A 144,179-nucleotide genomic window follows, 5' to 3' on the forward strand; every position below is an offset into this window, starting at 1 on the left:
TGGCCCTATTGTATGAATGTGTGTGAGTTTTTTAACCCTGTGATGGGCTGGTACCCTGTCCAGTTTTGTTCCCACCTTTCTCCAAATGATTGCTGGGGTATGCACCAGCTGCACTGTGGCCCTGCCATGGGTAAGCTGGTTAGGAAAATGGATAGATGTTGACTAAAGAACGTTGTTAAATGCAGATAAAATGAAACCTCTAATATATGAGGTTGAATGTGCGTTTGTCTGGAATGGAAGGCTGGACTTAATTAAATATACGGTATTCAGAATATTATTAAAAAAAAACAAAACAATGGACAATAAAGTCAGTTAAAGTAGACATTAGCTAACTATATAAAGTACTCAAAATGTTTTAAGTGAAACATGGAGAACTACAGTAGTGGGTTCAGCACCATGGACAGAGCACAGTCATTCCTTCCTATTATTGAGCCTTGCCAAGTACGTTTAGGTAGCTAAACCTCCAGTTAAAGTATCTATCTATCTATCTATCTATCTATCTATCTATCTATCTATCTATCTATCTATCTATCTATCTATCTATCTATCTATCTATCAGAAAATTTTCTTGAAATTTGAAATATGTGTTGACAACATGATTAATTTCTAACATGATATCTTTTACATTATGATAAAAGAAGAAATCAGCCTGTGTTAATAATTTGTGAATTGTTCTCTTACACAGTTTCTGTAATATCAACATGTTAGAAGGAGAAATAAAAGGTCACATTTTATGGTAGACATTTTGGAATGTGTCAAAATATGTCTAGAATTGCTGGATTGTTTGATTTTAAATATTATATCATTTTTATAGTTTTCTTTGGCATTTGGCTGTGCAAACTTTTCAGTTCCATTTAGTTTTTTCTTTAATAGTATTCTGCACTGATTCATTGGTGATACTTAATATTTAGTAAAGGATCAGATTTTTCTTTTTATTACCTGGACTAATTCTGAAGATTAATTTGTCTTTTTAATCACGCATCACTATAGTGATTTCTTCAACTTTAGATCTTCTGATTTCTATTTACTGTATAAACCCTACCTAGCCAAAGGTCTGTGGACACCTGCTCATCACATCTATATGTATTTGTTGATTATTCCATTCCAAAACCATGGGCTTTAATATGGAGTTACCCCCCCACCTCCACTCCCTTTTGCAACTATCCACTTTTCCAATCTTGTGAAAGTTTTCCATATGATTTTGGAGTGTGTCTGTAGGAATTTTTGCCCATTCAGCGAAAAGAGCATTTGTGCGGATAGTTATTGATTTTTGGGCGAGAAGACCACACTCACAGTCGGCCCTACAATTTATCTTAAAGGTCTTCAATAGGATTGAGATTAGGGCTCTGTGCTGGGCATTCAGGTTCCTCCACACCAAACTTGTCAAACCATGTCTTTTGTGGACCTAGCTTTGAGAATAGAGGCACAGTCATGTTGGAACAGAAAAGGGCCTTACCCAAAATGTTGCCAAAGGGGCATGAGTGCACAATTGTCTAAAATGTCTTTATATTATGCTACATTAGCAGTACCTTTAGCTGGAACCAATGGTCCTAAACCAAACCCTGAAAAACCACCCCAGACCATTATCCCGCCTCCACGAAACTTTAAAGTAGGCACTAAGCAGTCTGGAAGGTGGCATTCATCTGGCATCTGTCAAACCCAGATCTCTCCATCAGACTGACAGATAGAGAAGTATGATTCATCACTAGAGATAATATGTTTCCACTACTCCAGAGTCCAATAATGGAATGCTTTACATTACTCACGCTGACAGCTGACATTGACCCTTTTCATCTTAGGCATGTGTGCAGCTGCTTGGCCATGGAAGCTCATTGAAACTCCTGACAAACAGTTCTTGTACTGACGTTGCTCCCAGAGGCAGTTTGGAACTCTATTGTAAGGTAGGCAATTTTTCACACACTATGTTCTTCAGCACTTGGTGGCCCCACTCTGTGAGTTTGTGTGGTCTGCCTCTTCATGGCTGAGTCATTGTTCCATTTGCCATAGTGAAAGGCCTGGCGCCTTCCTATATGTATTACCACATACTCCAATCACACCAGTCCTCACATACTTTGAATTAAGCTACTCTTCGCTTACTCTTTAATACATGAAACAGCAAAATGTACAAGAAACGTTTTTGTGGCTGAAGGACTGTAAAGTAAATCATTTGAAAAGAAACTAAAAATATTTAACCTAATCACAATTTGCCTACAACAATATTATTATGTGCAAAATCAGGACACCATTCAGGTTTTTTGCATTTCTAGAGCTCCAATGGAATACTAATAAAGAGAGCAGAGTGGAGACGTTTCAACAAAAAAAAAAGGATTTGGTCTCTTTTATTAACCCTAATGGCGATTAACATAATGTATAAATAGTATATTAGTGAATAGCCATACTAATATGATGGCATTTTCGCTGTACAGTATATTTAATTTATCAAAATTCAATTTAAGGAATAGGTCTTTTTCTACAAAAAAAAAAAAATTTATGTTTTTAAAATATTGTTTAATAACTTGTAGTTAATGTGTGTAACCACCAGGTGGTGCCAGCTTTCTTTTTAGCTTAAAATGGAAGAACGTACAACATGTCAACATTAGCTTGTGACACATTTTACGAGCCGCTATTACTAAAAATCATAAAACTGTGTTTACTAGGTTGAGAAAAAAATAAAGGAAAGAAGGAGGGTGATTTTAAATAAAACCAAGTTGCTCATAAGTACAATGTCAGATGTAGCTAGCTAACAAAATGCTAAAAAAAAAAATAGCTCTTGCTCTATACTTTTGTCAATAGTGTTTTCTATAGTTAGTTTACACTGATCTTATTATGTTTTCCCATTTTTCATTAGCTGATCTTTATTTGTTTTATATTGTAAAGAAAAGCACACCCATTTACAAAAAGGAGTATTATATTATACACAGTTAATTAATCAATTGCTGTTTTCTACACGGATGGCATGGTGGCTTAGTGGGTTTGCTTCCCGGGTCCTCTCTGTGTGGAGTTTGTATGTTCTCCCCGTGTCTGCGTGGGTTTCCTCTGGGTGCTCCAGTTTCCTCCCACAGACCAAAGACATGCAGGTTAGGTGCATTAGTGATTCTAAATTGTCCCTAGCGTGTGCTTGGTGTGTGTGTGTGTGTCCTGCGGTGGACTGGTTTGATTCCTGCCTTGCGCCCTGTGTTGGCTGGAATTGATTCCAGCAGACTCTCGTGACCCTTGGTTGGGTAATGGATGGATGGATGTTTTCTACACTTACAGCCTACACACCTTCACATAGCTGATGCCCCAGGATGTTTGTGCAGCACAGCTCTGTACTTGATGGTTAATACCCATCCTTAATTAAATATTAGAGAAGCAGCAGATGGGAATCATGAGCAGAGTCTGACATTGGAGTGTGGGTGTGAGAGCAGACAAATATAAAATAATTCCACTTTAATAGAGTCACAACCCTAATGATACATATTTATCTTATCCCACGTCACATATCATACAGTTTATTGTAATACAAAGTTATTATATAACCTAAATTTCACTGACAATAACACGTTTAAAACTTAAGTAAAAAAAAAGAATATCATTAATGATACTGAAATAACAGGAAATTTTATCTTTTTAGTTTGTTTGTCAGTTGTTATTTGTACTTGTGGTGAACTTAACATGTTCAAATTTTTAAACGAGTTAGAAATTGTATGCATAGCATAATATTCAGGTGTTCTTGGACTGGTTTATCTATTTTGAAAGACAAGCAGGTTAGGTGGGTTGGTGATGGTAAATTGGCCCCTGATGTGTGTATGTGTGTGTGTTCACCATAATGGGCTGGCGTCCTGTTTAGAGATTCTTCCTGTCCTGCGTCTGATGCTTGCTGGGTTAGGCTTCCCTGCAACCAGATAAGTGGGTTTATAAGTGGACCTGACAATGTCTGGATAAGTGGATTAAGAAGGGTAGAAGGGTAGCACAGGAAGACAGGAAAGGGAAAATTGTTATTTCTGTTTCAATTTCCTGATCTCTTGCAATAGTGCTACTTCTATTATAAGGTTTTATGCACTTTGGGTTGGTGCAGGTAATAAATAGTGAAGGCAATTAGCAGAGTAAAATACATGCAGGAGATTGGGTTACCACTAGAGCAATTGAGTGGAGTTGCGCTAGTGGCCAAGCTGTTCCAATGAATGCCTGGAAGCAAAGTTTGAGTGTTGGCACCAGGTCGCCAACTAAGAAGATGAGATGGACAGAAACTGCTTTGTCACCTTCCATTTTGCAGACCTGCCCACATAATGGAACGAATAAAGAAGATAGGAAAAGATGACAAGCAAAGACTAAAGACAAAGACATGAAGAAGAACTGAAGAGACAGGAAGAAAAAGACACTTACTGGGGTTTAAGTGAGTAAGAAGTCCACAAGTCACACAACAATAAGGCTAGTCACAATAGCTATAGTTTAAAAGGAAAGGTTTGTTCATTACTGCAGCAAATGTATATTCCAAGGAGTGGAAACTGAACAAACCAGTTAAGAATGCCAAAATAAGGGTATTAATTTTGTGTTCATAAAGTATAGATTCTGGGTATTAATTAATTAAGTGGAATAATTAATATAATTAATACTATTATTAAGGAAAAGGTATACTAAGAAAATTGGTGAACTTTTCAGAAAAGCAGGTGCAGCTGGTACATTTGCAAGTTATATGGGCTCTGATGTGTAGGTAAAGTTTTATTGGGAAAATATGGAACCCTGCTGAGATTGTCAGTTGTGGTACAGGCACTGGACCAGTGTGCCAATTCTGAACTGAGGTGTTTAACACAATGATTATGCATATGGTGAGCAAACAACTCTAGAGGGGGAATGATGAGAGTTGCATAGCTGTGATGTCTCATGGTGGTGATGCCAGCCTATACTGGTTAGGGCTGATGGCAGTCAAGGGTTATACCATAGGTAGAAAAGGACAAGAGGCAAGCAAGTCAACCCCAAATGCGTCAAGAGGGGCCACAAATGTTGGTTTGTGAGCAGTTTATTTCCAGAGGCACATGTGCACTCACTTGGGCAGAATTGGTTGTACTGGCACCTGTGGTATGTTACCTTTCAAATTTTGATATTAATTGTATAGCTGCATATGCTTAAACAGATAGTTTGGAACAGGGGTCTAATTAGCGGATGGACACAAAACCAATACAGCTTAAGAAAATAGATAGATAGATAGATAGATAGATAGATAGATAGATAGATAGATAGATAGATAGATAGATAGATAGATAGATAGATAGATAGATAGATAGATAGATAGATACTTTATTAATCCCAAGGGGAAATTCACATACTCCAGCAGCACCTTACTGATACAGAAAACAATATTAAATTAAAGATTGATAATAATGCAGGTAAAAACAGACAATAACTTTATATAATGTTAACGTTTACCCCCCCGGGTGGAATTGAAGAGTCGTATAGTTTGGGGGAGGAACGATCTTCTCTGTCTGTCAGTGGAGCAGGACAGTGACAGCAGTCTGTCGCTGAAGCTGCTCTTCATTCTAGAGATGACACTGTTTAGTGAATGCAGTGGATTTTTCATAATTGATAGGAGCCTGCTGAGCGCCCGTCGCTCTGCCACAGATGTCAAACTGTCTAGCTCCATGTCAACAATAGAGCCTACCTTCCTCACCAGTTTGTCCAGGCGTGAGGCGTCTTTCTTCTTAATACTGCCTCCCCAGCACACCACCGCGTAGAAGAGGGCGCTTGTCACAACCGTCTGATAGAACATCTGCAGCATCTTATTGCAGATGTTGAAGGACGCGAGCCTTCTAAGGAAGTATAACCGGCTCTGTCCTTTCTTGCACAGCGCATCAGTATTGGCAGTCCAGTCTAATTTATCATCCAGCTGCACTCCCAGGTATTTATAGGTCTGCACCATCTGCACACAGTCACCTCTGATGATCACGGAGTCCATGAGGGGTCTGGGCCTCCTAAAATCCACCACCAGCTCCTTGGTTTTGCTGGTGTTCAGGTGTAGGTGGTTTGAGTCGCACCATTTAACAAAGTCATCGATTAGGTCCCTATACTCCTCCTCCAGCCCACTCCTGATGCAGCCCATGATAGCAGTGTCATCAGCGAACTTTTGCATGTGGCAGGACTCCGAGTTGTATTGGAAGTCCAATGTATATAGGCTGAACAGGATCGGAGAAAGTACAGTCCCTTGTGGCGTTCCTGACCACAATGTCAGACGTGCAGTTCCCAAGACGCACATACTGAGGTCTGTCTTTAAGATAGTCCATGATCCATGCCACCACGTATGAATCTACTCCCATCTCTGTCATCTTGTCCCTAAGGAGCAGAGGTTGGATTGTGTTGTAGGCGCTAGAGAAGTCTAGAAACATAATTCTTACAGCACCACTGCCTCTGTCCAAGTGAGAGAGGGATCGATGTAGCATATAGATGATGGCATCCTCCGCTCCCACCTTCTCCTGATATGCAAACTGCAGAGGGTCAAGGGCGTGTTGAACCTGTGGCCTCAGGTGGTGAAGCAGCAGCCTCTCCATGGTCTTCATCACATGTGATGTCAGAGCAACAGGCCGGAAATCATTCAGCTCACTAGGACGTGATACCTTTGGGACTGGGGTGATGCAAGATGTTTTCCAAAGCCTCGGGACTCTCCCCTGTTCCAGGCTCAGGTTGAAGATGCGCTGTAGAGGACCCCCCAGCTCCGATGCACAGACCTTCAGCAGTCGTGGCGATACTCCATCTGGACCCGCTGCTTTGCTGGCACGAAGTCTCCTCAGCTCTCTGCTCACTTGCGCTGTTGTAATTATGGGTGGGGATGTCTCTCCTATGCTGGTATCAGCAGAAGGATGTGTGGAGGGTGCAGTACTCAGAGGTGAGAGTCAGAGTGGGTTAGGGTGGTCAAACCTGTTAAAGAAGTTGTTCATTTGGTTTGCTCTCTTCACGTCTCTCTCGATGGTGGTACCCTGCTTCGAGCTGCAGCCAGTGATGATCTTCATCCCATCCCACACTTCCTTCATGCTGTTATTCTGCAACTTCTGCTCCAGCTTTCTCCTGTACTGCTCCTTCGCCGCCCTGAGCTGGACTCGGAGTTCCTTCTGCACGCGCTTGAGCTCATGCTGATCACCGCCTTTAAAAGCCCTTTTCTTCTGGTTCAAAAGGCCCTTGATGTCACTTGTAATTCATGGCTTGTTGTTAGCATAGCAGCGTACAGTTCTTACTGGAACTACAATGTCCATACAGAAGTTGATGTAGTCAGTAGTGCAGTCAACAACTTCCTCAATGTTCTCACTATGTGATCCCTGCAGGATATCCCAGTCTGTAGTTCCAAAACATTCTCTCAGAGCATTCTCAGCCTCCAGGGTCCACTTCCTGAATGAGCGTGTAGTTGTAGGTAGGACCTTCATTCTTGGTTTGTAGTGAGGCTGAAGCAGAACCAGGTTATGATCTGCTTTCCCAAGCGCAGGCAGCGGGGTGGCGCTGTATGCGTCTTTAACGTTTGCATACAGTAAATCAATAGTCTTATTTCCCCGGGTATTACAATCCACATACTGGGAGAAGGCAGGTAATGTTTTGTCCAGCGTCACATGGTTAAAGTTTTCAGAGATTAGCACAAGCGCCTCAGGGTGCTGCGTTTGTAACTTAGCAACAGCAGAATGGATGATGTCACTCGCTGTCTCCACATCCGCCCGAGGAGTGATGTACACGATAACAACAATGACGTGTCCAAACTCCCTGGGCAAGTAATAGGGATGCAAACTTACGGCCAACAGTTCGATGTCCCTGCAGCAAGTGGAGACTTTGATGTTAACATGTCCAGAGTTACACCACCGTGTATTAACATAGAGAACGAGTCCTCCTCCTTTGTGCTTCCCAAAGGTACTTGCATCTCTGTTCGCTCTAACTGTGCTAAACCTGGGTAGCTCCACGTTAGCATCTGGGATGGTGGTAGTTAGCCACGTTTCGCAAAAACACAACAAACTGCATTCTCTGTAGGTTCTGACATTTTTCACACAATAGACTTAAATTGCAGTAGGTTAGGTTAGTGGAAGGTGTGGACTTGTCTCATTTAGAACCACCAGATCTGATGACATATGAAGACTGCAGAAAGCTAAAGACACAGTTGAAGCAAGTCAGAGCAGGTACAAGTCATCAGGAGCACATCCAAATTCTTCCAATTGTCTTTGAAATAAAGAAGATATGTAACGGACAAATGGTCACACACAACTTTTAACACTGGGAGAGCAATCACTGCAAATCAAAGTACAAGTTATTCAACAGACTCTTCAAAGAATTAAGACTCTTTAATTATAATATTAAGACATTGTACAAATGATTTATCGGGGTGGAGTGCTGTGATGTGAAATTTTGCATACAAGTTGATACATATTTTGTATGTTTTTATTTGTAACTTAGGCAAAGCAATGTAATATTAGTGTTACATTAGTGAGAAGCATTCTTGTTCTGAAGAAAGCTGACCACAAAATGATGCCTTAACTAGAGACATTTTAAGTAACTAACAAGTCTGTGTGCCACCTGAAACTACACATCACCATTTATCAGGTTGTATGGCTGCCAATTTTCAAATGTACCTTGCATATTGTTATTATTTATTAATATTATCAACAATACATTATTTAAATTGTAACTTAACTCCTACTTGTCTTTTACTACACCTAACTGCCTGGGGTTATAGATGTAGAAGGGAAGGTGGGGAGAAGTTATATGGTACAATACCTTATAAACAGTGGTATGTCTGGGAGATTTGAGGCATTCTGACAAAGGCTACATAATAATAATACAAAAGGGGAAAGTAGAGTAATATATTACTCTACCAAGACCAAACACATGGCTACGGTACGGCTCCCTCTCCAGATCTAGGCTCGGGTCCCCAAAGACCATGGCATTCACAATGGGGCTGACAGTCCAATCCTCTGACTCCCGCTGCCTTCCTGGGCTGGCCCTTTTGGGCACTGGTTTCGCCTTACCCAGAAGTGCAGCCAGATGTCGGCAATCAAACACCTGGAGTACTTCCGGGTACCCAATAAAAGGGACCACCACTCAGCAGCCAGAGTCAGGTGGGAGGAGGACAAAGCTTACTGAGGAGGAGTGGTGGTGCCAAGAGGAAGAAAGTGCTTGGTGTATTTGTATACTGTGCTTGGGACTGTGTTGTGGCTGGAAGGATTATAGGAAGACGTGCCCTCCAGATGAAGAAAAATAAACAGTTATTTTATTTTACCCGTGCCTCCCATGTGAGTCTGTGTTGGGTCGGTCCCTATATAGTGTCCTCTTACAGAGGAAATCACAAAATTAGGTTATTGCAATATAATGGTATGTGACTGGAAAATTTAAAGGTGAATTTTTTGATCAGCAGGCTAAAATCCACAAGATTTGCCGAAAAGTGTTCAGGAACCAAATTCTTCAATGTCTAGTATAATTGTTGTTTCTGAAGATTTGTTTTTCTGGAAGCAAGAGAAGCCAGTGGCACTCGTGCTGTCCAGTTTTAAACTGCAGGGTCCCATTTTGCTTAGGGCCCAATTGATACACTTTCCTGGCCTGATGCAGATTATTTGAATGATAGACGGCAGAGTAATGAGATAACTGATAACTTGATTGACTTGAATCAGCTGGATGTGGAAGTAGCTAATGGCCATTTTCATCTACAATCTTCAACCACTATGGATATACATTGAAAGAAGCACATTTGCACTGGGTCTTATAAAACCATTTAACTTTATTTTCAGCTTTAACAGAACTTTTAGTTCTTGTGAACATCAGAAACATATGAGGTCAAGTTCACCATTGTGCTGCATCTGGTTTGGCAGACAACAGTTTCAAGATCACCTCCTCACCTGACACTAAAAGAGGGTCTGGTGTTTGATCCTTAGGGCACATTTCAGTGTGCATCTTCTGCTTTTGTGAGTCATGCAAGTGCCCAATAGGCCTCATTTTTTTTTATGAAGCTACACAAAATAGCAGTAGTAGGTTTGAAAGGACCAAATCATTTTCATCTCCCTACTTGATTAGTTGGGTGTAAGATTACATGCATGGTCATAATTCCATACTGATTGTCCTGTCACTGTACAGGTTGTGCTTATATGTAGAAAAATTTGTCACATAACGTGTGTCCATTATTGTTCTGTTTTTAAAGTCTTTTTCTAGGTTGGATCCTTGATTTTGGGTTATGTTTTCCAAGGTGTCCCACTCAACTGAACTGAACCTTGCAATTGCATTATTGATCACCCTGTAGAGAAACTATAAAGAACTGTATGTATGAATGTTTTCCCAAAGGCTATGAGAGAGTGAGATGTTGTCTAGACAGATTTTCATTCCTTAGGCAGTGTTAACCTTTAAAAATGGCCAAACCTGTGACGAATATAGGTACGCTTTTGTGGCCTCACCAATTAGTTAAAGTCAACCAGTTGTCCCTCTGTGTCAATGATGTGCTAAGCTATGCACTTTGTCAAATAGCTGCACAGCAATGTTATCCCACTTTGTCCAACATTTAAAGTCCAGGTCAATGAATCAACCTGGCCTAATTAAAGCTTTTGCCTCCTTGTCTAATTCAAACAACTTGTCTAAAATTCTTTGTTAGTGTCCTCAAGCTTTTGTCCTCTATTTTCCTGCTCCTGCAAGCTGCTAGGCCTGAAATGCAGGAATTGATGTATATTAACAAATGAAAATGAAGGTGACCAGACAAAACATAAAATATGTTGGGTTCATACAATGAAATAAAAGTCAAAGTAAATTTAAGAATCACTGCTTTTTTTTTTTTTAAGTTTGCATCTTCCGTACCAGTCCAACTTTCCTGATTTGGGGTTGAAAGTTTAGGTACAGAGCTTTGTGACAAATTGTGACAAAAAAGATTATGCTAATTACTAAATACTGAATTAGCACAGATAAAGATACAGGATTGATAGAACACACAGAAAACAATGTAAAAAATGGAAACCAATAATATCTGTTCATTAGTAAATTGTCAGTAGACAACATAGGAAATGATAATTGTAATGGTAGGATGTCAAAGACAAAGTCACACACAGGCACAGTCCTGGAGACCTCTGCCAACTGGCCATCTATGTCCTCCTGGGCATTCTATGGAAGAGTCTGTGCTGGGTTGTGCAATCTGATGAGACAATATTTTCTTTTGATGATTCCAACACTTTTAGTATTTGAGATGATTTTTTTCATAGGCAGCAACACAGCTTGGCAGTAGAGCAGTGGCACAAAGTGCCACATCAAGATACCAAATAAATAAACAGAATAGAAAGCAGTTAGTAATCGCTTCTAAATACTGTATTATTTATTTGTTCTCTAAAAATTACTGAGCAGATGGAAATACATGTTGCCCAGCTAATCAGCAGCTCTAGTCAGGGTATACTAGACTAAAGTAATGAGTTTTCAGTCTGGATTTTAAAGCTGAGACTGAAGGGGCATCTCTTATATTAGGAGGCAGATCATTCCATAGTTTTGGGGCCCTGTAACTAATAGATCAAACTCCCATGTTATTTTTATTAATCCATGGAATTCTAAATAGGCTGGCATCTTGAGATCTTAATTTGCACTCTGGTTTATAGGTAATGATAAGTTCAGATAGGTAAAAAGGGCTTTGACCATTAAAGGCTTTATTTGTTAAAAGGTGGATTTGAAATCTGGCCTAAGTTTAACTAGGAGAACAGGCGTTATGTGTTTGTAGTTTCTGGTTCATATCACAATACTTGCAGTAGCATTTTGAATTAACTGAAATTTGCATAAAGATCAATTTAGACAGTCAATAAATAATCCATTGCATTAGTCAATCATACCAGAGGTAAATGCATGAATTAATTTCTCAGTATACTAGATATTTAGAAAATCTCTTCATTTTTCAACATTTATAAGATGGAAAAAAATATTTTGGATAGTTTTGTAAAGTGTGATTTTATGGATATGGTAATGCCATAGATAATGCCTAAATTACCAGCTGATTCAGTAAAACTAAAGATGAATCCAACTAAGTTAAAGAATGACACAATGTTGTTGTAGTCAGCATCATTCCCCCAAAAGGTAACATTTCTGTTATTTCTGTATTTGGATATAAGTGTGTAGTTCTCACCCATTCCACTCCTTTAAACTCACTGAAACAACAAGTTAAAGCTAGCATTGGAGAAACGTCATTAGGTCTAAAAGAAAAGTATAATAGGGAGTCACCAGTATATGAGTGAAAAATTAATGATATGTTTTCTAATAATAGATCCCAATTAAAGCATGCAAAGTGAAAACAGTAAAGGTCCCAGTACTGAGCCCTGCGAGGCGCTATATTTAGCACTTCTCTATGTAGTTGTATTTTTTAGATAAACAAGAACTAAATCAGGGAAGGACAGTGCCTGACTATGAAGCCAGATTGGAATTATAATGTGTATGCTGACACTAAAGCTGAATGGCAACTACTTCTTTATTTTTTATAGAGAAAGGGTAAATTTGAAATGGGTCTATAATTATTAGATGTATGTGGAGGTAGCTCTGACTTTTTAGGTAATGGGGCTTCAGTGTGCATGTTCTCACCTAGGATAAGGGGGTATTGGCAGTAGCAACTGTGCAGAGTTCTGATGTGGTGAAACCACAGTGATGTGCACAATGTTGTGTTTTAATCTGTCTTCATATGCAAAATATGCAGAATGTCACATTTTTAAAAAGTGTACTGCACTCCTCTGTGGCGACGCGAACGAAAGGCATGATTAACACTAGAATTACCAAAGCCAACGAAAAAACTTGTAAATCCGGCCCACCTTAAATCCCTTCGCACCTCTCCATCAGCGTCTATTGTCTTGAAAATGTACCGATCAAGACAAGCAGCCTACTTTTCCATTCCCCCTCTGCTGCAGAACGGGCACACAGTTCTCCCAGTTCCAGCCTTGATTATCTAGGATTTTATATGTAAGCATATTTAAATATATATCGCGGATTTTTTGCTGGTTCGTGGATTTCTGAGGACAATGGGTCTTTTAATTTCTGGTACATGCTTCCTCAGTTGGTTTGCCCAGTTGATTTCATAAAAGGGACGCTATTGGCAGATGGCTGAGAAGCTACCCGACTTACTTTTCTCTCTCTCTTGCGCTGACTTTCTCTGATCCTGACGTAGGGGATGTGAGCAGGGGGGCTGTTCGCACACCTAGACGATACGGACGCTCGTCTAAAAATGCTGAAAGATTATCTTCACGTTGCTACCTTCTGTGTGCAGCTGCTTCGTGAAGCGACATGCTGCACGGTGCTTCGCATACTTAAAAGCTCAAAGGGCACGTATTGATTTTTGACTTTGTTTTTCTCTCTCTCTCTCTCTCTCTCTCTGCTCCTGACGGAGGGGGTGTGAGCTGCCGCCTTCAACAGCTTTGTACCGGCGGTGCTTCGCATACTTAAAAGCCAAACAGCCCTATTGATTTGTTTGCTTTCCTGTGTTTTTCTGACAGACTCTGCTCCTGACGCGCACTCCTTTGAAGAGGAAGATATGTTTGCATTCTTGTAATTGTGAGACAGAACTGTCATCTCTGTCTTGTCATGGAGCACAGTTTAAACTTTTGAAAAAGAGACAAATGTTTGTTTGCAGTGTTTGAATAACGTTCCTGTCTCTCTACAACCTCCTGTGTTTCTGCGCAAATCTGTGACCCAAGCATGACAATATAAAAATAACCATATAAACATATGGTTTCTACTTCGCGGATTTTCTTATTTCGCGGGTGGCTCTGGAACGCAACCCCCGCGATGGAGGAGGGATTACTGTATTCCCAGTTTCAAATAAAAACTAACAGCATCAGATCCCTAGGGGGAGGCGGTAGTATGTATCATGATCATGACTGTGAAAAAAAGTGAAAAAAAACCCACTAACGTTTACAAGTACTATAAATTTACACCAGCTGTTACAGATGCAAATCAAATGTATGTGTTTATCATATAATATTGTTTTTTGTACCATCACTTTTAAAACAGTTTTAGGAACTGGCAAACTAAGGTAGAAGAATTGCTGTATGCTGTATCAAGATCAAATATTAAATTGTCAAGGGTAAACCATTTTCAAGCATTCACAACTTCATGCCTGACGTTTGATAAGTCGACTCAGGATACTAGTTACATTAGGACAGCCGAAGGGTAATGGCTAAATCTGTTACATATATTTGCACACAGCTTTTTCTGTTGATTTTAGTTAATTTTACCTACAGGCAGCTGACAACGAGAACAGAGGACTGTTTATAATTACACAACAAAATGCTCAGCAGTCAACACATTGGGCTCATTAACAATCTGAAAATGTCTGTCTCTTAAGCACCAAAGTGTGGAACATATTTGGGTCATTAGTTCTTTAAACTCGGCCTCATTTGTGTCCATTTTCTATTATTTTGATTTAACTGGCTAGAATTTACATCATGCTTCACTCAATATTCATGTTCTACCCCTCAAAATAAATTTCTCTTTCAGAATTTTTACACCCCTAGAATAACGTTATGATTTACACATATGTTGCAAAGGAATAATTTGTAGAATTCTTATTTCCATACATGGAATAAGCTTCCAAACACTACAAAAGTGTCAGTGAATGTGTCTAGAACACCCAGAAAAAAATGTTATGAAATGATATCCACAAGTAATATGTCTAGCTCCACTGTTTCGAAGAAGTACAAAAAACCAGATATTCTTTTCTTTGATTTTACTGTTTTCAAATAAGCGTCCAAAGCATACATATCCATAATGGCAGGTTATAATTTTGAATGGCAGATTTTACTGTCGGGCGGCACGGTGGCGCAGTGGGTAGCACTGCTGCCTCACAGTTAGAAGACTCAGGTTCAGTTCCCGGGTCCTCCCTGCGTGGAGTTTGCATGTTCTCACCGTGTCTGCGTGGGTTTCCTCTGGGTACTCCGATTTTCTCCCACAGTCCAAAGACATGCAGGTTAAGTACATTGGCGATTCTAAATTGTCCCTAGTGTATGCTTGGTGTGTGTGCGCACTACGGTGGGCTGGCGCCCTGCCCAGGGTTTGTTTCCTGCCTTGCACCCTGTGTTGGCTGGGTTTGGCTCCAGCAGACCCCTGTGACCCTGTAGTTAGGATAATGGCTGGTTGGATAATGGATGGATGGATTTTACTGTCAGGGTATATATAGTTGGTAAAGATATTATACTATGCATCAAGATTACTATAATAATAGTTGTAAGATTTAAAAACATCTTAACAAAAAAAAAATCTGAAATATAGGAAATGTATTGTGGTGTCATTTGAAAGTTGAAACATCCTTCTCATTTAGTAGATAACAGTCTGTCAATCAAATTGTACACATTTGAATCAGGACAATTAAGAAAACCATGGGGGGTAGGGGCCAGATGTTGCTGTGCTACAACAATTTCTTCATCTTTGAATGACAAAGGAAAAATATTGCAACGTATTATCAGTGTGCAATTTGGCAATTTAATAGCAAAACACTGTACTTAAATTATAGCAATGACAAAATGAAAGATTTAATGCAGTTTAACAAAAACAAAATAGCCCTCTTGAAAACAGCATCTCTAATTAGGTTACACTAGACTAAGTAAGTAAGTCTTTTGACTCATCTTAAATGCTGTTCCCATTTAGGAGTTCCTTGCACCAGCAGGCAAATATCATTAGCTTGACCAAGCTGTTATTCATGACAAAAAAAATAATATATCAGCTTGGGAACCATGCAGACAAATGTTTTGTTAGTACAAGGCTGAGCTGTTATAATAAGTTTGTTATAATATTAAGTTTAATGTCACTGTCTCTCTGCAGATATTTTAAATCTGTTTTTCTTTTCTTTGTACATGCATAGCTGAGCTAGATTTAGTACAATTTAGTACAAAGGGGCTCAGCATTTAGAATTGCTGGGCCAAGCATAGGACAAGATTGACAAAGACAGCTGGAGGAATGCATAGTCAGCCTAAAGACAGATATATAGTATTTGGTCCTCTGTTATCAGTCAGCACAAAATCTTCTGTCCTTGTTTGAAAATGGACTATTTGTCGACATGGGGTCCTGCACGTGGAGGAACCAGTATAAAAGATTTGGACATCAGTCAAATACTTTGAAGCCGATGGACGGATGGGTGATAAAGTCATCCGTCCTGAAAATCCTTTCAGCGCAGTGACGAAAATGACAAACTATACACAAAGTGTTGTCATGTCTTCCTCGTCTGTTATGCCGCGTAAATCATCATTAAAGAAAGCTAAGTTATTTTCTCTTATGTGATTTTTTACCGCCGTATCACTATGGAAGGGATATCGCCTTTTACATTATATCTATATGGTTTCAGGTTACTTAAAACGCAGCAATTAAAAAGAACTTATTCCAGCTAGGGAGCTACTGCCCCCTAAAAGGAAACATGAGCATCCCTAATCTGAAATGCCTGGAAACAGTACAGTAATCCCTCGCTACTTTGCGGTTCACTTTTTGCGGATTCACGACTTCGCGGGTTTTTAAATACAAGTGATTGCCTGCCTATCGCGGAAGTTATGTTCCAGACCCATCAGCAACAGGAGAAAATCCGCGATATAGAAAGACCATATAAATAAACATTTTTATAGTTTAAGCCTTAAAATACCCATCCCACATGCTTTAAACACATGTAAACTTATAAAACACATTTTGTTAACACATATGATATGTGGATGTCGGGCTAAGGATATGAGTAACATCTCACTATTATAAAACATTTTAACTTCACGCAAGACAAGACAGTGAGACAGGAAAATAGGTGATGTATACCTAAAAGCCTGATTGTACAGGCTTTTAAATTATTGACACGCAGAGCGACAAGCAGCACAAAGCCAGCACAAAGTCCACTTCTCCTTAGCGTTCATTCAGCTCCCCACCCCCTTGACAATGCAAACTGCGCCTCCGGGGAGGGGGGTTTGAGCGAACGTGCGTTCAGCCCTCACACACGCACACACACACTCCTCCTTCTTCCGAACGCGCAGAGCGACAAGCAGGCATTTTGGCAGAAGCAGCACAAAGTCCATTTCTGCTCAGCGTGAGTTCAGCTGCCCCCCTTCACAAAGCGAGTGCAGACACATTGACGTCTGATCGCTGCGTGCAGTGTGCAGTGTTGGTCTGCGGTGTTTAAGAATGTAGAAAGTGTTTAAGAGCATAGGAAGTGTTTATAAGAGTGTGGGAAAGGTTAACAAGAGAGTGAGAAAGGTGTACAAGAGTGTGGGAAGGGTTTATAAAGCCTTAAAATATGTATAAATAATAAAATAAATATAGGTCGCTACTTCGGGGATTTTCACCTATCGCGGGGGGCTCTGGAACGTAACCCCCACGATAGGTGAGGGATTACTGTATTTCAAATTTGGGATATTTTTATATTTTTAAATGTTTGCTTATATAGATAGATAGATAGATAGATAGATAGATAGATAGATAGATAGATAGATAGATAGATAGATAGATAGATAGATAGATAGATAGATAGATATGTAATCAGATATCTTGGGGATGGGGTCCAAGTCTAAATATAAAATGTATTTTTGCTTCATATACACATTATACACACAGACTGAAGGTAATTTTATATAATATTTTTAATAAACTGCATGAAACAATGTTTGCGTACAGTAGCATCAGCAGAATACCTGCATCAACAGTTAATGAACAGCAACAACAAACACTGGCAGGCTTTCCGTCTCCACCTATGATGCTGTGTTTTGATTAAAAGGTTACTTCACACAGAGAATAAGTTAAAAACATCATGAGTAATGCACATAGGTCTATGGTGACGATTGTTGATAACAAACTGGTGCCAAAAGAGAGTCCAAGTCAATGTTATCTATAAGCTACGTGGGTGCTGTGCAGCACTTTTGAACTGCTGCTATCTACTTCTATCAAGATGCAGTTTGGAAGTGCTGTGCAGCTGTTATTGCATCTTTCACCTTTTGGTAATTCACCTGCAACCCTCAACACCCCTCATCCCCCACTCATCATTGTGTTGTGTTTTGGTGCTTCACGGTGCTTGCTACATCATGGCGAACCTCCCCATCAAAATTCAAAGGGTGATTGAACAAATCGTTTGTTAACGGAATGTTCCCGCTCATTAGTAAAAAATAATTTTGGTCAGATGCCCACATGAGCAAGAGAGATGAGGTTTGGAATTTTCACTTGTGGCTACATGTCAATGCTCAAAATGTTTAGGATTTTGGTGCATTACAGATTATGGATACTCATACTGTATTATTTTTAATCCATTTCATTTAAGTTTATGGTACTCTCTATTATTTTTGATTTAAACAGTGTGATGGATGTCCGGGGATGATGCCCTACTGGGAGACCTGGAGGAGCAAGGGACCAGGAGAAGGGCAATTTATACCCTGGGACATGAGAGGGCAGCCCCCCTGGGTTGCATCGAGGCCACAGGCTTGGGGCTTAGAAGCTCAAACCTATAGGGGTCCGTGGCCACCGACAGGGGGCACCTGGACAACTCCTGAAACAAGTTCTGCAGCACTTCTGCCACACCCAGAAGTGCTGCCTGAAGAGGAACTGGATTCATAAGCAGCGTTTCTGCCACACCCAGAAGTGCTGCCGGAGGTTACTTGGGAAGAACCTGGAGCACTTCCAGGTACACTATAAAAGGGGCCACCTCACTCCATTCAAGGAGCCGGAGTTGGGTGGAAGAGGACGGAGCTTGTGAGGAGTGGAGTAAAGGCTGCCAATAGAAGAAGAAGACTTAAGAAAGGACTGTGAGCATTATTGGGGTTTGTGCACTGTGTGTGCTGTGCAGAAGGTGAAAATAATAAAATGTGTGTGTTTTGGACATCTGGCTGTCTCAGTGTCTGTCTGTGTCTAGGCTACTTTCACAAAAAATATGTGGTAGTAGTGGTGGTATGTCATGTTTACAGTGTACAGTAAACTTTTTATGTGCATCTCTAACAGACATGCTACATGTTGCTGCTTTCTGGTGTCTGGATAAATGAGAATGTATTAAAATATAATATATTCTCTATATATATTTATATATTGTAAGAGCCGACAGCTCAACCCAGCTGGGAAGCCGTGGATATGGAAAGATGGGGGAAGGCAGCTTTTTTAAGGGCACTGCCTCCCCCAAGATGCTAGAGGGCAGCTCCCCTGGTTTACAGCGGTGCCCCAGATTCCCACAGGGCACCATGGGACTTGGAGTTCTGTATCTCAGCCCTGTTGGGTGCCATGGGTGCCACCAGGGGGTGCTGTGAATAAACCATGGGACATAAGGTATCAACCTAGCAGGTCATGTGGGCGGAAAAACAGAAACACTTCTGGCTTGGGCAATATAAAAAGGACTGCCTTAAACCTAGTCAATGAGACAGAGTTGGGTGGAAGGTGGACAAAGCTTGCTGGGAGGTGTGGATGAGAAAAGGAAGAAAGAAAGAGAGAGAAAAAGAATAATTGTTGGCAGTGTTGCTTATTTACTTGCAGCTGTGGTGGTGGAGAGCACTGTGAAGAATTAATACAAAGAATGAAACGAGTCTTGGTGCTTTTAACTTGTGTCCTCAGTGTTTGTCTGCTGGGTTAGAGGAGCGACAGTGCCGTCTAGTGTTCACAATACATATATATATTTATATAGTAAATATAATGTCACACATGCACGTCAGAGGGTCACCATCTGCGTTCCTCCCAAGTATGTACTACCACTGTGGGCCAAGAGGAGGCTCTGAAACTAATTATGTCATTTTCCTTTGCCTCCACGGTGCAGAGTAACCACCCAGTGATGGCAACTGTCTCCCCCACATCTGGTCGTAGGACCTTAAAAGCCCAGCTGCCTGGAAGGAGGTGTCACTTATTGACTGGGGAGCAGAGGATACAGAGATCCTGCAATCAAAATGGAAGAATCCCAAAGAAGTCTTGAGAGGTAGTGTTTTTACCTGTTAGAATGCCAGAGGGCAATGTTTTTGTTTGTACTCTTGCCATCGAGCGCTGTTTAATTTTGTTTTTGCAAGTAAGTGGGGAAAGGCACCCCAAGCTTTATCTTGTCTTACGACCTGTCATTACCTTAGATGACCATAAAAAATGTAATTTCCTATAATAAATCTAATTATTTGAAAAAATACTTGACATTAGAACAAGGTTGCCATAAACCACATAATAAGCAGATAATTGTAACTGCATTTATCTTTCCAAATGATGATAGATTTCTTGGTTCCAACAGTGAAGTGTTCTGAAAACCCTGCATAAGTTTCGTCACTTTTAGTGTTTTTGGTTGTAATGGAAATACATCTGGAATTTGGGTGTGTTTATGTGGGTAAATATTGACACTTGGTGATTCATGTTTGCATATGTAAATCTTCAATCCTTCAATTTCATTGCTCCTTTGTAAAAGTGACAATGACAATAAAGATCTATCTATCTATCTATCTATCTATCTATCTATCTATCTATCTATCTATCTATCTATCTATCTATCTATCTGTCTGTCTGTCTGTCTGTCTGTCTGTCTGTCTGTCTGTCTGTCTGTCTGTCTGTCTGTCTGTCTATCTATCTATGAAAGACAATAAGCACTCTGAACTCTTGAATGTTTGAAGAATAAAATGAGAGTTGAGATGAATTTTATTAAGTAGAACAGTTAATAAAAATAAACTGTTCAAGTAGTTTGTTTACTGCACCAACTTATGATTCTGCCTGCTGCTTTGAGAATTAACAAACCAAACTGTGTAAATCCAGTGGCTAAATTTCTACATTGTTTTCCAAGTGATTATACAACTAATTTTAAAATATTTCTTTAAATATATAATGATTCAATTTGTGTAGTACAAAGGAGATGGACTTCAACACCTTAGCCCTTAATATAACTACCAGCCATGAAATCTTTGTAATAATGCATTTTTTATTGGGAGTTTGATAAGTGAGATATAATGGAATGTGAGGATTAAAAATTTAGGGCAGAAATGCACTATATTTAGTACTTTCTTCTGTCCCAGCCTTCTCTATGCTCTTCTTCCTCTAGCCATCTGTTTCCACCAACCTCTTCATGTAAGTGAGCTCTGCCACTACTAAACTCCTGACTCTGAACTCCTCTGTCTCAGGAAAGCTTGGCCTGGTGGTACGTCTGGCACATTACGAGTATACCCCTGAATCTTTCAGGTCATCCAGACACAGGGACAGTGACGCTACCTCCACAGAGTTCACCTGAGAAGGACTGAAATCATCTGACAAGGTCATCTCTCAAAATAACTACATTTGTCTTGCATTCCTATGGGAATCCAAATTGAAGCATCACCAGAGGTGCACAGAGATGTAGTAATCATGATGAAGCATTAAGTCCCATTTTGCAGTCCTTATCTTCCTTTCCAATACAGTATTTTGGCTTCCTGTACCAGTAAACGCCTTAGATGGGTTGCCAGTACTTCAAAATCTCCAATCACTTAAATTACAAAACTTAAAAATAACCAAACTCACGAATATGTACTTTGATCACACTGTGATGAATTTTCTACAGCCTTCACCCCAGTGGCCATCAAAGTAGAAAAGACCAAACTGTCAACATTGGTCTCTACATTTACATCATTGCTTTAGTATACTCTCAGTAGCACTATTGCTAAGGTGGTCCTATTAGTTTTTAATAGATGTATTGATCATTTTGACTGACTGTTACTTAGCTTTTTTACATTCAGCATGGAACACATGGTTCATCAGAATAAGCTTTTTAAAAAATGCAGCCATGCTAAAACTGGTAAATCCTGCTCCAATCTCCTCCTCGGTACATCTATACATATTAATAAAAGGCAAAGCCCTCACTGACTGACTGACTGACTGACTGATTGACTGACTGACTCATCACTAATTCTCGAACTTCCCGTGTAGGTGGAAGGCTGAAATTTGGCAGGCTCATTCCTTACAGCTTACTTACAAAAGTTTGGCAGGTTTCATTTCGAAATTCTACGTGTAATGGTCATAACTGGAACATATTTTTTGTCCATATACTCTAATGGAGGAGGCGGAGTCACGTATTGCGTCATCACGCCTCCTACGTAATCACGTGAACTAAAAACAAGGAAGAGATTTACAGCACGAGTCAAACGCGGGAACGAAGGTAAATGACGTTAATTTTTGACTGTCTTTTAATACTGTGTAAGCATACATATTAACACGTGCAATTAAACGTGTGCATTTACAGGGTGATTTCTCAGGCTTAAAAGCTCGCCTTTTACTAAAAAGGTAAATGCAAAACTATTTTCAATCATTCTATGATCTGCTTCTCACAACTGAAGGCACCGTGGCTGATGGTAAATGACGTTAATTTTTGAGTGTCTTTTAATACTGTGTAAGCATACATATTAACACATGCAATTAAACGTGTGCATTTACGGGGTGATTTCTCAGGCTTAAAAGCTCGCCTTTTATCAAATGCGGGAACAAAGGTAAATCACGTTCTTCACTGTCTTTTAATACTGTGTAACCATACATATTAACACATGTGCAATTAAACGTGTGCATTTACGGGGTGATTTCTCAGGCTTAAAAGCTCGCCTTTTACTAAAAAGGTAAATGCAAAACTATTTTCAATCATTCTATGATCTGCTTCTCACAACTGAAGGCACCGTGGCTGATGTTACGTCACTTGCTGTCCAACCATAAGCGTTACCTGGTAGGTAACCGGACACTCACTTCACTCCCTTTCGGGAATCGAAGCTCTGAGGTTTTCTTTTGTTCTTAATTAAAATTTAAAAGCAATACTTCACCGCTGCTAAGCCCCTCTAGCGCTGACGTCCGAGGTTCGATTACCGTAAGCAAGTGCAGTGAGTGTGTAATTACATTCACGGCATTCGTAGTCTGATTCACAATCTGATTGTATGGGTGGTTACCTACGAGGTATCGCTTATACTTGGCCACCAAGTCAGGTCAAAGTGATCACTCGAGTAAAGGCAGCTTCACAAAAAAACAGATCCTTAACAAACTGTTATTAGTATATTTTCCCTCAATTTAAAAACGTTTTATTTTCTTCTTAATAAAAATTTAAAAGCGGTACTTCGCCGGTGTGAAGCGCGTTGATTTGACCGACTGACACATACAGACATATTCATGAGTGCAGGTACTTCGGAAAGAAAGCACCGTGTAAACCTAAAGTTTAAATTAAGTTCATAGACCTACAAAAGGTTGCCATTCATTTGAGGCAAGATTGCTTTTCTTCTGTACAACTATACGTTGCATTCTCAAGAGTGTGCTTGCACGGCTTCAGATATATATGTATATATATATATGTATGTCTATATATAAATATGTAAGCTTATAAGTACTGCCTTACTTCTCTTTAAGAAAGGAAGATGTAATGATACTTGATTTAAACGATTCCATGTCTTCCTGGGTTTGCATAGCTTATTGTCAATATCTTTACACGTTTTTTTAAGACTTATTGACTGAAACGGGCTTTCACGAAAAAAGTTAGGGCTTTGCTACAGGATACACCCTCCACAAGTTAAGCAAGTAAAAATAAAATATATATTTCTGTTTTATTTAAACCTTTTAAGTTCGTATGCATAGCCCCATTTGGCTGTTTAATTTTTTTTTTTCTTTCTTCAGTAATATTTAATCTCCTTAAAGAAAAAGAACATATCCATTTTACTTTTTTTGTATCTCTTTAGTAATATTTTAGTGTAAAAGGATAACCAGTATTTAAACCTTTTATGTTACTTTATACATTTATTTTACACAATGTTGAAAAATTAATAAGAAAGCTACATATTTTGGCAGCTGCTGCTTTCATTTTCAATGAAATGAAAAAAGCTCTCCAAGAGAAAACGTCAATGAAGAACAAACAGTTTGCACTATCTAAAAATGAGAAACCCTCATGTATAAAAGTTTGCTGCAGATGACTTAGCTTATTGTCAATATCTTTACACATTTTTTCAAGACTTATTGACTGAAACGGGCTTTCACGAAAAAAGTTACGGCTTTGCTACAGGATACACCCTCCACAAGTTAAGCAAGTAAAAATAAAATATATATTTCTGTTTTATTTAAACTTTTTAAGTTCGTATGCATAGCCCCATTTGGCTGTTTAATTTTTTTTTTCTTTCTTCAGTAATATTTAATCTCCTTAAAGAAAAAGAACATATCCATTTTACTTTTTTTGTATCTCTTTAGTAATATTTTAGTGTAAAAGAATAACCAGTATTTAAACCTTTTATGTTACTTTATACATTTATTTTACACAATGTTGAAAAATTAATAAGAAAGCTACATATTTTGGCAGCTGCTGCTCTCATTTTCAATGAAATGAAAAAAGCTCTCCAAGAGAAAACGTCAATGAAGAAGAAACAGTTTGCACTATCTAAAAATCAGAAACCCTCATTTATAAAAGTTTGCTGCAGATGACTTAACTGAAAATAAATTAATAGTTCCTATGTGTATAATACATATTTATCTATTTTACTTATGCCTTTATTCCACCAACTTACACCATCTGAGGTACAATTTGTTACATTACTTTTGTTTTTTGCAGCACAGGCAGGTGAAGTGACTTCCTCAGGGTCACACAGTGGTGTCAGTACCAGGATTTGAACTGACAAGCTCCGGGTTTACTGAAATATTACTGAACAAAGAAAAAAAACGAAAACGGGCAAATAGGGCTATGCATACAGATGTCCATCCGTCCATTATTTTTAAAATGTTTCCTTTTTTTTTTTTCATAACCTCTTTAAACACTACTTCTCCGTTGCGAAGCGCGGGTATTTTGCTAGTGTAAAAATAAAATTCAAGTTTCTAGCAAAATACTAGGATCTCCTGTCTTCAGATCAGAGTTAATTTCAAGTAAGCCTCTGCCTCTTTGTTGTGTATTCTGATTTAAAAAGCCATGCTAGTGTGATGGGTGTCTAGGTCACACTTGTAGGTACTCTAACCTAAACACAGTTAAAATATCCGACTATGCTCCACAAATTTATTAAGGGTCTAGGAACTCTTGAAATTATTTTAAAAGGATAAAAAGTTTAGTAATAAAATTATTAAAGTAGATCTTAACATTAAGAACCTTTATAATTTAAAGATAATAGTACAAAGGTTTCTTTAAATTGGGCGGTGAGTGAACACACAATGAAGGACAATTTTAAGAAAAACAACTTGTATTACACCAGACAATATAAACGATCTAAAAATATCAGGATTGAAAACCTTTCAAAAAGAGAGCACACAGTCCACACTCTAATGTCCGTTAAAATACAACAGTAGAGGATGCAACCTTAGATGGTGCAAAGTCCAAGCTACACGCTGTGTTACCAAAACGATTAGTCTTTGCTATGTTTACCGAATGCTTGTTTCCCTACAGAAAGTCTTGCTAACTTGCCGAAACCCTGTTGGTGTCTCACCCTTGTGGAATGAGTGTTCTCTTTCACTTCTGGGTACCTTGTGTTGCTATGAAGACCTAGACATGCCTCGCCTCTCGTCCTCTGGCTTCATTCTGTCCTCTCATGAGTTTTCCTTCTGTCGCTGGACCCACAACCGGTGTCTCTCTGGTGGCACTTTGTGTGGAGGAAGTCTGCGCTTCCCACATCTTGTCAGCCACATACCCTGCCTGTGAGTCCTTGTGCTCTGTGTGAGTGATCTTGACAGCATTCTCGGTGGGCTGTCTCTCTACACTGTCTGCCCTCTCACACCATCCTCTGGCCTCCCTCTGTCCCTTCTGCTTGCACTCACTCTCTTTGCAACATTTTTAACACCACCCACTGCCCAGAAGTATAAAACTACTTCAGTCACTGCCTAGATCAGCACAAAGATTGATTAAACAATGGTACATACCAATTTCCTTTGCTTAACATTTGGTTAAACTATAAAATTTGCAGCTGCGCTTGTTCAAATTTACCATGGTTCCGCAGCTTTTCTTTTGCTTCATAGGACAGTTCTAGGAATAGTGTGATACGTGTTCAAATAATTCCACAGACCAAATATATTCGTTTTAAAAACTTTAGTAAATTCAAAGCAAAACAATTCACACAAAAATAGAGAAAGAATTGTTACTAAAGAAAAGAAAAGTTCTTGTTTGAGAAAAGTTCTGTTTAAGGTGTATTGATCTTGTTTCATTTCTCTCCAAGTTGTTTGATCTTCAACGTAGGTGACTCATTTGCAAGACAGTTAAATATATACTCCCTATAGATAGCCATCAACATTAACCTGTGACAGAATTATTCAGGAAATTTGCCTTTTCAGTTAAAGCATCATCCAAGTCTCAAACAGAGGGTGCCTATTGTCCCTTCATCTCTTGTTTATTACATTTCTTATTTACATGTTTTTTGTTTAAGAGAAAAAGAAAGCCACCCATTGTACAAAAATGTTCCCCTCTGACACCAGCAATACACTAGCAATTCTCATTTAAAGGTGAATATCCCCAACCACTGGCTTTGGTTAATATGCCATTATTTCTGCATAAAGCTGAGCTGCTTAAATGTCCTGCTTTATGCTGTATATACTATAATGATGGGATGAGAAAAAAGACTAGGCCAAACCTGCCTGGAAGAAGAAGAAAACACCAGTGACACCACAGATGAGAAAGCCAGTTTATGTAGAGTATCTAAATGAGTCAACAAATAATGTGGTCTGCATTTCCTGTAGATATGTGGAGTGCCGAACAGTGTTGCAGACAAGAGCATCAGCACAAAAGACAGAGATCTAAAGCCTGGGCACAAACATGTAGTACTAGGACAGTAGGTAGAACATAACCCAACAGAGTTGCCTGCTCCTCTGAACAGAAGGTGGTTATGTCAAATATACGGAAGGTTGGGAGTAACATGTGGACCAATGTAACAAATGCAGCCTATGATGGTCTGGGTTGGCTCCACATTTCCTGGTTGCTTCTAGGAGCCTCTTGAACCATTGATAGTCATAAACCGAGATGAGACTGGCAAATGAGGACAAACACACAATCATCAGGTCCTTAGTCTTTTCTCCCATTCTTTAACTGAGCCCATAGCAGCTTCCTTGAGGTTTCCTCAGGTCACCCAATGGCTTGCTTAGTCTGAGGAGACTCCAGCAGCTGCAGTTTTCCTTGCCGACCTGCTTTTTGGCTAACCCCATTTGCCAGACTGCTCGGAGTTGGCTGTCTTCCTGTCTTCGATTCCACTCACTTGGCATCCCTTGGCTCTCTAAGGAGGACTCCACCATCATTAAACCTACACTTATTTATTTATTGAATTTATTAAAAACATATAACATTTCAACATTCCATACAATCAAGTCAAACTTAACAAAAAAAAAAAATCAAATCATCCCCCACCCATGAGAAAGAGAGGAAGGCTAACAACCAGAGCAAAACTGTTTAGAGATAGTAAAGAGGGAAAGGAGTCTTTTCCCCAGTATAAATGCTTATTCGAACATGTTATTAATTAGGTCCTACCAGGTTTTAAAAAAGACTCTTTGTACAGATCCTCTAAGTGAGAATGTGATTTTTTTCCAATTTCAAATACTATATAACATCAGTTACCCACTGACTTAAAAGAGGTGAGTTAGGATTCTTCCAGTTGAGCAAGATAAGTGCCAATAGTGAAGTAAAGGCAATCACAGTTTGTTTGTCCTTCTCCACTTTAAGCTCACCTGGAAGTACACCAAACACAGCTGTTAATAGATTAGGAGGGCTTGTGATACCAAGGCTGTCCAACAGGCATTGAAAGATTTTTGTCCAGAATATGTTAATTTGGTGCAGGCCCAAAACATGTGGCCTAGTGAAGCTGGAGCTCAACTGCAACGTTCGCAGATTGGTTCAAACGAGACAGATGTGTTCGATAAAAGATTTTAAGCTGAATAATTCAATATTTTGCACATATGGCGCTAGAGTGAATTCTGTGTTTGGCTGCCTTCCACTCCATTTCGGAAATGTTGAGTAAGAGATCCTTTTCCCACTGTACTCTGGAAGGGACTTTAAAATGTTTTTATATATTATAGAAATTCTGTCTGAGTCCCCAAGACTGTTCAATAAATCTTCTGGAATAGAAATAGGTGGGAGGTGAAGAAATTTTGGCAGATTTCGTTTAGCAAAGTTTTTAATTTGGAGATAATGGAAAAATTATGTTGATGGGAGACTAAATTTGGAGTATAATTGTTCATAGGATGCAAAGACATTATTTATATACAAATCTCTAAATGATTTAGTCCCATACATTTTCCAAACATTAAAAACTGTGTAAGTTCAAGAGGGTGGAAAAAGGAGGTTATCATGAAGAGGAGCCACAGATAAAATATTCTCTATCTTAAAGTGCTTCCTACATTGGTTTCATATTCTGAGTGAATGAAGGACAAATGGGGTGTTAGTACATTGGCGATACACTATATTTGCTGGTGTACAAAGCAAGGAATATAAAGAGGAGCTGCAGAATTTCGTTTCTATTGCAGACCAAGCTAGTGTATGATTTTGTGTCAATGTCCAGGTTTTTATAGCTTGCATTTTTGCCGCCGAGTAATAAAATTGAAAATTAGGTATAGAGTCATGACGCTTTCTGATTTAGGTCGTTGTAGCGTCGCCTTTTGAATGCGTGGATTTTTTGAATTCCAAATAAATGAGGATTATGATTGAATCTAATTTCTTAAAAAAAGATTTGTTAATGTATATGGGAATGTTTTGAAATTGGAACAGAAGCTTAGGGAGGATATTCATCTTGACAGTGTTATTTCTCCCTGCTTAAGTAAGATGGAGGGTAGACCATCTATGCATGTCTTGTTTAATGTTATCTATGCAAACAGCAAAATTTTGTTGTAAAAGAGGTGTATATTTACTTGTGGCGTTGACCCCTAGTTATTTAAACGGATCTGCAATGATAAAAGGGAAGGTGTCCAATCTAATATTGTTTTGCAAGAGAATTCACTGGAAAGAGCTCTCTTTTGTTCAAATTAATTTTAAGTCCAGATATCTTTTGAAATTCTACTAGTGCTGTTAGGGCCATAGGCACAGAATTTTAAAACCTACTCTTCCAATAAATCAGCATTGATGATCTACCCCTAGAATGCCAATTTTTCTATCTTCTGTAGGGCTAATAACTGCTCTGCCCCCCTTTCTCTCTCTGGGTCTGCTCAGGTACCCAACTCTGTGCTCACTCATGGTCTTCTGTTGTTCTCACCTGATCTGTTTCTCCTCAGTCTCTGATTTGTTTTCATCTTGACCCCCTCCTTCTACCTTGTACTGCCTGGATGGGTGCAGGTGCTATCCTCCTGCCACTCCTAGGTGTAAATGAGGCACCTGACTGACCCTCTGGCATTAACACCATTCATTGATAACATATATACTTTGTTTTCCCAATCCTACACCAAGTATTACTGGTAAACATTTTAGTGGAAAAAAAATGGAAAGCTTAATGATAAATGTTCTAAATCCTAAAGCTATGAACTTAACTTCAAATCTACATTATGACTGATATCAATGACAAATGCCATGCTTTAAAACTCAGGATAACATCAAAGGGGCCAAATTATAAAAATAAATGTTCGTTTTATGCAAATTTAATACAGCACTATAATGATCTCTGAAAGAACACAACAGTACAAAAGAAATGTAACAATAACTAAAACTAAAGCCTGCTGCCTCTCTGGCCTTCACATAGAGGTTTGCACCCCTGTACATTGGGCACTTGTTAACCATAGAAAATACCACAATGAAGCATTCTCTGTTACCTTCATCTCTCTCAACTCCCTTCAGTTCTTTTTGCCACTGGAATCCTCACTTCTCCACTCCAAGAGCATCTGTATGTTGGCTAGAAGGAGCGTTTAAGCCATGGAACTATCTCTAGAAACATCACTGTAGCTTCCAGGGTGGCAAACACCTGCTTAGAGCTCCATCAAGTAATTCCAGTTGTCCTTGAAGTCTCGACTGTTAGCTCACATCCCAACTGCTAAGTAACACCCATGTGGACTGCCCTTTGTAACAAACAATAGGGGACCAGGTATAATGCATTTTATTTTCCTGATGGTACCTACCAGACATAATAAATTAGAATCTTCCAAGCAAGTTATAAAGTCTCTTTAGAAGTCTATACCTAAAGTCTCTCGATTTTCTGACCGCCCATTGTGTATTCAAACCTAACATTTTTAGTTCCTATGTGTAATACTTTGCATTTAGTGGCATTAAATTTTATCTGCCACATATCTGCCCAAGTCTGTATGCTATCCAGGTTCTTCTGTAATGATAACAGATTCCAAATTATCTACTAATCCACCTATCTTGGTATCATCTGCAAACTTCACAAGCTTGTTATTTATATTCCTATCTAAATCATTTATATATATTAAAAATAGCAGGGGCCCTAGCACTGACCCCTGTGGAACACCACTCTTAACATCAGCCAATTCTGATGAGGTTCCTCGCACCATCATCCCCTTCTTCCTGTGTCTGAGCCAATTCTGCACCCATCTAAAAACATCACCCTGAACTCCCACTTCTTTTAGTTTGATGCCCAACCTATTATGTGACACCTTATCAAATGCTTTCTGAAAGTCAAGATAAATAATATCATATGCTTCACTTTGATTGTTTCCTTTTGTTGCCTCCTCATAGAATTCCAGCATGTTAGTAAAACACGACCTCCCTCTTCTGAACGCATGCTGACTGTTCAGAATAACTCCTGTCCTTGCCAAGTGTTGCTCAATCTTATCCTTAATAATTCCTTCCATTAATTTTCCTGTGATGCATGTTAAACTTACTGGCCTATAGTTGCTTGGATCTGCACTGTCACCCTTTTTATATAATGGGATGATATTTGCCATTTCCCAGTCCTTCAGAATCTCTCCAGTGAGCAGTGACTTCCTAAAAATATGTGTCAATGGTTTATATATGTACTCACTAGCCTTCTTAAGAACTAAATATATTAAATTTATAAAAATATTATCTGATCCTGGTGATTTGTTTGATTTCAGCTTATTTAATCTGAGCAGTACACTACTTCTCCCTCTACAATTTCCAAATCCCTCAGTACCTCCATAGCAGTCGTGTTTACCTCTGGGACATCCACTTGCTCACTTGTGAACACCTCAGAAAAATGTAAGTTTAGGGAAATCGCTATTTCACTGTCTTTATCTTTTAATTCCCCTTTACTATATCTGATGCACTTGACCTCCTCCTTGACTGTTCTTTTACTACTAAAATACTGAAAGAATCTCTTAGGGTCTTCTTTCGCCTATTCTTCTACTCGTATATTCCTCTCCAACTGTCTTTTAGCCTCTCTGATATTCTTCTTAATGGTTGCTCTCATGTTCTCATATGCTCTACGATTCACTTTGCAGTTATTCGTCTTATATGCCTTATAAAGCAGTTTTTTCCTCTGCAACGTCTTTCTAAAATCTTTATTAATCCACTGTGGAGTTTAAAATTTCCTGTTAACTCCAAATTTAGGTATGTATCTGTCCCGCATTACATGTCAAACATTTTTAAACCTGTTCCACCCTAGTGGTTCAATCACCTCTACACACTCAATTCAATCTTGATTATTACAAAATACTAAATCCAGACAGGCTTCACCCCATGTTGGTGCTTTAACATGCTGTGTTAAAAAACAGTCACCGATTACTTCTTAAAACTCCTGCTCTTGTGCTGCTCCATCTGCAAGGTTATCCCAGTTAATATTTGGATAATTAAAGTCCCCCATGACTATAATATCTCCCTGTAAACTTGCCTTTTTGATATTACTAAAAAGATGTGTGTTGAAATTACTGTCTGAATTGGGTGGTCTATAACACACTCCTAAAATAAGACCTCTTTCCCTAATATTTTCCAGGCAAAGCCACATGTCCTCACTAAGATTGGGCTCATCATCCTACTGAAGAGGTCTTGCTTTTAAATTCCGTTTGGCATAAACAGCAACCCCACCTCCTTTTCTGTTCTGTCTATCCTTCCTAAAAAATGTGTATCCCTCCATGTTATACTCATCCCCATCTTTGTTATTTAGCCAGGTTTCCATTATTGCTATAATATCATAATTATGCTTTGCTACATACAACTCCAACTCACTTACCTTATTTTAGATACTTCTAGCATTAAGGTAAGCTATTTTTAATGTGTTACTCCTTCTATGTTTAAATGTTTGCTTTAATTTACATTACTACACATTTTTATTTCTACATTGTTGTTTGTACCTCCATGCATAGATCTAAACCTGGCCTGTCCTAAACTCCCTGCCCCCCATTCCCTATTTTAAACAATCCTCGACTATCCTATTCATACGGTTCCCCAATACATTGGTGCTCCTCCAGTTCAGATGTAACCAATCACGGTGGAACAGGTCCCATCTGTTCCAAAAGGAGTCCCAGTGCCCCATAAACCTATACCCTTCTACCCTGCACCAAGATTTGAGCCACACGTTAAGCCTTCTGAACTCCTCAATCTTACCTGAATTTGAACTGTAGAACTGACAGACTACCCTTATGTATGTCATTTGTTCCAACATGGACAATGACAACTGGATCCACCCCCACTCTGGCCAAGAGCCTATCCACCCTTCCAGGGAGGTCCCCCACCTGTGCACCCGGAAGGCAAGACACCGTGCGAGACTCTCTCTCTCTGGGCCACATCTGAGCTTCAATCCCCCTAATGACTGAGTCCCCAACTATCACTCTTCTTCTTCTTCTTCTTTCGGCTGCTCCTGTTAGGGTTTACCACTGCAGATCACCTTTGTCCGCATATTGATTTGGCAAAATTTTACACCGGATGCCCTTTCTGATGTAACCCTCCCCTCAAACACACTGGGTTGTGGATCCCCTGTGGCTGGGTTTAGTCCCCAGAGTCCCCAACTATCATCACCTCTCTCTTTCTGGGAACTGGTTTTGAGGTGGCCCGTTGGGGCTCCTCATCCCTGCCTACCACCTCAGAATCATCAGAGACACTGTCCAGCTCTGCAAGGACATGATAACGGTTTGACTCTTCTAATTCTGGGATTGATGCCCCCGGACAGTGTGCACTCTTTACCTTACGCCTTGTGACCGTGACCCACCTATTTCTACCTGTCTGGTCTGGAATCTCCTCCCACGCAACCTTGGGGGTGCACACTATCTCTCTAAAGGACACCTGGGCCAAGTCCGCCAATTCTCCATTACAACGCAGGTCAACCAACTCCTCCTCCAGTTCAGCGATCCTGAGCTTGAGGTGCTGGATCAGCTGGCATCTCCTGCAGATGTAGCCATCATAGACAACTGGCTCTTCCAAACCATCATCTAAAAAGTCTAACATCCAACATGACTTGCAGTGCACTGGCCTTATTATTAAAATTTTATTCAGGATTAATAAAAACTTTTTTTTTCTGAAAATTAAATGATTTAACTTAAATGGTAACACTGAGATCTGCTACAGCTATTTTACACTTTTTCCCTTTAAGCTCCTGTACTGTTTTCCCTCTCAGCTGCCTGCTATTTGTCCTTCTAGGAGGTTAACTTTACTTTTCTCTGTCTCTTCTCCTAATTTTGCGCTCCTCTTACTTATAAGCTCTCCACTCGCACTGTTTGTATTAATGAACCCTTACGCTGTCGCCCGCTTAACTGTTCTACCTCTGGACCTTTGGACTGACCTGGAGGTGAAAAAAAGTAGGAATAAGCATCTCAGTTGCAGTATCAGAGAGCAATGGATGCAACCTTGAAATTTGCATGGAAAAAAGCAACTTTGGTAATATTACTATGAGGATCAAAGATGAGTGTAGGATCAAGAATAACACTAGATTTTTAAGCTGTGCAGACAAGGATGTAATAAAGCCAGGGATTTTTACTGAGAAATTGGAATTGCCTATTTTATTTAAAGGGGCCTGGAGATGCAATAATTGAAGCCTCAGTTTTATCACTATTTAGTTGGAGAACATTTTCAGTCAACCAGTGTTTGATGTCAGCCAAACAGGCAACCAGTGCAGGAGGAGTCTGTGTCTCAGTTCTGGCTCAAGCCTCAGTTTTGAACTATGAATGGCGTGTTATCGGAGATTAAGCCATCTAATCAAGTAGTGTTCCAGCCTGTGAACCTGCTGGTCACCTACTTTAAAAATGCTAATACCCTGATTCCTTTAAAGTGTTCTCATATAAACACTTCATGAATATATACAGAATGGCTTTGAGGTGCAGTGGTGCTAGAATAGGACCTGGCTCTTGAATAAGTGGGCTTATGTACATTTTATACATGTAAAATAATACTTAAGTCTTTATCTTTGGAATTTCTTTCTCAGTAAATTCTTATTTCTGAATGTATGTACTGTCATCAACAAGAGATATCAAGTTGAAGGGCCATCATTTCACACAAAATTTATTACATATATACAGTATATTGTTACTTCCAAAAGACCACACTAAGGACCGCATTTCAATTTCAGATTGCATCTTGTCTGTTTGTTTGTTCACCAATCAAGCCAAAATGACTGAACCGATTTTGACAAAATTGTGCATGTAAGTTGCCGTTGGTCCAACTTAAAATACAGGCTGTATGGCATTTCAAAAATTTCATTGTGGAGGGGGAATATAACTATTCATTATTCCAAAAACATGATCTTAATGAACTTTGGCATGTACAATTAAGATGAAGCAACTTAAAATTCAGGCAACATCTCAAAACTTTCATTGATAAGGGTGGCTGTAATGGGGTATGGGGCAAAAAATGCATCACTACAAAACAGCCTAGTAGATTTTCATTAAAATTCTCTATGCATATTACTGTTGATACATCTTAACATCTAAAATTTAAGGCCTTTAAAAAGACAAGTGATAAATGGCGATACAGAGGATTTATATTTTGGCGGCTGGAAGTAGTGTGCATTCCCATAATGACTGCTTTTCAGACTCATTTTTGAGGTGGCTTTCTTGATTCCTGTCCTACTTGTCATCTTTGAAGGTGCCTCTCCGCATGCCACCCGTACCATTTTTTCTTTCATGTGTCTAACACTCGCTCTTCCTCTTTCATCTCATTACCAAAGCGAAACTGAACAAACTGACTGCTCAGAGGAGCTGAACACAGACTTTAGTGTTTTATTATATAGTAGATGAATATCTATATATATAAAATCCCTATGTGCGTCCAGGTGTCCGTGTGTGGGTGTCTTCTGATGAAATGCGCATGAGCGGGGCACGGTGTGATGCGCGATATTACTGTCAGAGAAAGTTAGAGGCGTTTTATGGAAATACAAACCAGTATTACTGCGAGAGGAAATTAAAGGTACACAATACAGTGATGCATATTACAGCCACATACAAGCCAGTATTACTGTCAGAGGAGATTAAAGGCATATTACCGATGCGCACGTGTGTATTACCGCCAGAGAAAATTAAAGGTATATTACAGACGTACAAGCCAGCGGACGTACAAGACGGTATCCTTCAATAAGGGCGCGCACAAAAAGGCGAGCCTCAAAAGGGCGACCTCAATTGGTTACAGCGAATAAAGGCGCGCGTAAATAAAGATCTGCACTGTTGCTGCTCTTCACATATTCCAGAGCCATTTAAACTAAATTATCTACGAACGCCTTTATTCGCCGCGCTCAATTGAGGTCGCCCTTTTGAAGCTCGCCTTTTTGTGCGCGCCCTTATTGAACAGAGCCATACAAGACAGTATTACTGTCACAGAAAATTAAAGACACACAATACCCGGCGGCAGCCCACGAAGAACGGTCAGCTCAGCAAGTAAACATCAACAAAAGAAAGGCTGAAAGAAAGAAAAATACGACCAACAAAAAGAATGAGGTCAAAGTCCCTTGCCATTTAATATAGACTGTTCCTACTAATGTTTATGCACTACTGTTCTAGCGCCCGTTATTGTAACGGGCTAAATGACTAGTATAGTAATAAAATTAATGCAGACAGTACATTGACTAACCTGGTCTTCCCCATTTAATAAGGGCATAAATAAATAAATATGAAAAAATAAAAAGGTTCTATGAATAAACAGCTCCTTCTCTACCCAATTATGGGTTCAAAGTGAATGCTTACTTTCGGGTATATAGTGGCCTCAAGGACAGAGGTCAGATTCCTTCCAGCTCACATCCTTCCAAAATGTGAATGCTAAAGGAGAACATATTAAAGACAGTGCTTTCTCTTGTTCAGATTTGTGTAACCTACCTTGTAAAAACCCTGGAAGATGTCCTCCAAGTGTACAGTATGTGTGTGACAAATTATATATTATATAATATACACACACCGACACACATTTATATACAGAGAGACCATTACAATATAAAAAGGGGTACTTCTTTGCAAAACAAAACACGGGAGAAAAAATTAACAATAAGGGGCAAATAATACAACACCATGAGAAAGTAGTAAGTAATTCTTATGGCGCTGTTAGAACAAGCTGAACAGGACTTGTCAGTCAACTACTATTTGGGAGTGTCCAAAGCATTTGCCCACATTTTACAGAACAGCACACAAAACTCTCCTTCTGGTACCTCCTTCACCACTTTTGGTCTGTCTTCCTCCCATCAGCTGAGCCCTTGCCAGTCACACATCCTCCCAAAACCAAATTCAACTCTCTTATGGTCAAGGGATCCTTACTACCCACAGCTCGTAAGTACTTTGGGGATCATTTCTAATTCCTTTGCAATTATACTTGGACTAATAACACCAAGAAAGAGCTCAGCGTAATGGCTCATTGTACAGTCTACAGTAATCCCTTGCTATATCGCGCTTTGACTTTCGCGGCTTCACTCTATCACGGATTTTATATGTAAGCATATTTAAATATATATCGTGGATTTTTTTGCTGGTTCACGGATTTCTGCGGACAATGGGTCTTTTAATTTCTGGTACATGCTTGGTTTGCCCAGATGATTTCATACAAGGGACGCTATTGGCAGATGACTGAGAAGCTATCCAACTAGAGCGTGTATTACGTATTAAATAAAACTCCTCAAATATATTGTGAGCACGGGGGCTCTTCGCACCCCTAGAGGATACGGCCGCTCCTCAAAAAACGCTGAAAGATTACCTTCACATTGCTCTCTTCTTTGCTGGGCTTACATATGGCTGCTTTATCAAGCGATATGCTTCCTGCACGGTGATTCGCATACTTAGAAGATCAAACAGCACGTATTGATTTTTGATTGTTTGCTTTTCTCTCTCTCTCTCTCTTGCTCTGACATTCTCTGCTCCTGACGGAGGGGGTGTGAGCAGGAGGGCTGTTCACACACCTAGATGATACGGACGCTCGTCTAAAAATGCTGAAAGATTACCTTCACGTTGCTCCCTTCTGTGCAGCTGCTTCGTGAAGCGACATGCTTCCCGCACGGTGCTTCGCATACTTAAAAGCTCGAAGGGCACGTATTGATTTTTGATTGTTTGTTTTTCTCTGTCTCTCTCTCTCTCTCTGATATTCTCTGCTCCTGACGGAGGGGGTGTGAACTGCTGCCTTACTTGCAGCTGCTTTGTCCGGCGGTGCTTCACATACTTAAAAGCCAAACAGCCCTATTGATTTTTGTCTGCTTTTTTTTCTCTCTCTCTCTCTCTGACATTCTCTGTTCCTGACACACACTCCTTTGAAAAGGAAGATATGTTTGCATTCTTTTAATTGTGAGACGGAACTGTCATCTCTGTCTTGTCATGGAGCACAGTTTAAACTTTTGAAAAAGAGACAAATGTTTGTTTGCAGTGTTTGAATAAAGTTCCTGTCTCTCTACAACCTCCTGTGTTTCTGTGCAAATCTGTGACCCAAGTATGACAATATAAAAATAACCATATAAACATATGGTTTCTACTTCGTGGATTTTCACCTTTCGCGGGGGGTTCTGGAACGCAACCCCCGTGATCGAGGAGGGATTACTGTACTCTGGCTTTTATATTCCACGCTGTCATGGGAAAATGTGTGCAAAAAATCCCTGATGACATAAAAGAAAATTATACTTATAATATATATATATATATATATATATATATATATATATATATATATATATATATATATAGAATACTCTTTTTATATTATATATATATATAAAAGAGCATTTCTGTTTGGCTTTAAGAGTACTGGGAAGCTGTACCAGATATGTAGTCTAATTATAGAATGTTGCTGGATAGTTTTTCAGATTTACTTGCATACATAAAAAAAAAAAAAAAAAAATTACACTTCAAAATAAAGAATCAAGTGAAACACTTGCGTATCCATCCATTTCATGAACACCTTTTCTCCGTTATAAGTCAGTAAGACACTACACTGGAAGCACTAGGTGCAAGGCTAACCCTACATAGTTATGCTAGTACATCATACAACTCATTCTGATTCTCACATTGGGCCAGTTTAGGACCATAAATCATGCAAACATGCATGGTTTGTGGGGAGGAAATCAGAGTTAATGCTTGTGGCACAGAATTGCTAAAACTATAAAATTAAAGGAAGCGTCGATGATAAGGATCAGTTTTTCAAGCACTTTTGCCTAATGTAGTTTTATTAACTCCTAATACTATCCTTTTTCTTTGCCAACCACTTTTCTGTAAATTCCATACTTCCTGGTTTAACTATGTTGGAATTGTTATTGGAATGTCATATGTAATTCCTCTTTGAATGGAAAAAAAAGAAACAAACACATTTATAACAGAAATGACAGAAATTTTGACATTTTTACACAAATTGAATAATGAAATGCAGCAGAACACAAAAGCACACTGCCTGTAAACATTTTAATAATGGAGCACAAGCTAATCTACTGTAACTGTAAATGAATTGTAAAGAAAATGGTCTCCCCATATTGTCACCATTGGCCAATATGCAAAACAAAGAGCAGTAACACAAAAATGACAGTAGTTGATAGGCTAAAATTCTCCAAGCTCATAAAACTGCATTTTCATAAGGGGTCCGGGGATACAGCACCAATTTCACATGTATAAAGATCAGCACATTGAGAAAAGGCTTCCCTTTTTCATGACCACACTGACAATAACAGTCTACACGGTACAACTGTCTATGCTGTAAATTATCTATTAAATGTTAAAATATACAAACAATAGCAAGAACACAAACAATTAGATGTTTGAAAAGACTGTAAAAGAAAAAAAAAACATCTACCCAAAAAAAGGCAATATTGCTCTTATAGTTGACCACTGGGACTCCACTCAAACCCTACTTAAATATAAATGTACAGTATGTGAAAATGGGATGGGAAGCAACCAATTTGTTAATGAAGTGCAGGTGTATTAGGGAGAAAAAACAGATTGGCCCTCCGCCATTACACTCCAAGGTGGGAGAGGTCTGCAGGGAAACCTAGTGCTGCTCAGGGGAGCTCCTCCGGGGTACTTGCAGGCTTTTGACCACTGGTCAGGTAACCTGGAAACAATTTTGAGGGGTTTCCTGACTCGGGCATAAAAGGCCCCTGCAGTCAGTATACATGGGGCCTTGGAGTTGGGAGGAAGCCATTGCTAAGTAGCTAAGCAAGGAAAGGAACCTAAAGGGTACATAGAAGGACCAGAAAGCTTAGGGGTTTGTTATTTTTATGGTCTTATGTGTTTATTGGGAATGGCTTTAAATGTTCATCTGCTTTGGTTAATAAAACCTTATTCTTTTGTCAAATATGTTCTTTTTTGATCATCTTTTGTGACCCCTATATTGCACATATATAATACATAATACATTAGGTTTGATACTCAAAAAAAAACTAGGAAAATTATTTTTTTTCTTCTACTGCATTATTCAATAAACACAATGAGTAAAACAATATCAAGAAATATGTATTATACTTTTGTTGGAAAATAAAATAAGTATCTTAAAGGGATGCGAATAACCATTTAAAAATAAATGTGTTGGGTGGATGGACAGACTTCATATTTTCTTTTCACATTTCATAAAAAAAGAGATATAAAAATATATCACTTAGCAGTATACTAACAATTTAAATTAAAAATGGTATTTTTCATATAAAAAACGATATGTGCCTCCTCAAAAATGTGTTCAAACTTCTATACAATTTTTTTGCTTAATCACTTTCCCCCATACATCCAAGAGGGTCTTTGGTGACATTCCGTTTACATCGTTTTCAATTACACTGTGTATAATCAATGCATTTTGATATTTACAAGCATCAAACCTTACACCCCAACAATAGAACCCATGTCCATGCTTCAAAGTTACATTGGCTTTAATGGCCAGAAATCCAAAATAGACATCGTCTAGAGGAAAGACAGGCAGAACTGTGGCAGCACGATAGAGAGGTGGAATTAATATGCCTGGAATGATGAACCCAGCACCTGATACAAATGTCGGCAGGACATTCATAGAGTACAAGTGATGGCTTATTTTATATTTTCCACCGCGCAACACTTCAGTATGGACACGGAGATTTCCATGGATGTAACTGGTGACATCTGGAGTTCTCTTCAAATACTTTACAATAGCAGGAGGATAAACAAATTCATCATCATCACCTGTAAGTAAAAAGAGGAAAACAAAACAATAACTTCTGTGTCAAAATTATGCAGAAACCGTGTAATCATGTAGATTTTCCCCAAAAGGCAAAGTTCATCTATATTCTAAAAATAAATATACAAATCTACAGTAGTAGCAAATTACTAATATTATGAAAGATATTACTATTTTCTATAGCATTGTCTGCATCAGAGGTGTCAAACTGAGATCCACTTTCCTTATTGATAATTACTGCTGCTAATGGACCAGATTTCTCATGCCTTCATTTTAATCAAATTGTTTTTAAAGATACACAACTCTTAATTGCTTCTTTTCTTCTTAACCAGAAACCAAACAATAAAAAGATGCAAAGTGAGCCAAATGATGCTGACTTGACTCATTGGAAAAACTCAAACACATTTTCACTACAGACCATTTCTCAATCAGAAGTCAATTCTTGCCATTAATAAAGCACGTCATTTAATTCTAAGCCTTCCTAGTACTCTCACTGTACCACATCAGGCATTTCCAAAGCTGCAGATTTTCTTTTCTAAAAGCAACATCAAAATGTTTTGCGGACCTGAGCAGATTAGTAATTCTTTTTTATTTTTTTTTATTTTATTGTAATCATTCAGTACATATAGATCAATTTTAACAGAAAATAGGATTAAAAGCAAATCAAACCCCACCCCTGAGAAGGAGAGCATGGCCAAAGGAGTAAAACTTATTATTAAGTTTAATAGGGCAAAAAAAGATAAATGGAGAAGGGAAAGAAATGCGGAAATAATTATTTCTTCTTATTCTAAAATATTATTAATTAGATCCTGCCAGGTTTTGAAAAAATTCTGTACAGATCCCCTAACTGAGGATTTGATTTTTTCCAATTTCAAATAATATAAAACATAGGTTTCCCACTGACTTATCAGAGGAGAGTTTGGATTCTTCCAATTTAACAAAATCAGTCTGCGTGCCAAAAGTGTAGTGAATGCAATCACAGTTTGCTTGTCCTTCTCCACTTCAAATCCATCTGGAAGAACCCCAAACACGGCTATTAATGGGTTAGGAGGGATTGTGACACCAAGGCTGTCTGAGAGGTGCTTAAAAATTTTGGTCCAAAATGATGTTAATTTGGTGCTGGCCCAAAATATGTGATCCAGTGAGGCAGGAGCTTGGTTGCAGCATTTGCAGGTTGGATCTTGCCCTGGAAACATTTTTGGACAGTTAAGCGAGACAGATGAGCTCGATATATAATTTTGAGTTGAATAATTCTATGCTTTGCACATATGGAGCTCGAGTGGATTCTCTGCATTGCTACCTTCCACTCCTTTTCTGATATATTAATTAAGAGATCTTTTTCCCAATGTCCTCTTGGGTCTTTGAAGGGAAGGGACTCTAATAAAATTTTATATATTGCAGAAATGGTGTCTAAGTTCTCGAAGTTGAGCAGTACTTTTTCTAGCATGGTGGAGGGTACGAGATGAGGAAAATCGGGCAGGTTCTGCTTGACAAAGTTTCTAATTTGAAGATAGTGAAAGAAATGTGTAGCTGGGAGGTTGAATTTGGAATATAATTGTTCAAAGGATGCAAAGATATTGTCTATGTAAAGATCTGTGAGCAATTTAATCCCAAATCTTTCCTAGATATTAAAAACTGGACATATTAGCGAGGGTTGAAAGAGGTGGTTCTCTTGCAGGGGTGCAACAGATAAAAGATTTTCCATCTTAAATTTCTTTCTAAATTGGTTCCATGTTCTGAGTGAGTGAAGCACAATTGGGTTATTAGTATATTTGCGATAACTTGCATTTATTGGAGCGCAGAGTAGGAAATATAAAGAAGTGCTGCAGGATTTTACTTCTACTGCGGACCAGGCCTGTGTATGTTCATTTATTTGTTTCCAGGTTTTTATGCCTTTTATGTTTGCTGCCCAGTAATAAAACTGAAGATTAGGTAGAGCCATGCCACCTTCTGCCTGAGGTCTTTGTAGGGTCACTCTTCGGATACATGGATGTTTTGAGTTCCATGGTTTTGGTTCCATGGATGTTTTGAGGTTATGGTTGAGTCTAATTGCTTAAAAAATGATTTATTGATATATATTGGGATGTTTTGAAATAAAAAAAGAAGCTTAGGAAGGATATTCATCTTAACACGTTAATTCTTCCGGCTAGAGTGAGATGAAGGGTTGACCATCTATGCAAGTTTTGCTTAATTTTTTCCATACGGACGGAGAAATTTTGTTGATAAAGAGCTTTATGTTTACTTGTGATATTTACCCCTAGGTATTTAAACTGATTTGCTATGGTAAAAGGTAGGGTGTCCAATCTGATATTATATGCCAGAGATCTTTTGAAATTCTGTAAGTGCTGTTAAAACTGCAGGCACAGCGTTTTCTGGGTCTAATATATATATAGTACCATATCATCTGCATATAGAGAAATTTTCTGTTCCAGTCCTTCTCGGATGATCCCCTTTATCTGATAAGAATTTCGACAGTGGACCGCCAGTGGTTCAATGGCGATTGCAAACTGCAGTGGTGACAAGGGGCATCCTTGTCTGGTGCCACGTTCTAGCTTAAAGTAGTCTGAACAAATGTTGTTAATACAGACTGAAGCTTCTGGACTGGTGTACAGTAGTTTGATCCATGCACAAATATTCGGGCCAAACCCAAATTTCTCCAATACCGTGAAAAGGTAATTCCATTCAACCATATCAAATGCTTTTTCTGCATCCAATGATAATATCATCTCTGGGGTGTTTGACTTTGCTGGTGAATATATTACATTAAACAGGTGTCGAAGATTGTAAGATAAGTGTCGGCCTTTAATAAATCCAGTTTGATCCTGTGATATTACCGAAGGCAGCACTTTCTCCATCCTTCTAGCTAGGATTTTTAGAGTATCTTAACATTATTATTCAGAAGTGAAATTGGTCTGTATGATGCACATTGTAACAAGTCCTTATTTTGTTTAGGAAAGACGGTGATTGATGCTTGGCGAAAAGTTTGAGGTAGAATTTGATTTTCTCTAGCTTCTGTAAATGTTGCCAATACGAGGGGCGCTAGCTGAGTGGAGAATCTCTACTAATAAAAGGCAAAGCCCTCACTGACTCACTGACTGACTGACTCACTCATCACTAATTGTCCAACTTCCTGTGTAGGTAGAAGGCTGAAATTTGGCAGGCTCATTCCTTACAGCTTACTTACAAAAGTTAGGCAGGTTTCATTTCGAAATTCTACGCGTAATGGTCATAACTGGAACCTGTTTTTTTGTCCATATACTCTAATGGAGGAGGCGGAGTCACATATCGCGTCATCACGTATTACGCCTCCTACGTAATCACGTGAAGTGAAAACAAGGAAGAGATTTACAGCACGAGTGAAACGCGGGAACGAAGGTAAATGACGTTAATTGTTGAGTGTCTTTTAATACTGTGTAAGCATACATATTAACAGATGTGCAATTAAATGTGTGCATTTACAGGGTGATTTCTCAGGCTTAAAGCTCGAAGTGATCACTCGAGTGAAGGCAGCTTCACAAAAAAACAGATCCTTAACAAACTGTTATTGGTATATTTTACCTCAATTTTAAAAGGTTTTCTTTTCTTCTTAACACTAGAATTACCAGAGCCTACGAAAAAACTCGTATATCTGGCCCACCTTAAATCGCTTCTTAAAACCTTTCTCACCTCTCCGCCAGCGTCTTTTGTCATCTAAATGTACTGATAAAGACAAGCTGCCAGCAGCCGGCTATTCCATCCCCCCAACGACTTAGAACGTAAACAGGCTTTTCCCAGCTCTTGCCTTGATTGATTACCTGGGAGTGAAGTGGAGTTTTAGAGTCGAAATAATAAGATTGTTATTTGAAACACACGCATTTCATATGTGTTGCATTTCTACAGTAATCTGTGTAAACACATTGTTAAAACAGAAACGTGTTATATATTCTAGTAGCAATCGACAAAATGTAGGCATAAACTATATAATGTATGAAGCCTGAAGTCCAAATATCAAAGAAACACTTTCACAAAAGGTACAAAAAAAAGCCACCGCCAAAAAAACCCACCTTAGTATGAGACATTGATATGACTTAACTATCACTGCTTCCGTGGCGCAACAGTATCAGTCGCTGACTGGGAATCAGAGGGTCATGAGTTCGATCCTGTACAACTCCCATTTGAGAAGTGTTCTTATTTTCACTATTTTAGAATAAAAAGATACATTTGATTTCAGTCTGTAACAGCTGGTGTAATTTATGATATTTGTAAAGGTTACCTTTATTTTTTTAAAATTCACTTTTCATTGTCTCAGTCGCGTTCAGGATCCATCCCTACCGCCCCCCACCTGACACTGCTGTTGTTACATAAAGACGCGCTATAGTTCTGCAGTGTATCACGATACATACGACCGCGTGTTTTTTTCCCCCAGTATTGCCAGTCCCCACGTGTTGCCGTATGCTGTTTCTTTTGTACTCCAGGACATGCAGAGGAAAGCATAGTAAAGAGCAGTAACTTCAGCGCTATATGCAATCATCAGACACTCCCCATCTGATACTACTGTTTCCACATAAAGACGCGCTAAAGCCCTGCAGTGTACTTGTGACTGCACTGTCGTACCAATGCTTGCGAACTGAAGTGTCTGCATGCACTTTTCGTGGCATTATACGTGTATTTTTTGAGCATGCCCATGTAGCTCAAACACAGGAACATATGTTGATGTAAAAGTATAACAAAACAAGTGCACTTTTATTCAAGACTATAACCGAAGAAAAAAGAAAGCAAGTTACAGTATGGCGGTTGATATGACAGCTTGCATGGTGGAATGCTAAGAACTGCTGATTTCCATTCTGTGCTATATAACTTAACATTTGAATCTGATGATTGCATATAGCGCTGTCTTGTTTAGTGTACCCAAGAACATGCAGGTGGCCAGTTGCTGAGTGCTACAACGCACATTTTAAAAAAAAGAAAGAGACAAATATATGTGACGTTTTGAAGAAATCATTTTATGACGCGAATAGTACCAATCAGAAAATATCGTCGAAGTAATGCAATATTATTTGAAAACGAACAGCGTCAGGTTGGGTGTGAAGTTATACTGGCGCTGTTTGAGTCAGATCAGAAGCTGAATAAGCTGAACAAGCTCATGTTCTGACTCTTAAGTAAAAAAGCATGAATTAATAAACAGAAATAACCGCGATCGATATCACCAAGTGTGATCAAGAGTACTGGTTCGATCCCCACTCACTCCTATATTTGCCGTTTTCAGTAGTAAGCTGCTCTTTTGTTAATATTATACAGTACACACATGCACTTGATTTGTGTCTGTACTTGCGCTGTTACTTAGAGAGTCAGATCGGGGGGAGGGGTGATGTTAGAGCGGGTGTGCTTATTCAGTGCTTTTTCTTTCAGTACATGTGCCTTCCCTGTTTATTTGTATATCTCTGCCTGTCTGTCTCTGTATTACGCAGTGCTCTGTCTGTCTGTGTATTATGGATCTTGAAAAAAAAAAAGTTATAAGGACGGTTTGCTGACTTGGAGCACCACTGCCTTACTGTGCCACAGAGACGCGAGTTCGATTCCCAGCTTTGAAGAAAGTGTTTTTTTTTTCCTCAAACGGACATTGAATTTATAAATTGGTATGCACTGTAAATCGTTAACTTTAAAATGTCAATCGCGGTTATTTCTGTTGATTAATTCATACTTTTTTACTTAGAGTCAGAACAGGAGCTTGTTCAGCTTATTCAGCTTCTGATCTGACTCAAACAGCGCCAGTATAACTTCACACCCAACCTGACGCTGTTCGTTTTCAAATAATATTGCATTACTTCGACGATGTTTTCTGATTGGTACTATTCGCGTCATAAAATGATTTCTTCAAAACGTCACATATATTTGTCTCTTTTTTTGTAAAATGTGCGTTGTAGCACTCAGCAACTGGCCACCTGCATGTTCTTGCGCACACTAAATAAGCGCTATATGCAATCATCAGATTCAAATGTTAAGTTATATAGCACAGAATGGAAATCAGCAGTTCTTAGCATTCCACCTACTGTAACTTGCTTTCTTTTTTCTTCGGTTATAGTCTTGAATAAAAGTGCACTTGTTTTGTTATACTTTTACATCAACATATGTTCCTGTGTTTGAGCTACATGGGCATGCTCAAAAAATACACGTATAATGCCACGAAAAGTGCATGCAGACACTTCAGTTCGCAAGCATTGGTACGACAATGCAGTCACAAGTACACTGCAGAGCTTTAGCGCGTCTTTATGTGAAAACAGCATCAGATGGGGAGTGTCTGATGATTGCATATAGCGCTGAAGTTACTGCTCTTTACTATGCTTTCCTCTGCATGTCCTGGAGTACAAAAGAAACAGCATACAGCAACATGTGGGGACTGGCAATATTGGGGGAAAAAACACGCGGTCGTATGTATCGTGATACACTGCAGAACTATAGCACGTCTTTATGTAAAAACAGCAGTGTCAGATGGGGGGCGGTAGGGATGGATCCTGAACGCGACTGAGACAATGAAAAGTGAATTTTAAAAAAATAAAGGTAACCTTTACAAATATCATAAATTACACCAGCTGTTACAGACTGAAATCAAATGTATCTTTTTATTCTAAAATAGTGAAAATAAGAACACTTCTCAAATGGGAGTTGTACAGGATCGAACTCATGACCCTCTGATTTCCAGTCAGCGACTGATACTGTTGCGCCACGGAAGCAGTGATAGTTAAGTCATGTCAATGTCTCATACTAAGGCGGGTTTTTTTGGCGGTGGCTTTTTTTTGTACCTTTTGTGAAAGTGTTTCTTTGATATTTGGACTTCAGGCTTCATACATTATATAGTTTATGCCTACATTTTGTCAATTGCTACTAGAATATATAACACGTTTCTGTTTTAACAATGTGTTTACACAGATTACTGTAGAAATGCAACACATATGAAATGCGTGTGTTTCAAATAACAATCTTATTATTTCGACTCTAAAACTCCACTTCACTCCCAGGTAATCAATCAAGGCAAGAGCTGGGAAAAGCCTGTTTACGTTCTAAGTCGTTGGGGGGATGGAATAGCCGGCTGCTGGCAGCTTGTCTTTATCAGTACATTTAGATGACAAAAGACGCTGGCGGAGAGGTGAGAAAGGTTTTAAGAAGCGATTTAAGGTGGGCCGGATATACGAGTTTTTTCGTAGGCTCTGGTAATTCTAGTGTTAATAAAAATTTAAAAGCAGAACTTCGGCGGTGCGAACCGCGGGGATTTGAGCGACTGACGCATACAGACATATTCATGAGTGCAGGTACTTCGGAAAGAAAGCACCGTGTAAACCTAAAGTTTAAATTAAGTTCATAGACCTACAAAAGGCTGCCATTGATTTCAGGCAAGATTGCTTTTCCCCTGTACAACTATACGTTGCATTCTTAAGAGTGTGCTTGCATGGCTTGGTCATATTACAACCGGAGTGCTGAACTGACAAACTGGTATACAAACAGAACAATCGTAAAAACAGGATTAAATAAAAAGGCTGCTTCCGTTGGCGAAGTAACGAAAAAGGAAGACCTTATATGACGTTCGTTTATAAAACAGCGGAGAGGCTGTATGAAGTCAGCTACACAAAAAAACATCCTTAACAAATTGGTAGTGGTATATTTTACCTCAATTTAAAAAGGTTTTCTTTTCTTCTTAATAAAAATTTAAAAGCAGTACTTCGCCGGTGCCAAGCGCGGGGATTTCAGCGACTGACACATACAGATATATTCATGAGTGCAGGTACTATGGAAACAGAGCACCGTGTAAACCTAAAGTTTAAATTAAGTTCATAGACCTACAAAAGGTTGCCATTGATTTGAGGCAAGATTGCTTTTCTCCTGTACAACTATACGTTGCATTCTTAACAGTAAGCTTGCACGGCTTGGTCATATTCCAACCGGAGTGCTGAACTGACGATAGATAGATAGATAGATAGATAGATAGATAGATAGATAGATAGATAGATAGATAGACATCTATCTATGTGTATATATATGTAGATATGTAAATATGTATATGTATATATATGTGTCTATATGTGTATATATATATATATATGTATATATATGTGTCTATATGTGTATATATATATATATATGTTGATATATGTATATATATGTGGATGTGTAAAAAAAAAAAGGAGGTAATGTTGTTTTACTCGCTGTAGATTTTAGTCAAACATTACCAGTTATTCCACGAGGGAGACCAGCAGATGAACTCAACGCGTGTTTAAAATCCATGCTTCTCCCACGGTCGGTTATATGTCGCGTGTTCTCGGGTAGGTACACCAAAAAATGTATACATTTAAGCATGTAATGGGCAAAGAAAAAATGAGGTATACCCGAAGGCACTGCAGTAGTACTCAATGTAACTTTACTTCTTAAATGTTAATGTTTTACTGTTTAATAATTTATACGCTTCTTATATATTGTTCAAATTCTTTTATCAAAATACCAGTGACAGCGCAATGCACGATAACATGGAGTGAATACACCATACGCATCTGCCCACGGCTGCCCTGGTGTGCGCAGATAGGAGTTGATTCTAAAATAAAATAAACATAAAAAGAGTAATACATTCATCACCCATAAAGCGGATAGCAGACGTGACGTATTATATGTGTACCACATTTCAAGTCAATACGTGAAACGGTTTGCAAGCTACATGTGATTTAAAATCCTGGACAGACCAACGAAAAACCACGGTAGCAAATTATAGAAGATTTTACTGTTTAATAATTTATATTTATATGAAATGTGCTTCTTATATATTACTTCATATTCTCATATGATAATGATGTTAATGTTGTTTATATTGATTTCTATGTTATTGTAAGTGCATCTATGTGTGTATATGTATGTATGTATGTGTATATATATATATATATATATATATATATATATATATATATATATAAAAATATATATATAAAAAATATATGTGTATATGTATATATAATATATCTGTATATGTGTGTATGTGTATATGTATATATATATGACAGCAACACTCATTACAATGACAACACAATTACATTGACAATCATGTTACGTTATTTTTAAAATGTTTCCTTTACTTTTTCATAACCTCTTTAACACACTACTTCTCCGCTGCGAAGCGCGGGTATTTTGCTAGTATATATATATATATATATATATATATATATATATATATATATATACACAGTGCATCCGAAAAGTATTCACAGCGCATCACTTTTTCCACATTTTGTTATGTTACAGCCTTATTCCAAAATGGATTAAATTCATTTTTTTCCTCAGAATTCTACACACAACACCCCATAATGACAACGTGAAAAAAGTTTACTTGAGGTTTTTACAAATTTATTAAAAATAAAAAAACTGAGAAAGCACATGTACATAAGTATTCACAGCCTTTGCCATGAGGCTCACAATTGAGCTCAGGTGCCTCCTGTTTCCCCTGATCATCCTTGAGATGTTTCTGCAGCTTCATTGGAGTCCACCTGTGGTAAATTCAGTTGACTGGACATGATTTGGAAAGGCACACACCTGTCTATATAAGGTCCCACAGTTGACAGTTCATGTCAGAGCACAAACCAAGCACGAAGTCAAAGGAATTGTCTGTAGACCTCCGAGACAGGATTGTCTCGAGGCACAAATCTGGGGAAGGTTACAGAAAAAATTCTGCTGCTTTGAAGGTCCCAATGAGCACAGTGGCCTCCATCATCCGTAAGTGGAAGAAGTTCGAAACCACCAGGACTCTTCCTAGAGCTGGCCGGCCATCTAAACAGAGCGATCGGGGGAGAAGGGCCTTAGTCAGGGAGGTGACCAAGAACCCGATGGTCACTCTGTCAGAGCTCCAGAGATCCTCTGTGGAGAGAGGAGAACCTTCCAGAAGGACAACCATCTCTGCAGCAACCCACCAATCAGGCCTGTATGGTAGAGTGGCCAGACAGAAGCCACTCCTTAGTAAAAGGCACATGGCAGCCCGCCTGGAGTTTGCCAAAAGGCACCTGAAGGACTCTCAGACCATGAGAAACAAAATTCTCTGGTCTTATGAGACAAACATTGAACTCTTTGGTGTGAATGCCAGGCGTCACGTTTGGAGGAAACCAGGCACCGCTCATCACCAGGCCAATACCATCCCTACAGTGAAGCATGGTGGTGGCAGCATCATGCTGTGGGGATGTTTTTCAGTGGCAGGGACTGGGAGACTAGTCAGGATAAAGGGAAAGATGACTGCAGCAATGTACAGAGACATCCTGGATGAAAACCTGCTCCAGAGCGCTCTTGACCTCAGACTGGGGCGACGGTTCATCTTTCAGCAGGACAACGACCCTAAGCACACAGCCAAGATATCAAAGGAGTGGCTTCAGGACAACTCTGTGAATGTCCTTGAGTGGCCCAGCCAGAGCCCAGACTTGAATCCGATTGAACGTCTCTGGAGAGATCTTAAAATGTCTGTGCACCGACACTTCCCATCCAACCTGATGGAGCTTGAGAGGTGCTACAAAGAGGAATGGGCAAAACTGGCCAAGGATAGGTGTGCCAAGCTTGTGGCATCATATTCAAAAAGACTTGAGGCTGGAATTGCTGCCAAAGGTGCATCGACAAAGTATTGAGCAAAGGCTGTGAATACTTATGGACATGGGATTTCTCAGTGTTTTTATTTTTAATAAATTTGCAAAAACCTCAAGTAAACTTTTTTCATGTTGCCATTATGGGGTGTTGTGTGTAGAATTCTGAGGAAAAAAATGAATTTAATCCATTTTGGAATAAGGCTGTGACATAACAAAATGTGGAAAAAGTGATGCGCTGTGAATACTTTCCGGATGCACTGTATATGTATATATGTAGATATGTGTATATGTAGATATGTATATATAAGTATATATGTTTATATATATATATGTTTACATAACCTCTTTAACACACTACTTCTCCGCTGCGAAGCGCGGGTATATTGCTATTTCTTATAAAATTCTGTAAGGTAGCAATCAGGGCCTGCTGCTTTCCCACCTTGAAGTGACTTTAAAGAATCATGTATTTCTGATAGGGTCAGAGGTTTATCCAGTTCCTCAGCACTAAAAGTATCTATTTGTGGTATCTGTAATGTACAGTGGAACCTCGGTTCACGAACGTCTCGGTACACATACAAAATCGGTTTACGACCAAAAAGTTTGCCAAACTTTTGCCTCAGTTCACGACCACACACTCGGTATACGAACAAGCCAGGTTCCCTTTTGATTTGTACATGTTCAGTCTCTCTCTGTGCATTTCCTGTGCAGCGAGCAAGAGCACGAGACACACACACAGGCAGCACACACACAGGCAGCTCGAGAGAGAGCCGCGCACACACACACAGGCAGCGAGAGAGAGCCGTGCACACACACACAGGCAGCGCCAGAGAGAGAGCCGCGCACATACACACAGGCAGCGAGAGAGAAAGCCGCGCACACACACAGGCAGCGGGAGAGAGAAACAGATGCGCACACACACACAGGAGCGCGAGAGAGAGGGGCGCACACACACAGGAGCGCGCTAGAGAGACACACACACACATAGGCGCTCCAGGCTTGCAAGAGAGAGAGAGAGAGCAAGGGAGGGACGCATAAGGTAGAGAAGGCTTGTTTTTGTTTTCAGTTGTTTACAGTGATCGGTTCGTAGCCTGCATTGTTGCAATGTTACTTTTCTTGGTGGTTTATTAAATTACGGATTTTTCAAATGTTCATTTTTTCCCCTGTGCTTAAAATTCAGCGAGCGGTTCCTAGCACTATAGTGCGAACTATTGCAGTGTTAGTTTTCCCTGTTGTTCAAGGTTTTCTCAGTGTTATTCAATGTTTTTACATTTAGTTTACTATTACGATGTGCATTCTATGGTATAATTAACTATATTTGTGCTTAAAAATTTAAAAAAATATATATTTACATACAGTTCGTACGGTCTGGAACGGATTAATTGTATTTACATACAATCCTATGGGGGAAATTGCTTCGGTTCATGACCAAATTGGTTTACGACCAGAGTTTTGGAACGAATTATGGTCGCGAACCGAGGTTCCACTGTATCCAGAAATGCATTAGGTTGTGTGTTGTCTTCTTTGCCCAGAGGGGACTGGGCGGTCTTGTGGCCTGGAACCCCTACAGATTTTATTTTTTTCTCCAGCCTTCTGGAGTTTTTTTTTGTTTTTTCTGTCCATCCTGGCCATCGGACCTTACTCCTTTCTATGTTAACTAATGTTGTCTTATTTTAATTTCTTATTTTGTCTTTTATTTTTCTTCTCTTCATTATGTAAAGCACTTTGAGCTACTTTTTGTATGAAAATGTGCTATATAAATAAATGTTGTTGTTTTTCTTTAAACTCAGTAGAATATAAGGTTTTACAGTAGTCTCTAAATGTGTGCATTATATTTTTATGGTCAATGATTTTATCTCCATTAGTGTTGATTACTGGGATTGCATTGCGCACTTCTTGCTTGTGGATTTGTTGAGCTAAAAGCTTATTAGCTTTCTCTCCGTGTTCATAGTAATGATGTCTTGATTTATAAATAAGTTGTTCAGTTTCTTTAGTTGTCAAGATGTTGAGTTCTGTATGCAGAGCCTGCCTTTTCCTATGAAGAGCCTCACTTGGACGCCTGGCTTGTTCTTCATTTATTCTAATAATTTCGCTTCTTAGCTCTGACACTTTCTTGGTTTCTAATTTATTAGTGTGGGAAAGATATGAAATAATCTGTCCTCTTAAGAAGGCCTTTACAGTTTCCCCAGTGTTCCTGCAGAGACCTCTGAGGGTTTGTTTGTCTCTAGGAAGAAACTGATTTGTTTTGATATAAGTTCTGTACAGTTCTCGTCTGCTAATATAAGTGGGTTAAGGTGCCATCTGCGAGGTGAGTGTGGGGGGCATAATGATTTTAGCTCCAAAACTACAGGTGCATGGTCAGAGATAACAATTGTGTACGTATTTACAATGTGTTCCTCTAATTTCCCCAATATGCCTTTAAGGGTCACGTCAAAACGATTAAATAGACGCGTTTCCCTGTCCTTGTTATCCTTCTTAAGCTCATTTACGGTCGTGGCCGTAGCAGTAGCTATTAATGCGATCATCTCTTTCAGTTCGGACGGTTCGTTTCGTCTTTTGTGCTCCGCAGGTGGAATTGCAGCTCCTGTTACATCCGATGCTGCGGGCTCGCAATAAGTAGATGAGAGCACGTACTGCAGGTCCTTCTCTAGTTTCGAATGATCCTCTGAAATCGACGATCCATCGTGACCTGCATCACTTGCACCCTCGCTCCCATTTTCGCTCTCGACTGGCGACAATGCAGTGGAGCGGGTTCCTAGGAAGTCTGCACATTCGTCTGCCTGTTCCAGGTCAGTCTCTGAGAGGCCGTACCTTGTGCTCGGGCTTGATGTCTGGCCAGGCTTTGATGTAGTTTTACGTTTCTTTTCCAGTTCTTTCTGGCCTTTCTTCTTGTTACTCATGTTTATATATATTATATATTGTAGTGGAAGTTCCTTGGGTCGGGTAAATACAAGATACAGTAATCCCTCCTCCATCGCGGGGGTTGCGTTCCAGAGCCACCCGCGAAATAAGAAAATCCGCGAAGTACAAACCATATGTTTATATGGTTATTTTTATATTGTCATGCTTGGGTCACAGATTTGCGCAGAAACACAGGAGGTTGTAGAGAGACAGGAACGTTATTCAAACACTGCAAACAAACATTTGTCTCTTTTTCAAAAGTTTAAACTGTTCTCCATGACAAGACAGAGATGACAGTTCTGTCTCACAGTTAAAAGAATGCAAACATATCTTCCTCTTCAAAGGAGTGAAGCAAACAAATCAATAGGGCTGTTTGGCTTTTAAGTATGCGAAGCACCGCCAGTACAAAGCTGTTGAAGGCGGCAGCTCACACCCCCTCCGTCAGGAGCAGGGAGAGAGAGAGAGAGAGAAAAACAAAGTCAAAAATCAATATGTGCCCTTTGAGCTTTTAAGTATGCGAAGGACCGTGCAGCATGTCGCTTCAGGAAGCAGCTGCACACAGAAGGTAGCAACGTGAAGATAATCTTTCAGCATTTTTAGACGAGCGTCCATATCGTCTAGGTGTGCGAACAGCCCCCCTGCTCACACCTCCTACGTCAGGATCAGAGAAAGTCAGCGCAAGAGAGAGATAGAGAAAGTAAGTTGGGTTTCTTCTCAGTCATCTGCCAATAGCGTCCCTTGTATGAAATCAACTGGGCAAACCAACTGAGGAAGCATGTACCAGAAATTAAAAGACTCACTGTCCTCAGAAATCCGCAAACCAGTAAAAAATCTGCGATATATATTTAAATATGCTTACATATAAAATCCGCGATAGAGTGAAGCCGTGAAAGGCGAAGCGCGATATAGCGAGGGATCACTGTACCTCTAAATAATAAGAAATATGTGGGAAAATAAAGCCGCTGCTAACGGAGCTCCGCTTCAGACGTCCATCTCCTGCAACGGACGAGACCAACTCCCGTTTAGCAGATTAGTATTTCTGAGACCTTTAAATTTAATGAAACCTTTTCAAGTATTTTATTGACAAAGACATTGATATGATGGACACACAAATGCAAATGGGAGGACGATAGCTGCTCATCTGTTGGCATGCTTTGTATCTCATTTTAGCGTGACTGCTGGAAGTAGTAAAGGGTTCAGAAACTTAAAATAAATCAATCACATTTTTACAAAGAAGCTGTTAGTCGTTAGCAGTATCAATTGGTGATTAAAAGAGTGGCTGGAACTGAAACCTGCAGTCACTGCAGCCCTCCAGGATCAGAGCCTGATACCCCTGCTCGACATTATTAAAAACTGTTCATGAAGAAAAACAACCTATTCAATAGCAGCTGGACACAATAAAAACAGAACGCCTTAATTAAAAATCCCCAAATTGCAATTATGTACAATTTTTTTTTCAGCATAATTAAAAATATTACAGTATGGTATGTAGAAGAAGAATGTTCTCCTCAGCACCATGTATTTTGTGTGTTTAGTAAATCAGAATTTTTATAATAACTATTTCGTAACTTGCCATTGAGAGATGCTTTGGCTTATGAACTAACAAAAATATGTTATTCCAGGGTTCAGGAGAAATAGTGTCCACATGAATAAAATCTAAGCTGTTTCTTGTTTTTTCCTTTCTCAGAGTGAATGTCTCAGGGACAAGGTCACAAGGCTGCAGAAAGTACATGTAGTTTATGCAAGGCGTCTCTCCTGTGCTTAGCTTTGAGAACACAGATAATGCTTAGCTCAACAGACATATTGTTTAACTCTACTTAGATGATAAGGATGTTTTTCTGTCTTATTAATCATGAGATGCTGAAGTATAAAAACCCCCTTATGGCTTTTGATCAGGGTTCAAATTGAGCTTTGCGGCAACAAGTTATGCTCTTTGAATCTCTACTTACTGTGACTCCGAATGAATAATAAAGAGAATTAAAGAAATATTATCTGCCTTTCGTCAGTGTGCCTTTTTCGTCCACAGGTACAAAAGACTGCCAATTCTACGGTTTTTGTGAAATAAATACCTTTCATCTGTTATCGAATCTGCTCAAACTAGTTGAGTACTGTTGGCGCCACAGTCTAGTCTGGCAACAACAAGTGCAAGGCACAAACCAAATATAGGTGCTGTACCAATCCAATTAACCCTGAATGACACAGTGATAATTCTATCCATCACTTAGTTTATCCACTCATCCACTGTCTAGACCTTTTTAATTTCATGAGATTTACAAAGAACTATTGCCAATTTGAGCGGATTCATGTCCACTACAAAGTATACTCATGCACATATTCGGTCTCCCTCGGACTTGGTTAATCAATCCAAATTTCTTTAACCAAACCATCAATTTTTCTGAACTTCCCAGAAATCATTCATGCCTGCTGCTTGCATACATCCCATTATATACCATTGATTGAACATGCTGGTGTATCATGAAATGAGTACACAGGTTCAGCATCTCAATATTAGGAAAAACGTGTCTTTAACACTGTGAGAGAATTTACAAAATGCGCAGAAAGAAACCTATTCTGGTCACAGGCAAGACCCTCAATGCCAATTTGGGTTGACAGAAACCAACATAAAATATCAACCGGGTTCAAAGCAATGAGGAAATGCAATAATTGCTTGAATTAAGATAGGTCAAATGACCTTAATCTTAAATATTTTTATTGATTGTAGTGGAGTGATACAGTATGTAGCATACAGAGAGGAGATTAGGAGCATGCACTGATACAGCACGTTGCCACACTCAACACACGAAGAAACACCTCAGGATCCCAGATTAGGACTGGTGTGCAATGGGATGGGAAAGAATAGTGTGATTTTTTTTTTTTTTTTAAATGGTGGCAGGAGTGTCATTTTAATCTATATCTATTATACATATATATTATATATATTATACATATATACATACATACATACATACATACATACAAACAACCCCAATTCCAATGAAGTTGGGACGTTGTGTAAAACGTAAATAAAAACAGAATACAATGATTTGCAAATCCTTTTCAACCTATATTCAATTGAATACACTACAAAGACAAGATATCAAATGTTCAAACTGATAAACTTTATTGTTGTTTTGCAAATCTTCACTCATTTTGAATTTGATGCCTGCAACACGTTCCAAAAAAGCTGGGACAGGGGCATGTTTACCACTGTGTTATATCACCTTTCCTTTTAACAACACTCAATAAGTGTTTGGGAACTGAGGACACTAATTGTTGAAGCTGTGTAGGTTGAATTCTTTCCCATTCTTTCTTGATGTACAACTTCAGTTGCTCAACAGTCCGGGGTCTCCGTTGTCGTATTTTGCGCTTCATAATGTGCCACACATTTTCAATGGGAGACAGGTCTGGACTGCAGGCAGGCCAGTCTAGTACCTGCACTCTTTTACTACGAAGCCACGCTATTGTAACACATGCAGAATGTGGCTTCACATTGTCCTGCTGAAATAAGCAGGGACGTCCCTGAAAAAGATGTCGCTTGGATGGCAGTATATGTTGCTCCAAAACCTGTATGTACCTTTCAGCATTAATGGTGCCTTCACAGATGTACAAGTTACCCATGCCATGGGCACTAACACACCCCCATACCATCACAGATGCTGGCTTTTGAACTTTGCGCTGATAGCAATCCGGATGGTCCTTTTCCTCTTTGGCCCGGAGGACACGACGTCCATGATTTCCAAAAACAATTTGAAATGTGGACTCGTCAGACCACAGCACACTTTTCCACCTTGCGTCAGTCCATCTCAGATGAGCTCGGACCCAGAGAAGCCGGCGGCGTTTCTGGGTGTTGTTGATATATGGCTTTTGCTTTGCATGGTAGAGTTTTAACTTGCACTTGCAGATGTAGCGACGAACTGTGTTAACTGACAATGGTTTTCTGAAGTATTCCTGAGCCCACGTGGTAATATCCTTTACAGAATGATGTCGGTTTTTAATGCAGTGCCGCCTGAGGGATCGAAAGTCACGGGCATCCAGTGTTGATATTTGGCCTTGCCACTTACGTGCAGAGATTTCTCCAGATTCTCTGAATCTTTTCATGATATTATGGACAGTAGATGATGAAATCCCTAGATTCCTTGCAATTGTATGTTGAGAAACGTTCTTAAACTGCTGGACTATTTGCCCACGCAGTTGTTCACAAAGTGGTGAACCTCGCCCCATCCTTGCTTGTGAACGACTGAGCCTTTTGGGGATGCTCCTTTTATACCCAATCATGACAAACACCTGTTTCCAATTAACCTGTTCACCTGTGGAATGTTCAAAACATCCTAGAAATTTGATTCTGTTCATCTGGACAAAGTTTTTAAGTGGGAGAAATATTTCGAGACTTATCCAAGTCTCTTCCTCAGTCTCAATTGACTGCAGGTTTCCCCACCCTTATAAACAGTACCTTTGCTTAATCACAGAGACTAGCACCATTGACAAAGGGCCAGTTGATCAGTGATATGCAAAATTGTCCACTGATTAGTAGACGTGTGAACCATTCATAGAGGGTGGAGGAATGGCTGCAATCACAGCATTGTAAGATGGCGACAGATGTACCCTTAGGCCCCCTCCTCTGTTCAGAGATGGTCGTTCCTTTTTCACGTAAATGGCCTTCTTGATTCCTCTCTCAAACCAGCGCTCCTCCCTGTCCAGGATGTGCACCTCTTCATCTTTAAAGGAGTGACCACTATCCTGTAGAAGTAAATAGACTGCGGAGTCCTGGCCTGACGAGGAAGCTCTTCTGTGTTGTGACATGCGCTTAGCCAGTGGCTGCTTGGTTTCCCCGATGTACAATTCACGGCACTCCTCCTGGCACTTAACTGCGTAAACCATGCTACTCTGTTTGTGCCATGGGACCCGATCCTTGGGATGGACCAATCTTTGGCGTAGCGTGTTTTGGGGTTTGAAAGCCACTGAGACCCGGTGTTTTGAGAAAATGTGCCTCAGCTGTTCCGATACTCCTGACACATATGGGATCACTAAGGGTTTTCGCTTAGGCAGTGGATGTCCTTCCTCTCTCATGAATCGCTTGGAGCGTTCTTTAGGTGTCCTCCCTGCTTTGACAAAGGACCAGCTGGGATATCCACATTTACTCAGGGCCTTTTTAACGTGGTGTTCTTCTGCTTCCCTGGCCTCTGAGTCTGTGGGAATGGTGTTAGCTCTGTGTTGTAGAGTCCTAATGACACCTAGATTGTGCTCTAGTGGATGGTGAGAGTCAAACCTTAGATACTGGTCCGTATGTGTGGGTTTACGGTACACATCCACTTTCAAATGTCCCCCATTGACGATGGAAATTTCACAGTCTAAGAAGGCTAGCTTGTTATTTTCCATATCCTCTCTGGTGAACTTGATGTGTTTGTCCACCCCGTTGATGTGGTCTGTGAACTGTGGTACCTCCCGAGATCTGATTTTCACCCAGGTGTCATCCACATATCTGAACCAATGGCTCGGTGGTGTTCCAGGATAGGATGATAGAGCCCTCTTTTCCACTTCTTCCATATATAGATTGGCTACTATAGGTGAAACAGGGGAACCCATGGCACACCCGTGCTTCTGCCTGTAGTACTGGCTTTTGTATATGAAATATGTTGATTGAAGACACAGTTCCAAAAGCAGGCACACTTGGTCTGCGTTGAGAGAGGTTCTTTTACTGAGAGTGGGGTCATTCTGTAATCTCTTACGTACTACCTCCACTGCTTCAGTCACTGGGACACAAGTGAATAGAGATGTAACATCAAATGAGACCAAGGTTTCTTCTGCCTCCATAATGACCTCTCTCACTTTCTCCACGAAATCCAATGTGTTCTGAATGTGGTGTTTTGAGCTGCCTACCACCAGGTTAAGATCAGCGGCCAGGAACTTGGAGATGTTATACGTGACTGAATTGATCATGCAGACAATGGGTCTTAAAGGAGCACCCTGTTTGTGTCTACTAATCAATGGACAATTTGCATATCACTGATCAACTGGCCCTTTGTCAATGGTGCTAGTCTCTGTGATTAAGCAAAGGTACTGTTTATAAGGGTGGGGAAACCTGCAGTCAATTGAGACTGAGGAAGAGACTTGGATAAGTCTCGAAATATTTCTCCCACTTAAAAACTTTGTCCAGATAAACAGAATCAAATTTCTAGGATTTCCTTACCTGGATTATTGAGCATGCATCGAGACAATGTTCAAAACAGGTGTTTTTTGAACATTCCTCAACTTTCCCAGTCTTTTGCTGCCCCTGTCCCAGCTTTTTTGTAACGTGTTGCAGGCATCAAATTCAAAATGAGTGAAGATTTGCAAAACAACAATAAAGTTTATCAGTTTGAACATTCGATATCTTGTCTTTGTAGTGTATTCAATTGAATATAGGTTGAAAAGGATTTGCAAATCATTGTATTCTGTTTTTATTTACATTTTACACAACATTCCAACTTCATTGGAATTGGGGTTGTACATACATACATACATACACACACAGTACTGTGCAAAAGGTTTAGGCAGGTGTGAAAAAATGCTGTAAACAAAGAATGCTTTCAGAAAATTGTGACAAAAAATTAAACGCATATTACGGACAGCAAAGCCAGTATTACTATCGGAGAAAATTACAGGCATTTTACGGAAATAATTTAATGAGGTAAAAGGTCCCTTGCCATTTAATATAGACTACTCCTACTAATGTTTATGGACTACTGTTCTTGCGCCCGTTATTGTAATGGGCTTAATGTCTAGTAGTTATAATAATAGCACTGCTGCAAAATCACTGTTACAGACAAGGACTATATTGCACATCAATACAGGGGCTCAAGTGAATTTGCAGCAGTGCTATTGTCATAACCATCTTTTTGTAAGACTATTTAATTGTGAGTACAATTATGGAATAGACAGAGAGACCATTTCAGTGATTCTTGTAGAACTGTACCCTTGACTATTAACACAGATATACACTCCCACAAATTTTTGACCAGTAACACCATCCTCTCTTACTGTTTATCTCTGATGACGTGACATTTCTGTATACTCTTAGCAGCAGCAAGAAGTGTGAATGCCTTTACAGTGCAGCATCTCATATCATGGACGAGGAAAGCTATTGAATTAATAGCAATAAAGATGAAATACCCCTCTAGGCTAAAATGAATTTCCAACAAATGCTGTAAAATTTTAATTTGAGTATTACAAGGAAATGACACACTTAAACTGCCTGGGTATTTTCAGTTCAACTGTGTTCTGACATTAAGGCAGTGCTTGTGGCATTTAGATATACCCCAACTCACTAACTAATTTCTGTTTCCTATTTAAAATAAACAGATATTTATTTATGTTCTGGTTTAATCTGACTTTTGGTTGAGATATTCTTTATTTTTATAGATTTTTATGGAGCTTAATATGTAATTTACTAGCAGGAGTACCCGGCATTGCCCGGGAATCTATAACTGGTGAATTTCCCAAATGAAAGATACAGAACATAGGAAATCGAAGAAACATTTTTCTGATTGACATTTTATTGTAATAAGTAATATAAGTGGTCATTTTAGAGGCTTTGGATAAACTATATTTTCTGTTTTGTCTTGGGGATCCGAAAATGAACAAATTGTGAGAATTGCCCACTCTAGAACATGCTATGTAGAGTTGTCCGTGTGAAAAGCATGGATTTTCCAAATTGATGCCTTTAACTTGGGAGTGATTGCCCTTCAGCTTTAGTAATTCACATAGCAAAATTCAGACGAACAGGAAATTCTAGCCGTTTGAAATCAAAGGGTAAATCATTCGGAATCAGCGGAATTCTTGTTATGAAAACATGTTGACGTCTTGCACAAGGTTTGAGATGACCTTGAAATAGACTTTTTTGTGGCATCAGAAATGGACTTTCTAATGGTATGTGTTTTTTTTTGGTGGCATGGTATATTACTGAAAAGCAGGACAATTATAATGTGTTACATGGTATTACGTACGGAATAAGCACCAGAGTGAGATGAATGTATGCTATTTACAATACGTTGGAAAGGGAACAAATAGCACCAGTCAGTCAGAAAGACCAAGGCTGAAATCGAACTGTGAGACGGAAAGCGAGCAAATAGCACCACAAATACGGAAAGCCAGTTAGGTGCACTGGGTCGTTCACGTTTTACATCCATACGGCAGTTCCACTTCACGCGATGAAAGCAGTCGGCTTTCCCATACTTGGACACCTCCGCAATGTCTTGGCAATTTAAAGAAACATTGGTAAAGAGGGATGCACAGAGATTAAACATGCTGCTAGATGGCGCCGCCGTTAACGTCGGAATTCTTGGTATGAAAACATCTTGACGTCTTGCGCAATGTTTGAGATGGCCTTGAAACAGACTTTTTTGTGGCATCGGAAGTGAACTTTCTAATGGTATGTCTTTTTTTTGATGGCATGGGTATTAGCGAAAAGCAGGACAATTATAATGTGTCACATGGTATTCGGAAAGCAAACAAATAGCACCAGTCAGTCAGAAAGACCAAAACTGAAATGTTACTGTGAGTTGGAAAGCGAGTGTAGGTCAAAAGGTGTCCTGCGCTTCACCAAGGATATTTTTCCCAAGCAAACATACCCCATGACCTCCTCCTGGTCACATTGCATCCCCATGCTGAGTTTGGTGGCGATCGGACGCCCGGTGCAGATTTGTATGGCATACAAACAAACATACATACATAGACTCTGCTTTATATATTAGATTACTGATATCACAATCAAATTTGAAACTAATTACGTAGATCAGTTTTGTTTAGAATTAAGTTTTCTTAAATGACATATTACTAGCAAAAATATATGGCATCACATTTTCTCCTAAGCAGAATAGGCTGATATCATTTGAAAACAACTGGCAACCTGTATATACTTTACTAAATTGACATTGGTGTTCTGCCAGGTAATGTCTACATTTGGGTGATGAAAATGGCAGTCTTAGCATCCATCTTGTTTTATGGAGTATACATCCTGCCTGGAATGTAGGGAGATAGCTTATCTCACATTGAAGTTCCTAGCTTTGGCACTAAAACAAAACAAGAAGGCATTACTTGATTACAACACTTACACTCAAGTATTTATTTGTAAAGTTGGGGATGGCAACATTGCTGGTTAACCATTTTCACTATTTCAGTAATACAATACAATTTGTTTTTACATAGCCCAAAATCACACAAGAAGTGCCGCAGTGGGCTTTAACATGTCCTACCCACAGCCTTGACTCTAAGAAGACAAAGAAACTCCAAAAACGCTTGTAAGGAAAAAAATGGAAGAAACCTTGGGAAAGGCAGTTCAAAGAGAGACCCCTTTCCAGGTAGGTTGGGCGTACAGTGGGTGTCAAAAAGAAGGGGGTCAATACAATACAATACAAAGAACAGAGCACAAGTAATCCTCAATACAATATAATAGTGCAATAGAAATAGTACAAGTACAGAGCAGAATTCAAGCCCAGATTCTTGCTATACAGTAAATTGAGGATGCAGGAAATTGCTGAATTGCCACTGAATTTACAGGTCAGTGAATCCAATTTATAAATAGAAATTATTTAGAGAGAAGTTTGTCAAGGACATAAACTAATTGTGTTAACCACAGTACTGTATCAGCTAAGAGCACCTTTGAAATGTGACTTATGGTGCAAGAATCTTCTGGGTGTGTCAAACCGTCCCATCTCAAGGAGATGGCAGCAGCCTCAAACTAAAACGGTCTCCTAGGGATGACTTCTGTGCCAAATAATCCACAAATGGAGAGAGCAGAATACATTACATTGTGAGAGGCAGTCTTGGGCCTCTTTTTACACTATATGATTGTGCAGGGTGGCAAAATAATAACAGGAGCTAAAGAGAGTGCTCTTATATTATGTGAGCGGTTTTACCGTTTGTAATTATAAGTGCTGAGAAATTTGCATTTTGTAACATTCAATGTGCAATGGCATTTCCAGAAGGAGAAAATGCTTCTGTAGAAGGAGTTAAAGAAATGTTTGTTGTCAGAGTAAGTGAGCAACTCTTAACATGGCACTTCGATCCTTGTCTAAAAACTAAAAAGGATTGCTCCTGACTGACTAGTGTAGATGAGAAGCCATTGAACATGGTAAAAAAATAACGAGCTGATTATCCTGACAAGGACAGGAGCACAAATTGACTTAATATTCATGTACTATACCAGCTGGGTGAGTCAGTCTATCTCCGTGACTAATACTGTAACCAATACTGCAGTTCTTTACAAAGATGGAAAGCCACATGACAAGAACACCCAGTTTCATACTGTCTGGGAAGAATTTGCTCACTTTCCTGGTGTTTTTTCGCAAGCTAGGTGAAGTGTTGGTGTGAGTATAAAAGAAGGCTGCAATGGGTGTACTTCTCGACTGAGCTGGTTCCTGCCTAGCACTCAATGCTTCTGGAATAGGGTTGGCTTACCACAACCTTATTATGGATATGGCGGATTAGGAAAATAGGTAGATGGGTGTAATTCTATGTGAACAGGCTGAAGGGCAGGATACATTAAGGAAAAAAATTAACTGAAGGCAAAAGCAGGCTTGCATTAAGAGAGTGAATGCAGTAAAACCTGATGTCCTGAGGGAGCTAAAGTTAATATTCTTGTGTTATTCTACATAAATACCATTACATTAATATTCCGCATAAATAACATGTACATTAATACCATTCATTCCAGGTGCTGTGCAAGCAGCAATCTTTTACAGAAGCTCCATAGTTCTCAATGTTTTTCTTTTTATGTCTGAACTTATTTACTAGTTACTACTTTTTTTACTACTTAAGATTAAAATTGATCTGGCTTCTAGCTTGAACTTCTAACAGCCACTAGAAACCAGATAAATGGATTTTAAATTTACTGATGAACTACAATGCATGCAAAATCATGCACCTGCTCATCATGACTACACTTCGAACAGGCTGTGAACTTGGATGGAGTCACAATGTGGATCTGAAGACTGCCTTAGGTCTGCAACATCTACAAATGTAACAGATACAGGGAAGATAAAAGCAGGGTGTATTAAATGCTCCCATAATCAGTTACTTTCGTTTTGATCATTTTGCGCCTAAGCTGTTCAGTTTCACTTTACTGCAGGAGCTGTTTGTCCACAGACAGAGAGGGCGAAATGCCAGCATAAGAGTAAAAGCAAAGTGAAAAGGTTTGTCAGTTTGTCATCAATTGTAATGGACAATGTTCGATCACTGCCAGAAATGATGCATGAACTGTCTGCTCTTATAGAGGATTATTGAATATACAAGTATGGTGGCATTTTGTGTTTTACAGAGAGTTGGCTTAAACCTGAAATACCAGACAGTTTTAATGATAAACAGATTTTACCTTATTCAAGCAGATAGGAGGGGTCTAGTCGTCATCTCTGTGAATGAGGAATGCTGTAAAATGTAGCTTATTATTATTAAACCTAAAGTTTGTAACACAGCCATTGAAATTCTACCTGTTGGGATTCATGCACGTTATTTGAGATAAATTACATCATCCTTATTAATGTTTATATACCTCCCACTGCAAATGAAAGACTCAGCAACTGAAATGATTCACTCTTGTCACCAACATTTTAAATGATGGCTCATTCTGACCCTGCAGTCATAATATGTGAGGACTTCAACCATGTAACTTTGGAAGCAGCTATGATCAATTTCTATCAGTTTGTATTTTGTTCCACTCGGAGAAATAAAAGTTGGAGCTATTTAAATGTAGGGCCCTATGATTTTCGCGATGCAGAAAACATGGACGGAATCACAGAATTAACGCATAAAAATGGATTTGAGATTTAAAAATGGAAATGTGTGGAGTATAGAGACTGAAGTGGTGACAGTTACAAAACTTCCCAATAATTAAATGATTGAATAATTTGTAGTTCTATCATTCAGATATAATTTTCTAGTTTGTTGTTTGTCAAGTGAATGCAATTCTTCATACAAATTCAATCATGCCTCTATCTGTTTATGTGCGCGTTTTCTGCATGTTTTCTTATTAAAGGCATGCAAATTAGCTAGCTGTATGAAACAGAAATGTCGAAGCGAGCAGTATCAGATACCCTAACTATGTAGAAAAAACTAAGAAACACGAGCTTAACTGCAAAATTGGGGGCACAATAATATCCCGGTGACTTTTACAAATCTGGACAACACCTTTTCTGCAAGTTTTGCAGCCATACTATAGACTAGACACAAAGATACTTGCAATGACCATGTCAAATCTAAAACCCATCTCAAGAACAAGGAGAAATTAAGATCAAAAAGTATTCCCCTTCAGGTAACAATAGAGGAAACAACAAAATTGTCAGAAGCAAGACACCAGTATGTAGAGGACTTTGTGGCCATGTGAGTGGCCATGCTCGAAAAAATGACGAAGATGCGTCCTTTCTATATCAAGCATTGTAAACGGGGAGGAGCGCTGCCAGAAAATGAGAGCAGTCTTCGTCAAACTCATTTGCTCAGTGCCTTTGAACAACATATGGACACAGTTTTTCGAAAGATTCATGGCAAGAAAATTTATGTTGTAGTTGACGAAACCACTGATAGCTGAGACCACATACTGTAGTTCTCAACATAGTGGTAGGTGAGTAAACATTTGGCTATATGGCAATTCTTTTATGTAGGCAGTTCTAATTGTACATGATGTATTTACTGAAAATCATTTAACTGATTAAATTATATTTAACAGGTATTTCCCGTGGAAAAATGTTATTAGTGAACAGCACTGGTTGTTAACGGGTTCCCTTTTAAAAATTAACAATGATGTTTCTGGATTTAATAAATGTTTTGCCTCGTGGTGATGAGGTACACAAGGTCCACATTTGATTCTTCCAGTATAAACTCGGCACCTACAAACCTGGGCAGAACAGCAGGCTTCTCCTCATATGCAATGAGCCCTTAAAAGCGGGTCTCTCTTTTTTTTCCCTGTCTAATTCCCGGATTTAGTGTCTTCCAGATCAGTTAGCTTTTTACTTTGTAATTAATTATTTTTAGATATAAAATAGATATAATGATGCACGTTTTCAATCTGTAAACATTTAACTTTTCCACCTTTTCACAAACAGCACTTCAGTCCCTTCACAATAACCAGCTGAATCTTAATGACATTTTAGCAGTGGTTACAGACAATGCATCATACTGTCTGAAAGCATACTAGGAAGTTTTAAAATGGGTTATGCCTAACAATGTACATTCACCCTGCTTGCGTCACGTCATCAATTTGGTGGGAGTGAGGCTGCATCATCAGTGATGTGGGTAAAGTCTACCTTCTTTAAGAAGCCTACCAGGAAAAGGAGATGGGCAACCTTCTTGTCACTGAAAGATTGAGCTGACCAAGTCTACCTGATGAATGGAACTGTAAAATAAGGTTCAGTTGTACTAGTGTGCTTTTCATTAAAATGAATGTAACGTGACATTTCAATATTGTTTGTTTTGTTGTAGTTGTTGCTACATTCTTATAGTTAAAAAACAATCCAAATCAAGGATAAATAAAATGGTGAAAACAGAAAATCAAAAAAGATAAAACAGAATTTGTGAAAAAATAAAACTGTTTCCATACGGCCCTACAAATGTTAAAAGATGCTTTTACGTTTAAACTACTACCACCTTTGGGCAGATCTGATCATAACCTGATTCATCTTATTCCCAGCTACAAGCCTGCTATTAGAAAGCAGCTTGTTGCCATCAGAATAATGAGGCTGAAATGGATGTGAATGACTGCTTCCAAACGACAGACTGGGAAATGATGTGTGAATCATATGGGGATGATATTGATGGGCTTAGTCACTGCATCAGACTGTATTAACTTTTGTGTTGACACAGTAGCTCCCTCAAAGACCGTATGTTACTTTCCAAACAACAACCTCTAGATTACTAAGGAGTTAAAAAGGTCTTCTGAATGTGAAAACATTCAAATCCAGTGACAAAGAGGTTCTGAAGGACACACACTGAGTGCTAAAGAAAAAGCCGAGTAAAGGAAAGGAAGCTTACAAAGCTAAAATAGAAAACGCACTCACTTAGAATAACATGAAAGGTGCCTGGAATGAACTGGGTATATTTACTAGACTTAAGCAATCCAGGGGTCAGGTGCTAGAAGGGAATGTGAACAAATCTAAAGCTCATCTCCCCACATTATCCCTAGTACATCAAAAACTCCTTTCACGTTGACTAGAATGACCAGTGACGAGTCTATGTAAGGGCTGTCCATAACTGGAAACCAAGTAAGGAGACAACTGAGGAAACTGCAGAGAGTAAAAGCTGTGGGACCAGATAGACCTCAAGTTCTTAGTGCTGATCAACTTTGTCATGTTCCCTGTCACATGCAAGTCTTTTTATAAAGCTGCAAAAAGTGCCACTACTGTGGAAAGCATACTGCATTGTTCCTGTTCCAAAGAAGGCAGGTGCTTCTTCACGTAATGACTACAGAACAGTGGCACTTATGCCTCATATCATGATGACCTTTGAGAGACTGGCAATAAGATTATACCAGTCCTCTTGTGGTAGACCACCTAGACTCACTGCCAATAGTACAAAGATGGAGTGGAGAATGCAATCATCTATCTGCTCCAAAAGGCTTATTCTCACCTGGACAAAGCTGGCTGCACTGTGAGGATTAATAGTTTTTATTTCTCCAGTGCCTTCAATACAATCCAGCAATCCCTGAAAAAGGGTAAGTTCAGAGATATGCAGGTGGATGAGCCTACAATCGCCTGGATAATGGACTATCTGTCGGTGAGACCACAGTTTGAGACTTGAGGACTTTGTTTCTGACACAAATGTGCGTACCACTGGAGCACCATAAGGGACAATAAATAAATATAACAAACGCTCATGTCACTTGCAGAACTTCAGGCTATTCTTTACTTCTGGCATGTATCAATAAGGGAGAAAAGAGTATAGGAGTCAGGTGGAGAATTTAATTTATTGGTGAGAATGGTCTGCATTTTAACATCTGCAAAACCAAGGAGTTGTTTATTGACTTTTGCAGTACCATACAACCTCTATGTCCAGTCACTATTCAAAGAGTGGATGTTAAGGTTGTCCACTCCTAGAAGTACTTGGGATTCCTCATTACTAACAGGATGGACTGGTTTTAGAGCACAGTGAAACTATATAAGAAAGGGTGGAGCAGGATCTTCTTTAAGCGACTGTGTTCCTTTAATGTGGGAAATGACATCCTTCACGTCTTGTACAACTTTGTGATGGCCAGTGCAATTTGCTGTGGTGTGGTGTGCTGGGCTGATAACATCACTTCAAGAGAGGCCCACCGAATCAACAAGTTAATTAAAAGAGACTCAGTTATAGGACACACACTAGTCCACCTGGAGAGAATGAAGACAAAACTGAGTGTCATTATGAATAATGCTACATATCCTCTTTCTGGCACACTAAGACTGACTACTTTCAGCTCAAGAATTAGTGAGATTTTCTTTGCTGTGGTGTGCTGGGCTGGTAACATCACTTCAAAAGAGATCCACCAAATCAATATGCTGACAAAAGGGCAGGTTTAGTTATGGGACACACAACCTTGACCTGCAAGAGGTAGTAATGGAGAAAAGATAAATACTACCCACCCCTCTATGACACATTAATAAATAGCTTTAAATAAAGCAAACAAATTATTCAGCAGAAGTGTGTCAAGAAACGCTGACAGGGCTCCCTCAAACCTATAGGAATACGCCTTTATAATGCCTCACTGTGGCTGCTTTCTGATCATTAGCCAACTCAGAAATGTTCTTCTTTGAAATACTTTGTGTGTATATGAGGAGTGTTGTTGTTGCTTGTTATAATATTTCTTAAGCTTCTACAAAAAGCTAAATCCCTCTCCAGGGACAAATAAAATACTATCTCTAATTAAATAAGGTAAATTAGTGTGGGGCACTCAAGCACCAGACACAACTTTGAAGATCCACCTTCTTCAATACCTGGATGTCTAAATGGTGCTTTCAAAGTTCAACAAAATATTGCCAATCCAAAATGAATCCTTTCATCAATCAATCTTCCAAACCAGCTTTATTCCAAGTGGGGTCATGGAAAAGCTAGAGCTTACACCAGCACGTGCAAGGCTGGAACAATCTCTGGTCAGTGAACCAGTCCATCACATGGTGAACACACACAGGTATACTAGGGGTAATTTAACATCACCAATCCTCCTAACTCATGTCTTTGGACTGTGGGAAGAAACCAGAATACCTGGAGGAAACCCACACAGAGAAGGAGAACATGCAAAATCTATGCACGGATGACCTGAGAGGTGAACCTTGGTCTACTTATTGTGAGGTGGCAGCTCTATCACTGCACAACATACAAAGTAAATCTTTCTTTTTAATCTTTGTCCCTTTATAAAACATTTTTTACTTATTTACATTCAAGTTACCGTATACACTCGAATATAAGCAGAGTTTTTCAGCACCCAAAATGTGTTGAAAAACGTCACCCTCGGCTTATATTCGAGTCAGGTCCCACTGCCCCCGCCAACCCGACAGAAAGCTGGAGTGTACAGTACAGTGGAACCTCGGTTCACGAACGTCTCTGAACACGTACAAATTGGGTTATGACCAAAAAGTTCGCCAAACTTTTGCATCTGGTACTGTAATGGTACTGTAATGTGATAAATTGTAGAGAATCCATTGACATTAACTTTGAAATACAGTTGCTACAGTTTTATTTCTAATCAAATTATAAGCATACTCAGAGACAACATTTGGGTTTAAAACTGATTGAACTGCATCGTAAGCTTCATTCCTAATGGCAGCATATTGATCGTTGTCTATGTCGAGTCTGCACATTCTCATCATGTTTGTGTGAGTTTTACAGGGCACTCCGGGGTTTGCTCCAATCTCTGAAATGTGTGTGTGTGTTGGGGGCATTGGCACATTGGCTGTGTGGGGGTGTATGAATGAGTATAGCCTACTAAGGACTATGACTTTAAATAGAATTGTGTGGGTTTTCAAAAATTATGTTATATAAAAACCACACTTAGAAGACAACCATTGTCCACTTGCCATCATTATTGAAAGTTTATTTTTAAAGAGTACTACTAAAACTATTATTTGTCCATTCTTCCATTTTCTAAACCTTCTCTTCCCATCAAAAGGCACCTGGAAGCCAAGTCAATATAAACATTACAGCATGTGTGAGCTAAGAAAAAGTTTAGCATAGTGAAAGACTAAGAGTCATTGTTAACTTTGATATTCATCTAATTCAAGTATCTAAAGTTCCAAAATAATGAAATCAAAGTGTAATTTGACAATTTTCACTTTATATACTATATAAAAGCATAAAGACATTACTTACCCTTAAAGACAAATTCTACCACACAATTATACATCATCCACTCAAGAAAACAATATTCTTTTAAAGACAGATTTGTATGGCTTTCTGTAAAATCCCACTGCAAAATGTCCTGGTACTGAGACACTTCTATTTCTACCATTGCCATCTTTGTCTTGTTTTCAATGGTAGCCATGAGGAATGTTGGTTTAATATGAAAGTTGTCAATTACTTGAGGCTGTGCCCATGTCTGTCTCAATGCATGCCGGCGATCAAAGGAATCTGGATGGCTTTTAATTGCTAAGATAAGTGTCATAGAACTTTTAGTTCTGCCACACAGTTGCTTTGGTTCCGATATCATCTTACACTTGTAATCTTGTAGGTGGGGAAACTCCTCTCTGTACTTTTCAAAATCCAATAAGTAAACATATTTTCCATCATTAAGGATTTGAGAGTCTCTCTGTATTGGAATAGCGGATGATAAGTTTTTCTTTATAATAATATATTTATTATCCACACAACAATATAAGAAGATACCCAACAGTATGCTGATCAAAAGACATATCATAAATTTCAGGAAGTGCCTCATAGTTTTACTTTTGTTCATCTGGTTCAAGTTCTGGAGAAAAAAAAGAAAAAAAAAGAAAAAAAAAAAAAAAAAGATTTACATATCTTAAATATTCAACAATGATCACATAACTAAGAATTTGGAATATCTCAGCTTAAAATGTCTTTCTGACCAGTAAAATTCAGGAGATAACAGTTTGTCAGTGCAGCTGTCCAGTGTAACCATTTCTGCATTGATTGTTGTCAAACATTTTTTTTTTTTTTATCTCTACAGCTTTATTACTGAGTAAACCTGGAGATTTTTTTTATATACAAACATACGGCACATACATACTGTATACATCTCGTATATACACACCCCTGTGCAGGGATGTCACAATACTAGAATTTTTGCATTCGAAACCAATAGCAGATGAAATTTTATAATGCTCAATACCTTTTCGATTCCACTTCAAAAACAGAAATCCTATTCAGTGGCTTTTTATTAAAAGTACCTCCATTGTTCAAGTGCACAATATTACACCAATATAGTAATAAAGATGCAGCAATAATCAAACTTTCATTATTTTACTTACTTAAGATATATGCATCACATTCCAGCAAAAACGTTTGCATTAATGCCAAGGCAAAGACACATTACATATTCTATGCAATTGTTTTGTAACATAAAATAGTCCTTATATTTAATCTTAAAATCTCACGTATACATAACATTTTCTCCCAGCCACCTTGGATGTGTAGCAGTATATTTATGCTTAATTAGCAAACAAATATATGGCAAAAAAAAAAATTAAACATATCTATACAAAACATTTATATAATGGGGAACCCTGTTTACCAAAACTAACAGAACTTTTTAGCACTTTAACATTGACTTCAAGTTCAACCTTTCAGGAAGTTTATGAATAGTATCAAGATCACGTCTTTCTTGTATAGGTTGAGCAGACATTTGAGAGGAGGTTGATTCAGCAGGTTCTTGAGGCTGAGATTCACCAGCAGCAAGGAATGTATCAGGTGTCAAAAAAGTAAACTCATTTGAGCCCCGAAGAATGATCACCTTCTCAGCAGTGTCTTATGCTGTGACATCCCAAGCCTGTGCATCTAGTAGCAACTCAATAAGTCTGCACCAGACTGTATCATGCCCAACCTGCACTGTGTGTGTCAGCTGATCAGTCCCTGACTGTGACGGTGCAGGTTGGCCTCACGCTGTCCGGGTCCCACCTGCAGCCTTTTGAACCTGCCACCACCGATAACATTTCTGAGGGATGAGCCGAACAAATGAGGACACCACATAAAGCAAGGGGAAGGTGAAACAGTGCTCAGTGCTTTTATTAAAAAAAAAAAAAAAAAAAAAAATCATCACACAAATCCAAAGTGTGTCCAAAGTGCAGTGCAAAATGTCCAATAAATAAATAATCCAACAACACATCCAAGTGTTTAGTAGAGGTTAAAATCCGAATAAATAAATCCATTAAAACAAAGTTTAAACAGGGCAGGAAACGGTCTTTAAAATAACTGAGCCCAGTGCACTCCTTTAAAAGGGTCGTCTCCTCAGCTGGTCCTGACCAGACCTTGCACCCAAGGAGACAGCTATCCAACAGGTGCCTACCATCCTTCTACGAGTCCGTGTCCCTGCCACTCCATGGCTGTATCAGGACACCTCATTCCAGAACCAAGGCTTGGGTCTCCAAAGGCCATGATGCTACCTGCACCACCTGGTCACTCCAGCTCCCTGAATCACTCAGCTGGAGCGACCCTCCACAACAGCCGCTGAGTGGTAGCCACCCACTCCCTGGAGGGGTTCTACACTCAGGTGCTTGCCTCCTGGTTTGCTCTCTCACCTGCATCAGCTCTCTCCCGTCTTCCTGCCTGCTTCTCTTTCTTTCAATGTCATCTCTGTTCTTGTCTCTTCCTTCCTTCCGATCCCTTGCGTTCCCCTTTTATGTAATGGGGAGCGGTTGCAGGTGCAATCACCTAATTACTGCCCCAGGCTGATAATGAGACAGACCTTCCACATCTTGCTCACACCTGCCCCACTCCCAAGTGCAAGCACGTCCATTATTTATTTAAAATTCACCTTTTTTTTTTTTTTTGAGCTACACCACAGTAACACGATCTTACCAGGTTGCCATTTCTGATGTCAGTGTTGGTCGTCTCTGGCAAGTACTTTTTGTGCAACTTCAAATGTTCTAAGCAGGCCTTGTGTTTGTTTTTGGAAGCACTGCTTCCTCTGACCACGTTTACCCAAACTAGGGTTCAGCACATCCAAGCCCAATCTCAACCTTCTTCCCAAGAAAAGCGCTGCTGGAGTCTGACCTGTGTTTTGACAGGCTAAAACGAAGTTTGCAATTTTCTCGTATAGAGACCCTTTACCCTTTTCCATGTCTTCCAGATACTTTGAAAGACTGAACAAAATGTTTAACTAAACCATTTGTTGCAGGATAGTAAGGAACAGAAGTGATGGGCTTAAAGAGATTATTTTTGACAAATTCCTGGGATTTGGCTGATGTAAACCGAGTTCCATTGTCACTGATTTATTGTTCTGGAAGACTTTTACATGCAGATAGGATGTGGAGTTTGTCTACTGTTTTAGATAATGTTGCCTTTTATATTGCAAACATTTCGGCCATTTTGAATGTGCATCAAATACAACAAGAAACATTCGATCATAAAAAAGTCCGCATAGGCCATGTGAAGTCATTGCCAGACAGAGCTTGGCCTGTCCCAGGTATGAAGGTGAGTGTTTTGGGGCTATTGCGGAGTCTGTTGCCATCCTGTGCATGACTTGGCTGGGTTGTCTATTTCAAGGTCGATTCCAGGCCACCATATGTAGCTTCAGGATAAGCTTTTCTTCTTTACAACATCTAAATGACCTTCATGAAGTGCCTCAGGTATTTTTGGACAAAGTTTTGGTGGCACAATCACTTGTGTTCCTAACATAATACATCCTTGACAAACCGATAACTGTTCATGTTGATTTGATATCCCAGGAGGTCAGCTCTTTTTGGCAAGAGTTAGGGAACTTGATGCAAAAGCAATTTGTTTTTATGTGCTATCAAACATCTTACAAGAGAGAACAAAACCAATGTCACATGGTGATGCATCACAAGCCAGGCGCAATGGCAAGATGTAATCAGTTGCTTGGCAGTTTTAAAAGCTTGTTCACAATCTTGTGATCATTCACATTCATTTCCTTGCTGCAGCAGTTTAGTGGATGCAACACCATTGAAAGATATGGCAAAAAATAAAAAAATCTATGGAAGTAATTTACAAGGTCCAGGAAAAATTGTAACTAGGCCACATTTTCAGGTTGAGGTGCCTTCAGGACTGCATCAGTCTTGTCCGGGGATTTATGAAGGCCATTCTTATCAATAATAATATGTCCACAGTACTCTAGGGAGTCTTAAAAGAATTGGCATTTACTTTTTGATTGGCTCTCAGTCCAAATTCTGCCAGTCTAGTAATGACTGCTTCAAGGTTTGCCAGATGTTCACTGTTATCATTACCAGTCACAATTACCTGTATGTCATCTAAGTAACACTGAGTACCCAGAATGTCCTGCAACACTGGATCCACTGCTCTCTGCCACATGGCTGGAGTACACAAACGTCTGTTATAACAGAGTTCCTTGTGAATATTTCATTGGGAGGTACGTTTTGGAGGACTCCTCTAATTTCATCTATAAATAAGATTGGGTCAAATCTATCTTTGAAAAGTACTCACTATCAGCAAGTGAGGCAAACATATGCTCTATGTGTGGTAAAAGATATTGGTTGACACATAGTAGTAGTAGACATGTAGTAGGGCAGGGCCCTCCTCACCCACGCACCAGCCTCCATTCGAGTCTGTCTACCTCTGTGTTTTGGAGTGTACCTTGCATGTGTTTAGCTAGTGATACCCATTTGCTTATTGATTTTTAAAAAGTTTGTCCTGTTTCTCTACTGCGCGGGCAGAGCCGTGGACGACAACTAATATATATCTTTTAATATGTTTGCTTCATTTTCTGTCACAATTATCATAATCTTGCCTTCTGATACATTTCATTTATCCAGAGTTCCGTCAACTGCATTTGCCAAAGCTTCTCCCATGTGCGCAAAATTAACATAGCATGGTGCACTTGATTTGTTTGTGAATGGTAAAATCATGGAGAGAATTGTCCAAAACTATGCCATCTGACCCTTTTAACTCCATCCATCTACACAAAGTGTTATTTTCCACACTTGTTTGATAGTTTCTTTGATATATGTTACTATATTCAATTTATGTGCGATGTGTGCATTTATTCATACAGCAAACAACATTTTAAATACCAGTTTCAATAAACAGGTTTACTTGAACTTCTTAATTTGCAAAGATGATGTTAATGTTTGCTATCTTGTATTATGTATACTTGAACTTGCTTGTGTGCTCCGAGTGTTTGTGTTTTTCAGCTTTTCTTTATCTTTGCCTGTATATCGTAGGCTAATCTGTGATGGTTACTTAGATGAACTGTAAGGTTTAAGGTTCTTAATCTGAACAGCACACAATGTACTCTAACATCATGCACTTACTATTGTCACTTTTAATGTTATACTCCCAAAATTTCCATACAGTGGTTTGCTCACACTTGGAGTGGGAATCAGATTCCTGGAGATCTTCTACTGCAGCACCACTGAGAGTATCCTAACTGAATGCATCACAGTGTAGCTTAGTAACCTGACTTGTCACAAGCTCCAAGCTCCACCAAAGGACTGTTTGTACTGCTTCTAAAATCTCTAGTGCTGATCTTACACACCTTCATACAATCCACTTCACCTGATGCCCAAGTAGGCCTGAATCCACCATCTCTGATGCTATCTATCCAGTTCATTCCATGTTTTCATTCCTGCCTGCTGGTAAACACTTCAGGGCTACAACCAAACCACATGCTTGCCTCCTGCTTCAGGGACATTTTCTTTCCCCAGGCTGCAAAGTCACTGAACTCTCAGTAACCTGATCTTACCTACCCTTGTTGTGGAGAAATCTTCAGAAAAAACGAGCAGAGTCTTCAGAAAGGCAGTCAGAATTTTGTCTTTATTGCACAGCATAGGTAACCACTGCAGAGCACATAAACCTTGTCTGAGTTCATGAAATGAGCCCTAGATTTATTACAATTCTTTTCACAAAAATGTCCCACCTTTACACTGTTTCCCATCATCTACTGTACAAGGTTTCTCATGACAACGAGCTCGCTCAGCACCTTTTCTCATAACACCTTTTCTCATAACAATCACCTGGTGTTGCACACTTTCTCATAACAAAACCCTTGCCCCCACAGACCTCCCCACAACAATCTTCTTCCCAGTAGACCTTCTCATACCAAATTTCTTTCCCAGTCTATCTTCTCATAACAGCCACTTTGGCTCAAAGGACATATTTGCCACCTGTAGGTGAGCATCCCCTGATTACTCCTCCTTTTGTTCTCACATCCTAATCCTGAGCTGTGAAAGACTGATGACCTTTTAGTTAATCAGTTCTTACATTGAAGTTGGAATCAGCAGGATCCACATGTGAAAACAGGACTGCTCAATTAATAATTCAATTAATGATTAATTGTTGCACTAGCATCTCTTATGGGCCTAGCTACAGACAGCCTCAACACGGTGCTTCCTAGATACTTGAAAGAAGGTAAAAATGCAAGCCTTTAACAATTTTATTCTTAAAGATAACTAGTTCAATATGTTCTGCTGTAACTTTATTATCATTATGATACATAAAGAAGCACTGGCATATGAACTTAAATGGTATCTAAAATATGTGTGTGTTAATGTAAAAGCCTGCAAACACAGACAGAAACGCCATTAAGACTTGCTAGCACAGAGGCAGAGCTACTGCTCATTTCACAGGCATTTACAGTATTTGCCAAAGGGAAATAGCCTTCAATAATTAACTCTTAAGCACCTATATAGCTGAGACTAACTAGGTATCATAATGTATTTTATTTTAAATTTATTGTCTAAGGTACTGATGAGCCCTAATAAATCTAAATGCCTATATAATTGCTTGTATGTTTATATGCTACGTTTAGAGCTTGCCTAATACTCACACAATGGCCCTGAATGCTGGTGACAGTTTGTTTAGTCTTCTGTCAGCGAGAGGTTCAGCACTTGCATTCCCAAAACAAAAAACTTTCCTGCTTGCTTCTTCAGAGAACATAATGTCCTTGGCTCACAGACGTTCAAAACAAAGCCAAGTAGAAAGACAGGCAGGCTAAGGCCCTTCTGCAAAAATAAATGGTGTCCTTTTAAAGCTGCCTTAAGCCTAGACTTTTCATAGCTAATAGAACTTGTAAGAGCCAATCTTAGAAAGTTCAAGTTTTGAGTTAAACTCATATTAATGTTTGCTTAATTTGAATAGAATATAATTTCTTCCATAGTCATAGACAATGGTATTGTCTTTTCTCCCTATAAGCTAGTAAGAGATATGTGTTTAGAGCAGGTCCCAGTAAACAGGGACTTGAAAGATCCATTTTTAAGTTAGAAATGGGATAAGCATTCAGTTTTCTGACCGTTTTGAAATGGTTCAGAAATTATAAGTGGTTAGTAACAATTTAAGATGTAACAAGATTAAGCTTAGAACTGAATTTTTCTTATTATAAAATTTTAAATTTTCTTTTTTGTGTGAACTGTTTTACTTTGAAACATAACTAAACACTTAAAAAAAAAAAAAAAAAAAAAAGAAGACATTTTGTCTGTGGAATCATTTCTGCGCGTCAGGCCTTTGTTGAATCCCATTTTTTGAGTTGGAGCTGCTGAACTTTGGAAACACGTAGATACATTTTCGTCAGAAAACTTGGCATCTTAAGGCCTTGAAACTGGAATCTACCATCTGAGGACAGAGGACACTTCTGCTCCTGAACTCGTCAACGAAAGAAAAAGAACTGAGTCATCCTGAGGTACTGTGCTCTTGCCTTCTATCTCAGCATTATCGTAATGAAAGCAAGGCCGCCACACCTGAACTCGAGAAGATTTTAAGAGACTATGATATTATAAAGGACTTTGTGGATGATTGCCTTTGTTTTTGCCTGAGTTTTTGAAGCATCGCTATAAGGAAGTAACTGCTTTGTTTGAATGTTCCGATTGTGACGTTTGTTGCTGACAAGAGAACCAGCTGTCAGTCATTTGAGCTGTTGTCATGGCAATGTCTAAGCATAACTCCAGTGAAGTTAGTAGTGACTTGAGTACAGACTCAAAGCCAGAGAATGTAATCGGAGATCTTAAAGGTCACATAAGTCAGAGAAAAGATAAACTTTCTGTGCTTATAGCTGAAATAGAAAGTCTTAAAGATACTCCAGAAAATCATTCAGAAGTAGCAGAAAGACTTGAAAATTTTTGCAAGACACACAGTGAGATAGAAGAATTACATCATAGGCTAATATCAACACTGAGTAAAGAAGGCGCGATTAAGAAACAGAAAACGACATTCGCCGAAAGCTCTAAGAATTGGAATGAATTTATTAATGTTACAACCCTATGGCTGAAAGATGCAAATAGACTGTCAACACATAAATCCGACTTACAGCTAGTTAATCAATTCGAAGAGATGCAATTACAAGAACGGAATCGCTCAAAGTCAAAGGTGCGAAAGGCTTCCCCGCAGTTAAAGCGTGCTTTGGATATTAAATGTGACTCTTTAGCCCAGAAAAGCACTGCTGCTGCATCATCACCTTCTTCTACAGTCACACTTGAACGCACAGAACTTGATAGTATCCTACAAATGCTACATGATCTTAAAGCTAAAGTGGAGAGGCAGGAACAACCCACAACTAGCACAAAAACCGACACTCAAAGCTCCAGAAACGATGTACTAGATGTATTAGTGCGAAATCAAGCCGAATATCAGAAGAATCAAGCTGAATGTCAGAAAGCAATTACCGAAATGGCTAAATCGTTAACCCAACAAAACATAGCTACTACTCAACCACCTCCAGCGCCGCGTGGCAAAGTACCACACAGGCAGGTCCCTTTATTTTCAGGTGACCGATTGGCTTATGCAGACTTCATTAGGGCCTTTGATAACGCTGTTGGGGATGTGTTACAAAACCCTCAAGATAAATTTGATTATTTGATCCAATTCACAAGAGGTCCTGCTCAGGACTTAGTTAAAGGCTGTGTGCGACTGCCACCAATTTGAGGTTATCAAAAGGCCAGAAAGCAACTTGAAACTTACTTTGGTGATGAAGTATTCATAGCTGATGCATACATGGATAGGGCATTGAAGTGGCCTCAAATAAAACAAAATGATAGTGTAGCTCTGAGAGAATATGCAATCTTTCTTGATAGCTGTATAGACACAATGACAACCGCAGGGAGTCGTGACGCATTCAATGACAATCCAAATATTCGCATAATAATCTCTAAGCTACCATATACTTTAAGAGACAAGTGGCGAAGCTGGGCCTTTGAATTTAAAGAAAAGGAAGCAAGAAGGGCAGGTATTGATCACCTAATCACCTTTTTACATTGTCAGGTAAGGATGATGATGGATCCCTTTTATGGAGATGTTTCACAAGGTAGCATGGAGAAAAAGGAAAAGACTGACAAAAGTAAGTCTCCTCAGAAATACGAACAGAGATCGGGAAGTATTTTTACCACAGGTATTTCCGATGTCGATGAAAAGGAGGCAAGAGAAACCTTGGTTGAAAAGACTGTTAATGATACATGTGCATTTAAAAAGCCTTGTGTATTCTGCAATGGTCAGCATATCCTTGCTGAATGTAGAAAAATCAAAGAAATGCCACATAAAGAAAGAACTGACTTTTTAAAATCTAAAGGTTTATGTTTTCGCTGTCTCAAACAGGGGCATCTTGGTAAGAACTGTAAAGAAAGAATGAAATGCCAGACATGTTCTTTTCAGCACTCAGACATCCTGCCTATCAAAAAAGATTCCGGAGCAACATCTAAATCTACGGCTAGTGTGGCGACATCTACTGAAAGGGAAACCGAGACTGGAATTTGTAACTTTACTGGGGCCGGAGAAGAGTATGCATTGCAAGTAGTTCCTATTAAGGTAAAATCTAAGAAAAGTGAAAGGTATGTAGAAACATACTCCTTTATAGACCTTGGTAGTACAGTAACAATATGCACTGAAAGGCTCCAGAGACAATTAAGCCTTCAAGGAAGAAGAACACAAGTATTCCTCAAAACTATGAATAACTATGATAATGATTTAAAAATATTAACCTAATGTTCTGTCTTACCAGATTTACAAGTCTGTGGTCTCAATGATGATGAATATATTGATTTGCCAAAGGTCTTTACACAGGTCTCCATTCCAGTGGACAGAGAAAATATTCCACTACAAGAAGATATCGATAAGTGAGCATATCTTAAAGAGGTACATCTAACTCATATTGATTCTGAAGTTGATCTTTTAATAGGAATCAACTACCCAGAAATCTTCAGAGAAGTCACGAATCATACCTAGCCAAGGAGGAGGACCTCATGCTACAAAGACTGCACTTGGATGGGTGGTTGGTGGACCACACAAAGAGATAGATGACCTCACAAAACAAAGTGGTAAGATACCCAAACATTCAATCAATCGTGTGTCAATAACAGAGATTGAGGATATGTTGCTGCAACAGTATAACACAGATTTTCCAGAGCGCAGCTGTGAAGAAAAGGAGGAGATGTCACAGGAAAACATCAAGTTCATGTGCACAGCCTCAGAATCTGTGAGTCTGGTAGGTGGCCACTATTGTTTAAATTTGCCTTTGAAGGATGAAACACTTAAAATGCCAAACAATCGCTGTACTGCTGAACAGCGTGCTATTGGACTCAAAACTGAGAAAAATTCAGATTTCCACGGAGACTATAAAGCCTTCATGAAAGACATTATAGACAATGGTAACGCTGTCAAGGTACCCAAAGAAAGCCTAAATTACAATGAAGGCAGAGTGTGGTACATTCCATATCACGGTGTGTATCATCCAAGGAAAAATAAAATTCGAGTGGTCTTTGACTGCACAGCCACCTATCAGGGGATTTCACCTAATGAGCAATTATTAAAAGGCCCAGACCTAACTAACACACTCATTGGTGTCCTTACAAGATTCAGAAAGGTGCCAGTAGCATTAATGGCAGACGTTAAGTCAATGTTCTACCAAGTTAAAGTACCAGATAAAGACACTGATCTTTTACGTTTTTTATGGTGGCCTGAAGATAATCTAAGTAAAGACCTTGAAGAATACAAAATGACAGTACATCTTTTTGGTGCTACGTCTTCACCCAGTTGTGCTTCTTATGCTTTGCGTAGAACAGCCGAAGACGCCAGAGATACATTTCCTGAGGAAGCTGTTAACACCTTACTCAATAACTTCTACGTGGATGACTGCTTAAGGTCAGTGACAACACAGGAACAAGCTATAAAGCTGGCAAAGGACCTCCAAGCTCTATGCCTAAAAGGGGGATTTCATTTGACTAAGTGGGTGAGTAACAACAGAGAAGTTGTATTGTCTATTACTGAAGAAGACAGAGCTCATGAACAAAAGCACTTAGACTTGAGCCACAGTCTCCTTCCCACAGAGCGTGCTCTGGGCGTCCAGTGGTGTACAGAAACGGACAGTTTCAAATTTCAGATTAAGTTACAAAACAAGCCCGCTACAAGGCGTGGTATTTTGTCTGTTGTTAGCTCAGTTTATGATCCACTTGGTTTTCTAGCACCCGCCTTACTGCCAGCAAAACTTATTTTAAGAGACTTATACAAAGAGAAATTTGAGTGGGATGAAGAAGCAGAAGTCAAACACATTCAGAAATGGAATAAATGGATGGATGATTTGCAGTTACTTACAGGCTATAAAGTGAACAGATGCTTCAAACCTACTGGAACAATAAAGACAGCACAAATGCACCATTTTGCAGATGCTAGTGAAGATGGATATGGCACTGTCACTTACCTTGCCTTAACCAACAAAGAGGGCAAAAAGCATTGTTCATTCCTGATGGGCAAGTCAAGAGTTGCACTATTGAAACAGGTCACGATTCCAAGATTGGAGCTGACAACAGCCGTTGTGGCAGTTAAAATTGACAAAATGCTTAAAGGTGAGCTTCAAATGCCCTTAGAAGAATCTACATTTTGGACTGACAGCACCACGGTGCTAAAATACATTTCAAATGAAAGCACTCGATTCAAGACTTTTGTTGCCAACAGAATCTCCGTGATCAGAGATCATTCACAGCCTTCACAGTGGAGGTATGTCACATCTGCCCTTATCCCGGCTGATCAAGCATCCAGGGGGCTAAGCATAGAAAACTTTCTCAAAAGCACCACATGGTCACAAGGTCCAGGTTTCTTATTGAAGCCTGAAAAGGAGTGGCCAAAAAGACCAGATCAACAGAACGATTCACTCCTTGAAGATGATCCAGAAGTTAAAACTTGTGCAGTCAACATGACAAAAATAGAGGAAGCAACCGAGCCCATCAACAAACTAATCACCTACTTTTCAGATTGGCATCGCTTGAAGAAAGCAGTGGCTTGGTTCCTCAAGTTTAAAGACTTAATGCTGAACTTAAGAAATAAAAGAAAAAAATTCCAACTAGAAGTCAGTCAGACTAAAAGTAATCCAGAAGAACAAAAATCACTCATTGCAAAGCACATGAAAAAGTATAAATTGACTTTAAAAACAAGTCCAATTTCTCTAGATGACTTAGCTAAAGCCGAAACTGAGCTTATCCGCCTCAGTCAACAGCAAGAATTTCCAGAAGAATTAAAGGCTTTAAAGAAAAAGACTTGTGTTAAAAAGAACAGTCAAATCTATAAACTTGACCCGATCATACAAGATGGAATACTAAGAGCTGGAGGAAGACTCTGCAAAGCTGCAATGCTCGAAGAAGCTAAACATCCTGCAATTCTACACAAGCATTCACATGTTGCTTCTCTCGTATTGCAACACATCCATAAACGAATTGGACATTGTGGGCGCAACTATGTGCTCGCACAGCTACGCCAAAAATACTGGATACCTCAAGCGAATTCAGCTATCAGAAAAATAATTTCAAAGTGCACAACATGCAGAAGATACAATGCGAAAGTAGGTGAGCAAAAAATGGCAGATTTGCCAGAAGATCGTCTAGCAGCAAACCAACCACCGTTTACAAATGTTGGAGTCGATTATTTTGGCCCCTTCCTAGTCAAAAGAGGAAGAAGCCAAGTCAAGAGGTACAGAGTAATCTTCACATGTTTAACAACCAGAGCTGCGCACATAGAAATCGCACATAGCTTAGACACTGATTCTTGTATCCAAGCCATACTCCGATTTACGGATAGAAGTGGACAAGTTAAAATCATGCGCTCAGACAATGGAACAAATTTTGTTGGAGCAGAAAGAGAGCTATGAGAAGCTATTAAAAAATTGGAACACAAAAAAAATCAGCGACACTATGATGCAAGAACAAATCAAATGGATTTTCAATCCACCATCAGCTTCTCATCAAGGTGGAGTGTGGGAAAGACAAATCAGGAGCATAAGAAAGATCTTAAATTCAACAATAAACCAACAAACACTCGATGATGAAAACCTTCCTACAATGATGTGTAGAGTGGAATCAATACTCAATAATAGGCCCCTTACAAAGACATCAGATGACCCAAATGATTTGGAACCACTCACACCCAATCACTTGTTGTTACTGAAGACAAAACCTGAAATACCACCCGAACTCGTATAAGAAAATGAACCATACTGAAGAAGACGATGGAAACAAATTCAATACATGGCTGATTTGTTTTGGAAAAGATGGACTAAAGATGGGCTTAAAGTGGAGAAAGACAAACAAACTGTAATTGCCTTTATTACACTATTGGCACATAGGCTTATCTTGGTCAACTGGAAGAATCCTAACTCTCCTATTTTCAGTCAGCTGAAACACAGCTGCTAATGGATTAGGAGGGATTGACACACCAAGGCTATCTGAGAGGCATTTAAAGATTTTGGTCCAAAATTGTTAATTTGGTGCAGACCCAAAACATGTGGCCCAGTGAGGCCGGAGCCTGATTGCAGCGTTCACAGGTTGGATCTTGCCCTGGAAACATTTAGGACAATTTTAAACGAGAGAGATGCGCTCGATATACATTTTGAGTTGAATAATTCTATTGAGTAATTCTATGCTTTGCGCATATGGAGCTCGAATGAATTCTGTGTATTGCTACTTTTTGCTCCCTTTCTGAGATATTGAGTGAGACATCCTTTTCCCACTGTCCACTGGGATCTTTGAAAGGGAGGGACTGTAAAAAGGTTGTATATATTACGGAAATGCTGGCCAATTCCTCAAGACTGATCAATATTTTTTCTGGCATAGAGATAGGTGGGTGGTGAGGAAAATTGGGCAGGTTTTGTTTAACAAAGTTTCTAATTTGAAGGTAGTAAAAGAAAAGTGTTGCTGGAAAATTGATTTTGGAGTGTAATTGTTTGTAGGATGCAAAGATGTTGCAGACCTAACACAAACATACCCATTTAGCCCCTTAGTAAGTGGTTTGACCTTTCTTCATTTGTGACTCGGCCCCTCAATAATTACTCCTATACATACGGAAAATGTTACATTTCCTTTCACTTTCATGTGGTATGCTCGTTCAGTTACCCTATGACATGAACACTTGTCGTTAGGGGTGTAACAATTCCCCAAATCTATGGTTCAATTCAGAATTTAATTTTTGATCTACAGTTTGATTCATACCTGAAGTTTTCTTTTCTTCTCTTTTTTCTTTAGAAAATAACAAATTATTGGGTTTTATTAAATCACCGACAATCAGAAACACTAAAGAGAACACCAATGAATATGGAATATTAACATCAAATAGATTAACTATGTTAAAATAAATAAATGCGTAACAATTCCCTTAAGACCAGTCTAAGTAAACACAAATAAATTTAAAAAAAAAAATAAAAACCCAGTGAGAAACAAACACTGGTTGGTGCATTCAGTTAACTGAATCATTTCCACAAAAATGTGTGGTTAAGTTTTAAATTTACCTTCAAGAACACTATCATGTCCATTGTCTCAGTGAGAGGCTTGCTCTTTGTGCTATGACAATGCCCCCTGCACTAGGGAAGACCCTCTCACTGCAGACAAAAGAAAGGGCAGAGATTTAAAATATGGGTGAAGTGCAGTGCTCGCATTAAGTAACTGATTAAGTGTTGATCAGTCGGAATATCTGTTATTGAAGTCAGATGCAATGGTAGATTTGATGTCTTTCACAACTGCTAAATCAGAGTCACTCTGCTTCATGGATGTCAGGAATGTGCGTTTTTTACATTATCATTATCTTTATTGTTAAAACTGTTGCCAGGTGTTCAGTGCTCAACAGAGTTGTCACCATGTTCAGTGCTTTGACAGCATTAACCATATCCTCAGATATTTTTACATGTTCATCAGAATAAGGAACAATATCCTTAATGTTCCTCTTAATACTTCTCTCTATAAGTGCCGAGAAGACAGCAGCCTGCTGTTAAAGGTTGCACTCAATTATGTCACGGTCCTTAATAAGCTTGTGTGAAGGAAGCCAGAGCATCTCGTTTTTCCTTTAACTGCTGCAGCAGCAGTGCTGTGATATGCAAAACATCGAATGTGTGGTTAAAGTCCAGCCGCTTCAACTCCTTTCACAATGCTCTTGCCATTATCAGCTGTCATGAGATTGGTGGCATTTGGTCCGTCAATTTTCCTTTTCTGATGGGTTGTGAGACATTCACAGAAAACGTGTGTCTGGAGAACGGGGTTTACAATTACCCAGTTGTCAGTAACGTAGTAATAACTTTTGTTTATGGCATTTGGACCTTGAACTGATCTCCAAGTGCATGTTCTAGTATAGATTTTTGGAGAAGCCCTGTGAGTGAAATGTCACGGATTTTGAGGTTTGATGAACATTTCTGACAGGGGAGACTGAACTTGATGCAATACCTGTCTTGTTCGCCCTACAGGTATGGAGAAAAGAGGTCCCCATGCATTTGTTGTACATTTTCATGGTTTTTTGTATGTTACCAGTTGAATTTTTCTGTACTGCTTTTTATACGTTATTTCATGATTGCTGTGTTATGAAACTCCTCCTCAAACCGCCACCTTATCGTGGTGCAGGGGTTTCCATGTCCCAATGATCCTAGGAGCTCTGTTGTCCGGGGCTTTATGCCCCTGGTAGGGCCACCCAAGGCAAACTGGTCCTAGGTGAGGGATGAGACAAAGTGCGGTTCAAAACAACCTCCTATGATGACTAAAAACTTTGGACGGCGTTTTTCCTTGCCCGGACGCGGGTCACTGGGGCCCCCCTCTGGAGCCAGGCCTGGAGGTGGGGCTCGATGGCGAGTGCCTGGTGACCGGACTTGCACCCATGGGGCTCGGCCGGGCACAGCCCGAAGAGGCAACGTGGGTCCCCCTTCCCATGGGCTCACCACCTATGGGAAGGGCCAAGGAGGTTGGGTGCAGTGTGAGTTGGGTTGTGGCCGAAGGCAGGGACCATGGCGGTCCGATCCTCGGCTACAGAAGCTTGGGACGTGGAATGTCACCTCTCTGAAGGGGAAGGAGCCTGAGCTTGTGCACGAGGTTGAGAGGTTCCGGCTAGATATAGTCGGGCTCACCTTGACGCACAGCTTGGACTCTGGAACCAATCTCCTTGAGAGGGGCTGGACTCTGTACCACTCTGGAGTTGCCCCCGGTGAGAGGCGCCAAGCGGGTGTGGGCATACTTATTGACTTGGAGCCTATACATTGGGGTTTACCCCGGTGGACGAGAGGGTAGCCTCCCTTCGCCTTCGGGTGGGAGGACAAGTCCTAACTGTTTGTGTGTATGCACTGAACAGCAGTTCGGAGTACCCACCCTTTTTTGGAGTCCCTGGAGGGGGTGCTAGAGGGCATACCTTCTGGGGACTCCCTCGTACTGCTGGGAGACTTCAATGCTCACGTGGGCAATGACAGTGAAACCTGGAAGGGCGTGATTGAGAGGAATGGCCCCCCTGATCTGAACCCGAGTGGTGTTTTGTTATTGGACTTCTGTGCTCGTCATGGATTGTCCATAACGAACACCATGTTCAAGCATAGGGGTGTTTATATGTGCACTTGGCACCAGGACACCCTAGGCCTCAGTTCGATGATCGACTTTGTGGTCGTGTCGTCGGACTTGCGGCCACATGTCTTGGACACTTGGGTGAAGAGAAGGGCGGAGTTGTCAACTGATCACCACCTGGTGGTGAGTTGGCTTCGATGGTGGGGGAGGATGCCGGTCAGGCCTGGTAGGTCCAAACGTGTTGTGAGGGTCTGCTGGGAACGTCTGGCAGAGCCCCCTGTCAGACGTAGCTTCAACTCCCACCTCCGGCAGAACTTTGACCATGTCCCGAGGGAGGTGGGGGACATTGAGTCTGAATGGGCCATGTTCCGTGCCTCTGTTGTTGAGGCGGCTGACCGGAGCTGTGACCGTAAGGTGGTCGGTGCCTGTCGTGGCGGATATCCTCGAACCCGTTGGTGGACACCAGCGGTGAGGGATGCTGTCAAGCTGAAGAAGGAGTCCTACCGGTCCCTTTTGTCCTGTGGGTCTCTGGAGGCAGCTAATAGGTACCGGCAGGCCAAGCAGAATGTGGCTTCAGTGGTTGCTGAGGCAAAAACTCGGGCATGGGAGGAGTTTGGGGAGGCCATGGAGAACGACTTTCGGACTGCTTCGAGGAGATTCTGGTCCACCGTCCGGCGTCTCAGGAGGGGGAAGCAGTGCAGTGTCAGCACTGTATATGGTGGGGATGGTGCGCTGCTGACCTCGACTCGGGACGTTGTGGGTCGGTGGGGGGAGTACTTCGAAGACCTCCTCAATCCCACTAACATGCCTTCCAATGAGGAAGCAGAGCCTGGGGACTCGGAGGTGGGCTCCCCCATCTCTGGGACTGAGGTCACCGAGGTGGTCAAAAAACTCCTTGGTGGCAGGGCCCCGGGGGTGGATGAGATACGTCCGGAGTTCCTCAAGGCTCTGGATGTTGTAGGGCTGTCTTGGTTGACACGTCTCTGCAACATCGCATGGATATCAGGGACAGTGCCTCTGGATTGGCAGACCGGGGTGGTGGTCCCCCTCTTTAAGAAAGGGGACCAGAGGGTGTGTTCCAACTACAGAGGGATCACACTCCTCAGCCTCCCTGGAAAAGTCTATTCGGGGGTTCTGGAGAGGAGGGTCCGTCGAATAGTCGAACCTCAGATTCAGGAGGAACAGTGTGGTTTTCATCCTGGTCACGGAACAGTAGACCAGCTCTACACCCTTAGCAGAGTCCTGGAGGGTGCATGGGAGTTCGCCCAACCAGTCTATATGTGTTTTGTGGACTTGGAAAAGGCGTTCGACCGTGTCCCTTGGGGAATCCTGTGGGGGGTGCTCCGGGAGTATGGGGTACCGGACCCCCTGATAAGGGCTGTTCAGTCCCTGTACAACCAGTGTCAGAGCTTGGTCCGCATTGCCGGCAGTAAGTCGAACCCGTTTCCAGTGAGAGTTGGACTCCGCCAGGGCTGCCCTTTGTCACCGATTCTGTTCATAACTTTTATGGACAGAATTTCTAGGCGCAGCCAGGGTGTTGAGGGGGTCCGGTTTGGTAGACTCAGGATTGGGTCACTGCTTTTTGCAAATGATGTTGTCCTGTTTGCTTCATCAGGCCGTGATCTTCAGCTCTCTCTGGATCGGTTCGCGGCTGAGTGTGAAGCGGCTGGGATGGGAATCAGCACCTCCAAATCCGAGACCATGGTTCTCAGCCGGAAAAGGGTGGAGTGCCCTCTCAGGGTTGGGATAGAGATCCTGCCTCAAGTGGAGGAGTTCAAGTATCTCAGGGTCTTGTTCACGAGTGAGGGAAGAATGGAGTGTGAGATCGACAGGCGGATTGGTGCAGTGTCCGCAGTGATGCGGGCTCTGCATCGGTCTGTCATGGTGAAAAAGGAGCTGAGCCGTAAGGCAAAGCTCTCAATTTACCAGTCGATCTATGTTCCTACCCTCACCTATGGTCATGAGCTGTGGGTAGTGACCGAAAGAACGAGATCGCAAATACAAGCGGCTGAAATGAGTTTCCTCCGCAGGGTGTCTGGGCTCTCCCTTAAAGATAGGGTGAGAAGCTCAGTCATCCGGGAGGGGCTCAGAGTAGAGCCGCTGCTCCTCCGCATCGAGAGGAGTCAGATGAGGTGGCTCGGGCATCTGATTAGGATGCCTCCTGGACGCCTCCCTGGTGAGGTGTTCCAGGCACGTCCAACCAGGAGGAGGCCCCGGGGAAGATCCAGGACACGCTGGAGGGACTATGTCTCCCGGCTGGCCTGGGAACACCTCGGGATTCTCCCGGAAGAGCTAGAAGAAGTGGCCAGGGAGAAGGAAGGCTGGGCATCTCTGCTCAAGCTGCTGCCCCCGCAACCCGACCTCGGATAAGCGGAAGAAAATGGATGGATGGATGTGTTATGAAAAGTGCATATGTCAAAATTACTGTTTTGTTATAAAGAATTCCACAAAGAAAAGTGTATTTTGAGCAATCTTTAGCAAAAGATTACAGCTTTTTATTGGTCATTGGACAGTGGCACCTGGTGAAAAAAATTTGGGCAGGAGCACAGTTTTTGGGAGGACAAACTGAAGCAACACTTATCTATCGTATAATGCCTTTCACATCTCTCTACAGGTATCTATCTGCTTATTCCATATGCTCTCATGGTCCTCATGATAGTGTCAATGCACATCTTGGCATGTCAAGTACCAAACCCATAGGACAAATCCAGGCTAAAAAGTATTACACCCTTTCCACCATGCTGCCCAATCTGATGCCAGCTTTCGCATTTTTATTGTGCTCCATAACTTCAGTCCATGAAATCCACAGACCATTTTATTCGTCCCATAACTTTCTCTATAGAATTGGAATGGAACAGGTGCACCTCCCATCCAAATTGTATACTACATCTGTCTCTAAATTTCCCAGTCCTCTGCCAGCTTGTCCAGTTCACCATTATGCCAAAACCCATACCATAATATCCACACCCCCACCTCTATAATCTTCAGATAACATGGACTTCTGTCTGTCCTATAACACATCGATAGCAGAAGTCCAATACAAATCTTACTGTACCTCTGCTAACAGAGTGCCCAATCCTTGGCCATTTCCATAATATTGCATAAATCCACATCATACAATCACTAGTCCTCTGATTTTTCTCAAGTCTTGCATCCCAGTTTATCATTTAGCGCACCCACAGAGTCATTCCCACCCTAATTTTATTCTACACTTGCTGCCAGTCTGCCCAGTCCTACGTATTTGTGCCAGGCTTACCTCACCAGGACACAAATTCACATTGTAAGATCCGCAGGCACCCCCAACCTGTCTTGTATTACACCCACAGGACAAGTCCAACCTAAATCTTATTCTGTCTTTATGATCAGGATAACTATATTATCTTGAACTTAAAATTTTGCCCTCCTTTCCTTAAGGCCTGAAAATTTCTCAATTAATTTCTGATTAAACGGAGCCTGACAAAAAAATTAGCCTCATACTATTGTCAAGATCTGTGTTTCCCAACCTGTAGTTGCATCTTTTCCAGTTTCCCAAAATCGAGTGGTTACTAAGTTGGTAAGGTAGGATCCAGTATGAGTCAAACATGTACAAAATTAATTTCTCAGTCGAATAAAGATCATTTTAAAAAAGATTTTAGTGAAGATGCAAAGCAAAACAGTTTACACAAAAATAGAGAAAATAAAGTTATTACAAATGAAGAATAAAAGGCAAAAAGGGAAAAAAAATGTTTCTCCTGAAAATTACCTTTTTTTTTTTTTTTTTAAAACTTCAGTTACTTTCTATACTTAATGGTTGTGTTATTTCTTTATGCTTTACTTAATACACTCAATATGTATGGCATGGACAATACTATACGTTACGTCACATCATGGTTTGAAACAGTATGCCCTCCATGCCTTAAAGACTGCAAGGCAGATCATAAAACCAGGACTAATCTGGAGTTAGACAAGAAATAATTAGAATATTCCATTTCAGTTTAGCTTGTGGGAGCTATAATGGATCCTTCTCATAGACTATGAACTAATATATAGGCAAACATTTTAGAAAATACTTCTATCAATTTAACATAAACTAAATAAGTAACAAATTGCTCTTACACAAGCTTTTTTCTGTAGTGGCACACTTTCTGTAACCAAAATATCCCTAGGCACAAGGAGCTTATGTGGGAAAAATTCTGTGTGTAAGCTCGTCCTCGCTCACTTGCCTGCTGCTGAATTCTTAAGTCGAGTAGGGTCTGGTTCAAACTCCTTTATCTTCTTTATTTTCCTTCAAGTGAATGATTTACAAAGGGGTGTTTCATTAAAGAAATAAACCAAAGTTTCTTTGATTTCTTAAGTTGCCATTACCCTAAGGTTGCGCTTGCTCATCTGTGCTATGTTAATGGCAGGTGTGAGCTGTGAATCACTGAAATGAACATGAAATAGTCCAATTGTCCAATCAAATTAGAATTAAAAAAAACAAAAAAAACAAACACAAATTACTTATTACACTGCCAATAAAGGTGGGAGTGTCTGTGGCACAGAGAGTGGCAATTCCCGGAAAAATCTGAAAGCAACCAATTAAAGGACAGCCTCAGGTCACTTGTTTGCCAAAAGATCAAGGACTTGCACTCTCACAGAAAATAATGAAATACAAGTCAGAATCAATTTTTAATGGATGTTGACATGTGCAAATAAACAAAAGTGCCTGGTGTCAGCACAATTTATTTCATGATTATTTTTCATTATTTATCTAATTTAAGTAGAGTTTTAAAAAATATTTTTGGTGTGACCCAGTGCCCCGCATTACAAACTACCTCTGTTGTCAGAACAAAATCCCATATTTCCTTTAGGTTCAATGTATTGACATTTCAGATGTCAACTTTCGTGCCTTTTCCTAGGAATGTAATCCCTGTGAAAGCTGAAGATTGACTATTTATAAAATATACAGCTTTTGAAAACTTTAAATAGGATAATACTTTCATGATTTATATGTGTTACAGTGTTAATTGTAAAATATGAAATGAGTTTTGCAACATAGACTGCAGCTAAAGTCTGGGGGTGTCATGGTTCCGAAAGATGAGACCGTGGACATTAGAATTGAGGTTTCAGTCTCTCACTACAGCGGCTCTCCGGTCCCCTCATCCCAGTGCCAACACCATTGTTTCCGCAGTAACCGTATCGCTTTTGTCAGACATGGCAAATGCACTCTGTGCTCAGGAAAGATGTTTAAGTGAACCCCATTTCAAAATATGTATAGCTATTTCAGAAGCAGAATTATCTCCTGCATGAACATTAGCCATTGCCAGAATACTGAAAGGGTAAGAAATGGTATTGGATTTCTCAGAGTAGTTATGCCTTCCACCGTTTCTATTTTCCCTTGTGAAAGATGTCTTTAAAGCCAGTTGTTCTCCATCATAAAACTTTTACAACATGAACATGCATTAGTGTTTGCATTCATTTGTGTTTAATAGTGCAATGTCAAAACTGGACAAGTTTGTTTGTCCTTAGCAGAAGTAATCAAGGTATAAAGTTAATTTCATCCTCATGATTATGGCCTAATTAATCAAACATGCTAAGCCTGACACATTCAAAGAAAACTAAATGACATCCATAAAAATAGTTTCTCCAGAAAGACAAGCTCACATGCAAAACGGCGTTTATAACTTCACTTTTTTTACTCAAGTTAATTCCAGACAGGACAGCAAATATCATAACTATAATTGAGAGGTACAGAGTGACTGCACACATGTAAATTATTTTCCTAAATAAATACTCAGAGTTCCAGTTCTGTTAAATACTTTCTTTGACATATAAAGTCCCCATTACCTTACAAAACTTTTTTTGTTTGTATATAATTTTGCATATGAATTTGATTCTTCTATGGGCTCTGAAAAGGTTTCTAATAAATGGACAAAACCAAAGTCTTTATATCAGGCAAACTAGCAGAAGTCTAAAGATCAAGAATAACACATTCAAGTTAAGGTTTTGTATGCTTTTAAAATCAGGAACTCATTGGTGTTTTGCACACCATCATTATTATTATTGTGGTTATTTATGAAGCCTGATATGGATCTATGGTAAATGAAGGGTTCTTTCTGGAAGCTTCATGTGGATTTTTGTTTTGTGAACCAAAAAATGATCCCCCTATGTCACTTTTCTAAAGGAACCACTCTGGCACCTTTACTTTTAAGAGTGAAGATGTGGTCCAGATGGACACGGGGCAGCGATTCTGACCCATGAGGAACCATGCAAGTGAGCATATGCAAGAGGTGGTGGAGCTGCATCAAAGGAGCTGCTCTGAAAATCGAACACCACTTCAACTAGGAAAAATAGAAGAAAATGGTGGGTGCACATACTGTAAGGGAACCTCATGAAGATGACACTTTAATCACAGATGTTCAAGTAGCTCACCCGGTGTTTCTTGAGCTGGACTGCAGGAGTGAGGTTGGAAATACTCTGGCATTTACTGAGGCATTCACTGGAATTCAGTCAGGATCTCAATCACAATTGTGCTAATAAACGTTCAGTCATTAACTGTTCCTTGTGTCTGTTTATCAGTCCTACTTCCACCACTCCTTAGGTTCTTACAGTACTATATGCTTCAGATATGGTATACCATATCTTTAACCTCCACACAACACAAAAGAAAGGTGACAGGAATCTAGTAGTTTATCTGCACATTTTTATATACTAACCAATGAATCTAAACTTGAAATATATAACTAATTTAATCATCTCATATTTCCAATATATACTTGTCGTTTTGGATGCTCAAATAATTATTTATCTGTTAGATCTATCTAAAGAGAACTATGGGGAGACAGGACAAAAGTCAGCTCACATAGCTAGGACTCCAAAGCAAATCACAAATGTAATCTTGTCATTTTCCATCTCCTAAAAAAATGTTGACAGTTTATAATTAGGCCTGCATGTTTGCAATATTAATCCATTTTCTAGAGCCACTCATTACACTACAGGTTGCGTAAGCTTAGCAGCATTGCAGCAAATTCACATCGGAGTCGACGATCAATCTAAGGCAGGGTGTTGAACTCCAGGCCTGGAGGGCTGCAGTGGCTGCAGGTTTTCATTCTAACCCTTTACCTAATCAGTGACAAGTTTTCACTGCTAATTTATTTTTTTTCCCCCCCATCATTTTAATAGCCCAGTTTTTAAGGATTCTGGGCGCTGAATTGATTCTTTTCTTCTTTAAATGACAGCCAAACAGAAATGAGACACGAAACAAGCCAACACATAACCAGCTAAATTGGGACTTCAAACTCCAACCAATTTCACTCCAATCACTTTCTTAATGAGAACCTGATTTTTGCTGTTAATTAAACTCATTATTTAAATCCATGGCTTGTTGCTGCTCTCATTCTGTCACAGCAGACATTTCCAAAACTGTTGATTTTCTGTTTTTTCTAAGAACACAGTCAAAATGTTTTATTGAGCCGACAGAACAACCTTACCAAGACCATCACCTTTCTTTATTTTCAGATATTGTGTGATGGGTACAGATGAGCTGATCATGTGGCAGCTTGTTTTTGTGTCTCACTTTTATTTGGCTGCTAATTAAGGAAAAAGAAACAACAAAGGGGCCTGAGTCAAGTTAATTAAAATTAAAGCAAAAGAAGTTAATTAGCAGGAAAAACTGGTCACTAATTAAGAAGATGGTTATAATGAAAACCTGCAGCCACTGCACCCCTCCAGGACCGGAGGTCAACACCCGTAGTCTAGCAGGGGTGGGCAAAGTCATTCCTGGAGGGCCGCAGTGGCTGCAGGTTTTTGTTCCAACCCAATTGCTTAATAAGAAGCACTTATTGCTCAAGTAACACTATTGCTTCACTTTAGTTGGCTCTCTCGATAAGATTTTGAACCGTTATTGCTTATTTTAGTCTTAAACAGCTGTATTCTTGGTTTTTATTTGCTCCTTATTAGCAATAAGATGCTAATGACAAAAGAAAGCAGCATTTCTCCATTTAACTTGTTTTCATTTACACCTGTGTGTATTTATCGTGCACTATTTGGTTTAATTAAATACTTGGAAAGAAAGTGAAAAGACAAAAGTGAAACACTGAAAATTACTCATCTGTTTTAGACTTCAGATCATTTGGATGATATCCTACATTTTTTTTCCTTTCTAAGGACATGAGAATGACCTGACATGGCAGAGTTAAAGAACTAACAAGCTATGAAATTGAATAATTGACAAGGATTGTTTTCTGATTAAGCAACTGAGTTTGAACAAAAACCTGTAGCCAGTGTGACCCTCCAGGACTTTGCCCACCCCTTGTCTAAGGGATAGTCGCCTGACGGGGGAACAGTTTCCAACCCAAATTTCCGAGCAAACAAGCACATAAATAAACAAACATGAGCCATCGCTTTTTAAACATGGCAACAAGTGGACACGCATCCGTCCATTTTCTTAAGCTCACTTTTTCCCCGCTACACAATCGCAAGGAGAATGCCATTTCAATAGCAATGGACGCAGGAAACAGACTCTGATCAACATGCTGCGAAAGGAACCGTTAATTGCCAACGGACTACATATTAAAAGTTTTATTTCAATTAAGGGGGCAGCATGTTTTGGTACACTGTAAACACCTTTGAACACTGAGAAAAGAAATATCCTTTATCTGGATTATAAACTACCCTTTTTAGATTCATTGTTGACTTACCTTAAAGTGTGTTGTCGATTCCGTCTTGGTTTCGTTTGGGTAAATCTTAATGAAAACAAGAAGAAGTCCGTTTTCCCCTTCATGATATAATAGGCATGATTAGAAATTTATGCCCGGACCAAACGCTTCCTTCCTCGCTTTCTTTCTGCAAATCTTGCACGAAGATATTCACTTTATTAGAGCTCACAAGATAAAAATGAAACAACGGTAGCAAAGTCATAAATGCTGGACAGAAGCGGCAGGCGTACTTTCATATTAAAAGGCAGAAATAAAGGAATTTACTGTCTCACTGTTATACCAATTAATATGTATTAAAGGATCACGAGGTGCAGTTATTTTTAGTTGCTGCTGCAGCCTAAAAAATAAACATAATTGAGCTTCTCATCTGTCTCGTAAATTTAAAACTGAAATCTCCGCCTCCGTATAGCGTAGTTTGAGAAAAAAAACATCCATTAGCCTTTCTCATACTTCTACTGATTTTGTCGGACCAAATTAGGAGGCACGACCGCGGTGCACTTATATCACATGACCTAGTAAAGTATTCAGCTGGGGATTCATGAAATCTCTTTATGTATTTTTTATTGTACCAAATGGTTTTGTATTTCGCCTCTCTTGCTAAAAGTTGCAATCAGTAACATTAATCCTTCCAGTGTTGAGGTACAGTTTCAGAATCCTTATTTCTTTCAAAGGCGCGGTGAGTAGGATCTTATGTCGGCATCACTAGTGTAGCTCAGCACCAAGCCAGGACAGCCTGGGACCAAATTTGTGTGATGGTAGTTTGGAGGAGGGGAGAGGAGAAAAAAAAAAAAAAAGTTAAGACACTTCGAGCTTGGAACCGAGTTTTCTGGAACTAAAACCGTTAACCCAGTCTTAAGTTTAGCGTGAATTACCTCGTATCTTCGCCGTTTATTTTTAAATGTTTCTAAGCACATGCTTTAAATTTCCGAATCAGGAGCTTTTTTATTCATATTAACTGTTTAAAGTATACTAGGAAAGTAAAGACCTAAAAAAATAAATTGAAATTTGCTGCCTGAAACATGAAATTTTATTACAAATACTATGGATGTGGTGAGAGAGGACATGCAGGTGATGGGTGTAACAGAATAAGATGCAGAAGACAGAAAGATATGGAAGAAGATGACCCCCTGTGGCAACCACTAACGGGAGCAGCTGGAAGAAGAAGAAGCAATGTTCTTTTTTCTGGATTCATTTTATGCATATTGGATATTCATTTTGGTTGTTTATTTCGTTTTAAAAGTTATTTTATCAACTCTTCCAAAATTTGAATAGTTTAGGAAAGAAAATCACATTTTGCACAGTGGATTTTCATTTGATTTAAATTATAATATCTAAAGTCAAACAGGTGCAGCCCTGGTTAGATTTGGTTGCATGAAAATGTTGCTGTTCAAACATCTACCCATTTTATGTGCTAGCCCATCCAGAGCAGAGCCACAGGAAGATGGAACCCATTTTATCAGTCATCAGGTACAAGGCAGGATAATCCCTGAACAGGACACTACTCCATCACAGTGTGAACTCACACAATTCAGCCAATTTAGCACTGCCAATTCACCTAACCTACATGCCTTTGTACTGAGGAAGGAAACTGGTGTATCTGGAGGAAACCCACATGGAAATGGGGAGAACATGCAAACTCAACACAGGGAGCAAATGTGTAAACCCCAGTCTTCTTGTTGTGAGGCAGCAGCTGTGCCACTATGCCACCGTGCTGCCCGAAAATGTTACTTTGATATGGTAAATTGTTATAATTGTTATTAGTGCTGTCTTTTCTGTAATTCTGTGTATTACTTTACTCTGTAAAAGTAACTGCTTTACAAAAGAATTACGGTAGCTGTGGGGTGGCACGATCTTGCGCTAATTAGCACTGCTATCTTTCTACTTTAACCCACTTATTTGAAATTTGAGTGTAGTTTACATGTACTACCTGTGTCTGCTAAACTTTTCTCTTGATCTATTGGTTTCTTCCAATAATTAAAAAAAATCCAATATCAGATTAATTTTTAGCTCCAAAATTGACCCCGTAGGCATATGCAACTGAGCCTGAGTGGTAAATCATCCAGAGAATTTTTGTGCCTTGTGCTTGAAACTGCTGGGAATGACTTCTGCTTTTTGGCACTCTGTACTAGAATAAGGATCTGTCCATTTTCTGTACTTGTCCAGTTACAGGTCACAGTCACTGAAATTGGTAATGGCAGCATTGGGTAAAAGACAAAATTCTATACAATGCGCCAATTCATCACACCACATACTGCTGCACATACTCATGCAAATGCAAAGCATTTTTCTGTGACAATGACAGTTGTCATATGTAAGCTTTTTGTTGAACTGCAGTTTTAAATATTAACTAACATTTTCCAACCTGCTTAGTGTAAGTTACCTTGGATTGAAACTTTGAACAAATTAATACATGTGAAGAGAATGACCTTGTCCAGGCTTCTGTGACATCTTGGCCCCTCATGAATTTCAGCCTTTGTTGTAACTGAAGCATTTTTACTCTGTGTATCATTTTTAAGTGTGTTCACACTGATGGACTTTTCTATTTGTCCTCCATGAAATTATATGAATTTCAGTGGACCAATTTTGTTAAAATTTGCACACTTATTCCTCAACAAAATTTGTCACGAAAGTGTGATTTATACATCTTGAGTAGAGTAAGCTGTACAATGATTTTAAATTTAGACAATTCCCATTAAAAGCATTTTCAATTTTTTTTTAAATTCATCATCTTAAAATAAAAGGACAGCCAGCTTGACTTCCATTATGGATTTGTTTACTGCTTGAGAGAGGTTACTTTAACTTGTTTATTGTTATGAGATGAAGATACAAAAATGGCAAAATTGCGTTTTAGATCTCCTAAAAAGAGCATGAAGAAAGCCAGATCCTTCAATGGCCAGTCCAAAAGAGACCCCCGCAGACCTGCTTGACCCTGACAACTACCTGCTGGCTAGCAGGCCCCAATAAGGGAAGCTGGCTTTGAAAGTTGGTTCCAAAAGACTATACAAGTCCCAAATGATACAAAAATGGTTTACTAAAGAGAGACACTGTGAAAATTCTAGTATGGTATTTTAAATTAATATATATTGACTTTTACACAGTAATAAGCAACAATATAGCTCTTGTTATTAAGTATAATGAAAAGATGGCATAAAAGCTAAATTTGTTTTTGCTTGCAGTGGCCTGGCCCTGCTTTTCCACTTGCTTAATCACCAATATGATGTAATGAAAGCCAAGGTCAATGTGTACTGTGAAAGAAAAAACAAACAGGCCATTGAGAAATGCCACAGTTTAAGAGTTCAACCTTGAGAGGTAAGCAGCACCCATTTTGAGCAGCCTAGTATTCCATATATGGGTCTTCCTGACTTAAATTGTTCAATGAATACGTTTTGGTATGATGATGGATGGTCAGGTCTCTAGAGACAAAAAAAAAACTTTATATCAGGATTTATTTATCCTGAAATTGGAAAAAATGTAACAAAATTCTCAAAAGAGCAAAAAGAAGCAAAAAGGGATTTGCCAACAGAGGTAATTCAAAGCAGTCAATTCGAAGTCCCAATACAAAATCCACCAGAAAAATCCAATAACAGAAGTAAAACTCCAGAATTAGTATCAAAAGAAAATTCCAGCAAAATGTTCTCAATGATCCACTGGCTGGGTCTCTCACACCATATATCCAGAAGACCCAGCAGCAGTGACATCAAGGTGGTTCCGCCTCCTGTGGCTCCGCCCACAGAGTGCACAGAATGGAGTCACATTTAAAGACACAGTGCATAAATATTACAATAAATAAACCCAACATAACAGAAATTCCATAAAAATGACAAGTAATAATGGTGAAAGGACCCTTTCCTGACCAGGAGGCTTTTGTGAAGGAAGATCAGGGTAGCAGATGTACACAGGGCACTGCCTCCCCCAGAGAGCTAGACGGCAGCCCCTCTGGGTTGCAGCGGTGCCTCAGGTTCCCGCAGGGCCGTGGAAGCCATCAGGGAGAGTTGTAGAGCCCTACTTTGGGTTTCCACCACACCTGGTAGTACTTCCAGACAGTGCTGATGAGCCACCTGAAGTGCCCTCAGATGCAGCATAAAAAACGACCACCTCCTCTTCCCTTGAGGAGCCAGAGTCAGGAGGAAGAAAGACGAAGCTTGTTGGAAGAGGAGTGGAGGCAGAAAGAGAGAAGAAGAAAGAAGGCAAATTGCTGTTTATTTTCTGTGCTTTGTGCTGTGCTGTGGGGAATGATTGGGACACGTTTCCCCTGTAAATAAATGTGTGTTGTGCTGGACTTGTGCTAGGGTAAATATATAAAAATAATTAAAAACCACAGTAAACCAGAAAATACAGTACAGAGATAAAACCCTGGCTGTAACACAACATAGCTCTACCTCTAAGGGGTGGCTTTCAAGCATCCTCTGAAAATATTTAACAAAATTCCCCATAAAGACAATCCACAAACAGAAAGTTCTTCAAGAAATGGTGATACAAAATGATGACCTTAGTCCAGGAGGGATGGTAAGTCGAGAAGGCCCATCAGTGAAGACTTGACAGACAGGAGACAATATCTTGACCAGGGCCACATGACAGAGAGATTTGATTTAACAGAAAGAAATCTGCATCCTAACTGGAATGACAGGACAGTAGGAAGACCATCCCTCTGGGTGGAATGACAGACCAGCAAGTAGACCCCCCAGTATTCTGCCCAGAGAGCAAGAGGAAAAGAGGATGACTGCATGACACAGAGAAAAAGTGTAAATGAAGCAAAGGTCAGAACCAAGAGAATAAAAACCACAAGACAAGAAAAAGGTCAAAAAGGACTGTGGAGATCACATATATTGAATCAAAAAACAAATGACGTTCTCAGATTCCCCAGTGCTGAAAACTCCTGTAACAATATACAGCTCAATACCAGAGCCAGAAAACAACCCGTCAAATAATTTACAAAAGTCCCAGGATCCTGATACCCAGCAAGAATAACAGGACAACAGGTAGGCACACTCCTGACTGGGATGACTGGTTTAGAAATTGGTGAAACTCACCTTTTGTACCGCAAATCACACTGGTAAAAGTGTCGTCCTGGCATGAAGACTCTCTTGGGTCTTTCTGGTGGCGAAACAGTCTTGGGACATTTAGGTGGCAGGGTGCAGTCATCAACTTTGTCATCTGGTACAGACTTGGCGCTTTCAGGCTTCAGCTCAGTGCACTTTGAGGGTGAAGCAGGTAACAACTTGGAAACAGCAACTCCAGAATATGCAGCAGACTCAAGCGGGGCAATAAAGCCGGGCACAGTAGGGCCAGGCAGAATAACAGCAAAACAGATTCAGGGTGCGGGGCGGAGGTAAATTAATTTAGATTAGATAAACTTTATTAACCCCAAAAGGAAATTCACATGCATACAGCAGCAGAAACATAAGCACAAGGATACAGACTCACTGTAATAAAATAATAACACTCACAAATAATACAGCCAATTAATCAATCAATATATAAATAAAAACAAAGAAACAAATAAATACTTACATAAATAAGTAAATGTATATTGTTCAGATATTTCACATGGTATTTCAAAATAAACTTAACAAGTGCCCCGGGAGGAAGCATTGAAATGCCTGATAGCAGTGGGCAGAAAACAGCCCCAGAGGTGGTGGAATGAGTCTGTGGCTAAACATGCTCCAAGAGAGATAGATAGATAGATAGATAGATAGATAGATAGATAGATAGATAGATAGATAGATAGATAGATAGATAGATAGATAGATAGATAGATAGATAGATAGATAGATAGATAGATAGATAGATACTTTATTAATCCCGATGGGAAATTCACGCGCCTCCTGGAGGGGATGGAGGGTATTATTCATGATGGCATCCAATTATGTCACCATCCATTTTTCTACAACAGCTTCTGGTTTGTCCAGGGTTCGTCCTGTGATGGAGCAGACTTTCCTGATAAGGTTTTGCAGGCATTGTACTTCTTTTGAGCTCAAGTTGCTTCATCAGGAGACCACAGTGTAGAACACCACACTGGCTGCTATGGACATATGCAAATTTTCCAGTAGCTTGCTGCACACATCAAAAGACTTGAGTCTCCCTAGCAAGTTTTGTCTGCTCTGAAACTTCTTATACAGCACCACTGTGTAGTCAGACCAATCCAGGTTGTTGTTTATATAGATCCGTAAATACTTGTATCTCTGCACCATTTCCATGTTCTCCCCCTGGATGGTGACTGGTCTCAGAGGCTCCTTGGCACAACTAAAGTTCACCATCAGCTTACCACCAGCTTTTTTTTTTTTTTTTTTGCTGATTTTGAGTTGCAAGTTGTCCCTGCACTACAAGATAAAGTCTCCCACAACCTTCCTGTACTCTGACAAATGTTCATTATTTATGCAGCCTATGATGGATGAGTCACCTGAAAACTTCTGTAGATGGCAATCACTGGTGTTGTGCTGGAAACCCGTTGTGTAGAGAGTGAAGAGGAAGGGAGATGGGACAGTTCCCTGAGGTGCTCCAATATTACACACCACCAATTGGCTTGGAACAGCCACACAGGTTAAAACTGGAGGCACAAAAACAGCAATCAGCATAGGAGTGGATGGGCCAAAAAGCTGGAGATGAGTGTTTAATGATACTGGCAAAAGAAGGTATTGAAGATGCAGTTTAACAAAAAGAAACAACTCATACTTGAGTAGGAGGATCTTTTAACACAGCTGTGCAAATGGGTGTGAGTTACTCAAAAGAACTTGTTGCAAACCTAAGGGTAAGTAGTTCAAAAAATGATGCAGCAAAGCTAGAAGTAGGTGAACAATAGAAACAGAAACAAAGGACGGAGACTGAGATAAAGAGACCTATGTAGAGGACCCAGGTGTAACAGCAGCGGACTAGGAGTTAAAGGAAAGCTTGTTAGAATAATGTTTGCAAACTTGGTGAAATTCATTTAGAGCAAACTACACAGAATGAAACATGGAGTATAAATGATCTTTAATGCTGAAATATTCATCATCATTCTTCAATTCAATTATTCTGTAGCATTCTTTCAAACGCTTATTTTCAAAATCTTGAAACTGTTAAAAGATCAAAAAAATTTTTTCAGAAGGTGTTTTGTTACTAAGTTTGGAACAAAAAATGGCATTTGAAAATCTAATATTCCATAATAATGTAGCTCAGTTCTATTTTTGAATCTATGTTTTTGTTTTTTTGAGTGGATCATTCTACTGTGAGATGGTGACACAAACATGGTGAAAATGGGGTTGAGGCCTTCACTGTCTTAATCTTTATTTATTTATCTGGTTTGTACAATGCTATATACTGTATACGCTGCCGTTCTTTATTATATTCTGTAAGTGCCTTGAGAATGGGAAAGGCGCTGTATAAATAAAATGTATTATTATTATTATTATAGAGCAGGCCAAATTTTTTACGGGCCAGCTCAGAAGAGACTCCCATGAACCAGATTGCCCCTGATAGCTACTTGCTGGCTAGCAGGCCCCAAAAAGGGAAGTTGCCTTTGAAAGTTAAAAAAGAGATAGAAGTCATGGCAATTCTGACTATATTAGAGACAAGTCCCAAAAAGAAACATTATAAAGAAAAATATTTATTACAAAAAAATTTGCAAAATGTAACAAAATGCTCAAAAGAGCAAAAAGAGGCAAATCATAATTTGCTTACAAAGGTAGTCCAAGGTAATTAAGTCCTAATATTGTTATATCTCAACCAGCGTTCCTTCCCTGGCTGGGGTTCAGTGTCTTTTGTTTTATGTCTTGTTTGTTCTTTGTTGAGCCATTCATTTATGTTGATGTTATTTTTTTTAATTATCTGCTGTATTTTCTTTGCCTGTGTTATGTTGCATGTGTTTTGAGGGTGAAGCCCCGAGAGGTAGGGCCACCTGCCAATCAATGTCAGGAACTGCCCACTGCCTTTTATATCTGGAAGGTCTCCCATAGTTCCTAGCGGTTCATTTTGAATGTACTGTTCTTAGGAGTGGTGAGTTTACTTGTGTTTATTCTATGCTTTGTGATTTGTGGATATTATGAACCCGTGCTCTGTTTTTTTGACTTTGCTTTGAATACTGTATTGGGACTTTGTTCTCCTTGGATTTCCTTTGCTAGTGACTCCTTTATGCCTTTGTGCTCTTTGGAATGTGAAACAAAGTGTTTTGTGAAAAGAAACCTAGTATTTTATGAAAACACTGTGTTTGACTGTTAATCTCCCACACCCCATAGACAATTTTGGAAATGTTTTTTGGGACTTAAGTGTTTTAGGACTCCAACTGCAAATACAGAACCAGACAGTATCAAAAGAAAACAATACTTACAGAACTCCAACAAACAACTCTCGATGATCCACTCGCTGGGTCTGCTTCTTCTGTGAGATGAATCGCGTTGCAGTAGTAGTTGAGGAATTCCAGGCACTCGACGAACAGATTCAGAAACTCCTGTCCAGACGAAGATACCTTAGAGATCTGAAGGCTCGGCTGTTGGATAAACCGTCCTCGCCATCTGTTATCGGCGTAACATCAACCCCGCGTTGTGCCGCTCAAGTCAACTTCACCCCCGCGCCTCGTAGGAGCGACACCGATGATGACCTCGGCGTATTTCAGCTATGCAGACAGGGGTTCAAGGCCAGAACACCTCCATCGGCACAGGCAAGCATCGTAACTCAGAACCGGTTCGACCCTCTAAGTGTCCCCAGTTCGCCTTCAGCTCATGGTGATGTAATAGTGGTAGGTGATTCTATTGTTAGAAACCTCAATATCACATGACCTAATAGAAAATCTTTTGTTTCTTGTTTTCCCGGTGCTCGTGTCTGAGATGTGATGAGACGTGCGCCGGCAATCTACGAGAAGCACAAGAACAGGGCAGTTGGAGCAATTGTTTTGCATGCTGGCGTAAACGATATAAGGCACCAACAGTCGGAGATCCTCAAGGCAGACTTCACAGCATTAATTAAAGACACAAAGGAGAGGACCCCATCGGCAAAGATCTTCATTTCGGGTCCACTCCCTCTCGTCAGACGATCAAACGAGTACTACAGTCGTCTGCTAGGATTAAACAACTGGCTGCAGGGCTTCTGCAAGAATCAAGACATCGGGTTCATCAACAACTGGGACCTCTTTTGGGAAAGACCGCGTTTTTTCAAGCGAGATGGCTTGCATCCGAACAGTTTCGGCGCCCGGGTCCTCTCCGAAAACATATCTAAGGTAATTCGTTTATCTTGACTATCTATCTCTGCTCTTAACCCCTTCTGAATTGCTACTGCTGTGCTAGGACATGATAATTGTTTAATAAAATATTCCATTAAAGTGCACAACATAAATACTGTAATTACCAATCTCGATGCACGTAGAAAATCTAGGCAATACGGCATAAACACCAATAATTTAATTAAAATTACTACTTTAGATGAACAATGTATTAAAACTATAAAAACAGATTATACATTAAACAAAAAATACACACAGAACGGCGCTAATAAAAATAACTTAGTTCCTGTTCCAAATATCAATAACACACATAGTACTCATCTCTGCCCCTCTGAAACATTAAATATGGCACTATTAAATATTAGAGCTTTAACCAACAAGACTTTTTTTATCAACGATCTTATTAGTGATTAAAAAATTGATTTTATTGCACTAAGTGAAACGTAGCTTAGCTCAGATGGCACAGCTGTTTTAATCGAATCTGCGCCTCCGGATTACAGTTTTACTCGTGCAGATCGCCAAAGAAAGAAAGGCGGTGGCTTGGCAAACATTTACTCAAACCGAATAAAATGTAAAGATGTAAGTTTTGGTAAATTCAAGTCCTTTGAGTATCTCGCCGTTGTTATCCATGAGATTCTCACATTCTAGTATTATCCGTGTATAGACCTCCAAAATTCAACGCGTCTTTTTTTGAGGAATTCTCTGACTTAATGTCAATTTTGATTACAAACTATGACACACTCTTAATAGTCGGCGACTTTAATTTTCATATAGATAATCAGTGTGACCAAAAAGTAAAAGAATTTATGAATCTCCTGGACTCTTTTGATTTGAGACAGCTCGTTAATCAGCCTACACATAAAGCAGGTCATACGTTAGACTTAGTGATTACTAAAGGACTAAAAGTTGATATAAAACAGGTCTTTGATATTGGTCTATCAGACCATTTTCTTCTACTTTTTAATATAGAAATATTGATAGAAAACACTCATGAGAAGCATATTGTTAAAAAAACGCTTCTTTGACTCATCAGCAGCTTTAAAACTTACAAACATTCTAAGCAATCAGTCCGTTTATAGTGCCGTAGAGCTGAGCGTAAATGGAGGAAGACTAAACTAACTATCCACTATGAAATATTAAAAGTTAAAATAACAGAATACAGAATGCTGCTATTTCACTAAGATTATAAATAACAATGCTAGTAATCCCAGAGTCTTATTCTCAACAATTGATCGTCTGTTAAACCCAAGTAACTCAAAGGAATGCATCCTAAGTACTTCAAGTAAAACCTGTGAGGCTATCGCTGTATTTTTCAATCAAAAAATGAATGATATTCGAAATAACATAGTATATCTCCCCAACACTAAGGATCCTCCTAAACCCCAGTATTCCGTTATAAACAAATTGAACTCTTTCACTAGGATAGATTTACCTGATTTTCATAAAATAATTTCTCAAATGAAACCCTCCACCTGCGTCCTTGAACCAATACCAACAAATTTTTTCAAAGAAGTATCGGGCGTGCTAATTGATAATGTTCTTGACATAGTAAATTCGTCATTAGATACGGGGGTCTTCCCAGACTGTCTTAAGACTGCTGTAGTTAAACCCCTACTTAAGAAAAATAACCTCGACCCCTCTGCTCTTGAAAATTTTAGACCCATCTCTAACCTGCCTTTCTTAAGTAAAATTCTAGAGAAGGCAGTCATTATGCAGTTAAATGAGCACCTTAATAAACATGCTATTCTTGATAAATTTCAGTCAGGTTTTAGAACAAATCACAGCACAGAAACTGCACTCATTAAAGTAGTAAAAGACTTGTGGGTAAATGCAGACAGAGGCCATTTATCTGTTCTCATCCTCTTAGATCTGAGTGCCGCATTTGACACCATTGATCATAATATTCTTAAAAATCGCCTTAGTCAGTGGGTGGGCCTCTCTGGCAGTGTCTTAAATTGGTTTGAATCCTACCTGGCAGGGAGAAAATTCTTTGTTAGTTGTGGTAATTACAACTCAAAGACACATGACATCCTATATGGTGTTCCACAAGGCTCTATCCTGGGTTCGCTGCTCTTCTCAATCTACATGCTTCCATTAGGTCAGATTATCTCAGGGCACAATGTGAGCTACCACAGCTATGCTGATGACACACAGCTGTTTTTATCAGTAGCACCTGATGACCCCAAATCTCTTGATTCACTAACACAATTTCTGACTTGTATTGCAGAATGGATAAATAGTAACTTTCTCAAGTTAAATAAAGAGAAAGCTGAAATCTTAGTGATTGGCAATAATGGATATAATGAGGCTATTAGAAATAAACTGGAAGCATTAGGATTAAAAGTCAAAACGGAGGTAAAAAGCTTAGGGGTAACTGTTGACTGTAATCGAAATTTTAAATCGCATATTAATCAGATCACTAGGACAGCATTTTTTCACTTAAGAAACATAGCAAAAGAGAGACCTCTTATATCATTGAAAGATGCTGAGAAATTAGTTCATGCATTTGTTTTCAGTCGACTAGATTACTGTAACGCACTCCTCTCAGGACTACCCAAAAAAGACATAAATCGTTTGCAACTAGTGCAGAATGCAGCTGCTAGAATCCTTACCAGGAAAAGAAAATCCGAGCACATCTCTCCAGTTTTGATATCACTACACTGGTTACCTGTGTCATTCAGGATTGACTTTAAAATTTTGCTTATGGTTTATAAAGCCTTAAATAATCTCGCCCCATCCTATATATCGGAATGTCTGACGTCTTATATTCCAAATCGCAACCTCAGATCCTCAACTAAGTGTCTCCTTAGAATTCCTAGAGCAAAACTTAAAAGAAGTGGTGAGGCGGCCTTCTGCTGTTATGCACCTAAAATCTGGAATAGCCTGCCAGTAGGAATTCACCAGGCTAATACAGTGGAGCACTTTAAAAAACTGCTGAAAACACATTACTTTAACATGACCTTCTCATAACTTCACTGTAATTTAATCCTGATACTCTGTATATCCAATTCATTATAATAACTATTCATGGTGGCTCTAAATCTGTACTAACCCCTACTCTCTCTTCTGTTTCCTTTTCCAGTGTCCTTTTGATGGTGGCTTGCACCACCACCATCTACTCTACTGTAAGTACCATGATGTTCCAAAAATGATGGATGGATTAAAAGCCAGAAGTCTGTATGACCATCAGCATCAAGTGACTCCGTGAGAACCCTAACTACAAAGAGGACTATTTCATTTATGTTAGGTAGAATGCCCAGAGGGGACTGGGCGGTCTCGTGGCCTGGAACCTCTGCAGATTTTATTTTTTTCTCCAGCTTTCTGGAGTTTTTTTTTTGTTTTTTCTGTCCACCCTGGCCATCGGACCTTACTCCTTTTGTATGTTAACTAATGTTGTCTTATTTTAATTTCTTATTTTGTCTTTTATTTTTCTTTTCTTCATTATGTAAAGCACTTTGAGCTACTTTTTGTATGAAAATGTGCTATATAAATAAATGTTGTTGTTGTTGTTGTTGTTGTTTTTCTTCATCTTCTAGGAAATGGATGAATCGTTACCACTGCATGTGATGTATTGATGCCAACTACAGGTAAAATGATAGTAATCTAACTCAAAACTTTCCTTTTATCTTTTAAATATATTTGAAATATTTTATGAAGGAATTTAATACATTCCTGTCTTCTACTATCTTCTTCATCATTTCATGAATATTATTAAATTGCAATCCTTTTTGCCTAAACTTTTCTTGTAATTCCTGGCATTTTCTCCTATATTCTTCACATGTCATCATAAAATGCCATTCACATGTTTTTCAGTGGTATGCAGATATTTGTTCAGGCCACAAATCAATATAATATTTCTAAAGGCAAGTCTGTCCAATCTGACTACATTCTATCATCTATAGCCAATGACAATGGTACTGAGTCAGTAATTATCTTCTTTATATTTGTGTGAGTTATCAATTCCAGGGCAAAATAAATCATTAACATTTTTGCTGAATATACTGACAAGTCATTAGATATCCTCATACCAAATGTATTTTTCATATTCATCATATAAAAAGCAGATGCAGCCTTATTTTTTGTTGGATACTTCAAAACATCTATATATATCAGGACCAAACAACCATTCGTCAAGCCACAACAAATATCTATCTTAAATTTTTAAAGCACTTGGGAATTCTTCATTTTATTCTCCTTTTTGATTTGAAAATCAAATGTAGGAGAGAGAGAGAGACAGAGACACATAAAATTTTGGGGCACCCATAGACAAACCCATTGTAAAAAAAATGCGTTGTACAAAAAGGTTTTTTAGCAGAAAACACAAGTCTAGTACTTAACTGGCTGGACACCAGAAGTGACATCATCAATGTTAAAGCTGTCAATCTCCTGGACTGCAGAGAAGGAAGAGAAAAGGCGCTAGTAAACAGTGCCAACCTATAGAACAGCAAGGAATTACCATTATCAGAGCTCTTAACCCGTCCCCTATGCACACTCTTGTGGCACAATATATGGTCTTTCCAAACATGAAGGTGCTCAAATCAATAATTTTTTTGGTGCCACTGCACAAGTATGTCATCCAAAATCTGAAACCAAATTTTACATTCTTTTTCCATATGATTTGAACTTTATCCTTCAATATACATATTTTCAACAATTAACTAGAATCTTTGTCATAGGATGATTCACAAATTGCTGTAAATATGGCCAATAATTAAGGTCTAGTTTGATCCTTCTAAAATTTAACTGTAGTTCTCCCATCTCTATTAGCATTGCATTTATTGGTGTAGTTGGAAAGGCTCACGGACATAATCATACTGCCCTAAACTGGATGCATAAGCTTGACAACCATAATCAGTTATTGAATTAGTGAGACACACATTGTGAATAGAATATTCTTATCTGCACCTCATGACTGTCTAGATATACATCTCATTAGATTAAATCTAATATTACATTTCCATAATGTTTCATTATATGTGATTTCCACTTAATGTTTGAATCAAATATAATTCCAAGAATTTTAAATTCAGTTTTCCATTCTATCGTTGTATTACACATAATTAATGAATTTAGTGTTGTGGTTTTCTTAAAAGAAAAACAATCTGCCACTGTCTTAGAGGTTTGTTATTTTGAATCCCCATCTATTAGCCCAGGCTTCTATACTGGAAACAGCAATATGTATTTTCCTAAGAAAAAATTCAAATTGGTCCATCATCAGCAAATACAAATCACTGACTGGGTCTCTTGTTTTAGCCTCCAGATAAGGACAGATCAAAGATGCAGCAACAGTGTTGGCTCCACCCACAAAGTTCAGAGAATGGAATCACATTTAAAGACAAAGTAAATATTACACAAGTTATTGAAATGCCATTACAGTCACTATATCCAGCAGAACCAGGGGGGTTGTGGCGATCATGGGGGTTGGATGTTAGAGCAGTAGTGGCTTGTGCAAACCTCTGTCATACTCACTTCTACTGGCATCTAAAAGGGACCAGCAGGGGAAATAACCCCACATCCCAAACAGCATGGTCTAACAACATGAACTTTTAAAAAACATATTTTTATATATTTTATATATTCTTACATAAAAAGATGGACGTGAGCATCAGTAGGCTTTTCTCCCTAGGATCCAAGTTACCTGAACTATTCTGTAACTTTTCAGTAATAATTTACCATGCTGATGCTGATCTTTCTGATCTTAAAATAGGTCATTACAATAGCAATTGACAAGAACAATTCAAAATTAATTGCAGAATTACAGTATTTGAGGGCTCCTCTAGAGTGCCTCGTTCACTTGCCCGATTTTGCTCTAAAACTAATCAACACATCGTCATCTCATAACAGGCTTAAATTTTGTTTGGTATATTTCATCTAGCAGTTTTAGCTCTAGACCATCCTCAAGAAACTGTGACACACAGACACATGCACACACAGACAGAAACACCCATCATCGAGATATCGATGTTTTCGGTATCAGGGGCCCCTAAAATGCAGAGATCCATTGAAAACCAGAGATTGAAATATATGACGACTCTTAAACTTTTGCTCCTCCCCCATGCATAATAAAAATGTATTATTAAATTATTACATAATAAAAATTAACTGAGTAAACATTACAATGTAATGAAAAAGGTTTAAAGAGGCAGTTGTCCTGAACAAAATGATTGCTGCATATTCAGCTTCCAGATGCAGTGAGTTCAACTCCCTTAATGGTAATTTCAGTGATTTAATGACTGCCTTTGCAGCTGTGTGTTTTAACTCAGCAATGTCACACATCAGCAGTTTATCTTTGGTGAAATATAAATGGTGAGTCAGCAGTTTATTAATGGAGTTATTTTAATGGCCATGTAGCAGCATGCAGTTATAAGCTAAGCCATAGAAGACCCATTCTTGAATTTTGATGCCTATGTTTATTTTTATTTTTATTTATTTATTTTTTATGATCTGCTGTTGCATTGAAGAGTTTATTTCGTGCTCTTTATTGGTTTTATAGTAGGAATGTAGCTATTTTCATATGGAGCCAACTTACTGACTTTTGATTGATGCAACCTCCTCTTGCCCTTGACCTCAATGGGCAATAATTTTAATGTGTGTCCTTGCGCTGTGCAGAGTAAAGTTCTGTTTGCAGTACTCTGATACAGTATATACATATGTGATTGAAAGATACTCTTGGTTTTACAATATGTGTAGTTATCATGTATTGACCCCATTATCAAATCGAATAAACCCTATTACAGTCAGTGATGTTTTGAAATATCACAGAGATTTGGAAAGGCAACTATAATAATTATGTGTGCACTTGGGCAATGTTTGATGTGTTACTGAAATTAAGTTGTATAACTAAGCAAAAAACAACATATACTTATATCTGATTGAATACGTATGTTACAGGATGCTAAAAACTATAAAGATAAAATGTAATTGAGGAAAGTAAAAGCCTGCCAACATGTGAAGATAAACCCTACCACCCTGAAATAAATATTGTAAATGTCAAGAAACCTGGCCATTTTGGCCCATTAGCAAAAGCTTAGCCTAAAAAACAGATTGGGACAGATATAAACTGCAGTCACTCAGATAATAAAAGGCAGTGTAAGCTTGACACTATATAGCACCTGACCCGACACAGATTGACACGGAGGCACAAGTAAAATAAAATAAACTATTTATTTTCTTCCCCTGTGGGCCCACGTCTTCCCCGTGACCCACAGGTAATACACAGTCCCAGCACTAATCACACCAGTATAACAAGCACTTTCCTCTCCTTGGCACCACCACTCTTCCCAAGCAACCTTGTCCTCCTCCACCCGACTCTGGCCGCTGAGTGGTGGTTGCTGGCTCCTTTTATAGTTCACCCGGAAGTGCTCCAGGTGCTTGATCACAGAGTTCCGGCTGAACTTCCGGGTGTGATGAATCTGCTGCCCACTCGGGCTCAGGAGTCCCAAACACAGCACCCTCTGGCGGTGCCTGCGGGACCCAACAGGGCTGCACCCAACTCCAATTCCCAAGGAGCCCTGTGGGAAACTGAGGCACTGCTCCACCCCAGGGGGGCGGCCATCTAGTGTCCAGGGGGAGGTATTGCACTGTCCAGGGCTGCTCCCCCTGAATATAGTGTGCAGGGGCATCCTGGCTGGGCATGGACACCAGCCGCCTGCCACAGCAGAAATTAGCCTGTAAAAATGTGGCTGACAGTTTAACACGAGAATGACAATAGCACTATTATGGCCAGGTTCATCCTTATAATTCCAAATTTTGTACTGTAAGAGTTTTTAAGTTCCCCTATTAAGACCTGAAATTAGCAATTACTTAATTTCTTCTAAACAGCTTGAAAAACTTGAACAAAGCATTTTTTTCAGTATCCTACATGTGATCTGAAAAACATTAAACAGCTTTCTTATACAGATACTGTATTATGCCTTGAAATATCATTAGAGTCTAAGTGTGAAGCTTGAGATACATGTAATCAGGCATAAATAAATATTAACTAAACTAAGATATGTACAATGTAATAATGTGTTTTAACATTTGTTAGATACTGTATATAGGTTTGGACAAAATGGGCCAGAACTGGACGCCATACAAATTGGTATGGTGAAAAACAACCACAGAATTGGAAGGTGCGAAGAGCAGCACCAAAAAAGACTTGGACAAAACAAATTGAGGAGGATCGGAAGAACCGTTGATTAAGCCTCCAGGACACCAAACACATCACCTTGGACTACCCAGCATGGAGAAACATCATTAGTGAAATTCGAAACATTACGACACCCACAGCAGTGTACGGTCTACGGAGGAAACCCTGCCATGTCACCAGCTAGGGAAAAAAGAAGGAGAAGAAGAGATAAAAAATAAATGGTTTATTTCAAATTTTTACACCATCTTGGAAGGGTGAGCATTGTTCAACAGATTGCAAGTGATTGACAATAACAAGTATTCCAGTTGTGCTAGTACTATTTTGATAAGGGCTGGTTAAGGGATGTTTAACTTAAAAAAAAAAAGAAAAGAAATTAAATCAATTGGAGCTTGTGCTAAATGCTTGATATATTCCCCCTGCTAAATTTGTTCTGGTGATGACTATGCAAGTTACATGATTTTTGTGACTATAAAATTAAAACGTGCTTGGAGCTTAACTTATCTAGAGACGAATGGTAAAAAAAATAAATAAATAAAAGCAAATGACTTTATGGCTTATGTATTACAGTGGAACTTTGCCCTAATATAGATACTTTATAGCTCCTCACATGTACAGCCTTACCTGACAGCTGCCTCAAGCAAACAGACTTACTAGCTCTGGACAAGCAGACCAAATGGTTGTCTTCAAACCTGAATTACACCTGTGCCAATCACCACACTGTTTTCTTTTGAAGACGTCTCTTCTCAGCTGCCCACCCCTGTAGGAATATGGCAATCACTCACATCAGGTGCTCTTAACAATATACCTGGACCCAATGAAACTGTATAAAATCAGTATTATTATAAAACAAAATTAATAAAAACACAGTAAAACCGATTGTAGCAAAAGTAGGAAATATATTTGAAAAGAGACTTGAAAAGTTTGGAAGTTTGAAAGAGCCTTATTAAAAATACTTATGCAGAAAATGAAGGTGATAATAGATGAGTCTTTTCACATCTGGGTGCAGAATTGCTTTAGATTGCTGTTCAGTCCGCAGAGGTCTTGTCAATACATTTGATCTGCTTGCTGGTGTGCATTTCATAATGCTCAAGAAAACAAAGTTTGTAGGATTGAAAGACCATTAAAAAAATAGTAAAAATGAGATGAGAACAGGTGATTCAACCCAACAAGCTCATCCATCCTATTCACCTAGATTGTCTAAAAAACCATCAAATTAAGATCTGAAGGTACCTAAAGTGCAACTCAACACCAATTTATTCCATTTGCCTATGGTTCTCTGTGTAAAGACAAAATTATAATATGTGTAATATTCTATTTAACAAGTTTCTAACTGTGTCCACAGTGTTCTTTTTGCAGAATGTATTTTAAAGTTACATCTGTGAAGTCATTGTTTTCATAATTTTTAACTTTTCAATCATTTTCCTTCTTTGTCTCTGCTTAAACTGAAAGGGTTCAGGTCCTTCAATCTCTAATTGTACTGTAGTTTATGTCTTTTAGTTCCAGAATCAGTGTAGTTGCTCTTCTCTGTGCTTTCTCAAGCAGTGCTACATCTTTTTTGTAATAAGGAGACCAAAACGTATATAAAATTAAGCATAACATCCCTTGACTTTTACTCCACACATTGTAATACTGTATATAACCTAACATAGCATTAGCTTTTATGATCACTTCTGTAGACTCTCTGGATGTAGATAATGATGAGACTACTATGACTTCTAGGTTCTTCTAATAAGTTGCACTTTCAAATTTCACACCCATCCCACTATGTATTCTTCTCTTCTTCCACAGTGTGTAACACCTTACATTTACATTAAATTTCATCTGCCTCAAATCTGTGCACGCCTATATGCCATCTAAATCGATCTGAAACAATTTAGCTGATTCTACATTGTATTTCCTTCTGCTTCGTTTACTTTCATCTGCAAACTGAACCAGCTTATTGATTATATGACCCCCCACCACCACTACCGCCACCTTTTCAGTTTTGGCTGTCTTTCCTAAATGATGCGTGGCAGTCTATATTATACTCCTAACCAACTCTATTATTTAGCAAATTTTATCTTATTCCTATTATATCAAAATTATGTGCAACTACATATAAATCCAACTCATTTACTTTATCCATAATATTCCTAGCAATAAGGCATGCAATTATTAATGTGTTACTTATTCTTCTACTGCATTTTACCTTTGAGCTAGAAATTAAGTTACTATGCGTATTTGATATTACACTATTGTTTTATCCCTTTATTTGAAATTCTAATCTTGGCTTATCCTTAATACCCTGTACCAACATTACCTAATTTAAACAATTCTTGATTAACCTACTCATATACCTCTGCAATACAACAGTACCCTTTCTGTTCAAATGTAACACATCATGGCAGAAGAGGTCCCATCTCTTCTGGAAGAAGTCCCAGTGCCCCATAAACCTACACCAAGATTTGAACCACACATTAAGCCTTTTAATCTCCTTAGTCTTACCTGAACTGGCATTTGACACAGGCAGAACTTTAGATAAGACCACAATGTCACTTCTACACCTCAGTGTGTCACCTAACTCTTTAAATTCGGATTGCAGAACTGACAGCCTGCTGTAACGTACAGCATGTCATTTGTGCCAACATGGACAATGACAACTGGATCCACCCCATCTCTAGCCAAAAGCCTAGCCACCCTTCATGTCCTAAATGTGCACCTGGAAGGCAACACACAATACAAGAGCAGCATGCAACTGACACCTGTTGGTAGGGCAGGTGAATGCCCTTTTCTGTATTAGGACCCCCTATGTCCTTACTGTAGTGCAAAGTTTTGAGGCCCATAACATTTTGAAACTGTACAGCAGCTTCTGATGTTACAGATACACTAGACCCAATGTAAGTTTATGTGGTTGTTAATTTAATGTTAAAAAAAGAGTGAAGGAAGAAGGCGCAGACACCAAAAGGCTTCTTGATTAATGACAGACAAAGGCATCTTTGGTACTGCTAGTGAAATACAGTGAAGCTGTTCAATGACCTATGGAATTTACATAGCTTAACAGAATGAAACATTTCCATAAAGAAGGCTGCAGTACTCTGTAGACCAATCAGTTTCAAAATAATAATAATAATATATTTTTTATATACACAATTCTTGTGCTGCTGTCTCATAGATGAGTCAGAGGACATGAATCCAGCTTTAAGACACAATCTATCTTTATCAGTCAGTGAATCTCTAGGAAAATTCTCCATACAAGTCTGGGAGTATAACACATGTAGTGTCCTAAGCATGACAAAAAATGTGAACAAGTGGCTCATCATCTGTTTTGAGAGCATTTTAATTTGTTTAGCAATTTTATATACTGTACAAACATGTAGCTGGCCACAACTATAGGAGAAGGCAAGGAAAATATATTTCACTGGTGCTGCTGTAAACTAACAGCCACTTTGGAATCTCAATTAGCTTGCTCCTTGAATGACAAACTGCAAGTATAGTTAATGTGTTAGGTAGAAGAATGTCAACTGAGTTTGTATTCTTTGAACCCGTTATCTACAAATCAAGCATACCATTTGATCCAGCCTCTGTGAAAAAGCATTTTGCAGTCAGTTCTTTGTTGAACACCCTGCATTCATTATCTACTTTCTGCTTCTTCACTTTGCTCATTTTGAAGCAATTTCTATCACAAAGTGATGGACCAGCCAAAAGTAATGAATCTGTTAGAGTGTTTAATATCAAGAATAATAAAAGAAAAAAAATGACACCATCAAAGTAGAACAGAGTGCAAGTTGACTAATTTATTTTTGACTTCAAAGACCGACTAAAACTGGCCTGGTCTGATTTGAGATGCAGTAGTTTGCTCCAACAAGTGTAATCAGTCAAAATGAAAAACTAAACAAAACAAAACAGAGAACTGGCAAACTCTATAGAGGGAACAGATGCAGCATGGAGGCAGCAGCACTTTTTTATGAATTAATCAATTAATTTCTTTATAAGACATTTACAGTTTTGTATTTAGGAATTTTTCATTATCAAAAAGAATGCTTCAGAAATTCTATAGAAGGTAAATGGGCTCATTTTAAACCTATGACTACATGTAAGAATTATTTCTCAAAAGTGTGATAAATTAATTCACATAATATTTGAAATATTTGCTTTGTGCATTTTGTAAGATTTAAGTATATGATAAAATATTTTGTCCTTACTCACAAGCACTTGGGTTTTACTGTTTCAGTACCAACTGCTAAGTAGTGTTTGCAAGAATTACTTAATGAAGGCTTTGAAATCAGTTCTGGTTATTTTTGTTCAGCGTCTCCGGAGTCAATGGTATGAGAAAATCCCCACTTATGATATACCATTTGAATCGTCTTGATGACTGTTTCTGCAGGAGGTTATGGTGTTTTTTGGGATTCTCCTCTACTTTTGGACCTCTAGGCTTAAAAAAAATTCACCTTTTTGGACTATACTTTGTACAGGAAATTACACAAAGATAAACCAATAGGTGTGTTCAGAAAAACTGTTAAGAAGAACTTAATGTTGTGCATGCCACATCAACCAACCCCATGTTTGCAAGGCATCAGTTAGTACTTTCTGGAAACTTTGAAAAAAAATGGGATTCGGGTAATATTGGCAAGTGGAATGTTGTTTTATGCTGCTTTGAGTTTGAAAATCGCGAATATGATAATGATATTTGATATGATAATATGATCATATGTTATTTGATCCTCTACCAACGGTCCTAACACTTTAACAGCCATTCTCAGTGGATATAGTTAGTTTGACCTGGTGTGGTATTACATACCTCAAAAGAGCCCAGAGAATGATCCACTGAGGCACAGACGTGACAATCTCAATGATCTTTAAGTCTAAATCCTTGAACAGTGCGATCAATTCTGCACCATTCATTGTCATAGTGTTACATACAGTAATTTACCTGTTGATAAATGTTGTTCCTGACAATGTTTCGGTTTACATCAGACCGAAGTAAAAATCTTTATTTTAATCAACAGTTCTGGTTCTGTCCAGGTAAACTAAAGTATTTTAATATTGAAAATGAAGCCAACTTCCTCTAAGTAGTCACAAGAAAGTCACTGAGGTATCTAGTTCACCAGCCCATTTCAACTGTTTCAAAATATGGTTTTTCACATGCAAATAAATGTAAAATTCACAGATGGGTTTATTCTGTTCAGAGATCAATAGCTGAAAGAGCATATCATTTGTAGTAAGATAAAAAACAGTAGTGCAATACAGCGTTGGCAGGACTAAAAGAGGTCAGTGGCACATTTAAAGAATTAGCTACAAAAGGAAATTCATTCATTTTCTTATCCCTGCAAAAATCAGATGACATGTGTAAGATTCTTATTTTAAATTTAAAAGCAGGTCTTGAGTTTAGACCACAAAAATGGAGCTTTGTGTTCTGTAGTTCTTTTGCATATGAAATGTGTTGTCCCTTTCAAAAGCATATGACATACAGAAGAGTTTAATCATTAGTGCATTTTATTTAACATTTCCTAAATTTGACTACAAATAGCATGCTGAGCCTTTTTCAACAAAAGCCATACAGTTCAGTATGGAATTAAATTTCGTTCCACATGTCTGGCTGGTGGGGCTTTTAAAGAGTTTACTCACACCTGGCCTCTTTTACATAGTTTTAGTACCAATTATCCATCCATCCATCCATCCATTTTCCAACCCAGTGAATCCGAATACAGGGTCACGGGGGTCTGCTGGAGCCAATCCCAGCCAACACAGGGCACAAGGCAGGGAACCAATCCTGGGCAGGGTGCCAACCCACCGCAGGACACACACAAACACACCAAGCACACACTAGGGCCAATTTAGAATCACCAATCCAACTAACCTGCATGTCTTTGGACTGTAGGAGGAAACCGGAGCGCCCGGAGGAAACCCACGCAGACACGGGGAGAACATACAAACTCCACGCAGGGAGGACCCGGGAAGCGAACCCGGGTCTCCTAACTGCGAGGCAGCAGTGCTACCACTGCGCCACCGTGCCGCCCAGTACCAATTATCCTGACATTAAATTATAGGGGAATCTTACTATTTATAAAACTTGGTATACACACATTTCTACACAATTTACCTTTTATAAATCACAATCACTTTGTGTATATATGTGTACATGAACATGCCCTGAACATCACCCTGAAACATCCATAAATGGAGCCTGCTTATCAACCTTGTATATATGCAATCATGAATCTGCATATATTCATTGGCTCATTGACCATCACCCTCCTGATCCATTGAGATTACACCACTTGCATTCGAGAGTATCTGGCTGTGCTGCGCAACTGAGAGCACAAGATCAGTCACAGTATTATATCACTTTTTCTCTGTGTTCTGGTGTCAGGGAATGGCATTAGGGGCCGCTGTTTATGCGAACAGCTGATATTACCTGCCACATGTAATGACACGATTGCTGTTACAATGAATAGTACAAGCCACATGAAAAACTGAGGGTTCAGTCAGTTTCCTTACCAATAGGCAAGCCACCATTACTTTGCCTCAAAATAAATGAATCACAGGTTAACCCAGGCCACTGAGCCATGGCATTTCTCAGTCTCATCTTAGCATCACAGATGACTTGTGAGTTAATGGAATGTAACTGCTTACGGTTAACAAAAGCAGCTTCATTCTTGCTTGTTGTCCATATTGTCATATGAGTACATTAAAGTGCTCAAATTATGTTAAGAAAACTGGACACTTCTGCAAATTGACTTTTTATGTTGGCAAAACATGATATGTTTCATGTATGTGCATCCACACCATGTGAAATCTGGATGTAGCACCTCTCTGGCTGGTTAATGGCTTCTACCACAGTGTGCATGAGGGAGTGAAGATTGGGTGATATATTGCTGATATGATGGCCAGTTCACTGAGAAGTAGCAGCAGATAGCTGATATAAACTGATGAATAACCCAGAAAGGGAACTTACAAGGGAACTAAAATACAGTTTATGCATCATATTCATCACATTTGAAGTGTAATATCTGTTATTATAAGTCAACACACATTATAATAATGGCTTAGTGATATGTATTATTATATGTGTGAGTTGTCATTTAGCTGATTCTGCATTTCCCTACTTGATTAAGAATGTCACCATTTCCCAGTTTTTCCTAAAAGTTTTGCACGCATGAGTCAGAGTTGCCACAAATAAACACATGCTCCCTGTCAAGTTTTCTTTTTTAAATCCTGATGCTTGTGGTTTGAAGCATGCCACTGTTATCTGTGATGTTTATTCCATAGTACATTATTTTATTTTAAGCATATAACTAAGGTCATGGATTAACACAGCTGAAAACCTCTAAACTATGAAAACCAGCTAACAGGGAGAAAACATTACTGCCATGTAAGCAACTATGCCCATGTAGTAGTGAAACAGGACAAACTTTAAAAATCAATTAAAAAAATGTAATTCTAGCCAAGGTACAGTAGGTACACTCCAAAGTCAAGTAGTTCTCTTGTGAAAAGCGAACAGACATACAGACAGACAGACAAATGTTGGATTTTAAATATGTATATATAGATAATTTAAGGTAATTTCAGTTTATTCAGATATTAGTTTTAGTGATCAGCTAGGTGTGCTTTTAGTTTTGACAGTGCAATCAGAATCTTTGTCTTTTTTGGATGAATTTTTTATATAGTGCTTTTTTTAAACCTCATGTCACTTAACATCACAAAAAGTAAGACTTGTTGAGCTCATGATGAGGAAAATGCTTGTTTAATCATAATTCTTGAAATTAGTCAGAGTGCTAATTGTTTTTTAATTTGTGATTTACTTTGTGCTTTTGATATATTCTTACTATGCATTCCACATTTGTGCTGTCTTTCATCGGTTCACTTTTTGAGGAGGAGGAGGAGGAGGTTAGGAGCACATGCTGATACAGTGTATTGCCGCACCCACCTCATAACAAACCAACTCAGGACCCCAGGTTAGCTCCCAAGTGCAGCCATGCAGCAGGTGACACCTCAGCACCACACTAGTTCAGATGGAATGGAACCAATGTGAGGTTTTTTATGGCGGCTGGAGTGCCAATTCTGCCACCAACCCCAAGGTTTTTCCCTGCAGATTGGAGGGCCTACATGCAGGGGAGAATGCAGATTAACGTCATACCCAGGACGGAGCAATTGCAGGTTGTGACGGATGGCCGTGGACCATGCCTGGCCGGGATGCCCCTGCAGCATATGTACCAGGGGAGCAAGCATGGGAAACACAACATCTCCCTCTGGACGCTAGATGGCAGCCTCTCTTGGTTGCAGCGGTGCCTCTAACACCCCCAGAGCTTCATGGGGGTTGGAGTTTTGTGCAGCCCTGTTGTGTTCTGCAGGCCCCGCCAGGGGGTGCTGCAGCAGGAGCTGCTGGACCCTTCTGGGTACTAGTTTTGCCACACCCGGAAGTGCAGCCAGATGTCGGCAATCAAACACCTGGAGCACTTCCGGGTGCCCAATAAAAGGGGCCAGCAATCACCCAGAGTGCCCAGTGGTGTACCACTCAGAGGTCACAGTTTTCCTCTCCATCAGCGGAATTGACGCGACAATGCCATCGATGTTGAAAAAGATGGCAAACATGATGCGTTTCACCGAGCGAATTCGCCGAGCTTTGAGTGGTGGCAGTGCCCCTTTTTTCGACCAAACCATGCTCTAGCTCTTCGTTTCAGGGTCCAAATTGTAGATCCAGGTCTCGTCTATAGTGGTTATCATCTTGAAAGTCCTCGATTGGCCATTGTTGAACTTGTCAAGGAAAAACTTGCACCATTCCACGCAAGCTTGCTTTTGTTCCACAGTCAGCAGCCTTGGAACCCATCGGGCACATTTCTTTGTAAAGCCAAGATCTCGTCGAATGATGGTGTCGACAGCATACCGGGTCATCCCAAGTTCCAGGGCAATTTTCCTGATGGTCACACGACCATCTTCTTCCGGGAACTCCTTCACACGATCAGCACTTCTGCCATCAGTCGAACTTCGCGGTTTCGGTTCACGTTCTTCATCATCAAAGTTGAAGAGGCCTGTGCTGAAGCGCTGGAACCACTTAAAAACCATCATCTTCTTTGGAGCATTCTTCTTGAAGATGTGAGAAAGTTTTTGGCAGCACTCTTTAGCTGTTAAACCATCAGAAAAGTCGTAAAAAAATCATCACTTGAAAGTCACGCAAGCACGGAGTCGGGAGCTTCGCCGCTAGCGCCGGCTGCGCACTCTCAGTTCGTTTGCTTCTCGTGTTCATTCTGGAGGAAGAGAGGGAGCAAAACATCTGAACAAAAACATGCAACCACTTGAATAATCCCTCTACACAGCAGAACAGGTTTCGACAGGCTGACACTCAACAAACGATAAAATTCTGCGTGGAACCCAGACAACCCTCATATATAGCTTCTTTGTTACAAGGTTAAGGGCCTTGCTGAAGGGCCCAACGAAGTAGAGTCACTTTTGGCATTTGTGAGATTTGAACCGGCAACCTTCTGATTGCCAGCGCAGATCCCTAGCCTCAGAGCCACCACTCTGCCCTGTTCACTTATTGGCATGTTCAAATTTCATACTCACTGCAAGATTCTGCCACAATTAACTGGAATTCTATCAAGGGACTGCAGTTAATATTTAAACAAAAGGAGTGGGCTGTAAAGTCATTGTCTCATTTCAGTGAAAAATGAAACTAAACTAATACACTGAGGCTCCAGTTGCTTTGTGTGATTTTCCACTGTTTGATTGCTGCAGATTATCAATGAAATGAAGCACTTTTCTTGTGTACTATCCCTCCATCCATTATCCAACCCGCTATATCCTAACTACAGGGTCACGGCAGTCTGCTGGAGCCAATCCCAGCCAGCACAGGGCACAAGGCAGGAACAAATCACGAGCAGTGCGCCAGCCCACCACAGGGCACACACACACACACACACATCAAGCACACACTAGGGACAACACATAACACATGCACATAACCTGCATGTCTGTGGATTGTGGGAGGAAACCGGAGTACCCTGAGAAAAGCCACACAGACACGGGGAGAACATGCAAACTCCACGCAGGGAGGAGCCGGGAAGCGAACCTGAGTCTCCTTACTGCGAGGCAGCAGCGCTACAACTGTGCCACCGTGCCGCCCTCTCTTGTGAACTATTTTCTTCTATTTAAGTTAAAAAACATACAATAACACACAATTATGGTAAAGATACTTTCCAGGATACAGCAGTTAATTGGTTTGCAGTGATTTTAGTTTCAGACTGTTTGAGAAATACAAAAACATTTTAGGCCAAAATGTTCTGAGAGTAGAGCATTCTCAAAACATATGACCTAATGTAGCAGGCACCTTTTGATATGTTTACAGTTCACATCCTTGTCCTTAGAGGTCTGTGGTGAAGTGCAATTTTTAAATAAATAATCGCAAGCATTCAGCCTCTTAATGGTTGCAGATGTGTGCATGTAGATGGCGCTCCAGATTGATAGGGGTGCTTGACTGATCTCACATTCACATGTGAATGCGAGGTGGCAACTTAGGTCCCTCACTCAAACCTCAAAGTGGCAGGAGGATATTACCTGCACCCAATTAGTATAAGAAGATCCTGCACGGTAGAAGGAGGAGGTCAAAATCAAATCAAAGACAGAATAAGATTAGAAGAATAGAAGACCGTGAATGAGTGCAGTATCAGGTGCCTGAGCACAGCCGGCGAGAGAGATCAGTAGCCCCATGGAACAGTGAATGGCTGGCGCTCTAAGGGCATATAGTCTCTGCTGAATTAGAGCGGGTTCGATGGTGATGGAGTCCTCTTTGGGATCTGTTGAACAGCAAGTGTGCAAGTAGGAAGACGGGAGGAGAGCAGGCCCTGAGCAGTCTGGCAGAGATAGTCTCTGCTGAATTAGAGCGGGTTCGATGGTGATGGAGTCCTCTTTGGGGATTTGTTGAACAGCAAGTGTGCGAGAAGGAAGACGGAAGGAGAGCAGGCCCTGAGCAGTCTGGCAGATAATGACGGAGGTTGGTAAGGAGGACCACAGCTACTGGAGTCTCTGTCAGCTGAGTGAGCTATGGGTGACCTGAGGAGTCAGGGAGGAAGTTGTGCTGGGCTCAGTCGAACAACGGAAGATAGATTAAGGACCTGATGTCTGTGTTTAATTCTGGTATTATTCATGGATTATTTGGTTTTAATTCACGTACTGTTCACTGTATTTATGGATTATTTATTTATTGAAGATTTGAAGATCTGTTCATACACTGCACTTTTGAATACTCCGGATTGGTTTTAATAAAGGCATTGAACAAATTTGCACCATCCCCTTGCTGACTATGTGTGTCGTCATTTGCCCAGCTCATCTCATTTTATGACTGTTGACTTTTTCAGGTTCAAGAGTCTCCCGGAATCAACCGGAGAGCGTGGAGCTGACCTGGACCATCAAAACACTATTCTAATTTAAAGATTCTCATCCTGTTTTCGCCTGAGATAAGGAGGAGGAAATTGGGAGCATGCACTGACAGCGTGCTGCCGCCCCCCACCACATGATGAACCACCTGAATTGTGACCCGAGTGTACTGGGTGACACATCAGCACCACACTGTAACAGTGTGAGGTTTTTACGGCGGCTGGAGTGCCAGTCCTGCCACCAACCCCCAGGTTTTCCCTGTAAGTTGAAGGACCTGCTTGCAGGGTTGGATGCAGGTTAACATCATACTCAGGAAGAAGCCACTGCAGGTTATGGACCTTGCTCAAGGGCCCAATAGAGTAGAGTCACTTCTGGCATTTATGGGAGTCAAACAGGCAATCTTCAGATTGCTGGCTCAGATATCTAGCCTCAGAGCCTCCACTCCTCCCAGAGATAACCCAGAGCTAAATTCCTTAAAATTTGTTGTCAAAATCTGGAAATACTATTTGTATTTTCAACAAAAAAGGCCAGCTTTACTTCAGAAATAGAAGCTGGTGCTGCACTTTAAAAGATACATAGTTGTTACCTATGTAAAGATCTCTAAAGGACTGGATACCACCAAATCCTCCTTGCCACCGTCTACCCTTGGCATCACTGGCACTGCCCTCAGGTGGTATAAAACCCACCTCTTGGGTGATTACTACTATGTATCTTGGCGAGAACAGATGTCAGGGGTTAACCAGGCAAACACTGTGGTTCCCCAAAGATCGGTGATGGGCTCTTTCCTCTTCTCTCTCTCTCTATTCCTCCTCACTAGGCCCCATTATCCAGTCCCATGGTTGTTCTTATCTGTCCTATGCCGATAAGTAGCTGTAGCTATTGTTCCCTCAAGAGGATCACACAGTATCAGCTAGAATATCTGCATGTCTAATATTGTAACCTGGATTTTGGAGCACCACCTCTAGTACAACTAGCCAAAAGCAGACCTTCTTATTATCCCATTTTATCCATCCACTCAGCACCCCATCTCTGTTCATCTTGGCTTGTAATTGTTAATCCTCGCTACAACGCCAAATCTTTTCACTATCTTGGGGTGCTATTCAGTGACCAGCTGTCTTTCACTGACCATGTTGCAATGGTCCCTTGGTCTTACAGATTCACTTTATACAACATCCAGTTGTATCAGACAGTATCTGACAGAGAATGCAGAACAACTACTGGTCCAGGCTATGGTTTTGTCACATCTGGACTACTGCAGTTCTCTGCTATCAGAAGTATTGGAATGTTTTACCAAGCTGTTGCAGATGATTCAAAATGTACCAGCTCATCTGGTGTTCAATCAGCTGAGGCAAGCACATGTCACTCCTCCTTTCAGATAAGTAGATTTGTTCTGTGTAGTAGCATGTATGAAGTGCAAAGCTTTGTTGCTTACCTACAGAGAAGTGAACAGGCCAGTTCCTATATATATATGGAGACACTTGTGAGGTGCTAGGCTCCTTCTCAACTACTTAGGTCTGCCAATGAAAGGTGTCTGGTGATGCCACCTCTCTGCTGCAATAGAGCTCAATCCTACCTATTCACATGCGAATCTCCTAGCAGGAAGGAATGACATGTCTGGTTCGATTTGAAATTCTGACTTCCTCAATGTACTTAAAAAGCATTTGATGACTCTCTTATTTGTTGAATTTCTGCAATTACATTTTTGTAAACTATGAATTGTAACTTGTTTGTATTTTGTTCTGAACTCTGAACTCTTGTTCTGAAGTTTGCAACCTTATTCTATAACTGTCCTCCAATATGATCTTAACTCGATTATGTTGACCTCTTTTTTAAGCCACTTTAGGTAAAAGCGTCTGCTAAGGAAATAAATGTAAATGTAAAACTTCCTAAGTTAAATAACACTACTCTAGTAATTTTAAAATAACAGAAAGGATACAGAGTTTTATTTTGTTAAATTTGGATATGCAAAAAAGCAGCTTGGTGACAAAGTTAAACTGCCATTTTGGAAGGAAGAGAATTAAGAAATACTGTAAATCCAACCCAGACTAGTAGGTTCTATGGACTTAGGTGTTTTGGAACTACACTACTACCATGAGAGACTTTTTGAAATTCTTAAGACAGGATTTTAAGATTGAATTTTTGGTATTCAGTAGAAAGGATTACAGGAATGTTGTAAATAAACTTGATTAAGATTAATTCAGGGATTGTATTGCTATTGGTATTTTTGTCCTGACTGAACTGTATTATAAGCAGCTCATAAACAAATAACTTCATTGGTTTATCAGTTTAGTGAAGGAAATAAAATCAAGCCTTGCAAATGAGGGAAATGATTCTATTTAAAGGCCAGAGGTTAATATAATATTTAACATGGGAATGAAAAAAGTGAGGGTGGTTGGGGTTAAGAAGTGGCCGAAGTTATGGGATGAATGTGCATTCATCTTGCATGTAGAAACCAAAATGAGGTGTGGATGACAAGGCAGAGGTTTGGATGTAGTGGTTTAGAATTTTGACTGAGGCTCTTAGATAGATAGATAGATAGATAGATAGATAGATAGATAGATAGATAGATAGATAGATAGATAGATAGATAGATAGATAGATAGATAGATAGATAGATAGATAGATAGATAGATGAAGCTCTTTAAATAAATACATAAATAGGTAACTAAGTAAGTATGTAAATAAATAAATAAACAAATACAGTATACTGTGTGTTTTAGAGAAGCGTGCGGGAATAGCAATATAGCCAAGTTTTGTTGCATTGTTTTAATACCATTTTTGTGTGTTTTATTGCTTTAAAGCTAGTCTTTTTTTGTTTTTTATTTTTCCAAAAATAATATACTATTTTTTAATATTTGTGGCAGCAAAAATGGCAAAACTCCAAGGGGGAAAAACATCAACAGCAGCACATCTCCAAGGGTGACCCAACCTGGATGTTGACAGCACAGAAACTCATCCCAGTCATCAAGAGTGTCAAAACTCCCACCACTCGTCAACGGCATTATTCATTTGGCTGGTCCAGAGCATCATCTGCCAGGTTTTCAGCTGTCATTAGGCTTGGAATATTTCCAGGACCTGGCAACCCTGACTGGGATCATTTTGCTCACCAGGGGAAGCACTCTTTCTCTCTTGCTAACTGGCAATTATTTAATGCATCAGTCCTGCTGTTGGGAATACTATTACATGCTAGATTTTGTGGAATTTATCACTCAATGCCCCCACCCCTGGCATTTTAAATACTCCCCGCTTATACTTTTGGTCTGCAGCTGGGGCTGATTTACTGCCCCGTCTCTTACCTTCAACTTACCCTTGTCTTTCCTTTCCCTGTCTTCTTCTTCTTCTGGACTAACCTTTTTAGCCAGGGTCATCCTAGGCCAGGTAGCCCTCAGTCACTTCCCACAAGAGTCATGCAAGGCCCCTACGTGTTACCTAAGGGGTATGCACTAGCATTTTCCGCAGGTGATTGGATTGATTCCATCATGAAAGTTTAGGCTACAGTTTTACAGTCGGATTCCTATCCTGGCAATAACCCTGTCTCTTTATCTAGGCTTGGGACTGGCACCATGTTGGGCTGGTTTGCTCCCTTGATGGCTAGAGGTAAAGAAAGGCAAAAAAAGGGTCACCCTATATTGACACCATTGGTCATTATGCAAAACAGAATGCAGCCACAGAAAAATGACGACATGTGATAGGCTAAAACTCTGCAAATTCATATGACTCCATTTTCAAAAGATGTCAAGAGATCCAGCACCGATTTCACATGTAAAATGACCAACACATTTGTGACAGTGTCCATTCTTGTGGTCTCACTGTTTATATGCAGTAATTTGCCTTTCAAATATAAATTAATATGCAATACCAATAATAGCAAGACAACAAATAAGTAAAAAGATATTATCTTTGTATTATCTTTGTAAGGACTGAATAAAAAACAAGCACTATGTGAAGAACCAAAGATAATTTGCCAAAGAAGAAATATCAAGATAGGTCTTGTGGTTAATTCAGTGGAAAACAAGACAGATCTTCAAGTTCATTGAGCCTATCTGGTGTAATAACATTCACCTTAATAATCTATAAAGTCTTGGATATTTCAAAGCATAACACTAATCTCGATTGCCTTTCACTTCACCAAAATGGCACACTAATAGACCTGTTAGCTCAATTCACACAAATACAAAAAGAACCTGCTTCAACAGAAGAGAATTGTTATTGTTTAATGAATAAGAATGAACTCAAAGAGTAAAGTTTATTTATTTAATTTCAACATTTTCCCAAATAAAAAATATCATTAACATTCTCTTACCATTCAGTTCTGAAATTGTTAGAAGCTTAGGTGTCACAATGAACAATTACCGAATTTCATCTTTCTTCTCTTCTTTTTTAGGCAATACTGCTCTTGTAACTGGCCACTCAGGACCCACTCAAAACATAGTTTAACATAAATATACCATCACTGAATTATGAAAATACAAGTAAGCCCGCGATTCGCTAGCGAATCGGAAGTCCAAGAATGGCAATCAGTTTCTGTTCCGTCCGATATCTGGATGGATGACATATCATGGAGGGTGGGTGCGTCGGGGCAAATGTCATTTAATTACATAAGCATATCCGTAGTAAAGCGGTCTCGTTTTGTGGAGACGTGATTCCGTTGCCTTTGCTGACACCGACTTGGCGATCACACTGGTAGGCGTGTTTTCTGTGGCTGTGTCGTTAGCTATGGGCGGGCTCGTTGCAGAGCGGCAGTGCGCGTGTGCTTTGATGCGCCCTGCGTCCATAACCTTCGGTTAGTAATATGGATATTCATTATGTTTGTTAATTAAACTGAATAAAATATCAAAGAAACGAAAAAAATAAGAGTTTCTTCTTTGAGTGCATGATTCAATGAACGTAACTTTAAGTAAGAAGTTTAATGCATGAGCTTAAAGGCACAGAGAATGACCATTTGAAAAATATATTTAAAGAAATACTTTGGTTGGGTGGATGGACTTCACATTTTTCTTTTCATATTTCATAAAAAGCTGTGTCACAGATGGCTGGGGTTCTGACCCGGCCAGGACTCCTAAAAGGACCGGAAGGTGACTGTTATGTCTTCCGGGTCATGAGGGGGCAACCGCCCTGGAGCAGGAGAGGACCACGGGAGAAGAGGAGAGACTTTCCAACTCATTGGGACCAGTGGCCACCGCCAGGGGGCGCCTTAAGCCTCCTAGAACCCGGGAGACCTTTACTTCCGCCACACTTGGAGTAGGACAAAGCTCCTGGGAGGAGAAGAAAGGCGGCCAAAGACATTGAGAGAAGTCTGTAATAGAGGTGATTAGTGCTTGGGGTACTGTGTGAACTGTTTGGGACTGTGTAATCTGTGATAATAAACGTGTGATTTTATAAAGATGTGGTTTCCGACTGGTGGTGTCTGGGCAAGTCTCACAGTGGATATAAAGATTAGTACTTTCCTAAGAAAATTGACAGGAATTTTTTTTCTTTTTTTTTTAAAAAGATATTTGTTTCCCCCAAAATGTGTTCATACTTCTATACAGTTTTTTTGTTTAATCACTTTTCCCCATACATTCAAGAGTGTTCTTAGTGACATTCCCTTTCCACTGTTTTCAATTACGCTGTGTACAGTCAATGCATTTCGATATTTGCAAGCATCAAATTTTTTTTTTTTATATTTTTATTTTATTAATTTTCATTGTAATCATTCCATACAAACAGATCCATTTATAACCCAACAAATTTGAAAACAAATCAAACCCCACCCCTGAGAAGGAGAGCTTAGCTAAAGGAAAATTTCTTTAAGCTTTTTAATAAGGCAACATTAGACAAAAGAAGGGGAGAAGTAAATATCTATATAAATAAGAGATGGAGAAGGGAGTTAAATACAATAATAGTTAATTCTCTTATTCTAAAATAATATTGATTAAATCCTGCCAAGTTTTGAAAAAATTTTGTACAGATCCTCTAACTGAAAATTTGATTTTTTCCAATTTCAAATAATATAAAACATCAGTTTCCCACTGACTTATAAGAGGAGAATTAGGATTCTTCCAATTTAACAAAATAAGTCTGCGTGCCAAGAGTGTAGTGAATGCAATCACCGTTTGTTTGTCCTTCTCCAATTCAAGTCCATCTGGAAGGACACCAAACACAGCTGTTAGTGGGTTAGGAGGGATTGTGATACTAAGGCTGTCTGAGAGGCACTTAAAAATTTTTGTCCAAAATGATGTTAGTTTGGTGCAGGCCCAGAACATGTGACCCAGTGAGGCAGGAGCTTGGTTGCAGCGCTCGCAGGTTGGATCCTGGCCTGGAAACATTTTGGACTGTTTTAAGCGAGACAGATGAGCTCGATATATAATTTTTAGTTGAATAATTCTATGCTTTGCGCATATAGAACTCGAGTGAATTCTCTGCTTTGCTACCTTCCACTCCTTTTCTGATATATTGATTAAGAGATCTTCTTCCCAATGTCCTCTTGGATCTTTGAAAGGTAGGGACTCTAATAAGATTTTATATATTGCGGAAATAGTGTTTGTTTCCTCTGAATTGAGCAGTATTTTTTCCAGCATTGTGGAGGGTGCAAGGTGGGGGAAATCGGGCAATTTCTGTTTAACAAAATTTCTAATTTGAAGATAGTAAAAGAAATGTGTAGCTGGGAGGTTAAATTTTGAACGTAATTGTTCAAAAGATGTAAATATGTTGTCTATATAAAGATCTCTGAGCATTTTAATCCCAAAACTTTTCCAGGTATTAAAAACTGGATATACTTGCGAAGGTTGAAAGAGGTGGTTCCCTTGCAAAGGTGCCACTGATAAAAGATTTTCCATCTTAAAATGCTTCCTAATTTGGTTCCATATTCTGAGTGAGTAAAGCACAATTGGGTTATTAATATATTTGCGATAACTTTCATTTATTGGAGAGCAGAGCAGGGAATATAAAGAAGTACTACAGGATTTTACTTCTATTGCAGACCAAGCCTGTGTATGTGCATTTATTTGTGTCCAGGTTTTTATGGCTTGTATGTTTGCTGCCCAGTAATAAAACTGAAAATTAGGTAAAGCCATGCCACCTTCTGCCTGAGGTCTTTGTAGGGTTGCTCTTCGGATACGTGGGTGTTTTGAGTTCCAAATGAATGAGGTTATTATTGAATCTAACTGTTTAAAAAACGATTTATTGATATATATTGAAATGTTTTGAAATAAAAAGAGAAGTTTAGGAAGGATATTCATCTTAACAATGTTAATTCTTCCGGCTAGAGTGAGATGAAGGGTTGACCATCTATGCAAGTCTTGCTTAATTTTTTCCATACAGACACCAAAATTTTGTTGATAAAGAGCTTTATGTTTACTTGTGATATTTACCCCTAGGTATTTAAACTGATCTGCTATGGTAAAAGGTAGGGTGTCTAATTTAATATTATATGCTTGTGAGTTCACTGGAAAGAGTATACTTTTATTCAGATTAATTCTAAGACCAGATATCTTTTGAAATTCTGTTAGTGCTGTTAAAACAGCAGGGACAGTGTTTTCTGGGTCCGATATATATAAGACCATATCATCTGCATATAGAGAAATTTTCTGTTCCAGTCCTTCTCTGACAATCCCCTTTATCTGATGAGAATTTCGGCAGTGAACCGCCAGTGGTTCAATAGCGATTGCAAACAACAGTGGCGACAAGGGACATCCTTGTCTGGTACCACGTTCTAGTTTAAAGTAGTCTGAGCAAATTTTATTAATACAAACTGAAGCTTCTGGACTGGTATACAGTAGTTTACAAGCATCAAATTTTAACCCAAAACAATAGAATCCATGTCCATGCTTCAAGATTACATTGGCTTTAATAGCCAGAAATCCAAAATACACATTGTCTAGAGGAAAGACAGGCAGAACTGTGGCAGCACGATAGAGAGATGGAATCAATATTCCTGGAACGATAAATCCACCACCTGATACAAATGTAGGCAGGACATTCATTAAGTATAATCGCCAGCTTATTTGATATTTCCCTCTCCGGATAACATTAGCATGGACACGGAGATTTCCAGGAACATAACTGGTGACATTTGGAGTTCTCTTTAGATACTTAACAAGCAGGAGGATAAACAAATCCATCATCATCACCTGAAAGTAAAAAGAAGAAAAGAAACATAACTTGTGTGTCAAAATTACTCTAAAACTCTGTCATTGTTTTCTTTTATCCCAAGAGATACTTAAGATAAAGCTTAGCTATATTCTAAAAATAAATATGGAAATCTATTAACTTCAATAATAATAATAATAATAATAAGGCACTTAATAATCTGGAAGCCAGTCCATTATTATTTTGCATAGAACTGTCTTCATTTGGGGTGTCAAACTGAGATCTTGGGGACCACTGTCTTAATTATTAACTAATTACTTCTGCTAACAAAACACATTTCTTTTATCTTCATTGTAACTAACATGTACTTTTATGATTCAGCACTCTTAATTGCCTCTTTTCCTCTTAACAAGCAACAAAACAATAATGAGATGCAAAGTGAGCCAAAAGATGATGAGCTGGCTCAGGGAACTGAAACTCAGTTTAATCCATTTATTAATAAGAAGCCTATTCTTGCCACTGTGGTGAGTTGGTGCCCTGCTCAGGATTTGTTCCTGCCTTGCATCCTGTGCTGGCTGGGATTGGCTCCAGCGGACCCCCATGACCCTGTGTTAGGATATAGCGGGTTGGATAATGAATGACTGACTGACTGACTATTCTTGCCATTTATAAAGCACATTATTTATTTCTTCTTCTTCTTCTTCTTCTTCTTCTTCTTCTTCTTCTTCTTCTTCTTCTTCTTCTTCTTCTTCTTCTTCTTCTTCTTCTATCTTTAACATCCTTTCCCCAATATACCCAGCATCTCTCCTCTGCACATGTCCAAACCAACGCAATCTTGCTTCTCTGGCTTTGTCTCCCAACCCTCCACTCTGAGCCGAATCTCTAATGTAATCATTTCTAATTCTAATTTCTAATTCTAATTTCTAATTCTAATTCTAATCATTATTTATTTCTATGGCTTCCAAAGCAAGCATTTCTAAAAGTGTTGATTTTTTTTTCTAACAGCGCCATCAAAATGTTTTGTGGGTGACAGCAGATTAGAATCTCTGAGACATTTAATTTTCACTTTTAAGTTATTTCATTGAAATATAACAATATCATATTTCAGATATTGTTTGATGGATACACAAGTGCAAACGGGAAGTTAGCTGGTCATCCATTGAATTACTTTGTACCTCATTATTGGTTGATGAACAGAAGTAGTTAGGGATTCAAAATCTGAAAAAATAAGATAATTAAATTTAGGCAAAGAAGCTCTTCTATTAGTAGTGTTACTTAGTGATTAAAAGAATAGCTGGAATGAAAACCTGCAGGACCTTCAGGACCCCTGCTGCATGTTATTATATTGGTTATGGATTAAACAGCTTATGCAATATCCTGGATTCTGGACAAAACACAAACAGAAAACCTTGATCCAAAATGCAATAATTGCAATTTTAAACAAAATCATTTGTTTTTTTACCATAATGAAAAATATTTTATTACAAAAGACTACCATTTCAAATATTTCAGAGAATATTTGTATAATTTATAAATTAATACACAATAGTGCTGTGAAATAAATCTCATTCATCTGTTATTGAAATTGCTTGATCCAGGGCCTGTTCTTGCAATTGCAGGTGCTAAGCATGGACCAAACCACGGCACCAATTCAGGTGACCCTAAAAGACACAATGGTAATTCTATCCACCAGTTCATTTATTTACTCATCCATTGTCTGGACTGTTTTATTTCATGAGATTCATGAAGAGCTACAGCCAGTCCCAGCAGATTCTAGACCAGACCAGGGGGTGATGAGGTATGCTGACTGCCTCTCTCAGTTCCCTGCAGATCTTTCTCAGGAAATCCAACCGGGTTCCGGTGCCTCTGAAGACGTCACTTCCTCCTCCAGCACCTGTGATGACGTCACTTCTGGTCCCGGCGACTGTGATGATGTCACTTATGGTCCTGTTGCATATGATGACATCACTTATGGTCTCTGAAAACGTCACTTCCTCCACCGGCCTTTAAAGCCGCCATCTTTTTTCATAATGATCCGTTCTGTTTTGGACTCAGTATTGAAAACAACTCTGAAAACTTTAACCTTTTGTAGCCAATGCATATTACACGGGTGGCTACCCCAAATCTTTCTATGTCTATTGATCATTATTTTTGTGATAATACCCAGATCCGGCGCCACCATTAAGGTGAATTAGGCATTCACCTAAGGTGCAGATCGTAAGTGGGGTAGTGGAAACTCAGCCGCATAGGTTATCTACCAAACAGTCAGTTGGCACACTTATAAACTTGGCCTAGGGCGCAAAATAGCCTAGCACAATGTCTACTAACAGCTCAACTCATCTGATTCTCTCAGAATGGCAACATCTGCATCATGAATTTAGCACAGTGTCAGCATCTGAATATAAGGCAAAAAGCACAGGCAAAATAATATAAAACATGTCTTTTATACCTGGGGGAATTTGTCATTTACATTTACTGGACATATGAAACATAATGGATCTTCAGCATTTGAAGTTGTTGAAGGAAATGATACGACATACAGAGAAAGAAATACTGAACTCAAACTGACTACCTGACTAACTACTAGTAGAGTTCTAGGCCATCAAATATTACATAAATCAAGGGATTTTCTAAGGGTAGAGAATGTATGATAAGAACAGAAAGTAATTTGCACTTGTAACAAGCAAGGACCTCAATGCCAATAGGTGCTGACAGTAGCAAACTGCAAACAACAACCAGAAAAAGAACAATAATTGTTTAGATTAAGCTAGTTCAAATAACCTTAATTTTAAGTGCTTTTTAGTGATGGAGAAATGAATATAGTTTGAAGTGGAAGTTCAATAGATATAATCTAAGAGTTGCGTCAAAAAGAGTCCAAGTGACAAAATCAAAATTTCAAATAAAAATTCAAACTAAACACGCAAAACAAGTCAATATGAAATTATTCTATTTTTTAAGTAGCCCTTTAAGCTTAAAGAGGCTCAGAGAGATACATTCTGGAACCATACCTTGCGTGAACCACCATGTTTTATAGTGCCAGTGCTGCTGCTATATATATACAGTAATATGACAGTGTGCACAGAAAATAAAACAAAGCAGCAAAGATTGCTGCATCATTAAACTTAACAATGACATGAAAAGGTCACAAAACTAATAACACACACACAAAAAAATAATTCAGAAATCGTAATAAAGTCAATACTACATGTTCCTGAGAGAATTTAAGAAAGTTAGTTTGCTGGTTGAATGGTTTGGCTTTTCAGTCAGATTGTCTGCATTAAGCAAAAAAGCTTTCTTATTTTATTTCAAACTTTATGCATGCTATCGTTGTATCCTTTTCCCTTTTTATTTTTGAGTTAATAAGCTGATCTTTTTTTGACAAACACTGGAGACATTTGAATTTTGTTCTGGGTTAAGATGGCACACAGATGTGTCCCCAACAATAAAATTCAGCTTTTGTTATACAGAAAGTGTGGGCAGAAAAATTTTGTTGCAGGAAGACCTTTAAATAGAAGATCAAAGATGTTAACTGCTGCCTGAAAGTTTTATTGCTGCATCTGCTCTACATCCACAGAAACTATCATAACTAATTACCCGGTCGGTTGCCAAGAAAACACACCAACCAAAAAGCAAAGGCAATGCACTTCAAATGTTCTATTTAAAAAGCAGAAAGCTCATCTGCACACGGTATCTTTTTAAATGGGACACCTGATTTTTCATTTACTTTAAAACCGTCTTTATTCATGTTCCTCTTTCTTTTAGAGACAGCTGAACAGAAACAATGTTGTGAGGCTCCACAATATGAACACTCTTTTTCTTCTTTCTAGCTGCTGCTGCAATGTTTAAAAGGCATATGTATGGTGTAGGTTGTTTGTGGGAATTTGTCCAGGCACTATGACGTGGTGGCCAAGCTTTGAGTCCTATTTTGCTTAAAAGACTTCCCCTAACAAACAGGGAGGGATGATAAATGAAGGGAGGAGAAAGGGAACTGGAGCTATCAGAGCCAAAAGGAGACAATTCAAACATCATCTTAAAGATATCCATGTCTTTGGTTTCAAATTCTTTTGTGATCATGAGCCATTGGATAGTCACCTGAGGGTCATTTCTCACTAAGTTTGACTGACCCTTTCTGTGTGGCAGCAGTTGGGCTATTTCAATTAAAACAGATGTATATTCACACTCATTTTTGAGCAGTAGCTACAACAACCTCTCTTTCTATTTGCTTGTAATGAGTGTAGTGTTGTGCAGTATTCTGGCAATAAATAAGTACTGATCTACTAAACTTTAAAACGGAACTGAACTAGCAAAATTCAGTAATGGTACAACATGAAAATGTGACCAAAGTAAGTTGCCTTTATTGAATAATAGGCGCTGTGTCTTAAAACATGAAGTGAGAGTGCTGATTCTATGCATGGGGTGTTGCATCTGTGTGACAACCAGAGGTTGGTAGTAACGAGTTACATTTACTCCGTTACATTTACTTGAGTAACTTTTTAAAAAACATTATACTTCTAAGAGTAGTTTTACTGCACCATACTTTTTACTTTTACATGAGTATATTTGTGAAGAAGAAGCGCTACTCTTACTCTGCTACATTGGGCAAATCGTGAATCGTTACTTTTTTTCCATTATATACACTATGTTTTTGCCAGTGGATCTACTGCATGACTGTTTCACCAATCAGACATAGCAACAATAATCACATGACTACGTTTCACCAATCAGACATAGCAACAATAATCACATAACTCCATTTCACCAATCGGACGTAGCCATGCAGTCACATGACCACACACAAACGTCCTGAGTCTGCAGCCTGTGAGAAACTTTTAGTCATGCGGGGCTCCTCTTCACTGCTAAACGGTCACAGCTTCACTGCAAGAACCTTGAAAGCCAACTCCTGCTGAAGCTTAACCATCACTTCACTGAGTGAAGAACAAGCACGTTTTAACCAAACATGCACAGACACAGACAGTCAAGGTAACATGAGACTTCTTGAACGTGCACAAGCTGCCTTGTTCTAATGTTATTTTCTATCAGCTGTGCTATTTGGAGGGCAAGTGTGTGACGAATGCCGGTCCCCTACAGACTCTTTTCTTTTCTCCTTTTCTTTGATTCCCCCTTCTTTTTTTTTTTTTGTGCTGACCCCTATATATACACTCCCGTCTCCGTGGGCGTTAATCACATGCCGAAGAAAGCCAATGAAGCAATTGAGAACGATCGCACCTGCATGTGCAGGTGTGACTCGCTCCAACTACCTCATTAACTCCCTGCGGTTGTGCAATTGCGCCTATGGAGAGTGACATGGCTTTATGGATTTGAAAGTGGCCCTTTTTTTTTTTGAAGCTGCAGACCCGCTACACCACAAAGTGAATATACAGTATTATACTGTCAGTGTACCTTATATCATCACTGTAAGTAGTTTGCACTGTTCAAATATACATGTTACCTACTGTAGGTATTGGCTTCAAAAGCTTTGTTGTGAAAAACTGAGATTTGGAACTCTGTGTTATTTGTGCATCTTTATTTTGTAAAGATGTTATTTATTTGTACTCATTTTTTATTTTATTACTTGGAAATTGCAAAATTTCCACATTATTTTATAGTTTTGTCTGTCTTATTACAACATTGCAAAAAAATAAATAATTTATTATGTTCAAACAGTTACTCAGTACTTGAGTAGTCTTTTCACCAAATACTTTTTTACTCTTACTTGAGTAATTTTTTGGATGACTACTTTTTACTTCTACTTCAGTAATATTATTTTGAAGTAACGCTACTCTTACTTGAGTACAATTTTTGGCTACTCTACCCACCTCTGGTGACAACTAGAAAACCAAATCATGCTAGCTGCATTTTGGTATATACTTGTAACTTGTTGATAAACAGGGCAGTTGAAATGAGAAATGGCAATACTTTGCTTACAGGGCAAAAAAAAAATGGCTGAACCTGAAGATTTACAGCCCTTTTTTGCTAATGGTGTTACACAGCTTGTCTCACCATAGGAAGCAACATATCAAATCTTTTTCCTTTGCTCATCCCAGTGCCTTACAGGAGTTCTGGACCAGACAGGTGATACTAAAAACAAGCAAGTTGAGATGAATTTATTTTGATAGTTTCACAAATGTAGCATTTTCACGCAGCTCAGTTTCACAAAAAACGTTTTCCCAAAGTTTGTTCAATGAACAGACACAAACACAAATTAGTTCAAGCCTGGACACTGTGATTTTATAAAGAGTGATGAAAAATACCATACTAAATAGCATTCATTTGCAATGCCGTCTAAGCATTGCACACGGTTTAATTAATGTGCATTTCAATAAAAATGCATAATAATTCTATAAGATCCATTTTTCCTTGATTTACCTCTCTGCTCCACAGTTTGAAGTTACAAATGAAATAATGCAGGCGTGATTAAAGTGCACATTGCAGGCTTTAATTTACAGGTATTTGTTAAACATTTCGGTCACACCACGTAGAAATGACAGCACTTTTACAGATGATCCCCCCATTTATGTGCACCGTAACATTTGGGATATAGCAATGGCAGGTATATTAAAGTAGCCATATTTACTACTTTGTTGCATATCCCTTGCATACAACGACTACTGTACTTGAAATTTGTGATTCATTGACATCACCACATGCTGAGTATCTTCTCTGGTGATGCTCTGCCAGACTTAAATTAAAGTCTGCAAGGTGCACTTGAATCACATCTAAAGTCTTTGATTTGTAATTTTAAACTGTGGAGCAGAGAGGTAAACCAAGGAAAAATGGATCTCTTTCCCAAACATTATGGAGGGCACTGTAAATGCTGTATACACTCGCTTAAATTCAAATTTAATTTGAATTTGCATACATTGTGATGTTGTTTTTGTACTAACTTTAAATAAAGTTGGAATATTCTCCACACCAACCTGCTCTGCTACTTTATTTTATTAACAAGAAACCTCTGAGCAAAAGAAACACAAAAAGAAACACAGAAGCTCAGTTACACATGGGGATGAATTCATTATTTTAATCTTGCTGTTTAATATTATACTCTTTGTTAATGTTCAGGTTATTTAAACCACTGTTTCCTAATAAGTGCTCAAGCGCATAATGTTGAAGTAACTGCTGCCTTTCAGCATTCAGTTTCATTTGCACTTGTATTCACTCTGATGATCTTTAATTGTCAGTTAATTTTGCTTTTTATTCTCTTTTTAATTCCAAGATATCCATGTATTTACTATCAGTGCTGAGATGCCAAAGCTGGTGTTGGTACCAAGGTCAAAATTTTGATTTCAATCCAACATTAGATGAATACATTTTGCTGGACTTTTAGCATTAGAAAGTAGAGTGAATGCCTTTGCATTGCAGTATCTCTTATTACGGATCAGCAAAGTAGTGGAATGAATAGCCTTAAAGCTGAAACTCCCTTTTGTATAAAAATGGATCACCAACAAATGTTTTGGCAAAGGTACACTTAAGCTACCTGAATATGCTTATTTCAACTGTGTTCTGGCATTAAGGCAATGTTTGTGGCATTTAGATATAACTAGCTAGGGGTAATCTTTGTTATATATACTGCTCAAAAAAATTAAAGGAATACTTTTTAATCAGAGTATAGCATCAAGTCAATGAAACTTGTGGGATATTGATCTGGTCAGTTAAGTAGCAGAGAGGGTTGTTAATCAGTATCTGCTGCTTTGGTGTTAATGAAATTAGAGGGGCAACAATGAGATGACCCCCAAAACAGGAATGGTTTAACAGGTGGAGGCCACTGACATTTTCTCTCCTCATCTTTTCTGACTGTTTTTTTTTATTAGTTTTGCATTTGGCTATGGTCAGTGTCACTACTGGACCCTGGATACCTGGACCCTACAGAGGTTGCACAGGTAGTCCAACTTCGTTCAATACGTGCCATTGCCAGAAGGTTTGCTGTGTCTCCCAGCACAGTTTCAAGGGCATGGAGGAGATTCCAGGACACAGGCAGTTACTCTAAGAGTACTGGACAGGGCCGTAGAAGGTCCTTACCCAATCAGCAGGACTGGTATCTGCTCCTTTGGGCAAGGAGGAACAGGATGAAAACTGCCAGAGCCCTACAAAATGACCTCCAGCAGGGCACTGGTGTGAATGTTTCTGACCAAACAATCAGAAACAGACTTTATGAGGGTGACCTGAGAGCCCGATGTCCTCTAGTGGGCCCTGTGCTCACTGTCCGGCACAGTGGAGTTCAATTGGCATTTGCCACAGAATACAAGAATTGGCAGGTCCACCACAGGCACCCTATGCTTTTCCCAGATGAGAATAGGTTAACCCTGAGCATATGTGACAGACGTTAAAGGGTCTGGAGAAGCCATGGAGAATGTTATGCTGCCTGTAACACCATTCAGCATGAGGAGGCATATCCATAGAAGGACGCACAGACCTCTACAGGCTAGACAACAGCACCTTGACTGCTACTTGACTGCTACTAGGTATCGGGATGAAATCCTTGGACCCATTGTCACACCCTATGCTGGTGCAGTGGGTCCTAGTTCGTCCTGGTGCACGACAATGCCTGGCCTCATGTGGTAAGAGTATGCAGGCAATTCCTGGAGGATGAAGGAATTGATACCATTGACTGGCCCCCACGCTCGCCTGACTTAAATCCAATAGAACACCTCTGGGACTTTATGTTTCGGTCCATCCGACACTGCCAGGTTGCACCTCAGACTGTTCAGGAGCTCAGTGATGCTCTGGTCAAGATCTGGGAGGAGATCCCCCAGGACACCATCTTTCATCTCATTAGGAGCATGCCCCGATGTTGTCAGGCAAGCAATTGGGGGCCATACAAACTAATGAGTACAATTTTGAGTTGCTGCAATGAAATTTTGGCAAAATGGACTAGCCTGCCGCATCATTTTTTCACTTTGATTTTCGGGGTGTCTTTGAATTCAGCCCTCTGTAGACTGACAATTTACATTTCCATCAAATGATGTGGCATCCTTTCATTCCTAACACATTACCCAGTCCACATTAGTATAGATATCCAGCATGATTTTTTTCCCATTGAAATCTGATGTGTTTTCAAAGTGTTCCTTTAATTTTTTGCAGTGGAAGTAGAATGTGACCAGCTGGGTGAGTCAGTCCTAGTAACCAATGCTGTAATCAATACTGCAGTTCTTTACAAAAATCTAAAGCCAAATGGCAGGAGCAGTGGTTCAATACCCAGACCACTACAGTCTATGAAGAGTTTTCTTATTTTCCTGGTGTTTTTGGAGAAATGTTTTTCTTTGCATCTTATGCAGTCCAAGTGTCAGTGTGAGAATAAATGAAGCCTGCTGATGGGCCGGCATCTCAGTCAGAGCTGGTTCCTGCCCAACACTCAATACTTCTGGAGTAGAGTTGGTTTTACCAGACACGAATACTTCACCATAGAAAATGGGTAGAGGGTTGAAGTTCATGTGAACAGAGTGAAAGACAGGATACATTTATTTAATTGCAAAAACAGACTTTAATTAAGAAAGTGGAATAAAGTAAAACCCTAAGTCTTGAAAGAACTGAACTTGACATTCTAGTAATTTGTATTAGTCACATTAAATTCACATCTCTCTGTTACTGGGTGGAGGTAGGATACTCAACTAAGAACATCCATCCAGCCATTATCCAACCCGCCGAATCCGAACACAGGGTCACGGGGGTCTGCTGGAGCCAATCCCAGCCAACACAGGGCACAAGGCAGGAAACAATCCTGGGCAGGGTGCCAACCCACCGCAGGACACACACAAACACACCCACACACCAAGCACACACACTAGGGCCAATTTAGAATCGCCAATCCACCTAACCTGCATGTCTTTGGACTGTGGGAGGAAACCGGAGCGCCCGGAGGAAACCCACGCAGACACGGGGAGAACATGCAAACTCCACGCAGGGAGGACCCGGGAAGCGAACCCGGGTCTCCTTACTGCGAGGCAGCAGCGCTACCACTGCGCCACTGTGCCGCCCACTAAGAACATAGGCAGTTACATTTTTTTCTCTAATAAAAAACAGCAGCCTTGCAATTCACAATGTAAAAAATAATTAGGCAATCACTTGATTTAGACGGAGCAGAAAAAGAGTAAAAAACATTTGTTAGGTAAGCTGATTGCTGCTCTAAAGATTGGGGTGCTAGTCTTCCTATTATTGGTTTTAAGCCCTTCCAGACTGTGTAATTGAACATGACTTCAAGTTTAAAAATTCCCCCACGAAAATCTGATTGAGTAAACAAATTTAAAAGGAATGCAGTAAATAGGAATCATTACCCAAATTCCATTAATAATCATTTTATTATCAATTCAAGATCAAATGGCAGTAACTTCTTGGACAGTGTTTGCTTCACCACGAGTTTAGAAAAGGTGCAGGGTCATACAGAATAAGGTCTTGACTTGATAATTGAGCAGCTTCTCTCATAACCAGCCTTATGTTGCATGCTTACAGATGAGCAGTGACTGGAAACGGATCATTTGTACCCCTAACATAATTAATGCCTAACCTAAGGTTTATGTTACATAATTTCATTTGCTTTGATTACCTAAATAATGCATGATTGACAAAGATTTTAGATAAAATATTGACCAATTTGCACATCAGTCCTTCACAGTGTACAATTCTGTACAATACTGCAAATATTTAAAAATGACTGGCACAATAGTATTTCACAAAAAAATGTATAATTCAGTTTCTGTGAAGCATTCTCAGAATTCAGCAGCCTGTGTCAAGAATGGGCACCTTAGCTCGTCCTCTACACCCTGTTCACCCACGACTGTGTCGCCTCCCACAAAGATAACATCATCCTAATGTTCGCAGACGACACCGCAGTGATAGAACACATCACTGGTGGGGATGAAGCGGTCTACAGGAGGGAGGTGGCCAGTCTGGTGTCGTGGTGTGAGGACAACAACCTCACCCTCAACACAGACAAGACGAAGGAGATGATAGTGGACATGAGAAAGGAGTGGAGACCTTACCGGCCACTGTTCATCCGAGGCCTTGAAGTGCAGAGGGTGAGCAGCATTAAATACCTGGGCGTCTACATCAGTGAGGACCTCACTTGGACACTTAACACCTCACAGCTGGTCAAGAAGACTCAACAGTGGCTGTACTTTCTGAGGAGGTTGAGGAAGTTTGGTATGTTGACTAAGATCCTCTGCAACTTTTACAGCTGCATTATTGAGAGCATATTGACC

At 39.4% G+C, this 144,179-nt stretch overlaps 1 protein-coding gene across 3 annotated transcripts; it reads right to left on the reverse strand.

The window, feature by feature from the left end:
• Window positions 1–39,537: 39,537 nt before the first annotated feature.
• On the reverse strand, window positions 39,538–96,727 carry LOC114642900 (N-acetyllactosaminide beta-1,3-N-acetylglucosaminyltransferase 3-like). Of its 3 annotated transcripts, none has more exons than XM_028791647.2 (3): window positions 96,230–96,727; window positions 71,023–71,617; window positions 39,538–40,251 (listed from the first exon to the last, which is right to left on the reverse strand). In XM_028791647.2, the coding sequence occupies exons 2-3, from the start codon at window positions 71,603–71,605 to the stop codon at window positions 39,779–39,781; spliced, it is 1,056 nt and encodes a 351-aa protein (XP_028647480.2). In that variant the 5' UTR covers window positions 71,606–71,617; window positions 96,230–96,727; the 3' UTR covers window positions 39,538–39,778. The 3 variants fall into 3 exon arrangements, with proteins under 3 accessions (XP_028647480.2, XP_028647483.2, XP_028647481.2); XM_028791650.2 differs by lacking the exon at window positions 96,230–96,727 and adding an exon at window positions 91,775–91,970; XM_028791648.2 differs by lacking the exon at window positions 96,230–96,727 and adding an exon at window positions 91,668–91,970.
• Window positions 96,728–144,179: the final 47,452 nt, after the last annotated feature.

The sequence above is a fragment of the Erpetoichthys calabaricus genome, chromosome 6, assembly GCF_900747795.2.
Source record: "Erpetoichthys calabaricus chromosome 6, fErpCal1.3, whole genome shotgun sequence".
In the NCBI taxonomy this organism is placed as follows: Eukaryota; Metazoa; Chordata; class Cladistia; order Polypteriformes; family Polypteridae; genus Erpetoichthys; species Erpetoichthys calabaricus.

Bases quoted from the DNA above. Each gene is read 5' to 3' on its own strand.
- LOC114642900 (XM_028791647.2), bottom strand. From the start codon at position 71,605: ATGAACAAAAGTAAAACTATGAGGCACTTCCTGAAATTTATGATATGT. The intron at 40,252-71,022 runs GTAAGTAATGTC...TTTTACTTACAG, and splicing joins GGTAGAATTTGTCTTTAAGG to GTGATGATGATGAATTTGTT.